Source organism: Stomoxys calcitrans, chromosome 4 (assembly GCF_963082655.1).
Source record: "Stomoxys calcitrans chromosome 4, idStoCalc2.1, whole genome shotgun sequence".
In the NCBI taxonomy this organism is placed as follows: domain Eukaryota; kingdom Metazoa; phylum Arthropoda; class Insecta; order Diptera; family Muscidae; genus Stomoxys; species Stomoxys calcitrans.
In genome coordinates, this window is record NC_081555.1 from 105,059,734 (window position 1) to 105,203,912 (window position 144,179).

General features: G+C 39.7%; 3 protein-coding genes across 3 annotated transcripts; all 3 read left to right on the forward strand.

Annotated features, from left to right (window-relative positions):
- The first annotated feature begins 3,918 nt into the window (after positions 1-3,918).
- On the forward strand, positions 3,919-4,765 carry LOC106088946 (uncharacterized). The gene is made up of 2 exons (XM_013254660.2): positions 3,919-4,162; positions 4,233-4,765. Exons 1-2 carry the CDS (start codon positions 4,075-4,077, stop codon positions 4,571-4,573), a joined length of 429 nt encoding a protein of 142 aa, XP_013110114.2. The 5' UTR covers positions 3,919-4,074; the 3' UTR covers positions 4,574-4,765.
- An 11,536-nt stretch (positions 4,766-16,301) lies between these two features.
- On the forward strand, positions 16,302-74,788 carry LOC131996996 (uncharacterized transmembrane protein DDB_G0289901-like). The gene is made up of 3 exons (XM_059367223.1): positions 16,302-16,343; positions 39,451-39,517; positions 73,443-74,788. Exons 1-3 carry the CDS (start codon positions 16,302-16,304, stop codon positions 74,786-74,788), a joined length of 1,455 nt encoding a protein of 484 aa, XP_059223206.1.
- Positions 74,789-87,814: 13,026 nt separating this feature from the next.
- LOC106088942 (uncharacterized transmembrane protein DDB_G0289901-like) lies at positions 87,815-121,272 on the forward strand. The gene is made up of 9 exons (XM_059367224.1): positions 87,815-87,914; positions 94,024-94,224; positions 95,037-95,186; positions 104,587-104,778; positions 109,196-109,378; positions 109,688-109,834; positions 113,156-113,341; positions 117,332-117,844; positions 119,759-121,272. The coding sequence occupies exons 1-9, from the start codon at positions 87,815-87,817 to the stop codon at positions 121,270-121,272; spliced, it is 3,186 nt and encodes a 1,061-aa protein (XP_059223207.1).
- Positions 121,273-144,179: the final 22,907 nt, after the last annotated feature.

Here is a 144,179-nt window from a genome sequence, read left to right on the forward strand (position 1 = left end):
CCAACACAAAGCATGTTTTCGGACCATTACAGAATAGGTTTTTAGGATGAGCACTAGATAGGAACAAGGAAGCCGTACAGAAATTCGAGAAAAACTTGCTGGGATAGGTTTAGAAAACCTATGAATAGGCATAGGTTTCAGAGGGGACCTATATAGGGCGCAATGAAACTGAAAGCCGCAGACGATAAACAGAACGAGGCCTTTCGCAAGGCATATCCAGAAGTAGTACTTCCGCCAAGGACGAACCAATCGTAGTGGCCACCAGAGTTAGGTACTTAGGAGGAATAGTAGGAGGCTCTTTAATAAGGCGAAAAGAGACATAGCGCTGGGATGGGTATGGTGAAGCCCTGGGCAGATTCAACAAGGAGACGAGAAGAGCGAATAGGAAATCCTGGGCGAAGTCCTGTGGGACATTGAAAGGCACTAGTGAGGTATCTAGGTTGAGCAAAGTACTCTCGAAGCACCCAATCACGTCGAGCTCTCAGAGGAGGCAGGACGGAACTTGAAACGAGTATAACCAGGAGACGCTGGAACTAAGGAGCTGTATTAAGCGGCAAGAATCCTAGGGGTTATGATAGTATATAAGTTGAATAAGTTGCTCAGAGCTTTTCATACCAGCTTCTGACGTTAAAGGCCTAGGTTGAAATCTCGGCGAGGACATCAGATAAAACAGTCACTGGTGGTTTCCCCTCCTAGTGCTGGCGACACTTATGAGGTATTTTCCTTGGGTAAGTTTTGCAAATTTGCCCCGGAACGCTCCATTAAGGCACAGGGGCAAACTTCTTACATTCAATGATAAGGGACCTCCTTTTAATAGCCGAGTCCGGACGACGCGCCGCAGTGCGACACCTTCCACGGTCTCTATAGTAGCAACCCCGCCTCATGAAATTTTAACAGGACACAATAACATGGGGAGACGCTGGTATCATGGAATCAGTGCCGCTGAAAATCATTTTCTCTGTCAATGTCCGGCCGAAAATCGTACGAGGGTTGCCCTTTATATTTCGGGATTGGACAACTCTTGCGTACATTCAATTTTAGATGAACACTTGACCGTCAAAAAGTTTTCTTCGCGGTGGATCACACACAATTTGTCAATCGCTCAAAAAAAGGCTTTTGTCGATTGGTCGAAGAAATGCTCCAAAAATACTATCGCGGTGCTTCGATGAGGCCACATTGTTTTGGAGTGCTGACAGCCCCCTTTTTGTGACCATCTATCGTTCGTTGTCGTTGTCGCTAAAGGCATACCCACACATTCCAGTATCCCCGGAATGTGTAAGGTAGTTCCTAGTCTCGCAAGCTCATCCGCTTTAAAATTCCCTGGGTTATATCTGTGGTTCGGCACCCAGAACAGGTGAATTTTGAACTATTCAGCCATCTCTTTGAGAGATCTGCGACACTCGAGGGCGGTTTTTGTTTTCATAAATACCTTCTCCAGGGATTTAATGGCTGCCTGGCTGTCTGAGAAGATATTTATGCCAATCGTTTTAAAGACATTATATCTTAGCCATTACACCACTTCCTTAATTGCAAGGATCTCTGCTTGATACACACTGCAGTGGTCGGGTAACATTTTCGATATGACCGGTTCTAGATCTTTAGAGTACACCCCAAAGCCCACCTGGTCGTTTAGTTTGGAACCATCCGTATAAAAGTCTATGTAACTTCTGTTACCAGGGATATCGTACTTCCAATCGGTTCTATCAGGAATAGTGGTACAGTAATTTTTATCAAAAAGCGGCTCTGGCAGGGTGTAATCCACACTGCCTGGAACATCGGATAGTGTATCAAGCATAACACAGTGTCCGTAGCCGCCACATGACCAATGAGAAAGCTCCCTCAACCTCACGGCAGTGGTCGCTGCAATTTGGGTAGCCAAAATGTCCAGAGCCACAATGTCCATCCTTTGGATACGGTTAAGTATTGAGCAGTAGGTGGATTTTTGTAGCGCCGTCCACCAGACCACAACACCATATAGCATAATAGGTCTGACAACTACAGTATATACCCAATGCATGACACGCGGTCTAAATTCCGAAATTTAAAAGTCAACCTTCGTTGTTGGAGTAAGGTAATGGTATATTTTCCTTTTTGGAGGCCACCTTAACGCCTGGACTAGAATCATGACGAGAGCATCAAACAAATTTTTCAGCATTGGTTATTCCCTCCTAATGCTGGCAAGATTTGTGAGGTACTGTTCCACCATTTGGTGTGTCAGCCATGTAAAAAAATTCTCCACAAAGAGGCGTAGCACAACGGCACTCACGTTCGGACTCGGCCATAAAAAGAAGGTCTCTTATCATTGAGCTTACCGATCGGCTTAGAATCACTTACTGATTCGATTTAGCTATGTCCGTCTGTCTGTACAGGTTGCATTTGTTGTTCGACTGCCGCAAAGTTCTGCAATATAATTTTTTTTTGGCTCAAGGACGAACGCTATTAATTTTGAAAAAAAATCGGATTAGATTTAGATATAGTTCCCATATATATATATTTCATCCGATATGCCCTTTGAAGGCTGTAGTGGCCACAATTTTGATCCGATCTTTACAAAATTTAGCATGAAGTGTTCAATATGACGTCCCAATAGGTTAGGTTAAGTTAGGTTGAAAAGAGGGTGCAGATATTAATCCGCCCCATGCCACTATGGACATACACCTAGGCCTGTAAGTGGCTTGTTGTGTGCTCTAAAAAACTATAAAGTAACCTCTAAAAAGAAATTTTTAAGTTAGGGATTCCGTGCTACTTACAAAATCCTTAATTGTTTTTAATACCACTCCCCTAAGTTGGTTCATGTGTGATATTGTGTCTCCACCTATGTGCCGGTATCTGTTGGACGCGAAGGCCGAGCAATGACAAATGAAATGCTCCAACGTCTCATCATCTTCCCCCGATTTTACATAAGTGTCCCGTTATGATACCAATAGCTATTCCTTTCAGTAATAGCCTCGTCTCTACAATCAGGATCCCCCCATAGGATTTTCGCCTTCGTACTGACCGTTTCGCTGTTCCACAATGTTGCATGCGCATTCATCGCCAACTCTCTTAACTGGGACTGCGTCCCAATATGTGTGCATAATTTCGCCAATAACGGTCCAGATTTATAAGTGGCATAGATATATATTTTTTAGCCGATATTCGCCTTTAAAACAGCGGAAGCCAGAATTTGGGCCCTATTGTAAAATGAACATCTTGCTGTTATATATTTCGGTAAGTATACAAAATTAATATGGGTATAAAGTTAAAAAGTCTAACACCTAATACGGTCGAAAAGTCTTCTAACCAAAGACGAAACGCGTCCCACAGTGGTTGGTGTGTGTTGCGATCCCTTTCCATTTGCAAGGAAAATCTCCGATCATAGAGCTTGTCTCGAAAGGGAAACAAACAAAATTAAAGTCTGACAAGACTTGGACATAGGTTCCATGTATTAAAAATTGTACGTAGACTCGGTATTATATAGTCGGCTCTGCCCGTCTTTTGTCTTTCCTTAACATAATGATATTTAGCTTAGTGCCAGTCAAGTTCAAGTAATAAATCATTCTTAAAACAGATATTTAGCAGCCTATAACCACAGTGCCCTTTATGACCACTCATTTATGATCGTTCATCTACAAACGCAGTGGACACGACGCGTGCGCACAATTTACATATACCCTGGCGATTATTCCCATAAAGCGATTCAACTTGGGCAACTGATAAGCAGCTGATATGTTTTCATAATAGTTTTTAATTCTTTGTATGAATCGTTCTTTGTCTCTAGCGGAGAGATACACACACAAACAACAACAAGAAGAACAGCAAAAAAGAACATCCGAGCATTAGCAATCTGATTTTTATGCAAAGAATTATTTAAAAGGGGCTCGGGCCATTGTGGAAAGGGGGAAATTCTGGGCATTTGAATGCTTTAAACCAGGTTTTAAGCTGATAAATTGATTGAGTATTGTCGTGTCGTCTAAGCGAAGCGGTGGTTGTAAGCGGTCAAAAAAAAAATCTCAATATCGTTTAACAAATTTCAAAGATTTTTTTTAGAAAATCAGAATTTAATAGAAAAGCAATAAAAAAAATAATAAGAAAATGTTGAAATTTGTGTTAATATTGAGTGTGGCATTGGCTTTGGTGCATCATGAAACAGAAGCCTTTAAAGTGATTTCTATAAATACAGGTGCGCTGTCCAATGAAAGATTCTTCCCCGTTGTGGATACGATTTAGTGAATTTTTTCCCTTATCCTTAGGTTCAGCTCCTGCTTCTAGTACAGCCGCAGCTCCTGCCCTAGATCCCAGTGCCCTGCTGCAGGGTGTACAGTCTGCCTTGGCCAGTAAACTACAGCAGATACAGGCTTTAGTGGGAGCCTTGGTGCAGCAAAAGACAGCCCTGAAGCAAAATGCTTTGAATTCGCTGCAAGGCGCTTTGGGCGGTGTCAAGAGTCAAGTTCAAGGCTTAGTGGGTCAATTGCGGCCACCCATTGTTATACGCAAACAGATTTACCTGGGAGCACCGCCGCCAGCAGCCACTCCCGCAGCAACCACAGAGGCCGATGTCGACGATGACGCAGCCACAACCAAAAAAGAATAGAAATAAAAAACTAAATTTTTCTTCCTTAAGTTTAACGACATTTAGTGTGATAAGATTTTTGTTGGATATAATCACGACCTGCGTACCTAATCGAAGTGAATAATTTTTATTTGCCTTAATGAAGAACTGTGTATATACGATATTGTTTCGAAAATTTTATTAAATACATTCATTCAAATCAAAATAAGAAAATTTGCTGGCTTTGAATTGATTGAGTGGGCAGACAATTGGAGAAATGATGTGAATATTAATGAGTTTTAGGGATGAATTCGTTAGTAACAAACCATAGTAACGCAACGTTCGAAAGAAAACTACCATGGCAACAGAAATGTTGATGAAATGAAATAAAAGGGAACTGAATGAGAAATATCTCATTCTAGATATATTTACTAAGGAAAGTGACAAGCGCAAGTGAACTCGTTTTTTTATGCCCACCACCATAGGATAGGGGGTATATTTATTGAGTCATTCTGTTTGCATCACATCGGAATATCAATTTCCGGCCCTACAAACACTATATATATATCAGATCATAGCAATATACCAAAACGATTTAACGATGTCTGTGTGCCTATTCGGAGGCCACCGTAGCGCAGGGGTTAGCATGTCCGCCTATGACGCTGAACGACTGCGTTCGAATCCTGGCGAGACCATCAGAAACAAGTAAGAGCGTGCTAAGTTCGGCCGGGCCGAATCTTATATACCCGTCACCATGAATCGCATTTGTCGAGTTCTTTTCCCGGCATCTCTTCTTAGGCAAAATAGGATATAAGAAAAGATTTGCTCTGCTATTAGAGCGATATCGAGATATGGTCCGGTTTGGACCACAATCAAATTATATGTTGGAGACCTGTGTAAAATGTCAGCCATTTCAAATAAGAATTGGGACCTTTGGGGGTTCAAGAAGTAAAATAGAGAGATCGATTTATATGGGAGCTGTACAGGGCTATAGACCGATTCAGACCATAATCAACACGTCATGTTGATGGTCATGAGAGTATCCGTCGTACAAAATTTCAGGCAAATCGGACAATAATTGCGACCTCTAGAGGCTCAAGAAGTCAAGATCCCAGATCTGTTTATATGGCAGCTATATCAGGCTATGAACCGATTTGAACCATACTCCGCACAGTTGTTGGATATCATAACAAAATACTTCGTGCAAAATTTCATTCCAATCGGATAAGACTTGCGCCCTCTAGAGGCTCAAGAAGTCAAAACTCAAGATCGGTTTATATGACATCTATATGAGGTTATGGACCGATTTGAACCAAACTTGGTACAGTTGTTGGAAGTACTACCAAAACACTACGTGCAAAATTTCAGTTAAATCGGACGAGAATGGCCCCATCTAGAGGCTCAAGAAGTCAAGACCCAAGATCGGTTTATATGGCAGCTATATCAAAACATGGACCAATGGAAACCATACTTAGCGTAGTTGTTGAAAGTGGTACCAAAACACCTCATGCAAAATTTCAATAAAATCGGATAAGAATTGCGGCCTCTAGAGGCTCAAGAAGTCAAGACCCAAGATCGGTTTATGTGGCAGCTATATCAAAACATGGACCAATTTGGCCCATTTTCAATACCAACTGAGCTACACTAATAAAAAGTATTTTTTCAAAATTTCATGAGGCTAGCTTTACTCCTTCGAAAGTTAGCGTGCTTACGACAGACAGACGGACGGACGGACATGGCTAGATCGCCTTAAAATGGCAAGACGATCAAGAATATGCATACTTTATGGGGTCTTAGACGCATATTTCGAGTTGTAACGAACAGAATGACGAAATTAGTATACCCCTATCCTATGGTGCAGGGTATAAAAATGCTCAGCGGTAGTTTTCCCTCCTAATGCTAGCAACATTTGGGAGATACTATTCCATGTAAAACTTCTCTCCAAGAGGAGTCGCAGAGCGGCACGCCGTTGGGACTCGGCTATAAAAAGGAGGCCCATTATCATTGTGCTATAACTTGAATCGGACTGTACTCCTTGATATGTGAGAAGTTTGCCTCTATTCCTTAGGGGAATATTCATGGGCAAAATTTGGAAAATTTGCAATTTGTGTGCCTATCCGTCTGTGTGTTCGCCTATTGTAATCCCTCTGCAGCCTTCAAAAATTGAGGAATTAAGCTGAAATTTTGCACAGATCCGTATTTCTCTAAACTTAAGTTTTTTAAAGGGACAAATCGCATCATATTTAGATAAAGCTGCCACATAGACCGATGTTATGATGTGAGCTCATAAAAAGAGAATTTATCAGCAGTGAGTTGGATTGAGCCACCCGATATCTCAACCATGTATGGTCTACATCAAACCACATTTAGATATAGCTGCCATATAGACCAGTCTGCCGATTTAGGGCCCCAGACACAGAAAAACCTTATACATCACCACAATTTTTTGAAATTTGAAACAGTGAGTTGGACAAGGCCACTCGATATATTGGTAAATCCACCATATGGAACGATTTGTCGACTTAGGAACTTAGGCACATAAAAGCCTTATATATCAGTCAAACTCTGAAATTTAAAACAGTGGGATAGACAAGGAGCTTAAACTTGAATCGGACTGCACTCATTGATATGTTAGAAGTTTGTCCCTGTTCCGTAGTGGAATGTTAATGGGTAAAATTAGCATTTGCATTTGGGATAGACAAGGCCACTTGATATCCGATATAGTTACCGACATTGACCGATCTGCCGACTTAGGGTCTAGAGGGCGTTAAAGGCGCATTCATTGTCCGATTTCGCGGATATTTGGAACATTGAGTTGGATGGAGCCACCCGATATCCGAACCACATATGGTCGAAAGAGTCTTACATATGGCATATGACTGGGCTAGACCCAGAGGTCTCAATGTTAACCCAGAGAAGACTGAAATATGCCTGTTCACAAGGAAGACGAAGGTGGGCCAATTTAACGCACCACGTTTCCTCAATAAGACGATTTCGATATCTCACAAGGTCAAATATTTAGGTGTGATCTTGGACAGGAAACTGAAGTGGAAGTGTCACATTCAGGAGCGTACTGAGAAGGCTCACAGATGTTGGGCACTATGTAGATGGGCCGTAGGCTCGAAATGAGGCCTGAATCCTAGGAAAGTCCACTGGCTCTAGAGGAGCGTGATTAGACCAATACTTACTTACGCCTCAGTAGTTTAGTGGACTGCTATGGAGAATAAGTGCAACATAAAGCCCATACAACAGGTTCAGAAAACATGTTGTCTTGGCATAGGCGGACCGATGAGGATCACGCCCACCAGGACACTGGAGACTATTCTAGATATCCGACCCATTGGCAAACAGGTTAGGTGTGAGGCAGCCAAAGGACAGAGTGGGCCTGAGACAGATGGGCCTGGGACAGATGGACCTGGGACAGAGTGGGCCTTTTTTTAGACTGCCTGACCATAATACGGTCCTGCAGGCGGAGATCCGGGCGATCACGGATTGCGTGAAATGGTGTGGTGCTAACGCGAGGACGTCGAGTGTGAACATCTTCACCGACAGTAAAATTGCCATAAGGGCAATAACAATCAGAACGGTAAGGTCACGAACAGTCTTCCAGTGTAAGAAAGAGATAAATGCCTTCACTGAGGATGGAGTCAGGATGGCTGACTCCATAACGGAGTCAGGGAAATGTAAGGGCAGATTATTTGGCGGTGAAGGCCAGAGAACTGCAGAGGACTTTCGGTCGACGCAGTCCGCATGCAACATTGTGGAACAGCGAAACGGTCGGTAGGACGGCGAAAATCCTATGGGGGGATCCAGATCGTGAGAAGACGAGGCTATTACTGAAAGGAAGCAAGAAGGAGGTCAGCATAGCTATTGGTATCATAACGGGACACATAGGACTACGAGCTCACTTATGTAAAATCGGTGCGGCAAGTGATAGCATGTGTAATGCATGCGGGGAAGATGATGAGACGTTGGAGCATTTCCTTTGCCATCGGCCCGGCCGAACTTAATGCCTTTTTAGTTGTTTTTTTGAATCAATTCCTTTTATAAGGATTTCGGTAAATATGGCACATATATCCAAACGCGATTCGATTGGATCGTTCTAGAACATATCGTATATGTAGTGCCATCACCATTTATATTACACATCTTCAATTTATGTTCGGTCTATTATCTAAATACGGCCAAATTTAAGCCACTTCACATTGTTGTCACTTCTGCGACAAACCAACAAAAAACTCCCCCTTTACAATAAAAAATTCTTAATTTTTTATTTTGCACACTTCGTCCTCTTGAACTCCTTATCCATAACTTATGAAGGCTTTAACGTTTTATCCAATTCAGCAATTCTGTGGTTACCCCCCTCAAAAAAAATAAGAAAATATTGCCTATAAGAGATTTATGTTTCATACTAAATTGCTGGACTATTTTAGGGGATTATGGCTCCCTACCACATGTGGAGATTCACTTTGAAACAAATTCAGTAAATGTCATCTCATTTCACATTTTCTAAGAACAATAACCCCATAAGGCATAAAGTCAAACATTCATTTCACATTTGGCAATTTTTCATGGCTTAAGCCTCTTACAAAGGAGTTCAAGGTTTAAGTGAGCAGCCCAACTGGAGTTATTGAGCGAAAATTCTGTCCACCACGCCAAACAGTGCTTACACAATTTGTTACGTATTCCATGTTCCAATTTCACAGCCACAGGCATTCAATTTGCACTCTCTTGAAAATAAATAAGGCAAGCAGGAGGCCAGGCCAGGACACAACAATCGTCCATCTACTGTGGGGCCGTTGTTCTTGTTTGCACCCAAGAATGTGCCCAATGAAAATTAAAACTCAATAAATTCTCATTAAAGGCAATAATAAATGAACTTCGTACATAGATTCTCCTTAGTGTAGGTCCTTTGGGTATTTATGACCATGTGAGTGTGTGTTTGTGTGTGATGTACCCCATATACATAGGTACTATGTGAGTAGTCATTCTAGGAAACAATGCATGTGTGTTGGTGTAGCTCGTCTGCTTCTTTGATTTACGTGTCCAATGTTATGGTTCTTTAACACAAATAGCACCGCACGCATTCCGAGCCTTGGACACACGAGCCTTGAGAGGGCTTCTGGAGGATAGGGTGCACAGTGATCTATTGGCAGGCTGGAAGATAAATTTCAAAATCGTCTTTTTAAAATCGAGCTCTCAATGTATTTGGTAAGGATTTTAATTTGTGTGACCATAGACGGTAAAGACACTTATCATCTGTTGATGGGTTATAGACTAAGACTGGATGCTTATTATTGTCCCGAAATGGGATGAAACGAATAACAAAAAGAGACAGGCATTGGAAAACTCGATCCTTATTATACCCTCCACCATAGGATGGGGGTATACTTATTTCATCATTCCGTTTGTAACACCTCGAAATATGCGTCTAAGACCCCATAAAAGAGATATATTCTTGATCGTCATGATATTTTAAGTCGATCTAGCCATGTCCGTCGGCCTTTCCGTCCGTCTGTCCGTTCGTCCGTCTATCGAAAATACTCTAACTTTCGAAGGAGTAAAGCTAGCCGCTTGAAATTTTGCAAAAATACTTCTGATCAGTGTAGGTCGGTTGGGATTGTAAATGGGCCATATAGGTTCATATTTAGATATAGCTTCCATATAAACCGATCTGGGATTTTGACTTCTTGAGCCACTAGAGGACGCAATTCTTATCCAATTTGGCTGAAATTTGATACAAGTTGTTTCGTTATGATTTACAACAACTTCGCCAAGTATGGCTCAAATCGGTTTATAGCCTGTCAGGCTGTCATATAAACCGATCTTAGATCTTGACTTCTTGAGCCACTAAAGAGCGCAATTCTTATCCAACTTTTCTGGAATTTTGCACGAAATATTTTGTTATTACTTCCATCTTCTGCGCTAAGAATGGTTTAAATCGGTCCATATTCTGATATAGATGCCATATTAACCGATATTTGAAGTTAGCATGAGGCGTTTCGTTTTGACTTTCAACAACTGTGCTTATAATTTTGCAGATATCCTAGGCTTAACATCATATTCCAAACAATTTTTGACGATTTCGTATTCTTTATATGTTAACCTGACCTGTTGAACTCATAAAATCGGATTTTTCTTATATATAGCTGCTATATAGACCAATCTCCGGACTTCAAGTCTTGAGGCAATAAATTGGTAATTTTTCTTCCGATATCGATGAAATTTGGTACAGTGAGTTTTCGTATACTCCTACCCATTTCTGTGAATCAGACCGGACTATATTTGGTTATAGCTGCCCTATAGACCTAGCGCCTGTTCTCGCGATATAGGTTATTGGGGCCATAAAAGATCCATTTATTACCGAATTCGATGAAATTTGTCACAGTGTGTTCTGGTACCCCTCTAAACCTTATTGTTGAATATCGTCTGGATCGAATCATATTTGGATATAGCTGCCATATAGACCGATCTTCTGATATGGTGTAATGAGCCTATAAAAGTAGCATTTTTCATCGTATTTCGATGAAATTTGTCACAGTGTGTTTTGGTACCCCTCTAAACCTTATTGTTGAATATCGTCCAGATCGGAGCATATTTGGCTATAGCTGCCATATAGACCGAATTCCCGTTTTAACGTAATGAGCCTACGAAAGGAGTTCTAGTACCCTCTAAACGGTTTTGTTGAATATTGTGCAGATGGGGTCATATTTGGATATAGCTGCCATATAAACCGATCTCCCGATATAGAGTATTGAGTACCCTACACCTACCCTATAAACACAAGAAGGGCGCCACATCTAATTCTGACCCAATTTTGATGGACCTCGGCGGATGTATCCAGAGAGATTATTAAAATTCCTGTAACAAATTTCGAGCAAAGCAAATATGTTTAAAATGACAAATGACAAAATGAAAATCGTGCGATATATATATATATGAGAGCTATATTATAATCTTAACCGATTTCTATGGAATTCACCAGTAATATCGAGAGTCATAAGAAAATCTTTCCTGCGAAATTTCGAGAAATCGGTTAACAAATGACCATTTTATTGCTGTATTATTGCAAATCGGACAAACATATATATGGGAGCTATATCCAAATCTGAACCGACTTCTATGAAATTCACCAGTAATATTGAAAGTCATAGGAAAATCCTTCCTACCAAATGTCAAGAGAATCGGTCAACAAATTACCATTTCTTTGCTGTATTTCTCCAAATCGGACTAACATATATATGGGAGCTATATCCAAATCTGAACCGACTTCTATGAAATTCACCAGTAATATTGAAAGTCATAAGAAAATCCTTCCTGCCGAATTTCATGAGAATCGGTCAATAAATGACAATTTAATTGCATTATTTCTGCAAGTCGGACGAATATATATATGGAAGCTATATCCAAATCTGAACGGATTTTTTCCAATTTTAATAGGCTTCGCCTCTAGGCCGAAAAACATGACCAAACCAAATTTGAAAACGATCGGATGAAAATTGCGACCTGTAGTGTGTACACAAATTAACATGGACAGACGAACGGACAGACGGACGGACAGACGGACGGACAGACAGACATGGCTAAATCAAATCAGAAAGTGATTCTGAGTCGATCGGTATCAATGGGTCTATCTCTCTTCCTTTTGGGTGTTACAAACAAATGCACTAAGTTATAGCACCCTGTACCATAATAGAGTTGCAGGGTATAAAAATGATATCGCGCAGGGAACTCGATAAATGCAATCCATGGTGGAGGGTACATAAGACTCGGCCCGGCCGAACTTAGTAGGCTCTTACTTGTTTTTTGTCTTTGGGTGCAGATTGATCTTAGCCAACAAATTTTAAAAAATTGGCTTCTATGCTTATTGACCTTAAAACATGAAAATAATGACAAATGGAACAAATATTGAAAAATTCGTTCCAAATTGTTGTTTTTCAATTTTAAGATGTTTTTTTTTTATTTTAGAATTATTTTAATTTTAAGAAAAATATTTAAAATTTTTAGAATTTTTTTTTTTGACATTTTAATTTAACAGTTTTTGCAGGCAGATTAATTTTATTAAAAATCTTGGTAATTTTGGCCTTTTGGGAACAGATTGTTTTTAGCCAAAAATTTCTTCAAAATTGGTTGTTTTAGAAATTTTCCTTAAAATGTAATTTTAAGGCTCTAAAGGTAATAAACGCTAAATAAGTTTTAATATTTTGTATTTTTTAATTTGTATTTTTCATACAAAATGTCTCCTGTAAGCCCTGTCATTCCTTTAAACTGAATCACTGTGTTGTATTTCTTTACTTCCTTTGCGAACAAATAAAAATAAAAAAGAAAGTAAACGAAGTGCGCAACATTGATGCGTAACTGTGATTTTTATGGCATACTTGTTTTTTTCTCTTGGCAGTTTTTATTATTTTTACCGTCCAAAGGATATCTTAACACAAACAAGGCAATGTCCATCCGCATCCGGTTCATCATATGGACAGACAGAAAAATAAAACGCATTGAGCAGGCGATATATGCTTCGCCCAGAGTCTTAAATCCCAAACAATTCCATTTAAATGTAACCAAGTGGTTACATGTGAGAGGTGCACGCGTGTGTTTGTTTGCGAATGAGTCTCTGCTAAGAAGTGTAAAATCCCATAAAAAGCATAAAGAGATGTATACTGCTGTACAGCGCTAAGCCAAGAAATAAACGAATTGTTTATGCAATTTAAGAAAGTAGAATTTACGGTACATCATCATTTGATGGATATCAAAGTAAGCTTAGATATATATTCATTTTATTTTTCTCAGATAATCGAATTTTATTGCCTTACATGGGAATGTAATGTAAGATTCATGTAAGGTATACGAAAAAGAGTGTAGTGTTGTTTAATTCAGTAGAACTTTTAAAGGATGTCTAATCATGTCTCAGACATCATATTCACTATATTATCAGAATTGACCAAAAAGTGCTTATAAGAAAACCATCCAAGATCGAACTGCAAATCTAAATTATATGAGAACAAGTAGAAAGGGGTTAAGTTCCACCGGGCCGAACTTTGGATACCCACCACCTCGGGTATATACGTAAATCACAATCCGGTGAAAAATGCAAACCTTACACCCCATAGCAGCTATATCGAAATATGTTCCGATTTGGACCTAATACTATTAAATACAAGTCATTGTTCTATTGTGTATAACAAAATATTGGTCTTTTTAGTAGCTATATCTAAAAATATACCGATCTGAACCATATACTACACCGATGTCGAAAAGCCCAACATAAGTCACTGTGTCAAATTTCAGTGAAATCGGATTATAAATGCGCCTTTTATAGGGCCAAAACTTTAAATCGAGAGATAGGTCTATATGGTAGCTATATCCAAATCTGGACCGATCTGTGCCGTATTGCAGAAGTATATTGAGAAGCTTTACTTATCTCACTGTCCCAAATTTCGGCGACATCGGACAATAAATGCGTCCTTCATTTGCCCAAAAATTTAAATCTAGAGATCGGCTTTATCCAAATCTGGACCGATCTGTGCCGTATTGCAGAAGTATGTCGAGGGGCTTAACTAAACTCTTGGTCCCAAATTTCGGTGACATCGGACAATAAATGCGCGATTTTTGGGCCCAAAGCCTTAAATCGAGAGATCGGTCTATATGGTAGCTATATATAAATCTGGACCGATCTGGGCCGAATTGAGGAAGGATGTCGAAGGGCCTAACACAACTCACTGTCCCGAAATTTCAGAGACATCGGACTTTAATGGGCCCAAAACCTTAAATCGAGAGATCGGTCTATATGGTAGCTATATCCAAATCTGGACCGATCTGGGCCAAATTAAGGAAGGATGTCGAAGGGCCCAACACAACTCACTGTCCCAAATTTTGGCAAAATCGTATAACAAATGTGGCTTTTATGAGCCTAAGACCCTAAGTCGGCGGATCGGTCAATATGGCAGCTATATCAAAATCTGGACCGATCTGGGCCAAATTGAAAAAGGATGTTGAAGGATCTAGCACAATTTCGGCGACATTGGACAATAAATGCGCCCTCTATGGGCCCAAAACCTTAAATCTAGAGATCGGTCTATATGGCAGCTATATTCAAATCTGGACCAATCAGAGCCAAATTGAAGAAGAATGTCGAAGGGCCTAAAACAACTCATTCATTGTCCGCGACATCGGACAATGAATGCGCCCTTAATGGGCCCAAAACCTTAAATCTAGAGGTCGGTCTATATAGTAGCTATATCCAAATCTGGACCGATCTGTGGCGTTTTGCAGAAGTATATCGAGGGGCTTAACCTAACTCACTGTCCCAAATTTCGGCGAAATCGCACAATAAATGCGCCTTTAATGGGTCCAAAACCTTAAATCGAGAGATCGGTCTATATGGCAGCTATATCCAAATCTGGACCGATCTGAACCAAATTAAGGAAGAATGTTGAAGAGCCTAACACAACTCACCGTTTCTAATTTCAGCAAAATCGGATAATAAATGTGGCTTTTATGGGCCTAAGACCCTTAATCGGCTGATCGGTTTATATGGCAGCTATATCCAAATCTGGACCGATCTGAGCCAAATTTAAGAAGGATGTCGAAGGGCCTAATACTACTCATTGTTCCAAATTTCAGCAAAATCGGATAATAAATGTGGCGGTTATGGGCCTAAGACCCTAAATCGGCAGATCGGTCTATATGGGGGCTATTTGAAGATTTAGTCCAATATAGCCTATCTTCGAACTTGTCCTGCTTATGGACAAAAAAAGAATCTGTGCAAAGTTTTATTCCAATATCTCTATTTTTGATGACTGTAGCGTGATTTCAACAGACAGACGGACGGACATGGCTAGATCGTCTTAGATTTTTACGCTGATCAAGAATATATATACTTTATAGGATCGGAAATGGATATTTCGAAGTGTTGCAAACGGAATGACAAAATGAATATACCTCCATCCTTCGGTGGTGGGTATTATAGAAGAGGATCCAAATTTAGTTTCACTTTCTTTAAAATAAGGCTTCTTTTAAAAAAAGACTGTGATAGAGGGTAAAGTGTTAAATCGTTGGCTCGGTTTGCAATAATTTCAGGACCTTTCTGAAAATACAAAGTGATGTTCGTTGGGCTAAACATGTATTTGAAGTGTCGAAAGAAGCATTCAAGTGTTTAGGCTTCCCTAAACGGTGTAAGAATTACTTCACTCCGTCTGATCTTCTTAACATCAAAAACACCTTCATAAGGCCGAATATGTAGTACAACTCATATGTATGGGCTGGAGCTTCAAAATCATCCCCGGAGCTACTGGACCGTGTACAGAGGAGAGCGATGGTGTTGATTGGGGACAGTAGGGTATCCAACTCTATTGCCTCCCTTCATCATCGTCGCCATGTGGGTTGTATGGCGCTGTTCTATCGGTACTTTCATGGTGTGTGTTCGTCTGATATTAGTCTTCTTATCATCAGGAATAAGAAGGATGTATATCAGGGATACTAGTCATTCCAGGAACTCACGCCCGTTTGTAATTGATTGGCCAGCGGACTGCACTATGCATTATAGAAAGAATTCTTATTTCCCCCGAACCGTTAGTATGTGGAATCGACTAATGTTTTTCCCACCCACTTTGACATCCAAGGATTTAAGACAAATGTCAATAATCACTACATCCTTTCCCCTCCCCCCCATCCAATTCCTTATTTCCTCTCGCCAAAGCAATGCACTGCTTTCATAGGGGACATCCCCTACGTGTTGGCTAACAGAAAAAAAAAGTAAGGACGGTGTAACATGATTTTATCCACGGGTGATGCTGGCCAGCAGGGTTTACCCGTAAGGACACACAAACCTGAAATAATAGGTTAGGTTAGGTTTAAGTGGTAGTTTGCCATCAGACTCACTTAGACGTTCTCGTCCATTGTGATACCACAGGAACAGAAAAAGAAAGATGCCTTCAAGTTAATGCCGTTTAACCATACAGATAGCTATAAATGTTAGGAACTTGCGAATCTTCGCATCCACCAAATCAGACAGGTTCTCAAAGAAGTGAGAACCTAAAGTGGAACTCCTTCTGATTGCTAGTGGGACACACACACACACAGAAGGTGTTCTATAGTCTCTTCTTCTTCGATGTGCTTCTGCCAAAGTCGTTGCTGCCAACTTTCAGTCCGTCAGCATGTTCTCCGATTGGACAGCGACCTGTCATGACAGACACAATGACTGAGACGTCTATTCTAGCCTGTGACAGCAAGGCGGTAGACCTCTTCAAGCCTGGATTAGGCCACATAGTTTTGGAATGCTCGCAGCCCCCTCATTGTGATCATCTATCATTCGTTGTCCTTCGGGCCTAGTCCTGAAAACTTTGCTTACATCTCGCTAGAGGCATACCGATAGATTCCAGTTTCCATGGAGTGTGTCAGGTAGTGCCTAGCCTCGCAAGCTCGTCCGCTTTACAATTCCCTGGGATATCTCTGTGGCCCGGCACCCAGTACAGGTAAATATTGAACTGTTCAGCCATCTCATTAAGAGATGGTTTTTGTTTCAGAAATACGTTCTCCAGAGATTTAATGGCTGCCTGGCTGTTTGAAGGATATGCCAATAGTAGTAATGACATTAAATCTTAGACACTCGACCACTTTTTTAATAGCAAGGATCGCCACATGAAACACACTGCAGTGGTCAGGTAACCTTTTCGATATGACCAGTTCTAGATCTTTAGAGTACACCCCAAAGCCCACCTGGTCGTCAAATTTGGAACCATCCGTGTAGAAGTCTTTAAAATTTCTATTACCAGGGATATCGGTTCTATCAGGAAAAGGGGTACAGCACTCTTTATGAAGAAGCGGTTTAGGTAGGGTGAAATCCGCACTACCTGGAACATCGCATATTGTATCAAGGATAACACAGTGTACGTATCAGAGATAGCTCCCTTAGCCTCACGACAGTGGTCACAGCAATTTGTCTAGCCACAATGCGGCTGTGATGCACAAACAAGCCATGCTTTGGATACGGTTGCGTATTGAACAGTAGGTGGACTTTTTAAGCGCCGTCCACCAGACCGCAACACCATATAGCATTATAGGTCTGACAACTGCAAAATAAATCGAATGCATGACGAGCGGACAAAGCTATATCTTATCAGAAAGTGATCCTCGGGATGTTACAAACAAAAACGCAAAGTTATAATACCCTGTACCTCAGTAATGATGTAGGGTATAAAAATAGAAGAGTTTTAAGCAGTCAACCAATATTAACGCTTCATATGGCAACTATATAATTAGTTTGACAATTATAGCTGATTTGCAATCGATTTAAAATGTTAAGACAGTCAAAAATATGTTTATTCATTGCAGGGATTTAAGCCGATCACAGGTAAAAACAAACAGGTTGATGGTTTGGTTAGGGTATTCCCCATTATAGGCTGACGGGTATACACATACAGTTTTATTCTGTGAGTAACGAGGAACAACCTCAAATTCGATCACACTATTGACCTGTTCTCTCGCCAATTTACTTTTGCCAATTTACTTATGCCGTTTGAAGGTAACAAATTTTCCACCGCTAAGGTGTTGATCTTAATAAATTAAAAAAAAATATAAAAAACTGTTAATGGTGGAATCGCTTTTGCAGATACATTTCTCATGAATTATTCGTTATAATTATAATGTTTGTTCCATAGTAGATTATTTATTCAGTTAAAATTGCAAAGCGACTTAATTTGTCTAATTTAAATATTCCCTGAGTCACATGCTTCTATTCTAATATTAATTAGTAGGGTCATGAATAATACGAGGTGAGGAACCGTTTGAATTCAAACTCAGCGTTATCTATAAAACAAGTAAGGATGGGCTAAAGTCGGTCAAAGCCGACCTTTTGATATCGAAAGTAAAATTAGCTTAAATTTTAAAGGTAGAATTTCGACCATATTGTGGAAGCCAACAACTATGTTAAGTATTTATGGGCATTAACACAGTTGTTGGCAATATAGGCAAAATGATATGTGCAAAATTTCAGCAAAATCGGATAAGAATTGCGTCCTCTAGAAGCTCAAGGAGTCTAATCGGGAGATAGGTTTGTATGGTAGCTACATCAGGTTATGGACTGATTTAGACCGTACTTAGCGCAGTTGTTAGAAGTAATAACAAAACACGCCAATCTAAATTTCAGCCAAATCGGATAAATATTGGGCCCTCCAGAAACTCAAAAATCAAGACAGCTATATTATATGGCAGCTATATCAAAACCTGGACCGATTTAGTTCATTTACAATCCCAACCGACCGACTCTAACGAGAAGTATTTGTGCAAAATTTTAAGAGCCATGCTTCCTTCGGAAGTTAACGAGCTATCGACAGACAGACGAACGGACGGACGGACTGATAGACGGACGGACAGACGGACGAACAGACGGACGGACGGACAGACTGATTTAGACCGTACTTAGCGCAGTTGCTAGAAGTTATAACAAAGCACGCCAAGCTAAATTTCAACCAAATCGGATACAAATTGCGCCCTCTAGAAACTCAAAAATCAAAACCCAAGATCGGTTTACATGGCAGCTATATCAAAACATAGACCGATTCGGCCCATTAGCCCATTTACAATCCCAACCGACGTACTCTAATGAGAAGTATTTGTGCAAAATTTTAAGCGCTATCGACAGACAGACGGACGGACGGACGAACAGACGGACGGACGAACAGACGGACGGACGAACAGACGGACGAAAAGACGGACGGACAGACGGACGAACAGATGGACGGACAGACGAACGGACGGAAGGACGGACAGACGGACAGACGGACAGACGGACGGACGGACATGGCCATGTCGACTTCAAATGTCATGACGATCAAGAATATATATACTTTATGGGGTCTTCGACGAATATTTCTGGGTGTTACAAACGTATTGACTAGATTAGTATACCCCCATCCTATGGTGAAGAGTATAACAAGTGAAAGCGTGCTAAGTTCGATCGGGCAGAATCTTGGGAACCTACATACGAAACTTCTGTCAAACCAGAAAAAACTAAAGCTTCTAGGAATCGAGCAAGGATAATCCAGAGTTTGGTTTGGTTTTGGGAGCTATATCAGGTGATGGACCAATTTGGACAGTACTTGGCACACTTATTGGAAGTCAGAACATAACACTATTTGAAAAATTTCAGCCAAATCGGATGAAAATTGAGGCTTCCAGGGGCTCAAGAAGTCAAATCGGGAGATCGGTTTATATGGGAACTATATCAGGTTATATATCGAATTAGATTGTACTAAACACAGTTGTTTAAAGTCATAAAAGAAAACTATGTGCAAAATTTTAGCCAAATCGGACCAAATTGCGGCTTCTAGGGGCTCATGAAGTCAAATCGGGAGATCAGTTTAGATGGGAGCTAACTCCAAATCTAAACCGATATGGTCTATTTGCAACGACCTACATCAATACTTAGTATATGAGCAAAAATTAAACGGCTAGCTTTACGCATTCGACCGCTATCGTGATTTCGACAGACGGACGGACATGGCTAAATCAACTCAAAATGTCGAGTAGATCAAGAAATTATATACTTAATGGGGACCTTGATCTATATTTCGAGGTGCTACAAACGGAATGACTAGATTACTATACCCCCATCCAATGTTGGTGGGTATAAAAAGTATCCTCGAAAAAGAAAATCTAAGTTAGGAATTCCGTGCTACTTACAACATCCCCAATTGTTTCCATGCCACGCCCCCAAGTTGGTTCATGTCTGGTATTGTTTCCCTACCTAACCGCCGGTTTCTGTTAGCCGCAAAAGCCAGGCAATGACGTAGGAAATTCTTCAACGTCTCCTCATCTTCCCCGCATGCCCTACACATGCTATCACTTCCTGCACCGATTGTGAACTCTGTGATTGTGAGATAAGTGAGCTCGTAGTCCTATGTGTCTCGTTATGATACCAAAAGCTATACTGACCTCCTTCTTACTTCCTTTCAGTTATAGCCTCGTCTTCTCGACCCGAAAGGCTTTGGGTTAACCAAGTTTATTGACGGCAGTCCTCTGGCCTTCATCGCCATATCGTCTGCCTTTTCATTTCCCCTTACTCCGTTATGATCCGCCACCCAGACGATGCGGATAGTGTCATCCTCAGAGAAGGAGTTTATCTTCTTCTTACATTCCAGATCTCAGTCCCTGGGTTCTTAATGTGGACCCCCAGGCACCCCTCGTCCTCGAAAGTGAGAGTGATATACCTCTAACAGGTGATCCATTGTAAAGGGTATATAAGATTAGGCCCGGCCGAACTTAGCACACATTTATTTGTTTACTGTTCACTAGGAGCCCACCATAGCGCAGAGGTTAGCATGTCCGCCTATGATGCTGAACGCCTGGGTTCGAATCCTGGCGAGACCATCAGAAAAAATTTTCAGCGGTAGGTTTCCCCTCCTAATGCTGGCAACATTTGTGAGGTACTATGCCATGTAAAACTTCTCTCCAAAGAGGTGTCGCATTGCGGCACGCCGCTCCGACTCGGCTATAAAAAGGAGGCCCCTTATCATTGAGCTTAAACTTGAATCGGACTGCACTCATTGATATGTAAGAAGTTTGCCCCTGTTCTTTAGTGGAATGTTCATGGGCAAAATTTGCTAATTTTACTGTTCACTCGACGTGTTTTTATACAACCGAAATTAAGCAGCTTCTTTTATGACAAGTGTGTTTAGATTTGACCTATCCGATGTAAGGGCTTCTATTTATGACTACAGTTAAAGTTTTCTAGGATATTCTGTTTCAATAAAAACAATCTTCTCTTTTAAGATTTATGAACTTTTATGTCAAATTCTGCCAGCTTAGTCTTTTCATCTCTATATGGACTCAATAAGGGAAAACTAATTTAATTTTATGCTACCGGTAGTGCTTTGCAACTAAAGCATAGTAAAAATGAAAGTTCTACTTAAATTACTTACCTTACTCTCGTTGTATGTCCAAGTGCCAACATTTAGATATTGGCCCATTTCAAAAATGACCAGCGGATGATTTTAATGCTGGTACACTGCCCTAAGTCCGATGGAGACCATAACAAATAAAAAGAGAACCACTAAGGGTATATAACTTCTAGCACACTCAGACACACAGATGCACACAAGGCTGAGTGCCTTCTAGCATATGTTGTAGCGAACAAAGGGGAAGTTGTGGCATTTTAAGCAAGCCCAAAGATTTATGTGTTCCACACACATTACCGTTGACTCCTGCAGAGTATTACTTAAGTGCGTTATCCTTAGTATCTTTATTTGTTGCTAAATGTATATATGTGTTAATAGTTGTATGGCGATGTGTGCGAAGAAATTACTTCCGGCATAGAACGTATCGAAATTCTTTTTGAAATGTGAGATTTTCTTACAATTTTGAAGATAAAATATATGTTTGCTGTCCAATTCAATTCATATTTCCGGTATTTTTCCAAAGGGTGATCGATCATTTCGTATAACCACCACCATAGGATGGGGATATACTAATCTAGTCATTCTGTTTGTAACACATCGAAATATTGATCTAAAACCCCATAAAGTATTCCATGTATTCTTGATCGTCTTGACATTCCGAGTTGATCTAGCCATGTATGTCTTTCCGTCTGTCAAAATCATGATAGCGGTCGAACGCGCAAAGCTAGCCGTTTGAAATTTCCCTCAGATACTTCTTATTAAGGTAGGTTGTTGGGGATTGGGATCATACTTGGCACGGATATTGGAAGCCATATCCAAATTTTAGCCAAATCTGTTTATATGGGGGCTATATCCAAATTTAAACAGATATGGCCCAATCTGTTTAAATTTGGATATAGCCCCCATATAAACAGATTTGGCTAAAATTTGGTTATGGCTTCCAATATCCATGCCAAGTATTTTCTCTGATTTGGAAGCAATCCCTAACAAAGGCTTGAGCTACGACTTTAAACATCCATGATACTAAGCGGTATATAAACAAATCTAGCCCCCATATAAACCAAGAGCCCACCGTAGCGCAGAGGTAAGCATGTCCGCCTATGAGGCTGAACGCCTGGGTTCTAATCCTGGCAGTAACATCATAAAATTTCTCAGCGGTGGTATCCCCTCCTAATGCTGACGACATTTCTGAGGTACTTTGCCATGTAAAAACTTCTCCCCAAAAAGGTGTCGCTCTGCGGCACGCCATTTGGACTTGCCTATAAAAGGAAGGTCCCTTATCATTGAGCTTTAAATTGATTCGGACAGCACACATTGATTTGTGAGAATATTTGCCCCAGTTCCTCAACGGTATGTTCATGGGCAAATTTACATAAACCGATCCCCGGATTTGATTTCCTGAGCCCATCGAATTGCTATTTTCATCCGATTTGGCTTAAATTTGAAACAATGACTTGAGTTACGACTTCCAATATCCACGCCAAGTAGGAGCCGAATCGGTCTATAAACAGATGTAGCCCTCAGCCCTTAAAAGCCTTAATTTTCAACTGATTTGCCTTAAATTTTACCCAAAATCTTATGACTTACAACATCAGTGCCAAGTTATTTCAAATCGGTCAATATGGTGATATAGGCCCCCAAACATCGATATCCCATATGACTCCTTGAGGGCAAAATAATTAAAAAACAAAATTAGTTAATAGGGTAGATTTTTGTCGGAATCCATGGTGGTGGGTAGCCAAGATTCGACCGGCCAAACTTAGCACGCTTTCACTTATTTTTATACCCTCCCCATAGCATGGGGGTATACAAATTTCGTCATTCTGTTTGTAACTTCTCCAAATATTTGTCTAAGATCTCATAAAGTATATATATTCTTGATCATCATGACACCTTTAGTCCATTTAGCCATGTCCGACCATCTTTCCGTGCGTCCGTCTGTCAGTGCGTCCATCTGTCTGTCGAAAGCACGATAACTTTCGAAGCAGTAAAGCTCGCCGCCTGAAATTTTGCACAAATCTTTTTATTAGTGTAGGTCAGTTGGGATTGTAAATGAGCGATATCGATCTATGTTTTGATATAACTGGCATATAAACCGATCTGGGTCTTGACTTCATGGGCCTCTAGAGGGCGCAATTCTCATCCGATTTTGCACGAAGTGCTTCGTTATGATGCTACTTTGGACTAAGTAAGCAGTTTAGAAACAAGGCCACCTCTCGAAAGACGAAGCTTACACTATACAAGACACGGATACTACCCGTGCTGTTATAAGGTTCTAAAGCATGTTTACTTGTTAAAGCAGATGAGGGAGTACTTGGAGTACTTGGAGTATTTGAGAGAACGATTCTTCGCAAAATATATGGACCAATTTGCGTTAATGGAGAATATAGGCGACGTATGAATCACGAGCAGTATGAGCTGTATGGCGACGAAAGCATAGTTACACGCACCAAAATACAACGGCTGCGGATAGGTCATGTTGTCAGAATGGATGAAGAAGCTCCAGCAAAGAAATATTTTGAAGGCAAACACAGTAGTACACGCAAACTGGGAAGACCAAAAGCCCGATGGAAAGATCAAGTTGTGGGAGACACCTCGAAACTTGGTGTCAGAGATTTTAGAATGAGCGCAGAAAATCGAGGCGCTTGGAACGCTATTCTAGGTTCAGCTAGTGGAACAAATATTCTGTCATAGCCAATTAAAGTAAAGTAAGCTTCATTATAACTTCTAACAACTGTGCTAAGCATGGTTCAAATCGGACTATAACCTGATATAGCTGTCATATAAACCGATCTTGAATCTTAACTTCTTGAGCACTCGAGGAAGTGATTCTTATCCGATTTGACTGAGTTTTGCATGAGGTGTTTTGCTATGACTTCCAACAACTTTGCTGATTGTGGTTGAAGTTGGCCCATAACCTGATATAACTGTCATATAAACCGATCTTGAATATTGACTTCTTGAGCCACTAGAGGGCGTAATTCTTATCCGATTTGGCCGAAGTTTTGCATGAGGTGTTTTGTTAGGGCCTACTTTTTTATAGCCGAGTCCGAACGGCGTGCCGCAGTGCGACACCTGTTTGGAGAGAAGTTTTACATGGTATAGTACCGAACAAATGTTGTCAGCATTAGGAGGGGAAAACCACCGCTGAAAAAAATTTTTTTCGTATGTTCTCGCTAGTATTCGAACTAAGGCGTTCAGCGTCATAGGCGGACATGCTAACCTCTGCGCTACGGTGGCCTCCCGAGAAGGGAGATCAGGGAAATCAGGTTATAAATGAAGACTATGGCTTATGATCACAGGTCGGTCCATTTGGCAGCAATATGCAAATATGGTCTGATATGGACCATATGCGGTTCGGATACCATAGCAAAATATGGTCGGATCTGGAACAAATTTGGTTCGGCTAAATGGGAAATTTAGTCCAACTCACTGTTCTAAATTTCAGCGAAATATGGAAAAACGTCTTTTCATGAGCTTAAGAGCCTAATTCGATATATCGGGCAGCTGTACAAAAATGTAGTCCGATCTGGACCATGTTCAGATCGGACATTAAAAAGCCTAGACCAAGTCATTGTCTCAAATTTCATCGAAATGGCGAAATAAATGGGGCTTTTATGAACTTAAAACATGTATTCAGCAGATCGTATATAAAAACTATATCCTAAAATGCACAGACCTGGACCATGTTCGGTTTGGATGTCGACGGTCATTATAAAACTCACTGATACAAATTTTATCGAAATTGGATTTGGGCCTTAGTAGCCTGATTGGTCTATAAGCTAACTATATTTAAAAACAGTCCCATCTGGACCATACTTGTTCCCTATGTCGATAGGCCAAATAAAACTCACTGTTTAAATTTCTATAAAATCGGGCGGTAGCTCAGTCTATAAGGCAGCTACATCAAATTATGACCCGATAGGGGTAATATTCTGAAAATCGTCTTTATTTGGCATTCCAGAATATGCCAGTAGACCTTCATGGACACTTCGTACTTCTCCGTTTCCTTTCCATCGAACTTCGCTGAGACCCAACAGATCAATTTTCAGTCTTTCACATTCAGCACTGACTTGAGCAAAACTTCCTGCCTGATACATCGCGCGTACATTCCTTTTACCAAATGTAGTCTTTTTCATTATTTCCTGATCCTCATCATGCTAGGTCATAAAGGATTGGTCTATGATTTTCTAGCCTGGTGGTAGGGCTGCTACCTTTACTTATTCCAATTTTACCTCCATATGGTCTCCAGGCCTACCAATGAAGCACATAGAGTTTCACCATATATGGCATATGTTTTTAATATGACATTTGTATTTAACCAATACGACCCAATGTACAAATTTATTTTCTAGCTACGCATAGAATATCACATACGCATTAGAATCAAATCGCTTGTAATTCACTAGAATTAACTTATGTCAAATTTAGGCATTTTTACCTCCATAACCCAACTTTTCATCCATCGTAAATCCTATGGCCAAAACCAATAAAGACAGGACACGCTTGGACTTAGTGGCAATGGCTTGTGGTAAGAATGGTAGGTAGTGGTGGTGGTCAGCTTCTTGATTTATACTTGAATGAGATTTATGGCCAATATGTTGTAATGATGCTAAAGCAAGTGAAAAACACCTTAAATACTGCGCAAAGGTTAATCTGTGATATCAAATAACAATAAAATGTTAAATAAAATAAAGCCACGGACCACAAGGCCAATTTGAACCTTTTTTTTGTCTGTGTGGGTGTGGCCAACTTTCTCGTTAAGTATTGTGGTTTATGATTGAGGCTTTGAAAACAAAAGGATCAGTCCTTGTCATCTTTTTCAAAGCAATACAGAAACGTTTAAAGTTTTAGTGGCTTATGTTGAGCATTGCTGTAGGGAATGAAATATATAGCAATAGATACATTTTCATGAGGAGATTTTGGTAGATTGTTTTGAGAGGTAATATGAGAGAAAATATTAAACTTAAGCTACGGTCTGACTATGCAAATATTTGGTCCAAATTTATTTTATCATATTAGCCGAAAACATGTAAAAACTTGCTAAATTCGGCCGGTCCGAATTTGTTACCCTCATGAAGTGAATTATTTTGTAGCAATTAAATCGGGAATTGATTGAGGCTCCATGGTCTCAAGAAGTAATCTAAGGATATCAGTATTTATGGGGCCTATATCACTTTATTGAAAAATTGGCACTTATAGTGTAAGTCACAACATAGGTCTTAGGGTAAAATTTCAACCAAATAGGGTGAAAATTAGGCTTCTGGTGGATCAAGCGGACAAAACCGGGTATCGGTTTATATGGGGCTATATATGTTTAAAGACCGATTTGTATCATACATGGCATGGATATTGGAAGTCATAACTCAAGTCTTTGTTTCAAATTTGGCCAAATTGGATGAAAATAGGGGCTTCTAAAGGTTCACGAAGCCAAATCGGAGATCTGTTTATAAAGAGGCTATATCTGTTTTTAGACCGAATCGTATCATACTTTGGAACAACTACTTTTTCCAAAGTTCAGCCAATTCGGGTAAAAATTGAGATTTCTATGGGCTAATGAAAACAATTCGGATAACCGGTTTATATGGGGGCTATATCTGTTTTTAGACCGATTTAGATCATACTTAATATGGATGTTGGAAGTCATAACACAAGTCTTTGTTCCTTAATTCGGCCAATCGGATGAAAATTGCTACTTCTAGGGTTCAATAAAACTCGCCGTCAATAAACTTGGTTTACCCGAAGCCTTTCGGATCGACGCAGTCCGAGTTCAGGTCATGGGCGGCAAACGCCCTGTGGAACAGCGAACGGTCGGTAGGACGGCAAAAATCGTATGAGGGGATCTAGATCATGAAAAGACGAGGCTATTACTGAAAGGAAGTAAGTAGGTGGTCAGTATAGCTATTGGTATCATGACGGCACACATAGAACTGCAAAATCGATGCGGCTAGTGATAGCATGTGTAGGGCATGCGGGGAAGATGACGAGACGTTGGACAATTTCCCTTGTCATTACCCGGCTTTCACGTCTAACAGATACCGGCACTTAAGTCGGCACACTATACCAGACACCAACCAACTTAGGGGAGTGGCATAGAAAAAAATAAAGGATTTTTTAGGTACCACGGAATTCCTAACTACGATTTTCTTTTTCGAGATTACTTTTTTTATATCCACCACCGAAGAATGGGGGTATATTCGTTTTGTCAATCCGTTTGCAACACATCGAAATATCCATTTCCGACCCTATAGAGTATATATAAACTTGATCAGTGTAAAAATCTAAGACGATCTAGCCATGTCCGTCCGTCCGTCTGTTGAAATCACGCCACAGTCTCTCAAAATAGAGATATTGAGCTGAAAGTTTACACAGACTCCTTTTTGTACATAAGCAGGTCAAGTTCGAAGATGTGCCATATCGGACTATATCTTGATATAGCCGCCATATAGTCCGATCCGTCAATTGAGGGTCTTAGCCCCATAAAAGCCAAATTTATTATTCGATTTTGCTGAAATTTGCCTTAGGCCCTGCGATATCTCTTTGCAATTTGGCCCAGATCAGTCCAGGTTTGGATACAACTGCCATAAAGACCGATCTCTCGGTTTAAGGTTTTGAGCCTAAAAAGCGCATTTATTGTCCGATGTGGCCCATAACAGCCACATTTATTATCCGATTTTGCTGAAATTTGGGACAGTGAGGTCCGATAGGCCCTTCGACATCTCTTTGCAATTTGGCCCAGATCGGTCTAGATTTGCATATTCCTGCCGTATAGACCGATCTCTTGATTTAAGGTTTTGGGCCCATAAAAAGCGCAGCTGCCATATAGACCGATCTATCGATTTAAGGTTTTAGGCCAATAAAAGGGGCATTTATTGTCCGATTTCGCCGAAATTCGGGACAATGAGTTGTGATGGGTCCTTCGACATCTTTTTTTAATTTGGCCCAGATCGGTCCAGATTTGCATGAAGCTGCTATATAAAGCGATCCGCCGATTTAGGGTCTTAGGCCAATAAAATCCACATTTATTACCCGACATATCTTTGCAATTTGGCCAAGATCGGTCGGATTTGGATATAGCTGTCATATAGACCTATCCCTCGATTTAAGATTTTAGGGCCATAAAAGGCGAATTTATTGTCCGATGTCGCCGAAATTTTGGACCGTAAGTTAAGCTAAAGCCCTCGACATACTTCTGCGATATGGCACAGATCGGTCTAGATTTGGATATAGCTGCCATATAAACCGATCTCTCGATTTAAGGTTTTTGATTCATAAAAGGTGCATTTATTGTCCTATGACGCCGAAATTTGGGACAGTGATTAAAGTTAAAGCCGTCGACATACTTCTGCGATATGGCACAGATCGGTCCAGATTTTGATATAGCTGCCATATAGACCGATCTCTCGATTTAAGGTTTTGGGGCCATAAAGGGCGCATTTATTGTCCGATTTCTCCAAAATTTAGGACAGTGACTTGTGTAAGGCTCTTCGACATTTTTCTGAAAGTTGGCCTAAATCGGTCCAGATTTGAATATAGCTGCCATATAGATCGATATATCGATTTTACACTGTAATTTGACACAGTAAGTTATATTAGGCTTTTCGACATCCGTGTCGTATATGGTTCAGATCGGTTTATTTTTAGATTTAGCTATTAAAAGGATCAAGATTATCTTATACACAATTGAACAATGACTTGTAGTTATTAGTATTTGTCCCAAATCGGAACATATTTCGATAAAGCTACTGTGGGGCATAAGGGCGATAAAGCTGCTAAGGGCAGTGCACAACAAGCCGATTAGTGGCTTAGGTGTATGTCCATAGTGGAATGGGGCGAATTAATATCAGCACCATCTTTTCAACCTAACCTTACCTAATATCTCCCAAGTAAGTATTTATATAGATATAGCCCCCGCATAAAACGATTCCTCGATTTGACATCCTGAGAACCTTTAACTTTAGCCACTATGATTTCTTCAAAATAATGTACAATAGATAAAACTGAGTTCATGTGTGTATCCAAACCAAGGGCCGGCCCGACCAAAGTTAGCTCCTATTAACTTGTTTTACCTTTTTTTTGTTTGTTTACCCTATCAATGATTTTTTTCTTTTGGTAAACTATAAGCTTCTTCCTTATTCATATCTATAACAGCTCAGATTTGATATTTCTGACTCACTCCCGATTTACGTGCTTAAAAAAAAAATTGACATAAACAAAACAAACCAATCTCAGCTATCCAAAACCAGAAATCAAAGTGTTTCCGCATCATTTGTTTGTCAACATTCACCAATGTTCGAAAATTAGTACCTTATTTTATTACCACCCAATGGTTAGACTGTGTTTGGTGGTGTTAAATGGTGAGAAAGGAAAAAAGAAATCTATCTTAAGCAGGCATATTCTGCCGACCGTTAAACAGGTCTAATGACTTCATTAAAACTGGACTGCCACTTGGAGATAGGTTAAATGGACCGAATAGATTCTTGTTTAGCACGGAAACAGCTTACATAATTGATACTTTGCCATAAAAACGAATGTAAACAACGATAAATTTTAAATGCCGAGATTAAGTTGTTGTAAATCTATGCCAACTTCAAGTCATTGTGGCCCATCCTACTTCTTAGGCCAAATTACCTAAGAGTTAGAACTTGAAGATAAATTTAAGTCGTCTAAGCCGGTTATATTGTCTAGGAATTATTTCGCAAATCTATGTCAAAAGTTATTAACAACAGAGCGACTGGTTTTTTGTTTTTAATAATGGGGAACTTAAATCAAAAACGGAAATATTTTTTAAACGAGTTGCCCAAAAAGTGAGTATCCCATACCATACGTGGAAATATTTAAAAATCGCGTTGAAAATGTTGGCCTATAATTTTGTATTGGCCTCCTGCCGCCAATTCTCCCTCATACATTAGGCGTAATTTTATACTCGTTTCATTATCGAACATCAAACGGCATAAATTAAATCCCCTCCCTTAAATATGTATGCCGCAGTAACTGATTGAGCGAAGAGTAACTGCTAAAGTACTCAGTGGTAGTAGACCTACCCTCTCCCACCATTTCGGTATATGTTTAATATTTATAAAACATATTGACAACGGTTATATATAGCCATTTATAAATATTCATGTATGTGACAATGTATGTGCTCATGTCCGCCTGTCTGTCCATATACCAACGACTACGATCCGAGCATTAACTGAATAAATTCCGGCATAACTAACGTGTTTCCACAGCTACGTGTGAAGCATTTCAATAAAACTGAATGATTCCCCATAATCAATAAAAAAAATATAATTGTTCCCAGAGGGGAATACTTAAAAAGCGATTGATTATAATACGCATCTTTGTTAAACCTTTTGGGATATCTACTACACTAGACAACGAAAATCGAAAAAAGTTCATATTCCACTCTATATAAGCCAGTTATGGCTTGGAACTAATGCTCTCTCTGCAGTAGGTTTTTGATCACACATCTATTACCCATCAATTGAGCGGTTATTACACAACTATACTCAGGGCAGTAAGTCCGATGATATCAGCAAACACTGTCTGCTGATTTCTTTTTCAAAACATTGAATCGTTACAAATCCATTCTGAATCAATTTCAATCATGCTATAGACGTTCAAAAGTGGGTATTGAGCTTAAGCTTGTTGCGCCACTGGTTTAGGTCTTGAACGAAAAGACCCCTTTTCGCATCAATCAGTGCGAAGAAATGTTGACAAAATACGATTGCGGTGCTTCAAACTCAGTATATAAGATCGTCACAGGTGGTGAATCGTGGATCTTCGAAGGTGAGCCAAATCCAACGAAAGTTGTCAGTGGAAAAGAAAATGCTCGCCAGTTTTTCGGCAAAACTAGTCATGTAGCGACTTTACTGATTGAGCAACGTAGGTTACAAATTGCAAATTTTGCCCATAAACATTCCACTACAGAACGGGGGCAAACTTCTCACATATCAATGAGTGCAGTCCGATTCAAGTTTAAGCTCAATGATAAGGGGCCTCCTTTTTATAGCCGAGTCCGAACGGCGTGCCTCCGTGCGACACCTCTTTGGAGAGAAGTTTTACATGGCATAGTACCTCACAAATGTTGCCAGCATTAAAAAGGGGAAAACCACCGCTGAATTTTTTTCTGATGGTCTCGCCAGGATTCGAACCTAGGCGGACATGCTAACCTCTGCGCTACGAAGGTTAGATTGGAAAAAAGGGTACAGATAATAATCCGCCTCATGCCACTATTGACATTAACCTAAGCCAGTAATCGGCTTGTTGTGCACTCCAAAAACTATAAAATAACCTCTGGCAAGTAAAAGTGTGTTAAGTTCGGCCGGGCCGAATCTTAAATAGCCTCCACCATAGATCGCATTTATCGAGTTCTTTTCCCGATATCTCTTTTTAGGAAAACAAAGGACAAAATAAAATAATTGCTATAATATTCGAGCTATGTCAAGTTATGGTCCGGTCTGAACTGAATGTTAGAGACCATAGCCATTGTGTAAAATTTCAGCTAATTCGAGTAAGAATTGCGCCCTTTAGGGTCTCAAGAAGTTATATAGAGAGATCGGTTTGTATGGAAGCTATATCAGGCTATGGACTGATTTGGACCATATTTGACGCTTTTGTTGAAGATCATGGGAGAAGCCGTTGTATTTAATTTCTGCCAAATCGGATAATAATTACGCCCTCTGGAGGCTCAAGAAGTCATGATCCCAGATCGGTTTAAATGGCACTGTTATTGAAAGTCATAATAAAACACCTCGTGAAAAATTGTAGCCACATCAGATAAGAATTGTGCCCTCTAGGGGCTCAAGAAGTCCAGACCCGAGATCGATTTATATGGCAGCTATATCAGGTTATGGACCGATTTCAACCATACTCTGCACAGTTGTTGGAAGTTATAATAAAACACCTCGTGCAAAATTTTAGCCACATCAGATAATGATTATGTCCTCTAGGGGCTCAAGAAGTCAAGACCTAAGATCGATTTATATGGCAGCTATACCAAAACATAGACCGGTATAGCACATTTACCGACCTTCACAAATAAGAAGTAATTGTGCAAAATTTTAAGCGGCTAGCTGTACTCCTTCGAAAGTTAGCGTGCTTTCGCGGACAGACGGACGGACAGACGGACGGACAAACGGACGGACAGGGCTAAATCGACTTAAAATGTCATGACGAACAAGAATATTATGGGGTCTTAGTCGAATATTTCGAGGAGTTACAAACAGAATGACGAAATAAGTACAACCCCATCCTATGGTGGAGGGTATAAAAAAAAAAAAATTAAGATAGGAATTCGGTGCTACTTACAAAATCCTTTATTGTTTTCAATACTACTCCCCTAAATTGGTTCATGTCTGGTATTGTGTGCCCACCTAAGTGTTGGTGTCTGTAAGATGCGAAAGCCGGGCAATGACAAAGGAAATGCTCCAATGTATCATCATTTTCTCCACACATGCTACCACTTGCCGCACCAATTTTACTTAAGCTCACTTATGTCCTATGTGTCCCGTTTTGATACCAATAGCTATACTGACCTCCTTTTACTTCCTTTCAGTAATAGCCTCGTCTTTCTAGGATCTGGATCCCCCCATAGCATTTTCGCTGTCCTACTGACAGTATCGCTGTTCCACAATGTTGCATGCGCATGTCGTCGCCCTCACCCTTAACTCGGACAGCGTTGACCCGAAAGGCTGTGACCTTACCGTTCTGGTTGTTATTGCCCTTATAGCAATTTTACTGGTAGTAAAGATGTTCACACTCGACGTCCTCGCGTTAGCACCACACCACTTCACGCATTCCGTCATCGCCCGGATCTCCGCCTGCAGGAGATCCGGCAGGTAGTCTAAGACAGATCTCAGCCTCTGGGTTCTCAATGTAGACCCCCAGACCCACTCTGTCCTCTAGCTTTCATCCATCCGAGTAACATAATCTTCCAGATGGGAATACTAGGATTCCGTCAATCCAAGATTCTGCCGATGGCAGCAGTGCCTCGCACTCGACTTCAAGGTTCATCTCAGGTATCCGATCGGACACCTCTTCCCTTCCTTTCAGGGAAGAGATTCGATTATACCGTGCTGGTATAAGCTGCCTTAAGTCTCATAGCTGCAGTGGCTGCCTCAAACTTAATCTGTATTTCAATCGGTCGGATATCTAGAATAGTCTCCAGTGCCCTAGTGGGTGTGATCTTCATTGCTCCGACTATGCCAAGACAACATGATCTCTGAACCTGTTGTATGGTCCTTATGTTACACTTTTTCTCCATAGCAGTCCACCAAACTACTGAGGTGTAAGTAAATATTGGTTTAATCATGCTCCTGTAGAGCCAGTGGACTATCCTCGGACTCAGGCCCCATTTCGAGCCTACGGCCCATCTACATAGTGCCCAACATCTTTGAGCCTTCTCAGTACGCTCCTGAATGTGACACTTTCAATTCAGTTTCCTGTCCAACATCACACCTAAGTATTTGATATTGTATTTGAAAGGCAAAAGTAGGGCGAGACCGACTATATAATACCCTACACCACCTAGTATACGAGCTACTTTTAATATATAAAGCTTATCTCTACGTATTGGGACGTCAAATTAAACACCTAGTGCTAAATCTTGTTAAGATTGGACTAAAATTGTGGCTTCTACAGCCTTAAATCACGGGTGAAGTATATATATATGGGAGCTATATCTAAATCTGAGCCGATTTTTATGAATTTTTGCTCACATATGTAGACGTCCAATAAAACAACCCATGTAAAATTTTGTAAAGATCGGACTAAAACTGTGGTTTCTACAGCCTGAAAATTCCATATCTGATGAAAGATATATATGGGAGCTATATCTAAATATGAACCAATTTTGACGTAATTTTGCACACATGTGGCAACATCAAACACAACACCTCGTACTAAATTTGTTTAAGATCGGACCAAAATTGTAGCTTCTACAGGCCTAAAACTCCATATCGGAGGAAAGATATATATGAGGGCTTTATCTAAATCTGGATCGATTTTAATGACATTTTGCACACACATGTAGATGTGGAATAAAACACCCCATGCCAAATTTTTTAAAGATCGGAGAAAAATTGTGACTTCTACAGCCTTAAAAGGCCATATCGGATGAAGGATATATATGGGAGCTATATCTAAACCTGGACCGATTTTCATGAAATTCCTTACATACATTATGACGTCAAGTAAAACACCTAGCGCAAAATCTTTTAAAGATTGGACTAAAATTGTGGCTTCTACAGCCTTAAAAGTCCATTTCGTATGGGAGCTATATCTAAATCTAGACCGATTTTTATAAAATTTTGAACACATATGTTGACTTTAAATAAAACACTCCGTGCCAAATTTTGTAAAGATCGCACCAAACTTGTAGCTTCTACAGCCTTAAAAGACCATATCGGATGAAAGATATATATGGGAGCTATATCTAAATCTGAAAATCAATAACGTTTGTCCTTGGGCCAAAGAAGTGATATGTGCAAAATTTCAAGACAATCAGACAAAAAATGCGACCTGTACCTTGATCACTAGAATACATGGACAGACAGACAGCAGACGGACATGGCAAAATCGAATCAGGAAGTGATTCTAAGCCGGTCGGCATTCTTATCCTTCTTAGTGTTGCAAACAAATGCACAAATTTATAATACCCTGTACCACAGTGGTGGTGTAGGTTATAAAAACTCATCCAGAAACGTTGTTACATGCCATCCATGGTGGGGAATATGGAGATTCTACCCTGCCGAACTTAACGCGCTTTTACTTGTTTGTTGACTAGTGTATTTTTAAATAGATTTTTTAACATTGCCCCAAAAAGGCAGTAAGGAAGAACATTTTTATTTAAATTTGAGAATTGCATACAACTGTCAGTTATAAAATATGATTGCTTTATAAAATATTTAAGATTTGAAACAAATTTGTTCTTTGCATTCACGCTGGTAACACAACAAATTTAAGATGAGTACCATAAGGTACTTCGAAATGCAGTTGAGGAAAAACATATACGATACAGAAATCATAGAAATAGCGTTAAGCCAGTTAATAGACATTGGTTACTATCCCATTAGAAAAACCATGTGTGAAATAACCCCACATAATAAAAGTATCTGTGCTTAACAAAGGTCATTATACCGTTATCTAATTATAACAACAGTGTGAATACATAAATTCTGATTACCATTTTAATTGGTTGAATGTCTGTCTGTCTGAAATCTCTACCGCTGCTTATAAATTAAGTGATTAATGTTTCATTTCAATATTAAAACAACACAATGTTCATTTAATGTTCACATTATGTTTGTATGAACTACAAGAAAGTTATTAACCTACTAGGTATACAACATGCATGTGTGTATGTATGTTAAATGTGTTGCTCTAAGTTATGAGTGTAGGCCTACCTATGGTTGTACCCATGCACAAGCACACAAGTCATTAAATTCAAATTTGTTCTTTGGCTATGAGTGATATCGGACACATCAGCCGCCCAGACATGTGGATAGACGGACGTGACTTTAATGTCCGTAAAAGACGTGAATTGAATGCTATCCCAAACGAGAGCCCAAAAGAAGTAGATAATTTTATTGGAAAAATAATTAAAGCGGATTTCTATTAAAAAAAAAATTAAATAAAAAGTTTGTTCTGTAAATTGGAGTTAAAGAAATTATACTTGTTTGATGTTGAATCTTTTTATACCCTGCACCATAGGTTGGGGGTATACTAATTTCGTCATTCTGTTTGTAACTCCTCGAAATATTCGTCCAAGACCCCATAAAGTATATATATTCTTGATCGTCATGATATTTAAGTCGAACCAGCCATGTCCGTCCGTCTGTCCGCCCGTCTGTCTGTCGAAAGCACGCCAACTATCGAAGGAGTAAAGTTATTTTGCACAAAGACTTGTTATTGGTGTAGGTCACTCCGTTTGCAAGGCATCGAAATTTTGATCTAGGACCCCATAAAGTATATATATGATTGACCGTCTCAACATTCTGAGTCGAACTAGCCATGTCCGTCCGTCTGTCGAAATCACGATAGCGGTCGAATGCGTAAGGCTACCCGCTTGAAATTCTGCACAAATACATAATATTGATGTAGGTGGTTGGGGATTGCAAATGGGACATATCGGATCAGATTTGGATAAAGCTCCTATATAAACCGATCTTCACATTTGACTTCTTGAGCCCCTGAAAGCTACAATTTTTGTTCGATTTGGCTGAAATTTTGCATGTGGTGTTCTGCTATCACTGTGCCAAGTTCGGTCTAAATCGGTCTATAACCAGATATAGCTCTCATATAAACCGAACTTGTCCGATTTGGCTGAAATGTTATGTTCCGTTATGACTCTCAACAACTGAGCCAAGTAGATTCCAAATCTGTGTATAACCTGATATGGCTCCCATATAAACTGATCTCCCGATTTGACTTCTTGAGCTTCTGGAAGCCTCAATTTTTGTCTGAAATTTTGCACATAGTGCTCTGTTATGACTTCCAACAACTGTGCCAAGTACGGTCCAAATCGGTCAAGAACATAATATAGCTCCCATATAAACCGATCTCCCGATTTGATTTTTTGAGCCCTTACAAGCCATGATTTTCATCCGATTTGGCTGAAATTTTGCACATATTGTGTTCTGTTATGACTCTCAACAACTGCACCAACTACGATCCATGTCGGTCTATAAGCAGATAAAGCTCCCATATTTTAGCAGAATCCATAATGGTGGCTTCCAAAGATTCGGCTCTGCCGCACTTAACCCGTTTTTATACCCACCACCGAAGGATAGGGGTATTTTCATTTTGTCATTCCGTTTGCAACACATCGAAATAACCATTTCCGACCCTATAAAGTATATATATTCTTGATCAGCGTAAAAATCTAAGACGATCTAGCCATGTCCGTTAGTCTGTCTGTTGAAATCACGCTACAGTCTTCAAAAATAGCGATATTGAGCTGAAACTTTGCACAGATTCTTTTTTTGTCCATAAGCAGGTTATGCTCGAAGATGGGCTATATCGGACTATATCTGGATATAACCCCATATAGAACGATCCGCCGATTTAGGGTCCTAGGCCCATAAAAGCCACATTTACTATCCGATTTTGCTAAATGCGTCTGTGAGTGTTAGGCCCTTCGACATCCTTCGTTAATTTAGCCCATATCGGTTTAGATTTGGATATAGCTGCCATATAGACCGAACCGCCGTTTTAGGCCCACAAAAGCCACATTTATTATCCGATTTTGCTGAAATTTTGAACAGCGAGTTGCATTGTGCCCTTCGTCATCCTTCTAAAATTGGGCCAAAATCGGTCCAGATTTGGATATAGCTGACATATAGACCGATCCCTCGGTTTAATGTTTTGAGCCCATAAAATTCGCATTTATTGTCCAATGTCGCCGAAATTTGGGACAGTTAGTAAGTTAAGCCCCTCGACATCCTTCTTCAATTTGGCTCAGATCGGTACAGATTTGGATATATCTGTCATATAGACCGATCTCTTGACATAAGGTCTTGCGCCCATAACAGGCGCATTTAATGTCCGATGTCGCCGAAATTTGGGACAGTGAGTAAGGTTAAGCCCCTCGACATATTTCTGCTATATGGCACAAATCAGTACAGATTTGGATATAGCTGCCGTATTGACCGATCTCCCGATTTTAGGTTTTGGGCCCATAAAAGGCGCATTTATTGTCCGATGTCGCCGAAATTTGGGACAGTGAGTTAAGTTGAGTCCCTTGACATATTTCTGCAATTTGGCCTAGATCGGTCCAGGTTGGATATAGTTGTCATATAGATCGATCCATCGATTTAAGGTTTTGGGGCCATAAAAGTCGCATTTATTGTCCGATGTCGCCGAAATTCGGGACAGTGAGTTAGGTCAGGCTCCTCGATATACTTCTGCAATTTGGCACAGATCGGTTCAGATTTGGATATAGCTGTCATATAGACCGATCTCTCGACATTTATTGTCCGATGTCGCCGAAATTTGGGACAGTGAGTAAGTTAAGCCCCTCGACATACTTCTGCACTATGGCTCAGTTCGGTCCAGATTTGGATTTAGCTACCATATAAACCGATCTCTCGATTTAAGGTTTTGGGGCCATAAAAGGCGCATTTATAGTCCGATGTCGCCGAAATTTGGGACAGTTAGTTGTGTTAGACTCTTGGACATTTTTTTGCAACTTGGCCCAAATTGGTCTTGATTTGGATACAGCTGACATATGGACCGTTATCTCGATTTTCAGTCTTGGCCCCATAAATGACGCATTTATTAACCGATTTCACTTAAATGTGATACAGTGTCTCATGTTAGGCTTGTCAACATCCATGTCGTTTATGGTTCAGATCGGTTTATTTTTAGATATAGCTACTAAAAATACCAATATTTTGTTATACACAATTGATAAACGAATTGTAGTCATTAGTATTTGGTCCAAATGGGAACATATTTCGATATAACTGCTATGGGGCAAAAGGTATGCATTTTTCACCGGATCTGGACGAAATGTGGTTTACATATATAGCCGAGGTGGTGGGTATCCAAAGATCGGCCCGGCCGAACTTAACGCCTTTTTACTTGTTCTATTTCATTTTTGCTTTTGATTTATACTGTTTTTCCAACCCTAAAATCAAGCTTCTTTATGCCTACTCCCCTTCTCTTTCTTAATTCTACAGTACCTAGTTAATCAACTTTCATAATAAAATTATGCTAATTTATTAATGCTTTAATATTACCACACCTTATATTTGATGTCTTATTAAAGGTTTCCCCAGTCAACAGAGATTGATATCTCAATTCTTTTGTGAAGTTTACTTTGAGGCAATCGATACTGGAATCTCGACTAATTGCTTTAATTCGTTTCCCATAATTATCTGTGGCTAATTACTAAGCAATGACCAGGCTACAACTATTGACTCCATGCGACAAAAGAATCCCAGCAAATGGGAAAAGTTACCCCTGACAATGGATGAACAAAAGCATTAAATCATACTTTGAACTCTTCTTCTTTACAAGGGGGCAAACGACAAAAATCGTTTGTATGATCTTAGTGTGGAAAGGGATAGCGGACACGAATTCCGTGGTAAATTGTTTAAGCAGTAGTTTAGTAATAGGGGAATTTTTATCGTCCTGGGAACCCATTTGCTTCAAATGAATACAAATATGCCGCTATCTATGTGGTGGGTGTGGGCAGGGTTTATATCTCTGTTTATGGTTGGGGGGATATGGCTGCTGCAAATCGTTTACTTCATAAATTGCTAAGCGCGTATAATTCATTGTCTCATCCGTTTTCATTTTGACGCTATTGTCTAAAAATAATCTACGACAAAAGACCAAAGCTTAGCGCAATAGTTACCGTAGTAGCAGTGTACATAGCAACAACGAACGACAACATGTCACAGGAAGAGAAGCACAAGCAGAAGAAAAAACAAAAGGATTTCTATGCTCAATGCCATTACAAAAGCACACACAAACAGACATGTAGGGCCAAGCTTTCCAACTAGGACCTATTTTAACAACAATTCGAATTTAAACACAGTGGACCGTGAATGGAGTAATCATAAAGAAATGTCAATGAAATTTTGTAGAAGCTATGAGCTTAAGCTTAGTTGAGGTATTACTTTGGATACCAAAGCAGTAGTCGTAGTGCACAATTTCAGCCAAATCGGGTAAGAATTACGCCCTCTAGCGACTCAAGTAGTCAAGGTCCGAGAACGGTTTATATGGAAGCTACTAGCTGGCCGGTGAGCTTCGCTACACCATAAAACGGCTGTTTGAAAATCGATTTCATTTCATACCAATTGAGGAGGTTTTTTTAATGTTGTTGAGGCTCCGTAGAGCTTGGAACAACTTCTTATAATGAATGTGTACTCAACTTCCAAATACGTTTCATTTGATATCCATAAAGTCCCCATCGGTAAATGTGTTCTGTTGATGGGTTTTGGGGTGTGGGAGCCCCTCAGACACCAAGGAATAAACTTTTATGTCAGATTTGTACTCTACTTTTAAATATCTTTCATTTGATACCCATATTGCCCAAAGCGGTAAACGTGTCCTGTTGGGGGTGGGGGAGTTTAGGGGTTGGGGGACCCCCTTGAACACTTTGGGTGAAATTTGTATATCAAATTTGTACTCTACTCTGAAATAACTTTCATTTGATTCCATTATTGTCCCAATCGGTCAATGGGGGGTTTATGGATGGGGCGTCCCCCAAGGTTATGTGACCCTAAAATGTTCAACCAATTTCGTGTTTTTGGGGTACCATATGGTGGCAAACACAATTACGCCTCAATCGGTGCACCCATATCCAAGATTTGGGGTTTTTGAAAATGTGGGTAAGGGCGAGGATATCAACAAATACAGTACCCTTTTTTCGCGGGGGGTTCAAATTCTATTCCGCCTGCCCGGCTGACCCAGCCAATCGATAGTAAGGTAAGGCTTGGGATCTGTGGATCTAAAAAGATGGGTCAGCAGAGGAACACCTCAAGGAGGTATACTATGTTCTCTACTTTGGAATATATTCACTAACAATATTTTATTGTCTCTGGAAGAAAAAGGTGTATAAGTGGTAGCGTATGCTGATGACGTGGCAACCGCAGTTAGGGGAAAGTTTCCCACCACTCTAAGCTCTACATGCAACAGCGAAGTGTGCTACCAAAAGTGGTATAGGCATAAATCCGTGCAAAACAGAAGTAGTTCTTTTCAGCAGGAGATACAACTTACCTACAGTGGCACCTGTCCCATTGGGAGGAGAGAATGTTCCATCTACAGAAAGCGCAACATACCCGGATGTTTTGCTGGACAGGAAATTAAACTTCAAATCCAACATTTTGGAAAGGACAAGAATGGCAACTCTTGCCTTATACATCTGCGAGAGAGCCATTGGCAAAAGTTGGGGGTTTAGACCACACGTCATGCACTGGATATATACTACAGTTGTCAGACCTATAATGCTTTATGGTGTTGTGGTCTGGTGTACGGCGCTTCAAAAGTCGACCTACTGTTGAATACTCAACCGGATCCAAAGAATTGTTTGTTTGTGCATCACAGCCGCACTGAGGACGACACCATCTGATGCACTGAATTTAATACTACATCTTATGCCTCTCGACATTGTGGCTGGACAAATTGCTGCGACAACTGCCGTGAGGTTAAGGGAGCTTTCTCATTGGTCATGTCGCGGGTACGGACACTGTGTTATCCTTGATACAATGTCCGATGTTCCAGGCAGTGTGGATAACATGTTGCCAGAGCCGCTTTTTACTAAAAAGTACTGCACCACTATTCCTGACAGAACCCATTGCAACTACGATATCCCTAGTAAAAGAAGTTACATAAACTTCTATACGGATGGTTCCAAACTATACGACCGGAGGGGCTTTGGGTGTACTTCAAAGGACTAGAACTGGTCATATCGAAAAGTTTACCCGACCACTGCAGTGGAAGTGGTGGAATGGCTAAGAAATAATGTCATTACGACGATTGGCACAAAAATATCTTCCTAGGCAACCAGACAGCCATTAAATCCCTGGAGAACGTATTTCTGAACACAAAAATCCTTCGACCGTCGCAGATCTCTCAACGAGATGGCTAAACAGTTCAAAATTCACCTGTTCAGGGTGCAGGGCCGCAGAGGCATCCCAGGCAATTGTAAAGCAGAAGAGCTTGCGAGACCAGGAACTACCTTAGAGAAACTGGAATCTCTGGGTATGCCTCTAGCGACATGTGAGCTAAGTTTTCAGGACCAGGCCCGAAGGACAACGAATGATAGATGGTCACAAAGAGGGGGCTGTGAGCATTCCAAAACTATGTGGCCTAAACTAGGCTTGAAAAGGTCTATCGCCTTGCTGTCACTGGCTAAAACAGACGTCTCAGTCATTATCTCCGTCATGACAGGTCACTGTCTAATCGGAAATTATGCTGACAGACTGAAGGTTGCCAGCAACGACTTTTGCAGAAGCTGTGAGTACATCGAAGAAGATGAGACTATAGAACACCTTCTGTGTGTGTGTCCCGCACTAACAGTTAGAAGGAGTTCCACCTTAGATTCTCATTTCTTTGAGAACCTGTCTGATTTAGCGAATGTGAACATTCGCAAGTTACTGGACTTTTTAAAGCGATCCGGATGGTTCAACGGTGGGAACTACAATAGAAGGCAACTTTCTTCTTCTGTTCCTGTGGTATCACAACGGACAAAAACGTCTAAATGAGTCTGATGGCAGACTTCCACATAACCTAACCTAACCTAAGGTCCATTTAATTTAATGTTTGAAAATTATTTCATGCAAATGTTGACCGTGACTGCGCCTCAAATGGTCCATCCGCTTATTCCAATTTTTACATACTTTTTCCAACATTTCGGCCGTATCTCGCGAATAAATGCTTCCATGTTGTATTCCAATGCCTCAATTGAAGAGGGCTAGACATGAGCTTTAACATTGCCCCACAAAAAATAGTCTAAAGGCTTTAAATCGCTCGATCTAGGCAGTCAATTGACCTATCCCGAACGTGAAATAAAATTTTCACCGAACTGGTTTCTCAAGTTCATTGTTACGCGTGCTGTGTGACATGTGGCACCGTCTTGTTGAAACCACATGTCATGCAAGTCAAGCTCTTGCATTTTGGGCAAAAAAAGGTTGGATATCATATCACGATAGCGCTCACCATTTACAGTTACGTTGCGATTCGCATCAGCTTTGAAGAAGTACGGTCCAATAATGACACCAGCCCATAAACCGCGCCAAGCTGTGAATGTTTCTGAATGCATTGGTACAATGTTTCTGGCTGATCTTCACTCCAAAACCAACAATTCTGATTATTTATGTAACCATTGAGCCAAAAATAAGCTCCGTCCATAAAATAGAAGGAGCGCGCGATGATATTTCTTAACACGCATTTTGATTATAAAATTCAATAATTTGCTAACGTTCGTTTGTAAGACGATTCGTGGTTCAATTATACACCAAACTGAAGATGTTTGACAGTGAAACAAAACACAAAACTGTTTAAAGTAGTGTTGCCAAAAAGATAATAGCAAAAAACTCACCCTTTATAAACAAAATTTCAACAAAAAGTTCTCTAAAAACAGAAATTGAATGACATTTTCTTGCAAGCCCTGGTAGAAAGTATATTAATTTCAGCACTGCCTAATGTCAACCAGTTTTTACTTTTTTTCCCCTATCGTTATCCACGGTTCCATTTCATTCAGCCACGCTGCAATGTTCCAGTTCGCCAAAGTTAAGAGCTATAAGTAAAATCCCTAAACACACAAACAGACACACACATTACCAGAACCAACAATCAAGTGGGGTCTTTTGTTGGAATGCACTTTTTTTGCGTTGCTCTAGACTTCAAAAAACTGAAAGCAAAAAAAAGCCAACCCTAAACGTTTAAACCAAACCTCAAAAATTGTTAAATGCTGTTGCTAAAACTAATGCATCCTAAAAGCAACATCATCTCCATCCTTCCCTATGCACGACCTTCCGACAACATCTGGCCACCACAAACAACTTCAACCGAATGGAGAGTTGTGCAGTAATCTTGAACCACAAATAAAACTGATAGGACTGCAGCTGCAACTGCACATTGAACTCGTACAATACCGCTTGCCCCAGCAAATTCCCTGCCATTTCTCACAATTTTCATCGCGGCTTAAAAGGTTCACAGTGTTTGCTGGTCCAGTGATATTTTTTTTTTTTTGTATTTGTGTGGTTAACAAGCTGCAGCAACAGCACCATCACCATCATTGGGATTAAGTAGTTGCGTTTAACCACTTTTTTCCTTCGAATGTCGGATAAGTGTTTGTATGCTGAAATGTGTCTATGGTTTTTTTTGCAGTCGCACACAAATTTTAAAGTGCAGTGTGGGCGACTTTGCGCTATAGCATGGTGATGACTAATTTCTAAAGGAGTCAAGTCAAAGGAACAAGATGATATTATCAGATATTATGCATAAATTAGAAAGGTTAGTTATATTTGCCTGTTATGGCTGGTCAATGAATTTATTATTCACGTTATTTCTCCAAGCTTCTAATACCTTTTGTAGGAAATCTTTACTTTTACTTTAAATGGCCATGACGAAACAATTGTTCCATTAGCCCAATGTAAAAAAAGCGTCCCAAGTGCCTTGAGCTTCTGCGCTCATTCCAAAATGTCAGACACCAAGTGTCATGTTGTCTCCCACTACTTGATTTTTATATCGGACTTTTGGTTGTCCAGGTTTGCGTGTACCACCGTGTTTGCCTTCAAAAGACTTCTTTGCTGGAGCTTCTTTATCCATTCTGACAACATGATCTAGCCAATGCAGCCTTTGTATTTCGGTACGCGTAATTATGCTATCGTCGTCATACAAGTCGTGGTTCCTACTACGCGTATATTCTCCATTAACGTAAACTGGTCCATATATTTTACGAAGAATCTTTCTCTCAAACACTCTATGTACTGCCTCATCTGTTTTTACAAGTATACATGCCATTGGATAGGAAATCGCTACCCGTACCGCTATAGTACGTGTAACTATGCTATCGTCGTCATACAGCTCGTGGTTCATACGACACCTATATTATCCATTAACGCAAACTGGTCCATATATTTTACGAAGAATCTTTCTCTCAAATACTCCAAGAACTGCTTCGTCAGCTTTCACAAGTACCCATGTCATCAGATAGGAAATCGCTATCCGAAAATCCTATTATCAAAATGTCGTATGAAAGGTAACCTCATGTTAGGAGATATGTCTTTAGTTGTGACATGAAATTAAGTGTCCTGTGACGGATTTCAATGTATCATAGGTATCACAGCACAGTTTGAAACGGTTCTCATTGGCTATAACTTGATAAAGTCCAGACAACTCCTTCATCTCAACTGTAGATAATGGCCTATAATAGGGATATAAAGTAAAATGGAATAGTCAGCATTTCGACTTTTTCTGATAATCGAACAGTCGACTATTTTCGACTATCAAAAAGTTGACTTTTCGATTATTTTTCGATTATCAAAATATCTACTTTTTTACAGAAAAAGTAAAAAAGGCGTTCGGCCTAATATTCGGCCCGGCCGAATTTATTGCGCTTTTACTTGTTTACTCCGAGATCTGGCGTTTTTGAAAATGAAGGCAATGAGGATTTTTTTTTTTTTTTGGTGGAATAGCCTCTCAAACATTTCACCCAAATACCCAAATATGGATAAAAGTGTCGTGCTCTACTCCCAAATATCTTTAATTTGAACCCCATATTGCCGTTATCGATATATATATCGTATGCTTTAGGGGCACTTGGCCTCAAAGGTGGATATCAGATACGTTTCCCAAATACTTTTAATTTGAGTTCCATATTGTCATTATTGATCAATTAACCTATTTGAGGTGATTCTAGCAGGTAAAGCTCCACCTGAATACTTGTGCACAAAAGTTAATGCTATTTTCAGTAGATTTCGAATACCTTTCATTTATAAGACAATTGGAGGGCTTTTGGAGGTGGGGCGACCCATTATATGTCTGATTGAAAGAGTTTGGAGAATGAAGCGGGTACTTGAGCCCAATTTTTAATATCATATACGAAAATGAAACTACTCTCCAATACCCTTCATTTTTATACCCTCCACCATAGGATGGGTGTATACTAATTTCGTCATTCTGTTTGTAACACCTCGAAATATGGGTCTGAGACCCCATAAAGTATATATATTCTTGATCGTCGCGACATTTTAAGTCGAACTAGCCGTGTCCGTCCGTCTGTCTGTCGAAAGCACGCTAACTTTTGAAGGAGTAAAGCGAGCCGCTTTAAACTTTGCACAAATTCTTCTTATTAATGTAGGCCAATTGGGATTGTAAATGGGCCAAATCGGTCCATGTTTTAACATAGCTGTCATATAAACCGATCATGGGTCTTGACTTCTAGACCCTCTAGAAGTCGGAATTCTCGTCCGATTTTTTTTGAAATTTTGAACGTAGTGTTCTTTTATGACTTCCAACAATTGTGCTAAGTATGGTTTAAATCGGTTCATAACTTGATATAGCTGCCTTATAAACCGATCTTGGGTCTTGACTTCTTGAGCTTTTAGAAGGCGCAATTCTTATCCGATTTGGCTGTAATTTTGCACGTGGTGTTTTGGTATTACTTACAACATTTGTACGAAGTATGGTCCAAATCGGTCCATAAACTGGAATAGGTGCCACATAAACCGATCTTGGATCTTAACTTATTGAGCCGCTAGAGGGCGCTATTCTCATCCGGTTTGTATGAAGTGTTTTTAAATGACTTCCAAAAACTTTGATGAGTATGGCGCAAATAGGTACATAACCTGATATAGGTGCCATATAAACTGATCTGAGATCTTGACTTCTTGCGCCTCTAAAGAATGCAATTCTCATCCGATTTGGCACAAATTTTCTACAACGGCTTCTCCCATGGCTTTCAATATACATGTGCGATATGGTCTGAATCAATCTATAGCTTGATACAGCTCCCATATAAACCGATCTCCTGATTTTGCGAAAAATTTGCGGTGCTTCTCTCATCCCTCCCCCAAATTTTTCATATAAGTTTTCAGAGTCATAAGCGGTCAAGCTTTCTTTAATCGCTTTGTAGTGTCCTCAATAATCGTTCTCTTCCAAAATTGCTATTTTCAAACATCCTTTCATGCATCTCTCTTGATTTGGATGTTAACCACATTTTATTGAATAATCTTGTTTTCGATGGTGGCGGATCTGGTAGATGTTTTTTCGGGGTTAAGTGACAAATGCATTTACTTTTGGAACTGGATGTAGAGCCATTGTGGTCCCGTTGGTTCTCTCTACACTGCCAAATTGTACAGAATTGCGCTGCGAAATGAGTAAAGAACATAAGACAAAAACTGCACAAACCTAATCCATAGGGGGCAAACCAATAAAATGTGGTGCTGATGTGTGAGTAAGAGTGCGGAAAAAGGATAACTTCTTCCTTTTATAAGCCAGAGGGCAAAACTAAAATGGGTCCAACACTGGCTATTGTCAGTGTAAATAGCTATGAGTCAAGAAATAGCAGTCGATGTTGATACGAGCAACCGACCCAAAAGATACCCATGATGATGTTGATGATCCGTTTAATGTTCTTTGTTTTGCGACTGTGGCTCTTAGCTCAATGGGGGATTGGCTTACAATGTAGCCACCAAAATTGTTTAGTTTATAAATCAATACTAACAATCATCTCAGTAACTATTTAAGTGTTGGGGTTTTAACTTGACTGCAAAGGGCTTGTGGCATAACGACTTCTATGCCGATTTCGATGTAACAAGCAAAGCTTAGATTTATTGAGTTATAAGGTTTCTGGGTAGGTTGCTGAATCATTGTGTTGTAAGTTTTGAATTCATGCTGATTAAGGGGAAATATTTCAAAAATTAGAACTATTAGATGGAATGTAAAGGAAGACTAATGAATTGTAGTGGAGAGCTATAGTTCTCTCTTTTTATTCATATCATGGAAGTAAACGTGGCGCATGTCATGAAATTTTCTACGAAAGTTGGCATTTATCGAAATTTTTGTAAAAACAAAATAATTTTATGTAATTTTTTGTTGGATTTACTTCTAGCTAAGACCAATAGATTTGAATACCCTCCACCATAGGACGACGGTATACTTACTTCGTCTATCCATTTTTAATTCATCGAAATATTGGTCGAAGACCCCATAAAGTATATATATTCTTGATCGCCAAGACATTTTAACTCGATCTTGTCATGTCCGTCCGTCAATCCCTCGGCCTGTCTGTCTGTAGAAAGCACGCTAACTTTAGAAGGAGTAAAGTTAGGAGCTTGAAATTTTGCACAAATACCTTCTGTTAGTGTATCTAGATATAGCTCCCTTACAGACCGATTTTCCGATTATACTTCTTGAGCCTCCAGAGTGTGTACTTCTTAGCCCATTTGAATAAATTTTGCACAAAAGCATCAACTATGGTCTTCAACATCCAAGCTAAGTATGGTCCGAATCGGTTCATAACCTTATATAGCTGTCACACAAACCGATCTTGGATCTTGACTTCTTGAGCCGCTAGAAGGCGAAATACTTATACGATTAGGCTGAAATTTTGCATGAGGGGTTTTTGCAAAATCGTACTTAATACGGTGGTTGGAAGTGATACCAAAACACTACATGCAAAATTTCAGTCAGATTGGAAGAGAATGGCGCCCTCTAGAGGGTCAAGAAGTCAAGACCCAAGATCGGTTTATATGGCAGCTATATCAAAACATGGACCGATTTGGCCCATTTACAATCCCAACCGACCATACATAATACATAATACATAAATAAAAAGTATTTGTGCAAAATTTCAAGCGGCTAGCTTTACTCGTTCGAAAGTTAGATCTACTTAAAACGACATGACAATCAAGAATATAAAGGGTGATTTTTTTGAGGTTAGGATTTTCATGCATTAGTATTTGACAGATCACGTGGGATTTCAGACATGGTGTCAAAGAGAAAGATGCTCAGTATGCTTTGACATTTCATCATGAATAGACTTACTAACGAGCAACGCTTGCAAATCATTGAATTTTATTACCAAAATCTGTGTTCGGTTCGAAATGTGTTCAAATTTTGACAAATTTTGTTCAGCGATGAGGCTCATTTCTGGTTGAATGGCTACGTAAATAAGCAAAATTGCCGCATTTGGAGTGAAGAGCAACCAGAACTGCCCATGCATCCCGAAAAATGCACTTTTTGGTGTGGTTTGTACGCTGATGGAATCATTGGACCGTATTTTTTCAAAGATGCTGTTGGACGCAACGTTACGGTGAATGAACACATTTCGAACCGAACACTGATTTTGGTAATAAAATTCAATGATTTGCAAGCGTTGCTCGTTAGTAAGTCTATTCATGATGAAATGTCAAAGCATACTGAGCATCTTTCTCTTTGACACCATGTCTGAAATCCCACGTGATCTGTCAAATACTAATGCATGAAAATCCTAACCTCAAAAAAATCACCCTTTATATACTTTATGGGGTCTCAGACGCATATTTCGAGGTGTTACAAACAGAATGACGAAATTAGTATACCCAATCATATAGTGGAGGGTATAAAAATAACAAGTAAAAGGGCGTTGGATACCCACCACTTTGGGTAAATATGTAAACCACCTTTCGTACCAACCTGGTGAAAAATTTATAATTAATGCCCCCATAGCAGCTACATCTAAATATGATCCGATTTGGACCAAATTCTCCACGGACATTGATTGGTCTAATAAGTACAAGTCATTGTTCAATTCTGTAGAACAAAATATTGGTCTCTGCGGTAGTTACATCCAAATATAGACTGATCTGAACCATATACGACAAGGATGTCGAAAAGCCTAACATAAGTCACTGTGTCAAATTTCAGCGAAATGGAATTATAAATTCGCCTTTTATGGGGCCAAGACTTTAAAAAGAGAGATCGGTCTATATGGCAGCTATATCCAAATCTGGACCAAATTGAAGAAAAATATCGAAGGGCCTTACACAACTCACTGTCCCGAAATTTGGCGAAATCAAACAATAACTGCGCCTTTTATGGGCACAGGACCTTTAATCGAGAGATCGTTCTATATGGCAGCTATATCCAAATCCAGACCGATCTGTGCTAAATTGCAAAATAATGTCGAGAAAGCTAAAAAAAACTTACTTTCCCAAATTTCGGCGACATGGGACAATAAATACGCCTTTTATGGGCTCAAAATCTTAAACCGAGAGATCGGTCTTTATGGCAGCTTTATCCAAATCTGGGCCGATCTGGGACAAATTGAAGAAAAATTTCGAAGCGTCTTACACGACACACTGTAGCAAATTTTGGCAAATTCGGACAATAAATGCGCCTTTTGTGGGCTCAAGACCTTAAATCGAGAGTTCGGTCTATATGGTAGCTATATCGAAATCTGAACCGATCTGGACCAAATTCAAGAAGGATAGCGACTGGCCTAACATAACTCACTGTCCCAAATTTCAGCAAAATTGGATAATAAATGTGTCTTTTATGGGTCTTAGACCTTAAATCGGCGGATCGGTCTATATAGTTTGAGTTCATCTAGCCATGGCCGTCCATCCGTCCGTCTGCCTGCCAAAATCACCATAACGGTCGAACGGATAAAGCTAGCCGCTTGAAATTTTGCATAGATACATTTTATTGATGTAGGCTAATGGGAATAGCAAATGGGTCTTATAGTTTCAAATTTGAATATAGCTCCCATATAAAGCGATCTCCCGATTTGATTCATATATTCCCTAGAAGCCGCAGTTGTTATCCCATGGGGTTGAAACTTTGCATAAAGTGTGCTGTTACGACTTCCAATAACCGTGTCAAGTACGGCTGAAATCGGTTTACAGCTCGATATAGCTCCCAAGTAATTATTATCCGATTAAGATAAAAGCTTCCATGCAGTCTCATTCCACCAACTGTGCCAAGTACGGTTGAAATCGGTCTATAACCCGACATAGCTCCCGTATAACCCGATCTCGCGATTTGATATCTGCGGTCCGTAACTTTTGTCTGATTTGGCTAAAATTTTGCATGTAGTGTTCTATTGTTGAAATTCAACATTTGTGCCAAGTACGGTTGAAATCAGTCTACAGTATGATATAGCTCCCATATAAACGTCTTGATTCTCTGTAAGACACAATTTTGTCCGATTTAACTTCAATTTAGCACGTGGTGTTCTATTACGACTTCCAACAACTGTGCCAAGTAAGGTCCAAATTGGACTTTAACCTGATGTAGCACCCATATAAACCGATCTCTCGGTTATCCTTGTTCGGTCCCTAGCAGCTTTCATTTTTGCCTGATTTGATTGGTCTATATATCTGCTATATCCAAATATAGTCGGAACTTGACTATACGAATGTCGAGGGGTCTAATGAACTCACTGCGCCTAATTTCAACAAAATGGGTTAATAAATTCACCATTTATGAATTTAAAACACTAAATCGGGAGATCGGTGTATATAGCAGCTATATCCAAATCTGAACCGATGTGGTCCATGTTGAAAAGGAATGTCGAAGAATTTCACACAACTTGCTATCTTAAATTTTAGCGAAATTCGAAAATAAGTGCTCCTTTTGTGGGCCCTTTAATCAAGAGATCGGTCCATATGGCAGCTATATCCAAATTTGAACTGGGCCGTTTTATATAAAGATGTCGAGAGGCTTAACACAACTCACTGTCCCATTACATTAACATTTGAAAAACATTTGGCAACTATGACATTAATTTTTAATATCCAAAGCTTTGCTTATATATGTTGTCTCTCACCAACGCAATCCAGTCTCAATGGTCTACATGTAAAACTTTGATTAAATCCAAAACTCAAAGAAACTAAAAAGCCAAAGCAAACTTAATACACCTCCTAAAAGCATGCAAACATATCCCATAACAAAGGCCAACGAACGACTCGAGAGAAAATCGAATTCAAAAGAAAAACGCACATTTTTAAACAGAAAGCTGAAAAGACAATAACAAAAACCTACTAAAGTCAATACCAATACAAATATCAATGCGCTTTTACATTGGTGTGATTGCTGTGAAACCGGTATGGCAGTACTCACTCAGTTATTGGGTAAAAGAGAGCATAGGAATTTCAATGTCAAGTTCAGTGAAGAGTTTACCCATTGTTGACAGTATGCTGATTTAAAACACATTAATAATGATTTAATGTAAAGCAAAACCGAAAAAGAGGCAACACTCTTTTACGACCAAAGGGAATATAGGGAACAAAGAAACTAAACAAGCGTTACTGTGGCTAAGGTCTTGAGACGAAACTATGCACACATAGTTTTTTTAAGGTAAATCATTTTCAACAAAAAACAAGTAAAAGAGTGCTAAGTTCGGCCGGGCTGAATCTTATATACCCTCTACCATGGATCGCATTTCTCGAAATCTTTTAGCGGTATCTCTTTTTAGGCAAACAAAGAATATTGAATAAGAATTTTTATGCTATTGGAGCTATATCAAGTTATAGTCTCGATTCTGACCATAAATGAATTGAATGCTAAATATTGTTGAAGTTATTGTGGAATATTCCAGTTCATTCGGTTAAGAATTGCGCCTTGTAGGGGCTCAGGAAGCAAAATCGGCAGATCGGTTTTTATGGGAGCTATATCAAGCTATTGATCGATTCAGACCATATTAGACACTTATGTTTAAGGTTCTGAGAGGAGCCGTTGTGCAAAATTTCTTCCAAATCGGATGTGAATTGGGCCCTCCAGAGGCTCAAGAAGTCAAGATCCCAGATCGGTTTATATGGCAGCTATATAAGTTTTGTCCCGATTTGCCCCATACTTAGCACAGTTATTGAAAGTCATCACAAAACACCTCGTACAGCCAAATCGGATAAGAATTGCGCTCTCTAGTGGCTCAAGAAGTCAAGACCCAAGATCGGTTTATATGGCAGCTATAGCAAAACATTGACCGATTTGGCCCATTTACAATCCCAACCGACCTACACTAATAAGAAGTATTTGTGCAAAATTTTAAGCGCCTAGCTTTACTCCTTCGAAAGTTAGCGAGCTTTTAACAGACGGACGGACAGACGGACGGACGGACAGACGGACGGACGGATGGACGGACAGACGGATGGACGGACAGACGGACGGACGGACAGACGGACAGACGGACGGACGGACAGACGGACGGACAGACGGACGGACAGACGGACGGACGGACAGACGGACGGACAGACGGACGGACAGACGGACAGACGGACAGACGGACGGACGGACAGACGGACGGACAGACGGACGGACGGACGGACAGACGGACGGACAGACGGACGGACGGACGGACAGACGGACGGACATGGCTAGATCGACTTAAAATGACATGACGATCAAGAATATATATACCTTATGGGGTCTCATACGCATATTTCAAGGTGTTACAAACAGAATGACGAAATTAGTGTACCCCCATCCTATGGTGGAGGGTATAAAAAACTCTGGGCAGTGTATACGACTTCATTCTATTTCGCTATTTACTGAAAAAATTGGGTTCTAAAACCTTCTAATTTAGAGTAAAAACTAAATATCGTCCAAAATCGGTCGGTTAGCTTCCTTCTTTGTACCCAATACAATAAAAGGGGGAATACTTAGCTAGTCGTTTCGTTTATAATGCCTAGAAATATTGATCTGCTTCTTGACATTGTGATTTAATCTATCTATGTCTGTCCGTTAATCCGTCAATACAATATGGGACTCAAATGGCAAGAATTCAAGAGTAAAGTAGTAATTTGATACTAAATAGCGGGTCCAGTTACCAAGGGGACCGTTCCGACCGAAAACCCCCTCAAATATGCATATTGGACGATAATGACAATGTGGGACTCAAATGAATGTTATTAGGGAGTAGATTACGAATATGGTCGGAAAGGAGCAATAGGATATTTAACTTGTTCATATCGCAAGGGGGACGTACCCTCCCCTTGCCTCAAAAGCACCACCCCAAAAACTAAAAATGGACTGATGGGGACAATACGGGACTCAAATGAAAGATATTTGAGAGTATATTACATATTTGATATTAAAAATTTGGTCCAAGTACCTTGAGGCCGCACCGACCCGAATAAAACTAAAATGGGCATTTTGGACGATCATGCCAAAACCCCTCCCCAAATGGGAATACTTGTCAATCATGGATAAATGGGGTAAAAATAAAGGTTATAGTTCTTGTAAGTAGTTAAACAAATTGTTCTGGGGAGATACATATGGTAAAAGTTCAATTTCCCCATAAACGTTCCATTAAGGAACAGGTGCAAACTTCTCAAATATCAATTATTATCCGATTTTGTATTTTTGCCCCGATTTCTCTAAAAGTTGCAACTATGAGCAGGTGCTTCTAAGTCGAGTACAGTTCAAATCTTGGATAAAGCCCCACATAGAACGATCTCCCGTTTGAAGGTTTTTGACTCATAAATTCGCATTTATTACCCGATCGATTACTAAATTGTGATAAAGTACGTTTTTCTAAACTTCCATACATCCTTCCTGATTATAGTACAGATTTGACATTTGGATATAGCTGCCAAATGGACCAATCTCGTAATTACGGTCTTGAACCATTTATTCGCCACTTTCGCTGAAATTTGGAAAAAGTAAACTATAGTAAACCATCGAATGTCGAGTATAGTCCAGAATGGACCCTATTTCGACATATTTACAGATTTTCACCGGTTCGGTACGAAATGTGGTTAATGTATAAAGCCATGGTATCCAAATGGATATCCAAAGTCTTTTTAATATTTCTGTCTTCTCTGGGTTAACATTGAGACCTCTGGGTCTAGCCCAGCCATATTCCACATGCGAGACCTTTTCGGCCCTTCTGCATAGCTGGTACAGATCCCCAGATGTCATGTCGCCTACTCACGTTTCAGTTTGGACAAGGGTTTTTAAGAGAAACTTTTTCATCTTGGTGGCAACATTAAAGCTATCGACCTGGTCACAGAAAAGCTTCTAGCAGGCACGTTTTGCCGCTCTGTACTCCTTGAGCCGTGTGCAATACATATCCCAATATATTTCAGATTTTTTACCACGTGCTCTGTTAAAAAATCTGTGGACCTCTTTCCCAATGTTGCGAATCTGCCTGGTCATCCAGGGCTTTTCTTGTGCTGATTTCCTTTCCCAAAGAGGACAACTATCTTCGCAGGATCCCACCAGTGCAGTAATCCTGTTGACATTTTCGTTAATCTCTTCTATGCTTGGACAATCTAAATTGTCTTGCCCAAGTCTTCATCTGAGTAGCCTTCCGAATTTTGTCCAGTTGGTTTTCAACTGATTCCGGAAGCTTATCGGATTCGGTGCTGGCCGTGCTATTCTAAATCTAATGTTGCGATGGTCAGAGAAAGAGTGTTCCATGGAGACCCTCCAATCCTGATTGAATTTCGGAACATATTGTCACATCTAAAACCTGGTCGATAATCCTATTTACAAAGGTAGCAGTGTTACCAATATTAAGTGTTATAAGGTCGTTAGTATTAAAGAATTCCGCCAGGGCTTGGCCCCGTTTATTAATGTTGGTACTACCCCACGAAATATGGTGAGAGTTCGCATCGCACCATATTAGTACCTCATTTCCTGTACGTTTTGATTTCCTCACCAACCGTTGCAGCTCCCACGTACGTGGCGGTATCGGTGAGTCGAAAGGCAGATAATGTGATACCAGGTATACTCAACCGTGTCCTTATTTAGATATAGCTGCCATATAGACTGATCTGCTGATAAAGGGTCTAAAGGTCATTAAAGCTTTATATATTACCCGATTTTGCTGAAATTTGAAACATTGACTTTTTTTTAAGCCTCCCGATATCCTACCCAAGTATGGTTCAGATCGGACTATATTCAGATATAGCTGCCATATAGAACGATCTGACGATAAAGGTAAACCGTTTATGGGCCTTTAACCTATGGGCTTAGCTGAATTTATTACACGATTTCGCTGATGGTTCAAATCAGTTCACGTTTTGATATAGCTGCCATAGAAACCGATCTTGTGTCTTGTCTTCTTGAGCCTCTAGAGGGCGCCATTCTCGTCCGATTTGACTGAAATTTTGCAAGTAATGTTTTGATATCACTTCCAATAACTGTGTTAAGTATGATTCAAATCGGTTAATAATCTGATATAGCTGCGTAAGTATGGTTCAAATCAGTTCACGTTTTGATATAGCTGTCATATAAACCGATCTGGGGTCTTGACTTCTTCAGCCAATAAAGCTCACAATTCTCATCCGATTTGGCTGAAATTTTGTATGTGGTGTTTTGTTATGACTTCCAATGGCTGTGTTAAGTATGGAAGTATGCAAATCTGATCTGGGATTTTGACTTCTTGAGACTCTACAGGGCGCAATTCTCATCTGATTTGGAAGAAATTTTGTACAACGGCTTCTCTCATGACCTTCAAGATACGTGTCCCATGTGGTATGAATCGATCAATAGCTTGATACAGCTTCCATATAAACCGATCTCCCGATTTTGCTTCTTGATGCCCAATTCTTATCCGAATGAACTGAGATATTACACAATAGCATATTCTTATTCAATATTCTTTATTTTCCTAAAAAGAGATACCGCGCTTAGAACTCGACAATTTCGTTCCATGGTGGAGGGTATAAAAGATTCGGCCCGGCCGAACTTATCACGCTCCTACTTGTTTTGAGTTCATATTATCCTTAAGGAAGACCTTATGTTAGGTGATCCAAATCTTAATGACAGATTTTTTTCGGCGAAGGCAAAAACCTAAAAAACTTTAATTTGTTAGCCTTAGTCCTGTTTGTTCTACTAGTCCCTTTGATAGCTTCTAAGGGTTCAATGGCCCCCTTAACAATTTCGTTTCATTTGTAGTCAATAATGTCATTACCGGCTCCTTTACCGCCTTTAGTGCTAAGCGACAGACTAAGATCTTCAGACCCGTCGAAGCGGTTTTACATTGGTGCAGATTTATCTGCAGAAACCTGACCATGGACACCAATGTTGCGTAAAACATTTACATGTCACCTAATTTCGATGTTAGATTTCTGGTTTTCGGTAACTTTAACCTACTTTTGCATGTTAACTTGTTGAAATTTATAACGACACAATAGCAAACGAACACACAGACCGACTTACATAACCTGTTCTTCAAAAAATTTTACGACAATCTACAGTATTGTTACTATTTATAGTTTGAAATGTAAATTTTATTGTATGGGGCAAACGAAATGCCAAATTAGATATACATGTGTATACCTCCATGCTAGGGTGGTTGGGTATAAAAGAAGATAATGGAAAATTTATTATCTGTATTTCCGTATACTGAGCCATATCAACTACCAATTATTCTATGCTAACACTGGTACTCGGCCTGAGTTATTTGTAATAAAAATTTTAATTATATATTTTCCCCAGAGTTGTCAACGCCGGATGCAACAGTGGTGCGACATCTATCTGCCTTTCGACTCTCCGACACCGCCATCCACGTCGGAGCAGCAACGGTTGGTGAGGAAAGCAAAACAGACTGGAAACGAGGTACTAATAGGGTGCAATGCGAACTCTACCACATTTCGTGGGGTAGTACCAACGGGGCCAAAATTTTGTACAACGCTTTCCTCGACGACTTGCACAATAATCATAAGGTTTGGTCGAAATCGGTTCAGATCTGGATATAGCTCCGATTTGCAGTAATACTGCAATAAAATAGTCATTTGTTATTCGATTCTCTCGAAATTTGGCAGGAGGGATTTTCCTATGATTCTCGCCATTACTGGAGAATTTCATAGAAATCGGTTCGGATTTAGATATAGCTCCTATATATACGTTCGCCCGATTTGGAGAAATATTGCAAAGTGCTCATTTGTTTACCGATTCTCTTGAAATTTGGTAGGAAGGATCTGCCCTTGACTGTCGACATTATGAGAGTCATGGAAATCAGTCCTGATTAAGATATAGCTATCATGTATATATGTTCCCATGTATGTTCGTCAGATTTTGGGTAATTTGTTGTCATTTGTCAACCATAGTTATTACATTTTGAATATATTTGCTCGAAATTTGTTACGGAGTGTTTAATAGCCCATCTGAAAACATCCGCGGAGGTCCATCAAAAATTGGTTAAGAATTAGATATAGCTCTCACTATTTATTATTTGTAGGGTAGGTGTAGGGTATTATAAAGTCCGCACCGCCCTACTTTTGCCTTACTGATTTAATTGTTAGCTTTGATTTACAATTCTTTGCATGACAATTGATTCACCTTAAGGCGTTTGTTGTTGTAAATGAACAAAGTTGTTAGAGCAAGATTTGGTTTCGCATCAAATTTTGCCAACATAAGGTAGCTAAACGCCTTCTGTGTGCTTCTGTGCAGATTTCGCATTGCATTGTTCAAAGAACTGCCCGCCAAAATATGGTTAAAGTATAACAAAATACAGCAAGAAAAACCATTCATGATTTCTTCAACTCTAGTCAGACAAAGTATTTATGATAGCTTAGTAAGAAAGAAAGCCATCGATTATATATGTATACCTACTGTTTTAAAAAATCAATTCTTGAACCTTTCAAATTACCATTTGAAAGGTGGAAGCAAGTGTCAAAAGTGTTTTTATTGAGACAAATTAAAAATGGTAATACGGAACAACTTATAATCCACCAACACACCTTGGCCAAGAGTTGCACTTAAGAGGCGGTAAAAAATAAAGAACAAACATTTTCAACGATTAGCATAATTAACATCTGTATCAGTATCAATGCAAAAAGAAAATCGTGTTTTAATCCTTAAATGCAAGCATTATGCATTTGTGTATATCTTCCACACCATGTGATGTAGCAGCAATAAAATTTGTCTTTTTATTGGTCTCATGACATTTATAGTTCAACATATTTTGTTTATTATATTGCATATTATATATGTTTATTAGTTTAATAATGATGTGAGTTTAGCACTTCCTTCCGGTTATCATCCATACAGATGTGGGTTATTCCAAAAAAAACAAAAACCCCCACCATCCCAAATGTGTGCCAATATTCAAAAAAAAAAAAAAAAACATATATTGAATTTTTGCCAACCAACAAAATAAAAGGCAATATTCGTTTCCTAATCATTAAAAACGTCATGATTTGCTAATTCGTTCTTAACTGTGGCAAATCTCTCGATAAGATCTTTGGCAAGTTTGTTTCAGGTTTGAGAGTTCTTTTTAATGTATATGCTAACCTTGACTAATGAATTTTCTTATTTTTTAGAACTGCAAGTCAATATAAAGTGAATTTAAATTTTGAACATTCACTATGCATAACAACAGAGAAGCGGCGGCAAAATTTTAAAAGCAATAATCTAGGCACACGCTTAACTCATTGCTGCATTAAATGTCTATGACAATTATTGAAATATATAAATTATTAACAGAAGAAATTATAAAATTTATGAAGCCATAGAAAATAAATTTGTCAACAAGAACAAGTCATAAAATTAAGTGAATTGATTGTTAAGAAACGGAGGCGGACATGCTAATCTCTTTTTATAGCCAATTCCGAACGGCGTACCACCGGGCGACATCTGTTTGGAGATGCCTGCTATGCCATGTAAACTTTGCATAGTAATTCACAAATCTCGTCAGCATTAGATGGGGGTAACCAACTCTGATGGACACAATGGAGAACGAAAATAGAAGAAAGAAATTAAAAGCGTGCTGAATTCGGCCGGTTGGAATCTTATATACCCTCCACCATGGATCGCATTTGTCGAGTTCTTTTCCCGGTGTCTCTTTTTTAGGCAAACAAAGGAGCTATATCAAGTTATCGTCCGATGCGGACCATAATGGAATGTATTGGGTTGCCCAAAAAGTTATTGCGGATTTTTCATATAGTCGGCGTTGACAAATTTTTTCAACGGCTTGTGACTCTGTAATTGCATTACTTTGGAGACCAAAGTAAAAGTTATTTCGCCAAATCGAATAAGGATTTCACCTTTAAGGGCTCAAAAAGTAAAATAGGGAGATCGTTTTATAGGGGAGCTGTATTAGGTTATAGACCGATTCTGACCATAGTTGACACATATATTGAAAGGAGAAGCCGTTGTATAAAATTTCTCCCAAATCAGATAATAATTGCGCCCTAACGAGGCTCAGGAAGTCAAGATCTCAGATCGGTTTATATGGCAACTATATCAGGTTATGGACCGGAACCATACTTTGCACAGTTGTTTAAAGTCATAACGAAACACCTCATGCAAAATTTCAGCCAAATCGGATAAGAATTGCGTCTTCTAGTGGCTCAAGAAGTCAAGATTCAAAATCGGTTTATATGGCAGCTATATCAGGTTATGAAACGATTGAAACCATACTTGGTGCAGTTGTTGGAAGTCATGACAAAACACCTCATGCAAAATTTCAGCAAAATCGGATAAAAATTGCGCCCTGTAGTGGCTTAAGAAGTCAAGATCCAAGATCGGTTTATATAGCAGCTATATCAAAACATGGACCGGTATGGCCCATATACAATCCCAACCGACCTACACCAATTAGAAGTATTTGTGCGAAATTTCAAGCAGCTAGCTTTACTCCTTCGAAAGTTAGCGTGCTTTCGACAGACAGACGGACGGACATGGCTAGATCGACATAAAATGTCACGACGATCAAGAATGTATATTCTTTATGAAGTTTCAGACGAATATTTCGAGTAGTTACAAACAGAATGACGAAATTAGTATACCCCTATCCTATCCTTTAAGGTGGAGGGTATAAAATGGCCGAACTTAACTCCTTTTTACTTGTTTACTTCTTCCGAACCGAAATTTGCATACCCACCACCTCGGGTATGTATGCAAACTACCTTTCGTTATAATCCGGTGAAAAATGCTTTATTTAAGCCTCCATAGCAGCTATGTCGAAATATGGTCCGATTCGGACCAAATTCGGCATGGACTTTGATTGGTCTAATAAGTACAAGTCATTGTTCAATTTTGTAGAGCAAAATATTGGTCTTTTTGTTAGCTACATCGGAAAATAAATACGCCTTTTATGGGTCCAAAACCTTAAATCGAGAGATCGGTCCATATGGCAGCTATATCCAATCCTGGACCGATCCGGGTCAAACTAAAATGGGATGTAGAAAAACCTAACACAACTCACTATCCCAAATTTTGGCAAAATCGGACAATTAATGAGTCTTTTATGGGCCCAAGACCTTAAATCGAGAGATCGGTCTATAAGGCAGCTATATTCAAATCTGAATCTATCTGGGCTAAATTGCAGAAAGTTGTCGAAGAGTCTAAATGCGCCATTTATGGCCCCACAATCTTAAATCGAGAGATCGGTCTATATATCCGGCGGCTATATCCAAATCTGGACCGGTCCAGCCAAATTGCAGAAATATGTCGGGGGGCTTAGCACAACTCACTGTTCCAAGTTTTGGCTAATTCGGGCAATAAATGCGCCTTTTATGCGACCAAGAACTTAATTTGAGAGAGCGGTCTATATGGCAGCTATATTCAAATCCCGATCGATCTGAGGTAAATTGCAGAAAATTGTCGAAGAACCTAACACAACTCACTGTCCCAAATTTCGGCGAAATCGGACAATAAGTGCGCCTTTTATGGACCCAAGACCTTAAATCGAGAGATTGGTCCATATAGCAGCTATATCCAAATCTGGACCTATCGGGTCCAAATCGAAGAAAGATGTCAACTGGCCTTAAGCCGCGAGGCGGTGCGCGTTGAAATACCGTACAATGACTTCTGGAGGAGTTGTTTCGTTGTGGATGAAGAGAAGACTACCGAGCACTTCTGTTCAGGGCGATTTGACGTGGTTCTTATCCAGGAACCATGGGTTTGCGGTAGAATGGTTTGTGGACTAAGAATTCCGGGATCTAAACTTCTCAAGGGTATGGGTGACACAGAGCCGGTATTTTTGCAGGGGGTAATCTAAATTTTTTTCTTCTGTCATCGCTAAGCATTGAAGATTAAGATGTGGCCAGCCTTTAAAAAAATAAGCCTCATCTCTGGCTGGCTTCCTTATATATGGCACTGGATTCAGAGATGCCGCCTTCAAACTTTAAGTTGTTGGTTGATGCCGCTTCGCTCTGGCAGTCAGAAGAAGTTCCAGTTAAGATACTCATTTCTTTGAGATCCTGTCTGATTTAGTGGATGTGGACATTCGCAAGCTCTTGGGCTGTTTAAGGCGATTTGGATGGTTTAGCGGTATGAACTAGAAGGCATCATTCTTCTTCTGTCCCTGTGGTATCACAATGGGCGAAAATGTCTGAGTGAGTCTGATGGCAGACTGCCACTTAAACATAACCTAACCTTACTTTGAGCTTGGTTTTCATGTGTGTTGCATTTTCAAAACTCTTGCCATTTAATTGCCAGTACACAGTGGATCTGGTTGAAATCGAACCTTCATTCTTCAAACCATTTTAGGTGTGGGTGCATTTGTTTTTTTTTTTCACCACCATGGCGTTTGGCAACGCACCAGTATCATTCTAAAGATATATGATGCAATACACGAACATGTTTTCACTTTGAGGTGTTTGAGGTCGCCAACAATAGCCGATTGTGATTCTCCACCCAAATATAACGCACAATATTCAGCTTAAACTTCATTCCAATTATCTTTTTGTACCCACCACCATAGGATGGGGTTATGTTTATCTAGACATTCCGTTTGTAACAACTCGAAATATTGATCTGTGACCCTGTAAAGTATATATATTCTGGATCATCTCGACATTCTGAGTCTAGCTAGTCATGTCCGTCCGTCCGTATGTCGAAATTAAGATAGCGATCGATTGCATTAAGCTAGCCGCTTGAAATCATGCACAGATACATTTCATTGATGTAGGTCGTTGGGTCATTTGGGGCAAATGCAAATGGGTCATTTTGGGTCAGATTTGTATATATCTCCCATATAACCTGATCTCTCGACTTGACTTCTAGAGCTCTTTTAGGACGTAATTTTTGTACGATATGCTTGAATTTTTGCATGTAGTGTTCTGTTGTGACTTTCAACAACTGTGCCAAGTACGGTCCAAATCGGTCTATAACCTGATATAGCTCCCATATAATCTGAACTCTCGATGTGACTTCTTGAGCCTTCATTAGCTTCAATTTTCGTCCGATTTGGCTGAAATTTTGCACGTGGTGTTCTGTTATGACTTCGCCAAGTAGGGTTCAAATCGGTCTAGAACCGGATATAGCTCCCATATAAACGATACTCCCGATTTGAATGCTTGAGCCCCTGGAAGCCGCAATTGTAAACGGATAAATCTGAACCTAGGTTTTCCAAAATCAAATTTGTATACCCTTCAGTTGAAAAGTTCTACTTTCACAGTTTTATGAAAAACGATCAAGAAATGAGACCTGATATGCGGCCCCAAAAAGCAGTTAACAACAAAACATGGAAAGCGGAAAGACGGACACACGCACGTGACCCAATCGAATCAGATTATGATTCTAAGCAGACCGGTATATCTAGGTCTATTATTTGCCCTACTCTTCCGAAAAGTGCAAAGTCCTACAACACTATACATCAGTTGTTGTGTATAGTACTCATATACACAAATGTGCATCATTATGTTTATTTGGGTATTATGGAGCTGTTGGAAGCTATCCATGTTGGAGGACATATAATAATCGGATTATTTTATTTTAAATTATGTGTATGTCAATGAAATTTACAATTATATCATAAAAAATCACAAAAATGTTTCGTTTCGCACGTAATAATTTTCATTTCAATGAAAAAGGGCGTTAACCATTCACACACGATTTTGATGACGATAAGCTAGGATTTGTTTATTTATTTCGTTGCATTTTTATTATTGATTTTTCGGTAGTAAACATAAATCTAACACATTGTGACTCGATATTGTTTACATTGTTGTGCTAATGTTCATTAACAAACAAAAACCTGTACTCCATAGCGATGATGGTGAAGATAATGATGAACTGGCTACAATAGATTTAACGACAACTAAGACTTGTTAATTCGGAAGAGTTTTACACTGGCACAAGTCCAAAAACCAATTGGTAGTGTTGTTTCTGTGGCTGTGGTTCAAACATTTCTTGGTAACAGCCACGAACTTTGTTGCCAACAACACTGCTGGGTTAAGCTTAGCCAAGCTGTTTGCTAAGCCAGCTGTTGTCTTGGGTTCGTAAGATCGTCCATTGGTCTTGTGTAGATGTGGTGATTGTTCTTCAGAAGTTCTAAAAGCCGACGATTAGCTTGTCATTATTTGTTTGCCCTCTAGCTGAGTCGTGGCCCACAAGACCGTAATATGTACGAATTGTCGGTCACTCGACAATCATGTTAATTTATGATGTAGTAGACCCCAAGAAGTTATGAACGGAAGATCGAGTTTGTTTCTTTCCTTCTTCTGGTTTTGCTTAAAGAATCTTTTAGAATCATAGATGTGAGCAGTCTCAATCAAAGTGCCGGTTAATAACATCATCATAACATTCGTATCGGAAGTAGACGGTTAGGAAAAAAAAGACACAAACTATCGAAGTAGAAAAAACGAACGACAAAAACGGCAAAAAATGCGTCTTCTATCAATTTTTGGTATGGTGGTGCTCACCATATGCATCAGCTCCCATTGGCGGGCCATCGAAGCAAAGCCCTTTCTAATTAGCTCGTTTCTAGGTAAGATGGGCCAAGTTATGTGATGTGAGAATAGAGTGTGAAAAATGGATTGAACAAATTTTCAACAAAAGAATATGATAAAGAATTTAAAGTGCATATGGAGCTAAAAAAATATTTGACTTGATATTGTGATTATTTTAAAAGGAATATTCAACCATTTGTTAGTGAAGAATTTTTAAAGGACCAATAATTGAAATAATGTTAAACACAGTATGAACAGCAGCAGAAAATTTTTTGTGCCAACTTTGAAAATTGTTTCCTTACGCAAACTAATCAAGGATCAAAACATACTCTTATAGCAAGTATTTTGGATAATCTCCCCTACTTCGGCAGTGCGTTCAATTTCTGCTAGTTCCCTAGGTCTCTCGCAATAAAATTCTAATATTATTATAGAGAATCACTATAACCAATGTAAAAGTGAAACATGTAAAAATGAGCTAAGTTCGACCAGACCGAATCTTGGAAACTCATTGCCATGTATTCTGCTAAAAATTTACAGAAAAATAAATTAAGGTGAATGACATAACTTGACATAACAAATTTCTGGTAAAAATTTAAGGTTATAGGAGCTGAAGAAGACTAATCGGGAGACAGGCACAGTTGTTGGAAGTCATAACAAAACGCTACGTGCAAAATTTTAGCCAAATCGTACAAAAATTGCCATTTCCAGGGATTACTATATACAAAATTTTCCATGAACATTCCACTAAGGAACAGAGGATATTTCTCTCGTATCAATGACTGCAGTCCGATTGAAGATTAAGCTCAATGATAAGGTGTCTAATTTTTTATCCACTTGGTAGAGAAGTTTTAACTTGGCAGCATACCTCACAAATGTAGCCAGCAGCACACATTCAGCGAATATTCTACAGTCTCTTCTGTCTCGACATCCTCACAGCTTCTGCAAAAGTGGCTACCTTTAGTCCGTCATCATGTTTTCCGAGCAGACAGTGCCCTATTATGACGCACACTGTGAATGAGACGTCTGTTCTAGCCAGCGACAGTAAAGCGGAAAACATCTTCAGGTCTAGACCAGGCCACATAATTTTGGAATTCCCATCTATCATCCTGAAGACTTAGCTTACAAGTCTCTTGTGGCATAGCCACGGATTGGAAATTTCCCTGGAATGTGTAAAGTAATCTCGCAAGCTTATCCGCTTTACAATTCCCTATTGGATTTTGAACTGTTCAGCCATCTCGTTGAAAAATATGCGACATTCAAGGGCAGTTTTTGAGATCAGAAATACGTTCTACAAGGATTAAAGATATTTGTGGCAGTCGTCATAAGACATTATATCTTAGCCATTCCACTACTTCCTTAATTGCAAGGATCTCCGCTTCAATAGTGATACAGTACTTTTTATCAAAAAAGCGGCTCAGGCAGTGTGTAATCCGCACTGTCTGGAACATCGGTCATTGGATCAAAAATAACACAGTAACTGTAGCCGCCATATGACTCAAGAGAAAGCTCCCCTAGCCTTACAGCAGTGGTCGCAGCAATTTGTCTAGCCTCAATGTCCATACGCAGTAATGTGCAGCATTAAAATCAGTGAGTCTGATGGTTGCTGTTGTTGTTGTTGTAGCCACATGTTCGTGTGGAGGTGGCGATCCTCGTCAGACTCCAGTAGGTGAGAAAGCTCAATCCGGTCCAAAGGACAGATCGCCGCGGGAACAAGATGGCCATTGGTTTTCTTGCCTTGCCATATCAAGCATCATGAACACTCAATACTTGTGCAAGAGCCGGTGCCCCCGGCCTCTCACTGATACTCTTGCCTGAAAACCGTTGATTGTCCGCGACTGCCGTTGCAACTACTCAGTAAGGATCATTCCACTATCCGCAACCTGTGGGCGCACCCGGAAGCTTGCTGCTAAGCTACTCGTGACAGGAATGAACACCGCACAGATTGAACCTCAATATTCCAGCCTGCGTGGTGCTCACAGCTATCCCGTGCCGGGAATAATAATCAGATGGTGTCGACATCAGTGCGGCTGTGATGCACAAACAAGAAATCCATTCGATTCGGCTGAGTAATGAAAAATAGGTGGATTTTTTAAGCGACGTCCACCAGATTACAGCCCCATGCAGCATTATAGGCCTGACAACTTCAATATATATTCAGTGCATGGGACGCGGCTTAAACCCACCACTTTAGCCAATGGCTCTCTTACAAGTGTATAGGGCAAGAGTTGCCATTCCTGCCCTTTCCAAAATGCTTGATTTAAAGTTCAATTCCCTGTCCAGCAAAACATCCAGGTATTTTGCGTTTTCAGTAAATGGAACATTCTCTCCTCCCAACGAGACAAGGCTTCTTGGTGTTTAATGCAGGTACTTGCCGTGTTGGCTTAATCTTGCAGGGCTCTTAACTCCGGGTGAATACAATGCATCTACCAACGTCCCCACACATAGCCAAGGCTATACATGAGTACCAATTCAATCCCAGGTTGTTTGGACGTGTTCTCGCCCTTGATAAGGAGCGGAACACTATCCAAAAATCCCTTCCAATCTATTTGTCACGGCAACCAGTTGTAACTCAACTCCGCATCGAGCTGGCGCTCCACCTGCAATTTGGGTCCGAACCACAGCCACCTTGTTACTCCCCACTGGGTCCTCACCATAGTCAGGCTGGGATCGAATTGCCAGGGGCTACTGACTCTCGTGGTACCAGATTAAGGACTACGGTCAAACCTCCTAGTCGAAGCTACTACATGTTGAACTCTAAACAGTTCCGGACTGGTCACCTGAAGGAAAAACATCTAAGGGCTTCTCTCTGACTCACCAAACCCCCATCACCCCCTAGATCAAATATGGTTGTCGATCTATAGGTCACTGCACTTGGCTACAATGCAACTCCACATCGAGCTAGCGCTCTACCCGCCATTTGGATCCAAAGCCACCACTGTGCTTCCAACTGGGACCTCACCATAGTCAGGCTGGAATCGAAATCCCAGGAGCTATTGACTCCCATGATACCAGATTATGGGCTCCGGTCAGATCTCGCAGACGAAGCTACTATCAGTTGAACTCCAAACAGTTCCCGACAGGTCACCTGAAGGGAAAAACAGCCAAAGCCACCTCCCCGACACCCCCAACCGCATATCACCACCAAGATCAAATATGGTCGCCAACAAAGCGTACAAAAACCCAATACGGACAAAAAAATTGCAGGAAACCCTATGCTGACAAATTAGGGCAACTCCCTATACGGACATAACGGACAAAAGCAGATGGACAAGAACAAACACCTCCCACTAGGCCAATTACCGCTAGCCAAACATCCTTCTCCGGCCCTGCTAAAATCCCACACTCACTCTCCGTAGGATATACCCATAGCGTTAAAATTCCAAAGGTCCGAATAGTGCGGCACTCTGTGAGTATATCCACCAGGTCCTCAACCACACCTCCGCACTGGCTATATTTCACAGTAGAGGAGACAGTACACCTCCTTGATGTATTCCCCTGCTGACCCATTTTATATACCCTCCACCATAGGATGGGGGGTATACTAATTTCGTCATTCGAAATATTCGTCTGAGACCCCATAAAGTATATATATTCCTGATCGTTGCGACATCTTATGTCGATCTAGCCATGACCGTCCGTCTGTCCGTCCGTCCGTCTGTCTGTCGAAAGCACGGTAACTTCCGAAGGAGTAAAGCTAGCCGCTTGAAATTTTGCACAAATACTTCTTATTGGTGAAGGTCAGTTGGGATTGTAAATGGGCCATATCGTTCCATGTTTTGATATAGCTGCCATACAAACCGATCTTAGGTCTTGACTTCTTGAGCCTCTAGAGTGCGCAATTCTTATCCGATTGGAATGAAATTTTGTGCGACGTATTATGGTTCAATATGGTTCGTAGTATGGTTCAAATCGATTCATAACCTGATATACCTGCCATATAAACCGATCTTGGGTCTTGACTTCTTGAGCCTCTAGAGTACGCAATTCTTATCCGAATTAAATGAAATTTTGCACGACGTGTTTTGTTATGATATCCAACAACTGTACCAAGTGTGGTTTAAATCGGTTCATAACCTGATATAGCTGTCATATAAACCGATCTTGGGTCTTGACTTCTTGAGCCTCCAGAGGGCGCAATTCTTATCCGATTTGAATAAATTTTTGCACAAAGTATTTTGTTATGATATTCAATAACTGTGCCAAGTATGGTTGAAATCGGTTCATAACCTGATATAGCTGCCATATAAACCGATCTGGGATCTTGACTTCTTGAGCCTCTAGAGGTCGCAATTATTATCCGATTTGCCTGAAATTTTGTACGACGGATCATCTCACGACCATCAACATACGTGTTTAATCGGTCTATAGCCCGATACAGCTGACATTTTACACAGGTCTCCAACATATAATTTAATTGTGGTCCAAACCGGACCCTATCTAGATATCGCTCTAATAGCAGAGCAAATCTTTTCTTATATCCTTTTTTGCAGAGATGCCGGGAAAAGAACTCGACAAATGCGATCCATGGTGGAGGGTATATAAGATTCGGCCCGGCCGAACTTAGCATGCTTTTACTTGTTAGATCTACAGATCCCAAGCCTGCCGTAATGAATCCTTTAGTAAGTAATTTATTAATTAACTTTCTTACGGTAGTGTTGATGGCCAGGAACTCCAACTCCTTCATGATTGACGTCGGTTTCTCGTTACCCGTCAAGAAATGCTACCATTGTATATTCCTTGACAGCGAGAGAACCCTGTATGTAGGCGACTAGGTCGCGAATTCCTGTTTCAGTAGACTTGCTCTTACTATAAAAATGCTGTTGCCGACACAGGCGATCTCCAGCGATCTTTGCCCTTAGATATGTTTCTATCAAACTCTCTAGAGTCTTAAGAATGAAGATGACAGTTTAATAGGACTGAAATCTTTCGCCTTCCTGTGTTAAGCTTTTCCTGCTTTTAGAATTAAAATGTCCTTTGTATCCCTCTACCCCACAAGTATGTAGGACATGTCGATACAAGCAGAGTATATTTTCCTAAGCCAAGAAGACAGTCTATCGGCTAGGCGACTTAAAGGAGTCGTGACATTTGATCGCCCTAAGGATTTTCGGCTCAGACACAATTTCCCCAATAACCCCGATGAATGCATACTAGTGTCACGTTGTCCATTGGAGAGATTCCCGGGAAATGTGTATCAACTACAATATAAGTACTAGTGTTTCCTCTCTTGACATTGTCCATCCATTATTTGACTTCTGAATATATCCCACTGTAATAGGTCTCGAGGATAGGATGTTCATTAGCCTAGAAGCCTCAGAAGTATCCTCCACAAAGCTGCAGAATTCCGCTCAGGGTTTGTTCTGAGCTTTTCTCAGCTCGCCCTTGTATTTTCTAAGTTCAGCCTTATAGATGTCCCAATCGTGTGGTGCCCTCATGGCCTTAGCCCTGTTGAAGAGTTTTCTGCAGCTCTTCCTTAGACAAAACAGTTTTGGGGTCCATCACAGCGGTCGCTGTTTGGCCCTTGGCTTGGCTCTGGGAGATGATGACACAAGCGAGTCACTCAGAGCCTTCGAGATCCGCTTGACTATTATGTCTATGTCCTCCTCAGGTTCCACTTCCTTTTCTGGTGTACAAGGGATAGACGTTTAGAATTTGTTACGAAATTTATTCCAATCCGCTCTTCTTTTGTCTTACCGAGGAACAACTTCTGCAGTATTTTCTCCAAGGATGAAACTAATATAACGATGATCAGATAAGCTGAAGTCATCCAATTCTTGCCAGGCGCATATCTATCCGCTTAGATCTTCCGATACACAGTTGACATCTAGTAACTCTTGCCTATTTTTGGTAATAAATGTCGGTTTACTCCCTTTATTACAAATCCTGATTGCAGCTTATAATATATTCAATAAGCAACTCACCCCTCTCGTTTATATCCGAACTTCCCCATATCTGGTGATGTGTGTTAACATCACTTCCTACAATGAGACACTTTTTCCCTGCAGAAGCGGGTTCAACCAGTAACTTAAGACTTGACGGCGGCATCTCCGAATCATGTGCCATATATAGGGAAGCCCGTCAGTAATGAGATCTATTAATTTCAAGGCTGGCTACAACTGGATCTTCATTACTTAGCGACGAAAAAGAAAAACGTTTAGATTACTCTATGCAAGAATACAGACTCTGTGACTACCATTCCCTGTACCCTTATGTTGTTTAAATCCAGGAATTCTTAGTCCACGAACCGTTCCTCCACGCTACCATATTTACTGGATAAGAACCACGTCAAATCCTCCTGCCATTAGAAGGACCCTTAGTGCCGCCGAAGCGGCCTTACAAGATTTACCTCCAGAAACCGAATCATAGTCCGGATTCAGAATTTCCACCACTGTTGCGTTAGCCTCATCTTCTGAGTCGACTAGAAGTTCATCCTCACAAGATTTTTCGATCTTGTCATGATGAGTTTCCTTTCGCAACCTGAGGCTGTTGAGAAAGCAGTAGAACCACTCGCTCTCAGGTCACTGGAAAGTTGCGTTATACCTGTTGAATTCCGATCTTTCCCTCCGGCGCACACCTTGAGCCCAATCCAACCGGATGACCCACACACACAGGGCTTATAGGGTCCCGTGTCGTCGCCTTCGCCTCCTGTTTTGATCATGCCAGCAGGATTTTCATACTCCCGCAATCCGCCAAGCTTAAGAGATGTGGTTGACAGTTCCTCAGACAAGTGTTTATCAACAACTTCCGAGTCGTTTCCTGAATCCCCAGCCCCATCCCTTCTATACACCTTAAGTTTCTATACACCTGGTTAAATCCGTATGGTACAACTCCTTCAGACTTTTTGAGGTCTACGAGACAGTCTCCGGTCGCCTTCCAATCTTTCAGCCAATGGTTTAAAGATTATGATTACAGTCCTTTAATCTCCCAAGTATGAATTCAGGATCTGAGGAAAACCTTGGTATCCAAGCGTGTGTCATTGGCCGAGAAGGAATATCTTCCTTCTTGACTAAATTCCGTGCCGCGTCTGGCCAGATATTGACGATATATCTCATATCGATATATCTCAATTGAGCGTTGTTTGTATCGTCCCCGCCACCAGCCTGCATCATCACAGACTGGAGCAGGCCCAGGCAATTCCGCAAGGACTTCGGAGTATACAAATGACAGTCCATTGACTATACCTCTCCAACAGTTCTAAGGTATGAAGCCTGTTCTTCTCCATTGTCGATAAATCCCATCACCAAGCTGTCCTTAGCGGCATTAGCAAAGGTCTTTGTACCCATAGTACTATTGTTCGCCTTAGTTATTTAAGGTATGGGATGCCCTCCAGGTGATCACAGCCTTTTGGCGGACTGCGGTCTTTGGGTAACCCCTTCAACGAATCTCCCAGCCCAATTAAAGGAGCCTCTCTACTTAGGTGAGAATTTTAGGATCATTCGCGTCAAGCATCTCAATAAAAATGAGAGCGATACGCCTTCTATTGTTCCCACCTCTTAAAGAGCGAAATGGTTTGCTTCCCTGCAATGGCCTGGGCAAATTATAAACATGCGAAAAAAAAATAGATTCGGGTTTGTCCTTTAGACTCCAACCAGGTGTCTTCGTTACTACTGACCAGTCGTCTGTCGGCTAGTGGCGCCTGGTGTAGCCTCTGCACCAGTTGAGGTCTCAGTAGCAGACAACATGCTACGGATTGATACCACCACCGCGGCTGTTGGGTCTTTGGAGTCCATTCCAAGCCCACCTAGTCCTGGACTTTAGATCTGCCGCTCCAATGGAAACAGAAGCAGATCATCAATCGCCTACTGGAAAGCAGCTATCCTTGATTGATCTATTACGAGTTAAGAATGTTCGGAGCGAAAAAAGAAAAACGTGTTGAAAAATTGAACACGACGTGCCAAATTTTAGCCAAAACGGACAACACTTATGGCTTCTAGGGCCTTTAGATATCAATTCGAAAAATTGGGTTATATGGGGACAATATCATTTCACCCAAACGAACAAAAATTTCCAAGTGATCGGTGTGTCCGTATCCATGTCCGTCCGTCTGTTGATATCACGCTACAGTCTTTAAAAATAGAGATATGGAGCTTAAACTTTGCCCAGATTCTTTTTTTTTTTTGTCCATAAGCAGGTCAAATTTGAAAATGGGCTATATCGGACTATATCTTGATATAGCCCCCATATAGACCGATCCGCCGATTTAGGGTTTTGAGCCCATAAAAGCCACATTTATAATCCGATTTTGCTGAAATTTGGGACAGTGAGTTTTGTTAGGCCACTCGATATCTGTCTTCAATTTGGCCCAGATCGGCCCAGATTTGAATATAGCTGCCATATAGACCGATCTCTCGATTTAAGGTCCCATATAAGGCGCATTTATTGTCTGAATTCGCTGAAATTTCGGATAGGGAGTTGTGTTAGGCTCTTTGATGTCCTTATTCAATATGACCCAGATCGGTTCAGGTTTGAATATAGCTCCCATATAGTCCGATCACGATTTAAGGTCTTGGGCCCAATAAAAGGCGCATTCTTTGTCCGATGTCGCTGATATTTAGGACAGTGAGTTGAGCTAGGCCTCTCGATATCGTTGTTGAAGACGGTCCATTTCGGATCAGATTTGGATGTAGCTGCCATATAGACCGATCTCTCGATTTAAAATCTTGGTTTCGATTTCGATGAATTTTGACACAGTGACTGAAGCTGGGCTATTCGATATCCCTGTCCCATATGGCGATTTATTTGGATATAGCTGCCAATAAGACCAATATTGAACCAAAATTTAACCTTTAATGGTATTTCTTAGACCATTCAATGTCCGTACCGAATTTGGACCAAATCGGACCCGCTATGGGTGCATAAATAATGAATTTTTCACCGGATTATGACAAAAGATTTAAATTCCTCTTTACTTGTTTTTATACTAGATTTTTATTTTCATTATATTTATAGGTTCTGTCGGCCGTACTACGAACTCGTCATCATCATCTGCATCTTCAGGCCTATCTAGCGGTTTATCATCGGCAGCCACAAGCTTTTTGACCAGCATTATTAACCACAAAGTTCAAGCTCTGACTCGTGCCATAACAACTGGCTTTAGTTCTAGCCCTACACGTGGTGGTAGTGCTACACGCACTGCCTCTAGTAGCTCAAGCAGTTCAAGTAGCTCCAGTAGTTCCAGTTCCTCCAGTGGTGGTTTCGGTTTGATAACCAGTTTGTTTGCTGGTTCATCAGGTGGTGGATCCAGTGGTGGTGGTATTCTTAGTGGAATAATAAGTGGCAAACTGGGAAGTCTGAGTGGCACCATTTCAAACGGCGTTATATCAGGTGGTGGCAGCTCAGGTTGCAGTAACTCTGGCAGTGGTAGCGGTGGTAGCTCTGGCAGTTCATGTGGCGGTAGCTCCGGAGGTGGCAGTTCGAACGGTGGAAATACTGGGGGTGGTTCTTCCAATGGTGGCACCTCAGGAGGTGGTGGTACTTCAGGAGGTAGCCATTCGGGTGGTGGTACTTCAGGAGGTAGCCATTCAGGTGGTGGCACTTCAGGCGGTGGTACTTCAGGTGGTGGAACTTCAGGCGGCGGCACTTCTGGCGGTGGCACTTCAGGCGGTGGCACTTCAGGCGGTGGCATTTCAGGTGGCGGTAGTAATACTTCTGAAGAGGACGAAGATGAGGATTCAGGAAAGAGTTCTACGACACAAGCTACTATCACCAGCACCACACAGAAGGCTACAACCACCTCAACAGCTACCATGGCTTCTACCACCAGCAGTACGGAAGGAGACAAAAATGAAGGTTCCAGCTCAACCTCAACTGAAACTAGTTTCACTTTCTCTACATCCACAGGTTTCGTAACAGAAGAAAGCACTACCACCACCGGTGGTAGCTCTAATACAAATGGTTACGAATATAGCACATCCGAAATGACAGCTACCACTTCAGCAGGATCTGGTAATGAAGGTTCAGGCTATACTTACACGACAACCACCGACACTTCAAGTGGTGGCGACAAGGATTCGGGCTATAACTACTCAACAAGCACCGAATCCACAAACGGCTCATCCACAACCGAAGAAGGCAGCAATGGAGGTTATAACTACTCTTCATCCACCGAAGAGAGTTCTAGCGGTGGTGGAAATGGTTACAATTTCTCAACGTCGACTGAAGTGAGCACTGGCACAGATTCATCTTCAAATGGTTACAACTATTCACAAACAACTGATGGTACAATCACCAATGGCCATAATGGCAGTGGTTATGACTATTCAGGTCCAAAAGAGAACAGAACCAATGGAGATTAGAATGAAAACACAAAGTTCTAGTCCCCATTGAATAGTTTAAGCTATATTACCATTCAATAGTTAAAGACCATGCATGCAAAAAACTACTGCTACAAGATCCTGGAACCATTTTTTGCAAATATCATCAACTTTTAATGCCTGTTAAATTTAAAACGAATTAGCCAATATTTGCGAACCGAAACAATGTTTTTTACACCAGTACCATTAATATTTTTGTTATCCTGAAAACGAAACTACTGCAAATGTCCAGAACATTATTATAAAAATAATTACTTCATTATTGCATGTGTTCATACCATTAGAAAAAAATTACACTCATAACTGCATTCCAATTTAAAATGTGTGAAAATTTAAAAGTTAAGGAGATCCTTATAATCAACCTTTTTCTTAGTAATATTTTTACCTACAAATATATATGCATCACATTATGCTGGACTATTTCTAAATGTCCTTGTAGATTAAGTAATAAAAAATTATAAATTATTTGTTTAATAATAGACTGAAATAAATAAAACATTTTAAACAAGTAAAAGCGTGCTAAGTTCGGCCGGGCCGAATCTTATATACCCTCCACCATGGATCGCATTTGTCGAGTTCTTTTCCCGGCATCTCTTCTTAGGCAAAAAAAAGTAAAAGCGTGCTAAGTTCGGCCGGGCCGAATCTTATATACCCTCCACCATGGATCGCATTTGTCGAGTTCTTTTCCCGGCATCTCTTCTTAGGCAAAAAAGGATATAAGAAAAGAGTTGCTCTGCTATTAAAACGATATCAAGATATGGTCCGGTTCGGACCACAATTAAATTATATGTTGGAGACCTGTGTAAAATTTCAGCCAATTCGTATAAGAATTGCGCCCATTGGGGCTCACGAAATAAAATAGAGAGAACGATTTATATGGGATCTGTATCGGGCTATAGACCGATTCAGACCATAATAAACACGTTTGTTGATGGTCATGAGAGGATCCGTCGTACAAAATTTCAGGCATATCGGATAATAATTGCGACTTCTAGGGGTCAAGAAGTCAAGATCCCAGATCGGTTTATATGGCAGCTATATCAGGTTATGAACCGATTTGAACCTTATTTGACACAGTTGTTGAAAGTAAAAATAAAATACGTCATGCAAAATTTCAGCCAAATCGGATAGGAATTGCGGCCTCTAGAAGCTGAAGAAGTCAAATCCCCAGATCTGTTTATATGACAGCTATATCAGGTTATAGACTGATTTCAACCATACTTGGCACAGTTGTTGGATATCATAACGAAATACTTCGTGCAAAAATTTATTCAAATCGGATAAGAATTGTGCCCTCTAGAGGCTCAAGAAGTCAAGACCCAAGATCGGTTTATATGGCAGCTATATCAGGTTATGGACCGATTTAAACCATACTTGGCACAGTTGTTGGGTATCATAACAAAACACGTCGTGTGAAATTCCATTCCAATCGGATAAGAATTGCGCCCTCTAGAGGCTCAAGAAGTCAAGACCCAAGATCGGATTATATGGCAGCTATATCAGGTTATGGACCGATTTGAACCATACTTAACACAGTTGTTGGATATCATAGTAAAACACGTCGTGCAAAATTTCATTCCAATCGGATAAGAATTGCGCACGCTAGAGGCTCGAGAAGTCAAGACCCAAGATCGGTTTATATGGCAGCTATATCAGGTTATTAACCGATTTAAACTATACTTGGCACAGTTGTTGGATATCATAACAAAACACGTCGTGCAAAATTTCATTCCGATCGGATAAGAATTGCGCACTCTAGAGGCTCAAGAAGTCAAGACCCAAGATCGGTTTATATGGCAGCTATATCAAAACATGGACCAATATGGCCCATTTACAATACCAACCGACCTACACTAATAAGAAGTATTTGTGCAAAATTTCAAGCGGCTAGCTTTACTCCTTCGGAAGTTAGCGTGCTTTCGACAGACAGACGGACGGACGGACAGACGGACGGACATGGCTAGATCGACATAAAATTTCACGACCATCAAGAATATATATACTTTATGGGGTCTCAGACGAATATTTCGAGTAGTTACAAACAGAATGACGAAATTAGTATACCCCCCATCTTATGGTGGAGGGTATAAAAATATTAGATGGGGAATCTGACGTTTTAATACCCCACTCCACATTATCGTCTAAGTTATCTCAATCGTCGAAATTCAAGTTTGCTTTAATTTGAAACGCAAAATTTTGATCAAAATCCGGACATATTGTGGAGTCATAGAAGAAATCTTTGTGCAAAATTTTGAGAAGAGCAATTGAAAAATGCGTTACCAAAGGCCTTAAAAGTGAAAATTGGGAGATACATTTATATGAAAGATTTATATCTAAATCTGAAAAGATTTCCGTGAAATCTACGAGTGATCAGACAAGTCTTAAGATAAACTTTAGTGCCAAAGCTTGGCGAGGATCGGCTAACAGTTAAATTATTACAGTATTAGCCTTTAACTGGCTACGTGGTAGTAAATTTTACACCCTGAACTTATTTTTGTTTAACATCTCTCTTCATTCTCAATTTTGGGATTCAGGTCTCTGCGTATCTTCTCATTTTCTTGCCTTGGCCGATGTGTTTTGGTCGCTGTAAGTGTAACATGTGCGAAGTAATACATGTGCTGGTGTAAAATTTACCACACGTTTCCGTTTGTCACATTTTTATACCCTACACTACTACTGTGGTGCAGGGTATTATAACTTAGAGCATTTGTTTGTAACACCCAGAAGAAAGAGAGATGGAACCATTGATAAGTATACCGATCGACTCAGAATCACTTTCTGATTCGATTTAGCTATGTCCGTCTGTCTGTCCAACTGTCCGTCTGTATATCCTTCTGTCTGTCCGTCTGTCTGTCCGTCTGCCTGTCCGTCTATCTGTCTGTCTGACCATTTGTATGTCCGGCTGTCTGTCTGTCCGTCTGTATATCCTTCTGTCTGTTTGTCCATCTGTTTGTCCGGTTGTCGGTCTGTCCGCCTTTCTGTCTGTCCGTCTGTCTATCCGTCTATATGTCCTTCTGTCTGCCCATCTGTCTGTCCGTCTGCCTGTCCGTCTGTCTGTTCGTCTGTCTGTCCGCCCAGACAGACGGACGTCTGTATATCCTTCTGACTGTCTGTCTGCCCATCTGTTTGTCTGTCTGCCCGCCTGTCTGTCAGCCGTCTGTATGTCCTTCTGTCTGCCCGTCTGTCTGTCCGTCTTTTTGTCTGTCTGTCTATTTGTCTGTCCATCTGCCTGTCCGTCTGTCTGTCCGTCTGTCTGTCCGTCTGTCTGTCCATCTTTTTGTCTGTATGTCCGTCTGTCTGTCGGTCCGTTTGTCTGGCCGTCTGTCCGTCTGTCTGTTTGTTTATCTGTCTGTCCATGGTTTGGGTATAACTCCGGTATATATATGTTCGTCCGATTTAGACTAATATTGCTACAATGTGGTCATTTGTTAACCGATTCTCTCGAAATTAGGCAGGGAGGATTTTCTAATGACTCTCAACATTACTGGTGAATTTCATAGAAATCGGTCTAGATTTGGTTATAGGTACCACATATATATATCGCCCGATTTTCACTTCTAGAGCAACCGCAAACGCATGTGTTTACCAAAATTTTGTACAACACTTTCCTCGACAATTAGCACAATATCTAAGAAGTTTGGTCGAAATCGGTTCAGATTCAAATATAGCTCTTGTTTATATGTTTGTCCGATTTTGAGAAATTTTGCAATAATGTTGTCATGTGTCATCGAATTCTCTCATAATTTCGCAGGAAGGATTTTATTATGACTCTCGATATTACTGATGATTTTCATAGAAATCGGTTCAGATCTAAATATAGCTTCCGTATACGTATATACTGCCCTATTTGGACATAAAGAGCCGCAGTTATTACAGTGTTGAATACATTTGCTGAAAATTTTATTCGGATTGTTTTACAACCTTTCTGAAATCCTCCACCGAAGAACATTAAATCCATTCAGAATAAAATATAGCTCCCAATACCACCATCTCGCTATTAAGGTAAGTATTCAGAATAAAAAAAGTAAAAGCGCGCTATGTTCTGTCTGGCCGAATCTTGGGCACCTTCGACCATGGTTTACGCTTAAAGTGTAACCTTATTAACCTCTTTGTATAGGTACTTAGATGGGCCAATATTATATCCGAATCTGTACCGATAAGACCCGTTTGCAATCCCCAACGACCTACATCAATAAGAAGTATCTGTGCAAAACTTCAAGCGGCTGCATTCGACCGTTATTTTAATTTCGACAGACGGATGGACGGATATGGCTAGATAGACTAAGAATGTCGAGATTATCCAGAATATATATACTTTATGGATTCGCAGACCAACATTTCGATTTGTTATAAACGGAAAGACTAGATTAGTGCACCTCATGGTGGTGGATATAATAAAATACCACACTTTAAGTTTCAAAGAGTTAATTCGGGACTCGGTTTGTATGAGAGCTACATATATCAGGTTGTGGACCAATTTAGACCATTATTGCTATGAATGTTGGAAGTCTTTCCGAAAGTCATCGTATAACATTTCAGACAATTCGTATAATAAAAGCGCCCTCTAGGGGCTCAAAAAGTCAAATCGGGTGATCATAAAGTATAAACCATCATAAGTTATAAACCAATTTGGTTCATACTTAGCATTGAAGTTAGCAGTAAATTTTAAAATTGCTCCCACTAGAGGCTCAAGAGGTCAAATTGTGAGATTAGTTTATATTGGGTTGTCCAAAAAGTAATTGCGAATTTTTTAAAAGAAAGTAAATGCATTTTTAATAAAACTTAGAATGAACTTTAATCAAATATACTTTTTTTACACTTTTTTTCTAAAGCAAACTAAAAGTCACAGCTGATAACTGACAGAAGAAAGAATGCAATTACAGAGTCACAAGCTGTGAAAAAATTTGTCAACGCCGACTATATGAAAAATCCGCAATTACTTTTTGAACAACCCATTATTTAAGGGCTTCACATGCCGATATGAATGAACACTTGCCAGCTGTGACAGCATGTCATTTCCTGTTAGGTTATGTCGTACAGATTAACTTACAGATCACAGGCCATCACTACACTCGCAGATGCATGCAGCCAAACCCAAGAGCGGCATGGAGTGCAATTAAAAATACATGTATGTGACGATCACCTGAGGTAGATCAAAAACAAAACAGTATGCTGCCAAGTGTGATTTATTCTCATGGGCTTTTTCAAAAACTGAATAGATTACGTTAGATTATGTTGAAAAGAGGCTGCGGAAATTAATCCGGCCCATGCCACTATGGACATGCACCTAAGCCACTAATCGGGTAACAAGTAACCTCAAACAAGTAAAAACGTGCTAAGTTTGACCGAATCTTGGGAACCCACCGCCATGGATTCTGCTAAAAATTTTTACAAACTAAATTTAGTTGAAGAGCATAGTTTTGTTCTATATACAAAACTTCTGTCAAATCAGCAAAAATAAAGCTTCTAGGAACCGAACAAGGATGATCGGGAGACCGGTTAACATGGCAGCTATATCAGGTTATAGACTGATTTGGACCGTACGTCTTTGGAAGTCATAACGAAACACTGCATGCAAAATTTCAGCCAAATCGAGCAAAAATTGAGGCTTGTAAGGGCTCAAGAAGTCAAATCAGGAGATTGGTTTATATGGGAGCTATATCAGGTTATAGACCGATTTTGACAGTACTTAGTACAGTTGTTGAAAGTCATAACAAAACACCATATGCAAACTTTTAGCCAATTCGGCTAAACTTGCCGCTTGTAAGGGCACGAGAAGACAGGTTGGGAGATTGGTTTATATGGGAGGTATATCAGGTTATAGACCGTTTTGAGCTGTACTTTACGCAGTTATTGGAAGCAAAGAAGAACACCACATGCGAAATTTAGGTTGCAAATTTGTCAATGCTTATTCCATTTAGGAATAGGGGCGAACTTCTCACATATCAATGAGTGCTGTCCGATTCAAATTTGAACTCATAAATAAGGAGCCTCCTTTTATAGCCGAGTATGAACGGAGTGTCGCAGTGCGACACCTCTTAGGGGGAAAAGACATTTTTTCTGACAATTTTTTGTGATGTTCTCGCCAGGCGCCATAGGCGGACATGCTGACCTCTGCCCTACGGTGGCCCACTCATAGTATTTAGGTAACATATTATTTAATTTTATATTCTCGATTTTATAATTTTGAAGTGTGGTACGATTTAATAAAAAAAATATTTACGGCTATAAATCTCATTCAAAAATATTTTTTTCTAACTTTTTAAAAAACAATAACATTTCAATATAATATCGAACATCCACATCATTTTGATATAAAAACTGTTAAAAAATTATTTTAATAGCGGGGGGAAATAATTCACTCTTAAATGTTAATATAAATGAATGCAGATTAGCATAAAACGTTGAAGGGCAAGTTCAACGGCAAAAACTTTAAAAAACAACCTTATGCTAATGAGATGGCAGTTTGACTGCTTAATGCTACTGGGAAAATTAAAAATGCAATGCTCCGAAATGAAAATAGTCCATATAAGATATGGCAAACGACGATGTCAAATAAAAACGCATTCAGTTTGGCCGCGCCGAACTTTGGACACCCATCACCTCGGATATATGCATCATCACACAAAATCCGGTAAATAATTCACCAACTAAGAACCAATAGTAGCTATATCGAATATGGTCCGATCTGGACCAAATCGGTGGGACGTTGAGGTTTCAACACAACTCACTGTTCCAAATTTTAGAAAAATCGATCTAAAAAATGGGCATATATGGCTTCTAGACCATAAATCCGGAGATTGGTCTGTATGGCAGATATATACAATAAATAAGTAGTCTGATCTGCACCATATTCGGAAGGTATCAGTAGTAGCCCAATACAATGCGTTGTACCATCGGGCATTTCGATGATGGGCTATATCGAACTATATGTTGATATAGCCCCCATATATACCGCTCTGCCGATTCAAGTTCTTACAACCATTAAAGTCACATTTATTATCCGATTTCGCTGAAATTTGGGAGAGTCAGTTGTATTATGCTCAATACAGCCCAGATCCGTCCAGATTTAGCATACCGATCTCTCGATTTAAGTTCCTCGGGCCGAAATAGGCGCATTTATTGTCCTATTTCGTGGAAATTTGGGATAGAGAGTTTTGTTAGATGGCTCGACATCCCAGTGTAATACGGCCCAGATCGGTCTAGATTTGGATGAAGCTGCCATATAACCGATCTTCCGATTTAAGATTTGAGTCCCATTAAAGGTGAATTCATTAACCAATATTGCTGAAATGTTTTGTGATATGCTCCTCGACATCCCTGTTTGATATGTCTGCCGGTATAAGTTCCGACCTAATGATTTAAGTTCTTGGGACGGTAAACCATGTTGATTATTCGATTTCGTCGATAATACCACACTGGTCGGTGTTAGCCTCTTCAATATTCGTGTTCAATATGGCTCAGATCGGTCTATATTTAGATATAGACTAGCTGAGCAGTGCCCTCTCCACTGCTGCTTATTTCACTCTCTTTTTTTATCTGAGCCCAATACAGGCACAGTCAGGATATGAGTCCTGTTTGGGGGTGCTGTTATGGCCTTTCAGATATTTCGCCCCAATGTGGATATCATATTGGTGCTCTAGTCTCAAATACCTTTCATTTGAACCCCATATTATCATTATTGGTTTATATATCCATATGACGGGCTTTGGAGGTGGCAGCCCCCCCTTGATATCCCACCCTTAATAAGGATATCAAACTTCTATTTTTGAGTTATTATAAACTAACAAAATTTCACTTTAATCGCCCCACCCATCTCCGAGATCTGGAATTTTTGAAAATAGGGTAGGGGGAGGGTATCAGATTCATACTCTACTCTCAAAAACCACATTTGAGCTTCATATTTCATTCATATATATATGTCTGATTTAGGGGGAGTTGATGAGGTGAGGCGTCCTTGAAACACTTGGCCATAAAACAGATAATAGATTTGAGCCCCTTTGTGGCATAATCCACAAATATTTTGAGAAGAATGTCGGGTGGGGCGGCCATCCACGCACACTTGGCTTGGGGCGGCGCCCTAGGTACTTGAATTCTTGGCATCATATTCGTATTCTGCTCCCAAATACCTCTCAACAGAGTCCCATATTGCCCTGATCGCTCAACTTTGATTTTGGATGGTTTTGGGCTTGGGACGGCTTCCTAGATATTTGGAACCAATTTTTAGTATAATTTTCAAACTTTACTCTCGAATACCTTTCTTTGGGATCCTTTATTGTCTCGATCGCTTCTTTATTGTTTCACTTTGGGCGGTACTCTTGGGGGACGCCCTATGTGTTTGGATCCAATTTTTGACAAAACAGTCGTATTCTACTCCCTAAAGCATTCCATTTGAGTTCCATATGGTCCAGATCGGTCCACTTTGACTTTTGACTGTACTTTTAGGGCGGTTTTGGGCCTGGGGCGGCCTCATAGGTACTTGGACCCAGTTTTAAATTCTACTCCCAAATACCTTTCATTTGAGTCCCATATTGTCCCAATCGGTAAATATGCCCTGCTGGAGGGTTTTAGGGGTCGGGAGGCTCCTCAGACAACAAGGAATAAATTTTTGTATTCTACTTTTGAATACCTTTCAAGATGCTTTGCGCAGTCTAGTATATGCCCAAAACAATGTATCACCAATACAGAGTCAAATAGTTTATGCCTCAGCCTAAATCGTAGGGTATCAAAGGCCAATTTACAAGCAATATTACAAAATTTTTATTCAAAACAAAGTCATTTCTTGGAACAAGTCATCCCCAGTTTTGGTTTATTTATTTATTTTTGGCACAAATTTGTGAACTTATCCAGAGGTCATGGAATCTGTGGCCGTGTTTGTATTTGGTATACAAATTGTCATAAATATTGAAATTAGGACGTTAAAACCCATATTTGAATAAATAAAAATGTTGAACTGCAAAACCGAATTTAAGCCTATCAGAAATGTCTGTCCACTAAAATTTGGGAATTTTAGTGTAATATGACGGATTAGAATTGCCAACACTGTATTCAGATTTCTTAAATGATAGCGAAATTTCCTGCAAAAAAAATCACATAAGTATCTCCATTTACTTTTCATTATCTCTAAACTGGTATTTTAGCATATATTGAAAAGTTGTTATGTTCAAGTATTTCGGTTCTTTTTTTCGATATTCCTTTCACCACTTTGTCTGGCAAAACTGAAGATGTTCTTAAGACTCAATTTCAATTGTGAGAATTTATTTAGTATCTAACCAATTTCGCAAATTAGTTAAAAAAAAATAATAGCTTTGAAAATAAATTAGCAAACTAATGGCGATGTTCATTTCCTAATCTTAAACAGCGCAACACTTGAAGTCAGTAAAAAATTTGTCAATTCTTTATTTCTTTGCAGTTGACATTTCAGGTTCTTGTGTGTGTTGACCTTGACTTTAACGCTGTATTTATTGGAACTATTGTTAACAACTGCATTTCAAATGGATTAAAGTTTTTTGTTTGCATTCTATATGCAATAAGCATTGTGTGAGTGCGAAACTATTATAAAATGTATGACCTAGTGACGCATGATGCTGCAAATGCAGACTTGTCCATGAACATCTTTATTAAGGAACAGGGGTTAACTTCTCGCTTATCAATGAGTGCTATCCGATCGAAGTTTAAGCTCAATGATAACGGACCTCTGGCTTCTATGCATGGCATAGTATTTCACAAATGTCGCACAGTGGGAGAAAATCAAAAAAAAATATGTCGGAGATCGGGTAAAGATATCTTTTTAAGTTATTAAAGCTTAGGTATCATCGAGATCGTGTGCAAAATTTCTGGGACTTAGGTCGTCCGGGCGCCCCTTGGCAGGCCCCTAAACTTAGTCACCTCGGAATTTCGAAAAATTGTTCGGGCTGACAGTCCGATTTTCAAAATGTTTGCTGTATAGTGCTTGTTGTGCTTTCGTAATACTAAAAAGTGACCTTGAAATAGGCGGCCACAGTAGCGCTGAGTTTAGCATGTCCGCCTATGACGCTAAACGCATGGGTTCGAATCCTGCATGAACATCAACAAAAAAACTTCAGCGGTGGTTATCCCCTCCTAATGCTGGCGACATTTGTGAGGAACTATGCCATTTAAAACAAGAAGACTTACTTAGACGATTTTGTTCTTTGGAAGAACCATCCAGATCGCTTTAAAAAGCCCAATAGCTTGCGAATGTTCACATCCGCTAAATCAGACAGGTTCTCAAAGAAATGAGAATCTAACTGCAAGTGCGGGACATACACACAGAACGTGTTCTATAGTCTCTCCTTCTTCGACGTCCTCAGAGCTTCTGCAAAAGTCGTTGCTGACAACCTACAGTCTGTCAGCATGTTTTCCGATTAGACATTGCCCTGTCATGACGGACACAATGACTGAGACATCTGTTCTAGCCAATGACAGCAAAGCAGTAGACCTCTTCAAGTTTTCACTGATTGTGTAGGTTGGTCTGGAAGGAAACATAGGCAATACAATTGGACTGATCGGGACAATATGCGATTCAAATGAAAGGTATTCAAGAGTAGAGTACGAATTTCATAATAAAAGTTGGGGCCAAGTACCTGGGGGCCGCCCCAGCCCCAAAACGCTTTAAAATACCCATTATGACAATATGGGACTCAAATGAAAGGTATTTGAGAGTAGAAAACGAATTTAATATTCTATTTTGGAACTGAACTTCATTTCCGTTGGGAGTAATTTGATATCTATTTTCAGTGCAAAGTGCCGGTGGCCGCCCGAGTCCCAAAACACCTTTCAAACGGCCATGGAAATATGGGGCTCAAATTGAAGGGATTTGGAAATCTAGCACGAATTTGATATCCATATTTGAGACGAAATGTCTGAGGTGCCATCCCTCCCCTAAGGAGAACATTACCCTATGGAAGAACATTACCACCAGGAACCAAGAAGGGCAAATTCTCACACGTCAATGAATGCTTTTCGATTCAAGTTTAAACTCAATGATAAGGGACTTTTTTTATGGCCGAGTCCTAACGGCGTCCTGCAGTGCGACACCTCTTATGGGAAATTTTTTTAAATGACCATGCATGGCATTGTAGCTTGAGAATGTCGCCAACATTAAGTGGGGATAAACACTACTTTGTCCGATGTTCGCGCCAGGATTCGAACGCGTTCCGCGTCATAGGCTACAATGGCACGAATTCGATATTTGCATTCAGGGTTAAAGAAGGCGCAGCGGAGCGGGCCCGGTTCGGCTAGTACAAAATGTATGTAAATACAATGCAATCTCAATTATGGTTGCATTTGGAAAGTGAGTGGCCATCGCTGAACAAGGTTTGGACATTTACGCCAGGATTCGAAATCAAGGCATTTAACACATTTAAAGGCCAGGATTCGAAATCAAGGCATTTAACACATTTAAAGGCACCCATGCTAGATTTGCCGCTAGCTCCCAAATATTAAAAACATAAACCATCAATCTTTCGTTTTAAAACATGGCCGATCATTAGTCTTGTTTACTTCGCTATAACGCAGCAATAGTTTTAATCGGATGAATATATTTTGGTTAGCACTCCGCTGTTTTGCATTAAACCACAAAAAAATTATGTTAATTGGGTACGAAGCCAAGAGGTAAGTATGTATGTGGTCTTGCTATGGATACTTCAAGCTGTATTGAATTGATGCACATTTAAACCAGTAAGGAAAGCAAAAGTCGGGGGGTGCCGACTTAATAATACCCTACACCCATCCTACAGGTACAAGGTGAGAGCTATATCAAAACCGAAACAAATGACCATTTTATTGCATTATTACTGCAAATCGGACGAACATATATATGGGAGCTATATCCAAATCTGAACCGATTTTTTCCAATTTCAATACGATTTGTCTCTACATGCCAGTACCAAATTTGAAGACGATCGATTAACTTGCACAGACGGATATACAGACAGACAGACAGACGGACAGACAGACAGACGGACAGACAGACAGACGGGCAGACAGACGAACAGACAGACGGATAGACAGACGGACAGACAGACAGACGGGCAGACAGACGGACAGACAGACGAATAGACAGATGGACAGACAGACGGACAGAAAGACGGGCAGACAGACAGACGGGCAGACAGACGGACAGACAGACGGACAGACAGACGGACAGACAGACGGACAGACAGACGGACAGACAGACGGACAGACAGACGGACAGACAGACAGACGGACAGACAGACGGACAGACAGACGGACAGACAGACGGACAGACAGACGGACAGAAAGACGGACAGACAGACGGACAGACAGACGGACAGACAGACAGATAGACAGACAGACGGACAGACAGACGGACAGACAGACAGACAGACGGACATAGCTAAATCGAATCAGAAAATGATTTCTGAGTCGATCGGTATTCTTATCAATGGGTCTATCTCTCTTCCTTTCTGTACCACAGTAGTGGTGTAGGGTATAAAAACACTTAAACTACTGAAAGTGACAAACTGGAGAGATGCGCCGAAATTTGGATAATGATATTCGAAATGGATGCTGCCGTTGATGGCGATGATAACAAATCGTTTGTTTGGTTTTCTTTCTCTGTGGCTATTGTTGTTGTTTTTCATGAATTAGATGAAGAAGAAGTTGCAGTGCCAGCTGTCAAATGCCCACATCCAACTTAGTTTATTATGTTCGTCAATTGAGGTCCGGGTCTGGTTCTAAGAGCCGGTATTATAATAATTATACCCGTTCCTTGACCAAACGTAGTGTCGATCACAACGCAGCTGAAATTAATTTATGTATAAGAGGAGCGAACAACAATTAAATGAAATCATGAATAGGAGATCGAAAGCAATCGATGATCGTTTTGCTGTTTTTCCTCCTTCTGGGTTTGCTTAAAGAATGACATAGAAACAAATATGTGATCAGTCTCGAACATAGTAGGGCCGGTTAACAACATCGTTTCGAAGAAATCGCATTGAATCGGGGTTAAGGATTTACTGAAAAATGCGTTTGCTTTCAATATACGGTGTGATGGCGATAGCCATCTGCATAGCAGTGCATAACCCCACTGCAGAGGCAAAGCCTTTCGTTCAACAACTTTTAGGTAAGAGGCGTCTCAATAATTGCGACATTCCAAGGAAACTGTCTAGCTGTGATATCGGTGTATGTGAAAACTAAAACGGAATCATAAACAGTTTTTTTCAATTGACTTAATTAGTGATGACATAATGAGAAAACTCTATATCAAACTAAGTGAGAGTGAACATGTTAAAGTGATTCAATGAATTTTTAAAAATCTGATATAAATCAAATCAAAAATCAAATGAAATGAAAAACTCATTGAAGTAAAAAATAAAAAATGTTCGAAAGTTTAAAAAAAGAAAACTTAAACAAATTATAAAGTGAATAAAACATTGTACGAGTGTGTACTGTCGATTTAATGGGCTATTATGCCAATGACAATAGGCCTTTATTGGCTTATATACAAGCCCAGACGAACAAAGTCTTGGCATCATACTCCCCCATCTAAACTGGCATTGTCCTATCTATATATGTGTTTGTTTGCAGTACAGAAAATATAAAAAATTTAATCTTAAAGTGTCTAAAACTAATTAAAAACAAGTAAAAAGGCGTTAAGTTCGGCCGGGCCGAACTTTGGATACCCACCACCTCGGGTATATATGTAAACCACCTTTCATCAAAATTCGGTGAAAATATCATTCTTTATGACCCATATCAGTTATATCAAAACATGTTCCGATTTGGACCAAATAGTAATAAGTACAGTAGCTATATCTAAAAATTAACCGATCTGAACCATATACGACACGGATGTTGAAAAGCCTAACATAAGTTACTATGTAAAATTTCAGTGAAATTGGATTATAAATGCGCTTTTTATGGGGCAAAGACTTTAAATCGAGAGATCGGTCTACATGGCAGCTATATTCAAATCTGGATCGATCTGGGCAAAATTGAAGAAGGACGTCGAAGAGCCTAACTAAACTCACTGTCTCAAATTTCAGCGACATCGGACAATAAATGCGTCTTTATGGCCCCAAAACCTAAAACCTAGATATCGGTCTATATGGCAGCTATATCTACATTTGGACCGATCTGTGCGATATTGCAGATGTATGTCAAGGGGCTTAACTTAACTCACTGTCCCAAATTTCGGCGACATCGGACAATAAATGAGCATTTTATGGGCCCAAAACCTTAAATCAAGAAATCGGTCTATATAGCAGCTATATCCAAATCTGAACCGATCTGGGCCAAATTGAATAAAAGATGTCGAGGGGCCTAACGCAACTCACTGTCCCAAATTTCAGCAAAATCGGGTAATAAATGTGGCTTTTATGGGCCTAACACCATAAATCGGAGGATCGGTCTATATGGCAGCTATATCCAAATCTGAACCGATCTGGGCCAAATTGACAAAGGATATCGAAGGGCCTAACACAACTCACTGTCTCGAATTTCAGTGGAATCGGATAAAAGATGTGGCTTTTATGGCCCTTAGACCCTAAATCGGAGGGTCGGTCTATATGGCAGCTATATCCAAATCTGGACCGATCTGAGCCAAATTGACGAAGGATGTCGAAGGGCCTAACAAAACTCACTGTCCCAAATTTCAGCAAAATCGGGTAATAAATGTGGCTTTTATGGGCCTAACACCATAAATCGGAGGATCGGTCTATATGGCAGCTATATCCAAATCTGAACCGATCTGGGCCAAATTGATAAAGGATATCGAAGGGCCTAACAAAACTCACTGTCCCGAATTTCAGTGGAATCGGATAAAAGATGTGGCTTTTATGGCCCTTAGACCCTAAATCGGAGGGTTGGTCTATATGACAGCTATATCCAAATCTGGACCGATCTGAGCCAAATTGACGAAGGATGTCGAAGGGCCTAACAAAACTCACTTTTCCAAATTTCAGCAAAATCGTATAATAAATGTGGCTTTTATGGGCCTAAGACCCTAAATCGGCGGATCGGTCTATATGGGGGCTATATGAAGATATAGTCCGATATAGCCCATCTTCGAACTTAACCTGCTTATGGACAAAAAAAGAATTTGTGCAAAATTTCAGCTCAATATCTCAATTTTTAAAGACTTTAGCGTGATTTCAACAGACAGACGGACAGACGGACAGACGGACGGACATGCCTAGATCGTCTTAGATTTTTACGCTGATCAAGAATATATATACTTTATAGGGTCGGAAATGGATATTTCGATGTGTTGCAAACGGAATGACAAAATGAATATACCCCCATCCTTCGGTGGTGGGTATAATAATAAGTATTAATATTCAATGTTTATATTAAAACTTAAAAAAATCTAATTTAAAAGTTTGTATATGTCTTATGAATTATGTTTTTAAATTCTTTTAATCATAAAACTTTGATTAGAAGTATAAAAAGAAAAAATGCATATGGCCGGCCGGGTCGAACTTTGGATACCCACCATCACAGGTATATGCAAATGCAAATTCGCCCATGAACATTGCATTAAGCAACAGTGAGAAAACTTCTCTCATATCAATAATTGCTAAGCACTCAACGAAATTTGTTATAGAAAATAGCAAAAATGTATGCTGTTTTAGCAAACATTTTCGTATTACTGCTGAACGATAGTAAATAAACTGTACTGCATTTTATTATACCCACCACCGTAGGATAGGGGGTATAATCATTTTGTCATTCCGTTTGTAACACACCGAAATATCAATTTTCGAACCTACAAAGTATATATATTTCGGATCGTCGTAAAATTCTAAGACGATTTAACCATGTCCGTGTGTCTGTCCGTCCGTCTGTTGTAATAACTCTACAGCCTTCAAAAATTGAGATATTGAGCAGAAATTTTACACAGATACGTCTTTTTGATGTACGCTGGTTAAGTTCTTGAACGGGCCAAATTGGACCATACATGAATATAGCAGCTATATAGACCGATCTGCCAATAAATGGTCTGATGCCCATAAATGCTTTATTTTTTATCCGATGTTGCTGAAATTTGAAACAGTGATTAGTTTAAGGATTCTCGACCCAAATGTGGTTCAGATCGGATTATATTTAGATATAGCTGCCATATAGAACGATCTGCCTATAAAGGGTCTGATGTCCATAAAACAGTGAATAGTTTTAGGCCACACAATATCGGACCCAAATATGTTTCAGATCGGACTATATTTAGATATAGCTGCCCTATAAACCGATCTCCCGATAAAGGGCGTGAAGCCTATAAAACCTTTATTTATTACCCCATTTCACTGAAATTTGAAACAGTGAGTTTTCTTAAGCCTCTTGACACCTGTCCTTAGTATGGTTTAGATCAGGCTATATTTGGACATAGCTACCATATAGACCGATCTCCCGATAAAGGGTCTGAAGCCCGTAAAAGCTTTATTTTTTAACCGATTTTGCTAAAATTTTAAACAATATGTTGTTTGAGGTCACTCAACATCAGACCCAAATATGGTTCAGATCGGACTATATTTAGATATAGCTATCATATAGACTATTCCGCCGGTAAGGGGTCTGAAGCCCATAAAAGCTTTTTTTATAACCCGACTTCGCTGAAATTTGAAACAGTGAGTTGTTTTTAGCTTTCTGGCAAATGCAAATTTTGCCCATGAACTTTTCACTAGGCTCATCGTAGCGCGAGGTTAGCATGTCCGCCTATGACGCTGAACGTCTGGGTTCGAATCCTAGCGAGACCATCAGAAAAAATTTTCAGCGGTGGATTTCCCCTCTTAATGCTGGCAACATTTGTGAGGTACTATTCCATGTAAAATTTCTACCCAAAGAGATGTCGCACTGCGACATGCTGTTCGGACTCGGCTATAAAAAGGAGGCCCCTTATCATTGAGCTTAAAACCTGAGTCGGACTGCACTCATTGATATGTGAGAAGTTTTCCCCTGTTAGCTTCACGACATCCGCCCCAAATATGAGCCAGATCAGTTTGCACAGAATCAGTTTGCCGCTTGAAATTTTTGCACAAATACTTTTTATTGAGGCAGTTTGTTGGGCACTGCGAATGGGCCATATCGGTTCAGATTTGGATATAGCTCTTATATAAACGATCTCCCGATTTGACTTCTTGTGCCCATAGAAGCCTAATTTTTTTTCAATTTGGCGTAAATTTGGAACAAAGACTTCGGACTATAAACAGATATAGCTCTCATAAAAACCGATCCCCAGTTTTGACTTTTTGAGTCCCTAGAAGCCTCAATTTTCATCCGATTTGGGTGAAATTTGACACAAAGACTTGTGCTATGACTTATATTATCTATGTAAAGTATGATCCGAATCGGTCTATAAACAGATATAGTCCCCATATAAACCGATCCCCTGTTTTGACTTCTTAAGCCCCTAGAAGCCTAACTTTTCACCAGATTTGTTTGAAATTAGACCAAACAAGTAAAAGCGTGCTAAGTCCGGCTGGCCGAATCTTATATAACCTCCACCATGGATCGCATTTGTCGAGTTCATTTCCCCGCATCTCTTAGGCAAAAAAGGATAAAAGAAAAGATTTGCTCTGCTATTAGAGCGCCCTATGGGGGCTCAAGAAGTAAAATAGAGAAATCGATTTATATGGGAGCTGTACCGGGCTATAAACCGATTCAAACCATAAACACATATGTTGATGGTCATGAGAGGATCCGTCGTACAAAATTTCAGGCAAATCGGATAATAATTGCGACCTCTAGAGGCTCAAGAAGTCAAGATCCCAGATCGGTTTATATGGCAGCTATATCAGGTTATGAACCGATTTGAACAGTTGTTGGATATCATAACAAAATACTTCGTGCTAAATTTCTTTCAAATCGGATATGAATTGCGCCTTCTAGAAGCTCAAGAAGTCAAGATCCAAGATCGGTTTATATAACAGCTATATCAGGTTATAAACCGATTTAAACCATACTTGGCACAGTTGTTGGATATCATAACAAAACACGTCGTGCAAACTTTCATTCCAATCGGATAAGAATTGCGCACTCTAGAGGCTCAAGAAGTCATGACCCAAGATCGGTTTATATGGCAGCTTTATCAAAACATGGACCGATATGACCCATTTACAATACCAACCAACCTAGACTAATAAGAAGTATTTGTGCAAAATGCAAGCGGTTAGCTTTACTCCTTCGAAAGTTAGAGTGCTTTCGACAGACAGACGGACGGACGGACATGCCTAGATAAAAAAAATGTCTCGACAATCAAGAATATATATACTTTATGGGGTCTCAGACGAATATTTCGATTAGTTACAAACAGAATGAAGAAATTAGTATACCCCCATTATCTTATGACTTATAACATCAGTATAAAGTTTTATCCGAATCGGTTAATATGGTGATATAGGCCCCTATATTGGAGTCCACCGTGTCGCAGAGGTTAGCATGTCCACCTATGACGCCGAAAGCCTGGGTTCAAATCCCGGCATGAACATGCTGGCTACATTTGTGAGGTATTCTGCCATGTTAAACTTCTCTGCCAAGTGGTGTCGCTATGCGGCACGCCTTTCGGACTCGGCATTAAAAAGGAGGCCCCTTATCATTGAGCTTAAACTTAAACTCGGTGGTTTTCCCCTCCTAATGCGGGCAATATTTGTGAGATACTATGCCATGCAAAACTTCTCTCCAAAGAGGTGTCGCACTGCGGCACGCCGTTCAGACTCGGCATAAAAAGGAGGCCCCTTATCATTGAGCTTAAACTTTAATCGGACTGCTCTGATTGATATGAGAGAGGAATCCCCTGTTCCGAAATGAAATGTTCATAAGAAGTTTAGTAGTAGCTTCCCTAAGTACCGATATCCCAATATGACTTCTTAAGACCATTGAAGCCTCAATCAATTCCTGATTTGATTGCTACAAAATAATTCAAATACAAGCTAAATTAAAACGGGCACATTTGTAGCGGAATCCATGGTGGAGGGTAACCAAGATTCGGCCCGGCCGAACTTAGTACGCTTTTACTTGTTTTCATTCATCATTTTCTGAATGTCTGAATATTTTTATTTAAATTTTCAATTTTAATACTTGTAGTAGTTGGATATGTCTCTGAATTTTAGATTACTACACTTTAATTTATAAGATATTTGATTTGTTGTGTAAGAACAAAAAATTATTCATAAATAAATAATTAAATAAATTTTATGGATAAAACCCAGAATCTTATTAATGCTAATCTTCTGTTTTAGGTATTATAGGTGGTGGTTCATCACCAACGAGTGCATTGTCAGGGTCCGGTAATTTCTTGCCGGGCCTTATAAGTCTCAAAGTTCAAGGTGTAACTCGAACCTTCTCTGGTAGCAGTTCTGGATCGGGAAGTAGTTCCGGTACTGCTTCAAGTGGGGGTTCGAGTTTGATAAGTAGCGTGCTGGGAGGTTCAAGCTCTTCTGGTATGTTCTTAGAAGAGGAGGATGTGGTGTTGGTTATTAATTTTGTTTAAATTACTGTTTCTATAAATTTAAAAACGTTAATACGATAGATGATGCCTAATAAGTGTGTTGTTTATGCTATTTTATACAGCTTTATTCACACAACTTAATGAAGACTTAAAATAGGTTTATTTGACTGATTTTTAAAGGAAATCTGTCAAATTGACTTATTTCAAATCTTTATTAAGTTTTGTGAATATCGGTGTTACAGATTATCAAAAGTGGTTGCTTGCTGTTTTTGGGTATTGGAAGCAAAGTGATTTTTAAATTGGGGTGGCCAAAATTCTGTTACTTATCATACTTATTATCAGCTTCTGTCTCTATTTTAAATCGATTTTCCCTCTGACTAATACTCAATGTTTTGAAAATTGGATAGGATTTAAATCCCGACAGAATTAAGTAAATAACATATCTTAAGTAACGGGGTCTTTGGCCTTGAAATATAAAAATCTTCCTAATTCAAAAAATTTTAATATTTGTTTTTGGCTACGATTTTTGATTAACTGCAAATTTTTTTCTATTTGACTTATAAATATTTTTTTTTTTTTTAATTTTGTTTTATTTTTTTTTTTGTCTTGATATTTTTGGCTAAATTTTTGATTTGCTAAAATTTTTTTCTATGTGAATTTGAAATATTTTTTTTTGTTTCGATTTTAATAATTTTGCTTAACTGATCTGCTCTAATAATAAAATATTTGGATGTTGGTGGTTTTTGCTAAGTCTTTTTGCCCACTGTATGTGTTTTTGTTTACTTATATTTCATAAATTTTTAGGTTCCACTGGTGGCTCGTCCCCATCAAGTTCTTCCTCTGGATCCCCTAGTCTTTTGTCAGGCCTTGTAAATTCCAAAGTTCAAGGTGTAACTCGCACCTTTTCGGGTAGTAGTGCAGTACCAGGAAGTAGTGCCAGCAGCGCTTCAAGTGGTAATTTAAGTTTTATAGAGTTTGTTCTGTACTATATCTAAGCTAAAAAAAATATGGTTTGGATGTGGCATGGATTAGGCGTTTTTCTCTAAAACACATATGGCGATAATAGTTCATTCATAAAAGAAAAAAAATATATATGTAATATTGCTTCGTAAAGAATTTAAGTTGATGATATTCGAAAGATTTTTTAAAATGGGTATAAATTGTAAGATGTAAGGTCAATTCTATAAAAAGTTCAAATTATTTGGGAAATCATACTATTGGGTTGCCTAAAAAGTAATTGCGGATTTTTTAAAAGAAAGTAAATGCATTTTTAATAAAACTTAGAATGAACTTTAATCAAATTTACTTTTTTACACATTTTTCTCAAGCGAGCTAAAAGTAACAGCTGATAACTGACAGAAGAAAGTATGCAATTACAGAGTCACAAGCTGTGAAAAAATTTGTCAACGCCGACTATATGAAAAATCCGCAATTACTTTTTGGGCAACCCAATAAAGTATTAATTAACAGAGTTAACTTTTACCTTTAGTTTTTGTGTTTTGCTCTTCATAATGGAGCATACATAGTTTTAAGCATTTTATTTATTTCATAATAATCCTAAAGAAAAATTATCAATAGCTCATCGCAACATATGAGCTCAAGATCAATTGTTTTGGATGCCAGTTACCGCCGGTACAACTACCAAATGAATGGTTGCCCAACTTATTGATTAGTTGGCAAACCTGAAAGATTTTATTTATTGATTAACAAAATCTGCATTTAGTTTAAAACCAAAATGTTTTCAAAAGATGATCAAAACGTTCGCTGGATTGCAGCTTCTGCTTTACCAAATCCTTCATTGACAGATTTCGACCAGTAACCCAGTCACTTATCGTATCTTAGGTTAGGTTAGGTTAGATTGAGAAGAGGCTGCCGATTTTAATCCGACCCATGCCAATATGGACATACACCTAAGCCAGTAATCGGCTTGTTGTGCGTTTTAAATACTACAACGTAACCTCGAAAAAAGAAATTGTAAGTCAGGAATTCCGTGCTTAAAAAATCCCTAATTGTTTTCCATACCACGCCCCTTAGTTGATATAGGTCAAGTATTGTGCCCCCACCTAAGTGACGGTGTCTGTTAGCCGCAAAATCCGGGCAATGACATGCTCCAACGTCTCATTATCTTCTCCACCTGCCCTGCACATGCTAGCAATCGCCGCACCGATTTTGCATAAGTGAGCTCGTAGTCTTTTGTGTCCTGTTATGATACCGAAATATAAGATTTTCGTCGTTCTGCCGACCGTTTCGTTGTTCCATAGTGTAACGTTCGTAGCCCACGCTCTTAACTCAGATTGTGTCGACCCAAAAAGTTTCGGGTTAACCAAGTGCGTTGATGGCAGTCCTCTGGCCTTCACTGCAAATCGTCCGTTTTTCATTCCCCATTATTCCGCTATGGCCCGGCACCCAAATAATGCGTGCCACTCTCAGAGAAGGCGTTAATCTTCTTCTTACACTGCAAGACTATTCGTGACCTTACCGTCCTGGTTGTTATTGCCCTAATGGCAATTTTACAGTCGGTTAAGATGTTCACCATCGATGTCCTCGCGTCAGCACCACACCACTTCTCACATTCAGTGATCGCCCGGATCTCCGTCTGCAGGACTTTATTATAGTCAGGCAGACTAAAACAGATCTTAGTCCCTGGGTTCTCAATGTAAACCCACAGGCCCACACTGTCCTCCAGCTTTGATCCATCCGTGTAACATGATCTTCCAGATGCCAATACTAGGGTTCCGTCAATCCAAGACTTTGCCGATGGCAACAGTGCCTTGCACTCGACATCAAGGTTCATCTCAGGTATCCGATCGGAAACATCTTCCCTTCCTTCCAGGTTTCTTATCGTCGCCTCGATTATAGCGCGATGGTATGAGCTGCTCCCATCCTTAATCCATTCTACCATCGCCTTAAGTCTCACACTTAATTTGTATGTGAATGGGTCGGATATCTAGAATAGTCTCCAGTGCCCTAGTGGGCGTGGTCCTCATCGCTCCGCCTTTGCCAAGACAACATGTTCTCTGAACCTGTTGTATTATCCTTACGTTGCACCTTTTCTCCATCGCAGTCCCCCAACTACTGAGGTTTAAGTAAGTGTTGGTCTGACCACGCTCATGTAGAGCCAGTGGACTATCCTCGGATTCAGGCCCCATTTCGAGCCAAAGGCCCGTCTACATGGTGCCCAATATTTGTGAGCCTTCTTGGTATGCTCTTTAATATGACACTTTCAATTAAGTTTCCTATCCACGATCACACCCAAGTATTTGACCTTGTCAAATATCAAAATCGTTTGGTTGAGGAAACGTGGTGCGTCAAATTGGCCCATCTTCGTCTTCCTCGTGAACAGGCATATTCAGTCTTCTCTAGGTAAACATTGAAACCCCAGTCATATGCCATATGCTGGAGCTTTTAGGCCCTTCTGCATAGCTGGTTCGAATCCTCAAACCTAAGAAGAAGGAGATGGGTTCAAATCCCTCATCAGTCAGCATCCGTAATAGGTCATTTATGGTGGTCACCTATAGGAATGGCGAAAAAATGCCCCCCTTGTGCCACTTTCTCCCCCTATATTTATGTCATAGGATCCACAATTTATCCATATATGCCTTAGCATATGGTTTATCCAGTCTCTAAGGACCCGGTTCACCCGGTACTGGTCTAAGGACTATATCAATGTGTCGGTCCGCACATTGTTAAAAGCCCCCTCGATGTCAATGCATACCGCCAATGTGTACGTCTTGGTATCGAAGGATTCTGCTATTTTAACCTTCCCTTGACCTATGCACGCTGTTTGTATTTAAGCAGTTCGCTGGATTTCCTACTCTTTATCATGGTATCTACAATGCTTTCCATGATTTGAGTAGAAAGAACGTAAGGCTTATAGGTCTGTAGGTCTTTGGTGTCGCATAACATGTCTTGCCGGGCTTGGGCATAAACACCTCACTTGCCTACTGCCAGGCTTTCGGAGTATATGAAAGTCCTAGGCACGCTGTGAAAATTTTGGCCATACGAGGCGCCAGATAGTCTGCCTCTTTCTGCAGTAACTCCAGAAATATTCCATCAGGTCTGGGTGACTTAAATGATTTGAAGCTCCTCAAGGATTCCTTCACCATAAATACCGTTATTATAATCGTTCGATCAACGTCATTATTCCAAGATTCCGGTGTCTCCGAGAGTCCCCTCGTATCCTGAGGAAAATGGGTTTTCTTCAAAAGCCTCAACATGTCTTCCGTTGTCTCTGCTCTCACTTCCATGTCGTCTACTAAAGTTTCAGTTTTGACATGGGTTTTTTGAAAGAAATTTTTTTTATCTTGGCGTCGTCATGAACGCTATCGACCTGCTCGCAGAAAAGCTTCAAGGAGGCAGAATTTGCCGCTCTGATAATCTTATTGTATTCCTTGAGCTGTGTGTAATACATTTCCCTATATACTTCCGCTTTTTTACGAAGTGCTCAGTTATACAGTCTGCGGACCTCTTTCGCAATTTTGCAAATCTCACCGGTCATCCAGGGTTTTTCTTGGTCTGATTTCCTTTCTAGAAAAGGACAACTATCTTCGGCAGACCCCACCAGTGCACTCGTAACCCATAGTTGGCATTGTAGTCAATGTCATCTATGCTTGGGCAATCTAAATTATCTTGCCCAAGTTTTCTTCTGAGTAGTCTTCCGAATTTTGGCCAGTAGGTTTTCAAATTATTCCGGAAGCTTATTGGATTCGGCTCTGGCTGTGATATTCTAAACCTAATATGGCGATGGTCAAAGAAAGAGTGTTCCATGTAGACCCTCCAATCCTGAACCTCATCGATTAGATTGTACTAACATATCGTCATATCTAATACCTCCTCCATCTAATAACAAAGGCAACAGTGTTACCAATATTAAGTGTTATTAGGTCATTAGTCTTCAAGAATTCTTCCAGGGCTTGGCCCGGCTTATTAATGTTGATACTACCCCACGAAATGTGGTGAGAGTATGCATCGCACCCTATAAGTTCCTCATTTCCTGTCTGTTTGCTTTACTCGCCAGCCGTTGCAGCTCCGACGTGGGTGGCGGTGTCGGAGATTCGAAAGGCAGATGCCAGATATGCTCAACCGTCTCCCTGTCTCACCATTGTTGTATGCGACGTTGACAGCTCTGGGGAAAATATACAATTTAAATTCTTATGACAAATAACCTCGGTCCTCGACCGAGTACTAGTGTTAGCATAGAATAATTGATAGTTGATATGGTTCTGTACAGAAACTTTGTTCCGGGTCACGGCTCCTGAATTAAGGCAATATGAATATTGCCCTTGCCGATTTTCTCCATCAGAGGGTGTGTAGCAGTCTCGCTCCGGTAGAGATTTATCTGAATCAACTCAATCATTGGTCCTCCAGTAGATGGGCATCTTGGGAGTAGGTGACAATCTCATCGTCTGTTCCCTGTTCTTTGGACTGCATTGACTTTCCTGGCACTGAACTGCCTAATGTCATCGCATTAGGTTCTTTGCCTATCCTAGTCTTCCAAATCTAGTCTGAAAAAATTTGTCAACGCCGACTATATGAAAAATCCGCAATTACTTTTTGGGCAACCCAATAAAGTATTAATTAACAGAGTTAACTTTTACCTTTAGTTTTTGTGTTTTGCTCTTCATAATGGAGCATACATAGTTTTAAGCATTTTATTTATTTCATAATAATCCTAAAGAAAAATTATCAATAGCTCATCGCAACATATGAGCTCAAGATCAATTGTTTTGGATGCCAGTTACCGCCGGTACAACTACCAAATGAATGGTTGCCCAACTTATTGATTAGTTGGCAAACCTGAAAGATTTTATTTATTGATTAACAAAATCTGCATTTAGTTTAAAACCAAAATGTTTTCAAAAGATGATCAAAACGTTCGCTGGATTGCAGCTTCTGCTTTACCAAATCCTTCATTGACAGATTTCGACCAGTAACCCAGTCACTTATCGTATCTTAGGTTAGGTTAGGTTAGATTGAGAAGAGGCTGCCGATTTTAATCCGACCCATGCCAATATGGACATACACCTAAGCCAGTAATCGGCTTGTTGTGCGTTTTAAATACTACAACGTAACCTCGAAAAAAGAAATTGTAAGTCAGGAATTCCGTGCTTAAAAAATCCCTAATTGTTTTCCATACCACGCCCCTTAGTTGATATAGGTCAAGTATTGTGCCCCCACCTAAGTGACGGTGTCTGTTAGCCGCAAAATCCGGGCAATGACATGCTCCAACGTCTCATTATCTTCTCCACCTGCCCTGCACATGCTAGCAATCGCCGCACCGATTTTGCATAAGTGAGCTCGTAGTCTTTTGTGTCCTGTTATGATACCGAAATATAAGATTTTCGTCGTTCTGCCGACCGTTTCGTTGTTCCATAGTGTAACGTTCGTAGCCCACGCTCTTAACTCAGATTGTGTCGACCCAAAAAGTTTCGGGTTAACCAAGTGCGTTGATGGCAGTCCTCTGGCCTTCACTGCAAATCGTCCGTTTTTCATTCCCCATTATTCCGCTATGGCCCGGCACCCAAATAATGCGTGCCACTCTCAGAGAAGGCGTTAATCTTCTTCTTACACTGCAAGACTATTCGTGACCTTACCGTCCTGGTTGTTATTGCCCTAATGGCAATTTTACAGTCGGTTAAGATGTTCACCATCGATGTCCTCGCGTCAGCACCACACCACTTCTCACATTCAGTGATCGCCCGGATCTCCGTCTGCAGGACTTTATTATAGTCAGGCAGACTAAAACAGATCTTAGTCCCTGGGTTCTCAATGTAAACCCACAGGCCCACACTGTCCTCCAGCTTTGATCCATCCGTGTAACATGATCTTCCAGATGCCAATACTAGGGTTCCGTCAATCCAAGACTTTGCCGATGGCAACAGTGCCTTGCACTCGACATCAAGGTTCATCTCAGGTATCCGATCGGAAACATCTTCCCTTCCTTCCAGGTTTCTTATCGTCGCCTCGATTATAGCGCGATGGTATGAGCTGCTCCCATCCTCAATCCATTCTACCATCGCCTTAAGTCTCACACTTAATTTGTATGTGAATGGGTCGGATATCTAGAATAGTCTCCAGTGCCCTAGTGGGCGTGGTCCTCATCGCTCCGCCTTTGCCAAGACAACATGTTCTCTGAACCTGTTGTATTATCCTTACGTTGCACCTTTTCTCCATCGCAGTCCCCCAACTACTGAGGTTTAAGTAAGTGTTGGTCTGACCACGCTCATGTAGAGCCAGTGGACTATCCTCGGATTCAGGCCCCATTTCGAGCCAAAGGCCCGTCTACATGGTGCCCAATATTTGTGAGCCTTCTTGGTATGCTCTTTAATATGACACTTTCAATTAAGTTTCCTATCCACGATCACACCCAAGTATTTGACCTTGTCAAATATCAAAATCGTTTGGTTGAGGAAACGTGGTGCGTCAAATTGGCCCATCTTCGTCTTCCTCGTGAACAGGCATATTCAGTCTTCTCTAGGTAAACATTGAAACCCCAGTCATATGCCATATGCTGGAGCTTTTAGGCCCTTCTGCATAGCTGGTTCGAATCCTCAAACCTAAGAAGAAGGAGATGGGTTCAAATCCCTCATCAGTCAGCATCCGTAATAGGTCATTTATGGTGGTCACCTATAGGAATGGCGAAAAAATGCCCCCCTTGTGCCACTTTCTCCCCCTATATTTATGTCATAGGATCCACAATTTATCCATATATGCCTTAGCATATGGTTTATCCAGTCTCTAAGGACCCGGTTCACCCGGTACTGGTCTAAGGACTATATCAATGTGTCGGTCCGCACATTGTTAAAAGCCCCCTCGATGTCAATGCATACCGCCAATGTGTACGTCTTGGTATCGAAGGATTCTGCTATTTTAACCTTCCCTTGACCTATGCACGCTGTTTGTATTTAAGCAGTTCGCTGGATTTCCTACTCTTTATCATGGTATCTACAATGCTTTCCATGATTTGAGTAGAAAGAACGTAAGGCTTATAGGTCTGTAGGTCTTTGGTGTCGCATAACATGTCTTGCCGGGCTTGGGCATAAACACCTCACTTGCCTACTGCCAGGCTTTCGGAGTATATGAAAGTCCTAGGCACGCTGTGAAAATTTTGGCCATACGAGGCGCCAGATAGTCTGCCTCTTTCTGCAGTAACTCCAGAAATATTCCATCAGGTCTGGGTGACTTAAATGATTTGAAGCTCCTCAAGGATTCCTTCACCATAAATACCGTTATTATAATCGTTCGATCAACGTCATTATTCCAAGATTCCGGTGTCTCCGAGAGTCCCCTCGTATCCTGAGGAAAATGGGTTTTCTTCAAAAGCCTCAACATGTCTTCCGTTGTCTCTGCTCTCACTTCCATGTCGTCTACTAAAGTTTCAGTTTTGACATGGGTTTTTTGAAAGAAATTTTTTTTATCTTGGCGTCGTCATGAACGCTATCGACCTGCTCGCAGAAAAGCTTCAAGGAGGCAGAATTTGCCGCTCTGATAATCTTATTGTATTCCTTGAGCTGTGTGTAATACATTTCCCTATATACTTCCGCTTTTTTACGAAGTGCTCAGTTATACAGTCTGCGGACCTCTTTCGCAATTTTGCAAATCTCACCGGTCATCCAGGGTTTTTCTTGGTCTGATTTCCTTTCTAGAAAAGGACAACTATCTTCGGCAGACCCCACCAGTGCACTCGTAACCCATAGTTGGCATTGTAGTCAATGTCATCTATGCTTGGGCAATCTAAATTATCTTGCCCAAGTTTTCTTCTGAGTAGTCTTCCGAATTTTGGCCAGTAGGTTTTCAAATTATTCCGGAAGCTTATTGGATTCGGCTCTGGCTGTGATATTCTAAACCTAATATGGCGATGGTCAAAGAAAGAGTGTTCCATGTAGACCCTCCAATCCTGAACCTCATCGATTAGATTGTACTAACATATCGTCATATCTAATACCTCCTCCATCTAATAACAAAGGCAACAGTGTTACCAATATTAAGTGTTATTAGGTCATTAGTCTTCAAGAATTCTTCCAGGGCTTGGCCCGGCTTATTAATGTTGATACTACCCCACGAAATGTGGTGAGAGTTTGCATCGCACCCTATAAGTTCCTCATTTCCTGTCTGTTTGCTTTACTCGCCAGCCGTTGCAGCTCCGACGTGGGTGGCGGTGTCGGAGATTCGAAAGGCAGATGCCAGATATGCTCAACCGTCTCCCTGTCTCACCATTGTTGTATGCGACGTTGACAGCTCTGGGGAAAATATACAATTTAAATTCTTATGACAAATAACCTCGGTCCTCGACCGAGTACTAGTGTTAGCATAGAATAATTGATAGTTGATATGGTTCTGTACAGAAACTTTGTTCCGGGTCACGGCTCCTGAATTAAGGCAATATGAATATTGCCCTTGCCGATTTTCTCCATCAGAGGGTGTGTAGCAGTCTCGCTCCGGTAGAGATTTATCTGAATCAACTCAATCATTGGTCCTCCAGTAGATGGGCATCTTGGGAGTAGGTGACAATCTCATCGTCTGTTCCCTGTTCTTTGGACTGCATTGACTTTCCTGGCACTGAACTGCCTAATGTCATCGCATTAGGTTCTTTGCCTATCCTAGTCTTCCAAATCTCTATTAAGTCGGGTCCCTGTTCGTTGGGTTGTATTGAGTTTCCATTCCCTGTACTGCCTGATGTTTCAATACTAGGAGATTTGCCTATCTTAGTCTTCAAAATCTTAAATGGGCTTATTGGGAGTAGGTGATGGTACCATCGTCTGATCGCTGTTCGTTAGACTGCATTGAGACTCCTGTCGCTGCAATGCCTAATCTATCAATATTCTGATCTTTACTTATCCTACTCTTCCGAATCTCTATAAAGCCGATAATGATTCCCATGTGGAGTCCCTGTTCGTTAGGCTGTATTGAATTTCCCGTCCCTATCATATCTTAAGTGCTTGGGTAAAATTTACCCAAATGCAAACAATTAGCTCTTAGATAAGAAAAAAAGCTGACGGTAACAAAACACTTTTGAAAACATTTGATTGTTATGCATCTCTGCAAGAGAATGTGCAAATATATCTTTGCATTAGAAACAATTTTTTTATTAAGTTTGGGTTTGGACTTGTAGCTAATAACTAAAAAAAAATTATTTAATTTTTATTCTTATTTTTGGTAAAAATTTTTGATTTGTTCTTAATATTTTTTTATTTTATTTAATTTTAAATATATTTTTTTTTTATCTTAATAATTTTGCCTAACGTATCTGCCTTTACAACTTAACTTTGGGAGGTTTGGCTTAATTGTTTTATCCAACGAATGCAATATTTACACTTGCTGTTTTTCTGATTACTCATTGTTCATAAATTTTTAGGTTCCGCCGGTGGCTCGTCCCCTTCAAGTTCTTCCTCTGGATCGCCTAGTTTTCTGTCAGACCTTGTGAATTCCAAAGTTCAAGGTGTAACGCGCACCTTCTCTGGTAGTAGTGCAGGACATGGAAGTAGTTCCAGTACTGCTTCAGGTGGTAATTCAAGTTTTATTGATGGCTTTGTGAGAGGTTATTCTGGTATGTCTTAGCTGGAGAAAGTTTTGTTTTAAATATGGCATGGAATAAGTGTTTTCTCTGCTATGTTTGGCTTATACGAAAATGCGATAACAGTTATTTAATAAAAAAAAAGAAATGTTTATACTGCTGCTTTTTAAAGAACTACAACAGGTGGTAAAGGCCTTATAAAGATTTGGTTTAAAGTCGACATCAATTTTAAGTTTTACGCTTTTTTATAAGAGATTCAAGGTATTTGGGACCTTTGAGCTATTATTTAAAGTTTTCACGAGTACGTGACATTGAATATTTTCACCTATAACTTTTCTTTTGTAATTAATGGGGTTACTATGAGCACTGAAGATTTAGAGAAGCCAGCCTTGAAATTAATAAGTCTCATTACGGATTGGCTTCCTAGTATATTACACACGGTTCAGAGATGCCCCCTTAAGCTGCTGGTGGAAGCCGCTTCTGCAGAGAAAAAGATACTCGTTGTAGAAGGTGACGCTAATACACATCACCAGATATAGGAACAACAACCAATCCCATGGTTGCACGTACCGGATTGACCCGATGAAGTCCTTCATCGGCAAGGGCTGTCGCCTCAGAGTACAACACACTTCTACAACAACAACAACCAGATATAGGGCCCGGCACGAATGGCTGTGAGCACCACACAGGCTGGAACATGGAGGTCCGATCTGTGTGATGTTCATTGCTGTCTTGAGTTCATTGCGTCCGCAGGTTGCGGATAGTGGAATGTTCCATACTGAGTAGCTGCAACGGCAATCGCAGACAATCAGCGGTATCGAGGGGAGAGTCTCAGTGAGATGCAGGACGGCACCGGCTCTTGCACAAATGCCGATTGCCTATGATGCTCGATATGACAAGGCGAGTTATTGGCGCCTTTAAATAACCAATGGCCACCTTGTTCCAACAGCGATCTTTTGGACCGAAACGAGCTTGCTCACCTACAGGAGCTTGTCTAGAATCGCCACCTTCACATAAAAATGTGGCTACAACAACCAGATATGGGGAAGTTTGGATATCAACGCTAATGGTGAGCTGCTTATCGAATATATTACAAGTTGCAATATGGCGACTTGTAATAAAGCAAATAAACCGACCTTTATAACCAGGAACAGGAGGAGATACTAGATGTCACCTTTGTATCAGAGAAAATCAGCGAAGGGATATGCGATTGGGAAGTATTGGATGAACTTAGCTTCTCTGATCGTCGTCATAATAACGCCAGCATTGGAGAAAGTACTGTCGAAGTGGTTCCTCGGTTTAAAAGGAGAATGGTAGAAAGGTATTAATTTCCGTAGACATTCTGCACGACTATCCCCTCTAGACCAGAAAAGGAAGTGCAAACTGAGTAGATCATAGGCCTAATGGTCAAACGGACCATAGGACTCTTGACGACTGGCATGTGTCAATATGTCTTAGAGCCAAACCAAGGGTTAAACAGCGACCGACATAATGGACTCCAGAACAGGATGGTATAAAAGAGGGCTGCTGAAAACTCTTCAACTTGGCGAAAGCCACAAGGGTATCGCACGGCTGAGCTAAGGAAATACTAGGGGGAGCTAAGAAAGGCCCAGAAAAAATCCAGGGAGCTGCAGAATCCAGCGAGGTTGCGCATGCTGATGAAATAGCTGTTGCGGATAAATTACACGCTGTGTCCAATAAATGAATCCTTGGCTTACTGCGACATATTCTGCATGTATCAGCATGTCATATATACCTGTGGGATGGAGGGAGGTCATTTTTTTCCGAAAGCAGGAAAACTTATCCACATGAAGGCAAAAGATTTTCGTCCTGTTAGTCTTTCATCCTTTATTCTGAAGACTCTTGAGAGGTTGATAGAAACCTATTTTAGGGCAAAAATCCCTGGAGATCGCCTGTCGCGCCAGCAGCATGCATATAGTAAAGGCAAATGTACTGAAACAGCCCTTCACGACCTAGTCGGCTACATAGACTCTCTCGCTAACAAGGAATATACAATACAATGGTAGCTTTTTCATGAAGGAGTTGGAGTTTGTAAGCATCAACTCTACCGTAAGAAAGTTTAATTATAATAATAACTTAATTACTAAAAGTTGGCAGGCTTGGAACTACAAAGATGGCTACATGGAGGTGTACTGTCTCCTTTACTCTGGAATATAGCCATAAACAATGTATTATTGTCCCTGGAAGAAAAAAGTGATGGCGTCTGCTGATGACGTGGCTATTCCCGTTAGGCGAAAGTTTCCTCGCACTCTAAGTGATATTATTAAGAAAGCTCTACGTGCAAAAGCGAAGTGGTCTAGGCATAAATCCGTGCAAGCAGGAGATACAAGTTACCTTCAGTGGTACCTATCTCCTTGAGAAGAGAGAATGTTCCATTTATTGAAAGAGCAAAATACCTAGAGAGGCAACTCTTGCTCAATACACCTGCAAGAGAACTTTTGGCAAAAATTGGAGGGTTTCAAACGCGTGTCATGCATTGGCTAAATACTGCAGTTGTCAAACCTATAATGCTCTACAGTGTTGTGGTGTGGTGGACGGCGATTCAAAAGTCCACCTTCTGCACAATAGTCAACCGGATCTAAAGGATGACTTGTTTGTGCATGATGTCGTCCACGCTGAGGACGACATCACTGAATTTAATGCTATATCTAATGCCCCTAGACGTTCTGCCTAGACAAGTTGCTGCGACCACTCCTGTAGGGCTAAGGGACCTTTGATCATGTGGCGGCGATCAAATAATAATATCCGATGTTCCAGGCAGTATGGATTACATCCTACCTAAGCCGCTTTTTGATAAAAAGTGCTGTACTAATATTCCTGATAGAACCCATTGGAACTACAATATCCCTGGTAATAGAAGTCATGAAAACGTATAAACGGATGTTTCCAAACTAGACGACCAGGCGGGCTTTGTGTGTACTCGGAAAAACTAAGACTGGTCATATCGAAGAGGTTACCTGATCACTGCAGTGTGTATAAAGCGGAGATCCGTGCATTTATAGAAGTGGTGGAATGGCTAAGATATAATGTCATAACGACAACTGGCATAAATATCTACTCAAACAGCCAGGATGCCATTAAATCCCTGGAGGTCGTATTATTGAATTCAAAAACCGCCCTCGACTGTCGCATATCGCTCAACTAGATTGCTGAACAGTTCCATATTCATCTGTTCTGGGTGCCATACCACAGTGATATCGCAGGGAATTGTAAAGCGGATGAGCTTGCAAGACTAGAAAAAACCTTACACATTCTAGGGGAACTGAACAGATTCCAGTATGCCTCTAGCGACATGTAAGCTAAGTCTTCAGCATCAGGTCCAAAGGCCAACGAATGATAGATGGTCACAAAGAGGGTCTGTGAGCATTCCAAAACTATGTGACCTAATCTATACTTGAAGAGGTCTACCGCTTTGCTGTCTCTGGCTAGAACAGATGTCTCAGTACTGACAGACTGAAGGTTGCCAGTAACGACTTTTGCCGAAGCTATAAGGACGTCGAGGAAGAAGAGACTATAGAACATATGCTGCGTGTGTGACCCGCACTGGCAATCAGAATGTTTAGGTGCTCATTTTTTTGAGATCTTGTCTGATTTACCGGATGAGAACAGTCGCACATTTTTCGGCTTTTTAAGAGATCTGGATAGTTAAACGGTAGTTTAGTTCCTCTCGTTGAACTATCCAGATCTCTTAAAAAGGCATCTTCCTCCTCTTGATCCTGTGGTAACACAATGAGTCTTATGTACCACTGTAGCGCAGAGGTTACAATGTCTGCCTACAACACTTAAAACTTGGGTTCGAATTCTGGCAAGAACATCAGAAAATTTTTCAGCGGTGGTTATCCCCTCCTAATGCTGGCGACCTTTTTGGGGTATTTTGCCATGTAGGAAGAGGTGCCAAATTGCGGCACGCCGTTCGGACTCGGCTATAAAAAGCAGGCCCTTATCTGCTTTGGAAGAGAATATCGTCATCATGTGAACCACAAAATGTATGTCAACGTTATCATCGTTAATCGTATCAAAATACAACGACTTGTTTGTATAGGTCATATTGTCAAAAAGATATCACAAAAGAGAAGAAATTTCAAACTGAGATATAAAAAAAAAAAAAAAATTAATTATTATTTCTATTTTATTATAATATTCTGCCAGCTATAACTTTTAAACTGATTTTTGTTATTATTTTTAAATTTTGCCTTAAAGTTAACATTTTTGTTTTATTTTCTGCTTAGATGATCTTAAAAACCAAATTTTTTTATTTAGTTTTTTTTTGTTTTGGACTATGGTTAATGTTGTTAATGTGTTGGTTTTAATATATCGCATGTATTTGTTAGGGTAAAGGTGCCGCTAAATGAATATAATCGACTGAAATCTTTGAAGAATAGTTTAAAAATTGTTTATCATATTTTATTTATATCTATTTTTTCTTAAGGCCCCTCAAATGGTACATCTGCATCTTCATCCGGATCCCATAATATTTTGTCGAGTATTTTAAATAGCAAAGTTCAAGCTATAACTCAAACATCCTCTGGTAGCAGTTCTGGAGCTGGAAGAAGTTCTGGTTCTGCTCCTGCACAGGGTTTGAGCACTTTATTTAGTGGATCAAAGCCTTCTGGTAGGTGATAGAGATCAAAAAAGAACAGGATTTGATTTAAGTATTAACACGAGTTTGCCAATTTTTTTAGTTCAAATCTGTCTTTTTGACAAAAGCGAAAAAAATAATAATATTTTTTTTTTTTTTAATTTTAATGTTAACAAATATAAACTAAACCATAATCAATTTTTTATATTTTTTGGATTGGTCCTTCTAATATAACACACCAATTTAGTATCATTAATTCTTTAAACGAGTAATATTTAGACTTTGATGTCCTATTTTCTATACATTTTTTTTTGTTTTTAAATAACATTTAATGTTCCGCAGGTGGCTCATCCCCCTCTGGTTCTTCATCAGGATCTCATAGCATTTTGTCGACTATTTTATCTGGTAGCAGTTCCGGATCTGGTAGTGGTTCCGGTTCTGCTTCAGGGGCTGATTTAAAAGCGTTATCCAGTGGTTCAAGTTCTTCTGGTATGTCAGTGTCCAACAAGGTGGTAGAGTCGGTTTTAAGCTTGACTTGAATATCAGTACGGGTTTACTAAACATAAGTTAAAAGGGTAATATTATTAAGATTTTTGAGAGCTGATTGAGATATTATATTTACTCGCTTTGTAGTGGCGAAGGTTAACCTGGTTTTCTCGAAGGTTATAATAAGTTTTGCCGTTTCCAGGGTGAACTTAAGAACCAAACGTTGACTCTATTGGTTGAATTCTATGTTTGAATTTACTTGTACTATTTATATAAATGATAATATGTTGGGGATGAGTTGGTTATTGTATTCGGTTCAAGATCTTGGAAAATGCGTGGATCATGACAACTTCAATACATAGATCATAGATAGATAGATTATTTTAATTTGAATTGCCAATGGTTAAAGAATACGTAAAGCGTTGAATGATTTAATTGCTATAACCTCTTCGCTTCTTTTAATTTTGGTATGCGTTAAAAAAATACTTTTAAGTGTGGCTTTACTAAGGAATAAAACTTCTCTCGACCAAAAAATTTTTTTTTATATATTTAAAATATTTTAAAATATTTAATTATTTTTTATAAATTTAAAAAAAAAAAAAAAACATTGCAGCATTATGAAGGATACGATCAAGGCCCATTGTTAAGTATACATATCCGCTTAGACGGACATCACAATGGGATAAAAACGTATTAGAAAAAAAATATGACACTTGAGATGGGATAAAGATAACTCTTTAATATTTGAAATGATTAAAGCTGTACTGTTATCGAGATCATGTACATGTACAAGACCCTAGGTGGTCCACCTCCTCTAGTCAGGCTCCAAAATTGGTCACCATTTTAAAAAAATTATTCGGTCTGCCAAATTTGGGTGCTATATGTACTTCGAAAAAGGCATTTTTTTCTAACAGGAACAACTCCCCAGTTTTCAAAAGCAAAGCCGATATCCCCCGTTCGGGCTTAGGTTTTTTTCGCCATATGTAATGACGAAAATCGAACATAGTACCAGACTATATAGGAAGTGATATGGACAGGGAATTGCGTCACAACAACACCAAGCGATGAAACGTAGCATGATCTTCCATGTGGATTTGTGGTTAATCGGAGACTAAAACTCCTTGTCTCCAACTTACTACGATAGGTGAGAGACTTGCCACAATCCACATAAAAGCCAATTTTTTCAAAATCAACCTTATTTGAACCCATGCCCGACAGAAGAGCAGACCAAACGCCTAGAAAGATAATGCGACAGCTGCCCCACACATGATACTAAAATCGTTCTGGGAGATTTTTAAGCGAAGATAGGAAAGGAAAATAATTTTGGTCCAACAGTCGGAAAATAAAGATAACGTCCGAAGATTGGTTGAGGGTAATAGATTTCGCCGTAGCAAAAAAAAACATGGTCTTCAGCAGCACCAACATAAAACAAGTAAAAGCGTGCTTATTTCGGTCGGAACGAATCTTATATACCCTCCATCATGAATCTTATTTTTCAAATTCATTGCCAGATATCTCTTTATAATCAACCAAAGGAGAATGAATAAAATTTACTTGGTTTGTATGTTGGAACAAGGTGAACAGTGGAAAACTTCTTATATGTCAGTGAGTTCTGTCTGCGCTAGGGCGGCCATGGGCTTGAAGTTATTGTGCAAAATTTCAGCCAAATGGGATAAGAATGGCGCCCTGTAGAGGCTCAAGAAGTAATATCGAGAGATCGGTTTATATGGGAGCTATATCAGGCTATGAACAGATTTGGTGTTCGAATTTTGGCACGAATACTTCCTATTGGGATTGTAAATGGGCTGTATTGGTCCATATTTTGATATAGCTGAGCCTCAAGAGGGCGCGACTCTTATACGATTTGTCTAAAATTTTGCATGAGGTGTTACGAATTCCAACAACTGCGCTAAGCATGGTCAAAATAGGTTCATAACCTGATATTGCTCCTATATAAACCTGTCTGCAGATAATATTCATTGAGACTCTGGAGGGCGCAATTATATTCCGATGTGGCTGAAATTTTGCAGGAAGTGTTTTCTTAGAATCAAAGGTGTTTTCTTTGAATTCCAAAGGTCCAGGTATGGTCCAAATTGGTTCATAGCCTGATATAGCTCCCAATAAAACGATCTCCCGATATTACTTCTTGAACATCTACAGGGCGCAATTCTTGCACGATATGGCTATGATTTTGCACGTGGTGTTTTGGTATCACTTCCAACTACTGTGCTAAGTATGGTTCAAATCGGTTCATTACCTGATACAGCTGCCATATAAACCGATCTTGGATCTTGATTTTTTGAACCGCTAGAGGGCGCAATTCTTATCCGATTTAGCTGAAATATTGCATGAGCTGTTTTGTTATGACTTCCAACAACTGTGCTAAGTATAGTGTAAATCGGTAAGTAATCTGATATAGCTGCCATATAAACCGATCTGGGTTCTTGCCTTCTTGAGCCTCTAGAGGGCGCAATTCTTACCCTATTAGGCTCAAAATTTGCATGAAGTATTATGTTGTGACTTCCAACAACTATGCGAAGTATGGTCCAAATGGGTTTATAACTTGGTATAGCTGCCATATAAACCGATCTTGGATCTTGACTTCTTGAGGTGCTAGAGGGCGCAATGCTTATCCGATTTGGCTAAAATTTTGCACGAGCTATTTTGTTATGACTTCCAACAACTGTGCTAAGTATAGCGTAAATCGGTAATTAACCTGATGTAGCTGCCATAGAAACCGATCTGGGATCTTGACTTCTTAAGCCTCTTGAGAACGCAATTCTTATCCGATTTGGCAGAAATTTTGTACTTCTACCATGACCTTCAACATACGTGTCCAATATGGTCTCCCATGTAAACCGATCTACCGATTTTGCTTCTTGAGCCCGTGCAAGGCGCAATTCTTATTCGAATGGACTGAAATTCGATGCGGATCGTTTGATAATCCATTTGAAAACTTCCACTTAGATCCATAAAAATTGGTTCAGAATTTGATATAGCTCCCACATTGTACTTATAGGGTAGGTGTAGGGTATTATACAGTCCGCACCGCCCGACTTTTGCCCTTCCTTACTTGTTTAATTTTATTTAAAATAGATATGTTATTTTTTCTTATTTTCTAATGCATAATATATATAATTATATTTTAATTTTTTTTTTCATTATTTTGTTTCTTTGTATAAATGGTGCTGGTCTGGCACAATAAAATTGTAATGGTTATGAAATAGTTTAATTGGTAAACTCGATTGATATTTTACTTTATTGCCTAGTATTTAATTATGCTTAAGTTTAATTTTCTTTTTGTGTTAAATGTCTTCTTTCAAGGTTCCGCAGGTAGTTCATCTTCATCAGGATCCCCGAACATTTTGTCGGGAGTTTTAAATTCCAAAGTTCAAGCCATTACACAAACCTTCTCTGGTAGCAGCTCTGGTTCTGGTAGTAATTCCGGAGCTGCCTCAAAGGGTGGTTCGAATCCAATAAGTAGCTTGCTAGGAAGTTCAAGTTCTTCTGGTATGTCTGAAACAGAGGAAGAGGTGGTGTTGGTTTCAATTTGATTATAAGCATGGGATTTAAGTTCAACGCTAGGTAACGATAACCAACTAAATGAGAGTTAAAGGGATCGCTTTTTATAAAATTTTGATGATAATGGTGGGGAAGGAATACTTTTTATGATCGAATTATTATTATTTTATATAGAACGCTGAGGCTTCTTTTATTGGCTGATATAAGAAGAATAAACCAACGTTGGATTTTGGACGAAACTTTAAATAATTTTTTGTAACGCCTTGGACTTGTTAGTCTCTGCTTTAATTTCGTACAAAATGTATAGAGATGTCGAAATCAAAATAAGCTAATATAAAATAAAATAAATTAATTAAATATAATTTAAAAAAAATTATAAAATAAAATAAAATAAAGTAAAATAAAATAAAATAAAATAAAATAAAATAAAATTAAATTAAATTAAATTAAATTAAATTAAATTAAATTAAATTAAATTAAATTAAATAAAATAAAATAAAATAAAATAAAATAAAATAAAATAAAATAAAATAAAATAAAATAAAATAAAATAAAATAAAATAAAATAAAATAAAATAAAATAAAATAAAATAAAATAAAATAAAATAAAATAAAATAAAATAAAATAAAATAAAATAAAATAAAATAAAATAAAATAAAATAAAATAAAATAAAATAAAATAAAATAAAATAAAATAAAATAAAATAAAATAAAATAAAATAAAATAAAATAAAATAAAATAAAATAAAATAAAATAAAATAAAATAAAATAAAATAAAATAAAATAAAATAAAATAAAATAAAATAAAATAAAATAAAATAAAATAAAATAATACAAAATAAAATAAAATAAAATAAAATAAAATAAAATAAAATAAAATAAAATAAAATAAAATAAAATAAAATAAAATAAAATAAAATAAAATAAAATAATATAAAATAAAATAAAATAAAATAAAATAAAATAAAATAAAATAAAATAAAATAAAATAAAATAAAATAAAATAAAATAAAATAAAATAAAATAAAATAAAATGAAATAAAATAAAATAAAATTAAATTAAATAAAATTAAATAAAATAAAATAAAATAAAACAAAAAAAATAAAATAAAATAAAATAAAATAAAATAAAATAAAATAAAATAAAATAAAATAAAATAAAATAAAATAAAATAAAATAAAATAAAATAAAATAAAATAAAATAAAATATAATATAATAAAATAAAATAAAATAAAATAAAACAAAAAAAATAAAATAAAATAAAATAAAATAAAATAAAATAAAATAAAATAAAATAAAATAAAATAAAATAAAATAAAATAAAATAAAATAAAATAAAATAAAATAAAATAAAATAAAATAAAATAAAATAAAATAAAATAAAATAAAATAAAATAAAATAAAATAAAATAAAATAAAATAAAATAAAATAAAATAAAATAAAATGGAATGAAAAGAACTGAAATGAAATGAAATGACATGACATGAAACGAAATGACATGAAATGAAATGAAAAGTTCTGAAATGAAATGAAAAGTTCTGAAATGAAATAAAATGGAATGGAATGGAATGAAATGAAATGAAATGGAATGGAGTGAAATGAAATGAAATGGAATGAAATAAAATGGAGTGAAATGAAATGGAATGAAATAAAATGAAATGAAATGAAATGACATAAAATGAAATGAAATGATATGAAATGAAATAAAATGAAATGATACGAAATTAATTGAACAAAACAAAACAGCAAAAGAGTATGCCAATGTTGATGTGTTTGTTGTTCTAGCATTGATGATTAGTTTGTTTTGGTATGGTGAAAATCCTGGCTTTCTTCTCTCTTACCGCGCTAAGGAGAGTTAGAGGACTTATAGAGCCCTGTTTCAAAACAAAAGCGTGCTTTACACCGCACTCCATAGTCGTTGGGTATGTAGAGCACCTGAATAAATTTGACAAAGGTGTTGATGAAGATACATGACGTATCAGAAATCATGATCCACCATGCCGGTAAAAGAATTTTGAATAACAGCACACACTTGCCAAATTTTTAAACAGATCTTTGGTATGCTATGTTTTGAATAGAAAGTATTGAGTATGATATCTAGAAAATTGTTCGAAAAATCACTAATCAATAATTTAAACTTAAATAATCTACAATAATGCATAATAAAATAAATAAATAAAAAAAAAAAAAAAAAAAATATATATATATATATATATATATATATATATATATATATATAAATATAAATAAATATATAAATATATATATATATATAAATATATATATATATATATATATATATAAAATACTTATTATACAATAAAATAATTGCAACAAAGCAAAGGTTCTTTTAATGGCTTTAATTTAATTTATTGGTTTTGCTTTTTTTTTTGTAATTTTTGACTATATTTTTAACTAATATTAAAATTTTAATATATCTTCAAATTGTTTTTTTGAATTTTAACATTGGCTTTGAAATTTTAAAGTTTTTTTTTTTTGGATTTGATTGATTTTGATCAGATTTTGGGTTGCAAATAATTTTGTATACCCCACAACACCACTTTGGTACAGGGTATTAAAACTTTGTGCATTTGTTTGGAAGCCACCGTAGTGCAGATGTTACCATGTCCGCCTATGACGCTGAACGCCTGAGTTCGAATCCTGGCGAGATCATCAGAACAAATTTTTAGCGGTGGTTTCCCCTCCTAATACTGGGAACATTTGTGAGGTACTATGGCCTAAAATACTGCTCACCAAAGAGATGTCGCACTGCGGCACATCGTTCGGACTCGGCTATAAAAAGAAGGCCCCTTATCATTGAGCTAAACATGAATCGGACTGCACTCATTGATTTGTGAGAAGTTTGCCCCTGTTCCTTAGTGGAATGTTGGTCGGCAAAATTTGCTTTTGTTTGCAACGCTAAGAAGAAGAGCTAGACCCATATAAGCATACCGATCGGCTTAGAATCACTTTCTGATAAGCTATGTCCGTCTGTCTATCCATATATTCTTGTGATCAAGTTACAGGTCTTATTAATTGTCCGATTGTCATGAAATTTTTAACAAGTCTCTTTTTAGACCCAAAGACGAATGCTGTTGAACAAAATCGGTTCAAATTTAGATATAGCTCCCATATATATCTTTCATCCGATATGGGCTTTTAGGGCTATAGAAGCCACTATTTTGGCCCGATCTTTACAAAATTTGGCACGGGGTGTTTTATGTGTCCTTATGTGATTGCTGAATTTTGTAAAAATCGGTCCAGATTTATATATAGCTCCCATATATATCTTTCATCCGATATTGAATTGTATGGCTGTAGCAGCTACAATTTTGTTCCGATCTTTACAACCTTTTACATGAAGTGTTTTCTTTAAAGCCTCAATACGAGCTATTTTATTTGACGTCCTAATTTGTGCACAAAATTTTTAAAAAATCCGTCTAGATTTCGATATAGCTCCCATATATATATTTCATCCGATATGACCTTTTAAGTCTGTATAAACCACAGTTTTGGTCCGATCTTTACCAAATTGATGTAGGAGATGTTTAATTTGACGTCTTAATATGTGTGCAAAATTTCATAAAAATCGGTTCAGATTTAGATATACCTCCCAAGTATATCTTTCATCGGATATGGCCATTTAAGGCTGTAGTCCAATCAATATTTCAATAGGTTTGCAAAATAAAAGTCTGACTTGATTTCATCATTGGTTTCAAGTGTGGTACGTATTCTCGCTGGTGTAGGGTAGAATATAGTCGGCCCCGCCCGACTTTTGCCTTTCCTTACTGGTTTTTATTTGGGCTTAATTTTTTTTATGACAAGAGCTTGATACGTTTAACCCTTCTTCATTTTGTTATAGTTTGTTTGTGGATGGGTCCTATTTCCATAATATAATGTGGATTTTGCTTTTTTGTGATTTTTTTAACTTTCTTGCAATATATTGGTTTTTATTTTATAATTTTTGTTTAAGGATCCTCAGGTAGTTCGTCTCCATCTGGTTCTTCTTCGGGATCTCCTAACATTTTGTCGAGTATTGTAAATACCAAAATTCAAACAGTAACTCAAACGTTCTCTGGTAGTTCCGGGTCCGGTTCTAAATCCAGTACTGCATCCAGCTCTAGCCCACGTTCTGGGTCCAGTTCTAGCCCACGTTCTGGGTCCAGTTCTAGCCCCAGTTCTGGGTCGAGTTCTAGCCCCAGTTCTAAGTCCAGTTCCAGCTCACTTTCTGCGACCGCTTCTCGTTCCAGTTCTAGCCCCAGTTCTGGATACAGTTATAGCCCCATATCTTCGGTCATGTCTGGCTCCAAATCCAGGCCCGCTTCCGGCTCCGGTTCTAAACCTGGTACTGGTTCAGGTACCGGCCCCGGTTATGGTTCCAGTTCTGACAGCGGTACTAACTACGGCTCTGGAAGCAGTTCCATCTCTGCTTCTGGAGATGATTCGGCATTTAAAGTTAGCCTTTTAGGAGATTCAAGTTCTTCTGGTAGGTTTGATGATATAAACGAAAAGGTGGTGGTTTAGATATGAATGTGCGTGTGATTTATGCGTGTAAGATATTATAAGCTGAAAATTAAATTTTGAAATGACTTGAAACATGAAATGACATTAAATTTAAGAGTTAAAAGAACTAAAACCATGACATCATTCAATATTTGTGATATGAATCGATTTCCTCAAAATTTTCTGTCAACAAAATTGGTGTTAATACTAAATTTCCACAAAATTTTCCAAAATATTTTCTTTGCAAACAAACTTTTCATGAAATCAAATATTTGGAATTATCTGCATATCCTTTGACTATGTACCATATTTGTTAACTGTGATAGGGAGTATCAGCCCTGGCTACAAATCCATTTGTGTGTGTTAAGTGTAGAGCGGCGATCCATTGATTTTAATAACAGATTGATCTGCTCTGATCTGATCTGATCTATCCGATATGTCTTAAGATGAGACCTTATTGTCATCATCATATCATCATTTTGGAAGTTGTGTGGTAAGTTACTTAGCTAAAAAATTGAGAATTGATTGGACTTAGACTTTGGTTATCCTTACTTTATTTCGCTCTCATGCTCCTTTCATTTATTTCCCATACTGCAATTATTATCCGCTTGGGGGTTGGATATACCCTCAGACACTTAATTCAATGATTTAATATGGGTTTGACACTCTACTCCTAAAACCGTTAATTTAAGTCACACATACATCTCGCAACAAATATTGATATCCAACTGCCAGTAATCAGGGCTATATAGCCCTTTGGCTTAAAGCCAAGATATTTGATACAAAATGTTTATGTGTGTACTTTATTCCGTATTGTCATTATTACACCCTCCACCATAGGATGGAGGCATACTTATATCGTCAATCTGTTTGTAGCACCTCGAAATATGCGTTTAAGGCCCCATAAGGTATATATGACATTTTAAGTCTAACTAAAATGTCCGTCCGACTATCCGTCCATCCGTCTGTCTGTCGAAAGAACGCTAACTTTCGAAGGAGTAAAGCTAGACGTTTGATATTTTGCACAAACACTTTTTATATCCTCAACCATAGGATGGAGATATACTAATTTCGTCATTCTGTTTGTTTATGCGTCTAAGACCCTAGAAATTTTGTAACACGGCTTCTCTCATGACCTTCAATATGCACGTCCAATATGGTCTGAATATGTCTATAGCTTGATACGGCTCCCAAATAAACCGATCTCCCGATTTTCCTTCTTAAGCCCCTACAAGGCGCAATTCTTATCCTAATGGACTGAAATATTACACAATGACTTATACAATGTTCAGCATTCAATTCATTTATGGTCCGAATCGGATATAGCTCCAACAGCATTACAGTTCTTGTTCATTATTCTATGTTTGCCTAAAAAGAGATACCGCGCAAAGAACTCGACAAATGCGATCCATGGTGGAGGGTATATAAGATTCGGCCCTGTCGAACTTACCACGCTCTTACTTGTTAAGCTTCGTGTTCTCTTGAATAGTTTTGGAGTATCCCACCAAACACTTGACCCCATATCACCAAGTTAATTCAGTGTTACTGAGTTTCTGCAAGGTGCAACAAAAATTAGCTTATATCTATTTTTCCATCTACGAGATCTGATGTGTGTGAAATTGAGAGTATGCATGAAGGCACATCCACTATTGAAATATCAAAAAATAAAATACTATAATTTTACGATTTCCGCCGAGTTTTGATATAGTCGGTTCGTTTTTGAACATGGAATGTTTGTATAGTTTATTAAACTTTAACTTTTTATTAATTATGTCTTGTGATTTCAGCAATAATTTCAAGGACGTTTGTGTAAATTTGAGTTTTTCGATGAACCGCTGGACTTGACACTATCCCTATTTGCCTTTTCTAATTTTTCGTTTCTGTTTAAACTTTGCAGGTCTGCTGAGTGGCGGTCGTAGTTCCAGTTCTAGCAGTTCTTCAGCTGGTGGTAGTGGTGGCGGTGGTGGAGGTTTGCTAAGTGGCCTATTTGGTGGCTCAAGCGGCGGTGGGGGAGGAAACTTTCTGAGTGGAGCCATAAGTGCAAAAACCGGTTTTCTGAGCAACGCTTTAGGTGGATTGCTAGGAGGAGGAAATGGTGGTGGTGGTGGTGGTGGTAGTTCCGGAGGCGGTGGTTTATTGGGAGGTTTGCTAGGATCACCCTCATCCACCAACTCTGTTGCCGTAACCACATCAGCACCAGCAAAGTCATCATCATCTGGCGGTGGTGGATCCTCTGGCAGTAGTACTGCCGCTAGCAACAAAGTCAGTGTAGCTGTAGATGTTGGCGAGGACAAAAATTTGGATATTGATATTCGTCGTTCGACTCCTTCAAGTACAACAGCTAAAAGCGTTGAAAAAAAGGTTGAGGAGAAAAAAGTTGCAGCTTCCATTTCAAGTTCTACTTCAGCTGCTAAAAATAAAGTTAATGTGAATGTTGACCTGGGAGAGGATAAGGATGGCGATTTAGAAGAAGGTTCCTCAAACGTTGTGAAAATCTCCACTTCACTTAGAGGTGGGGCAGTTGCTCCAGCCGCCGCTGCTCATGATACCGCTGCTATTGCCGCAGCTGCTACTGCTGCCGTTGTCACGGCTGGCGCTGCAGTCGCTCCTGCTGCTAGTAGACAAGGTTACAGCTATCCCAGTGCCAGTCCTGGAAGTCTTGGTGGCGGTTACAGTTATCACCCGAACACTAACGTCAAGGCCGCTGCCGCTCCTGCTTCCGCTCCCGCTTCCACTCCTGCTTCCGCTCCCGCCTCTGCACCTGCAACCACTGGAAATGGTCCTGCTGTTTACGACTATGGCAATCACAGAAAGCAAATTGTGAGATATCATGTGGTTCCCGGAGCACCTGTTGTAAACCTACCCACAGGACAAGGCTATAACTATCAACAGCAAGCACCTCAAGCTGCACGTTCTGGTTATAATTATCAACCACATGCTCCCGCTCCTGCTCCTGCTCCTGCTGCTGGTCATGGCTATAATTATCAACCACAGACTGCTCAGGCTCCTCGACCTGGCTACAATTATCAGCAACCAGCAGCCGCTCCTCGTCCTGGTTATAACTACCAACAGCCACAACCTCCTCAAGCTCCTCGTCCTGGTTATAACTATCAACAGCCACAGGCTCCGCAAGCTCCTCGTTCTGGCTATAACTATCAACAGCCACAGGCTCAAGCTCCTCGTCCTGGCTATAACTATCAACAACCTGCCCCTGCTCCTGCTCCGGCTGGCCATGGTTATAACTATCAACAACATCAGGCTCCGGCTTTCGCTCCCGCTCCCGCTCCAGCTCCTCGTACTGGTTACAACTATCAACCAAAACAACCAGTTGCTGCTCAATCGCGCTCTGGTTATAGCTATCGTCAACAACCCGGTCCCCCCTTTAATACCTATTATTTAAGAACTGTTTAAGAGTACTTCGATTGAAATCAAAATAATTTGTTAGAGGAGTATAAAAAAATTGTTCCCTTAGAATTAAATTTGAATTTTCGAACTGAATGCTAAGGAAGAGATTCAGACGGTTATTTTAATTTTGATAAAATATTATAGGTTAAGCCACTCCGATAAGACTTCATTTATATTTATATGAAAAAAAAAATTACATACATCTGCATTACTGTCACACTATTGAATTACGTAATAAATAAAAAGAAAAATTATTTGAAAACCCTATGTTCATGTTTAAAGATATTGAAATCAAAAATCTTTCACCTATAAAAATGGGCTGCTGCTATAAGAAGTGTTTAGGACTGAGAGCTATTGTGAAAACAGCTCTGCACGTAGCTGTAAAGATCCGTTCCACCAAAGATATATACGTTGGTGCTCAACGCATACATCAAAATGGCTTTGAACAATATGAAGACCGAAACTGATGCAATCCCTACACCAGTAACAGGTATATCGGCACTCAAATATAGGAAAATCCATATTCTAAAAAATAGGTGGATAATATGTGCCACATTTACGGTAAGAATTAGGAGTAAAGAGGGAAATTTTATCACCGATCCTGGTAATCTTTAATGGTCTACTCAGGCCATAGATGTACGTAAGAGACATTTGGACCATACTGCCACCCAGAGAAGAAGATATCACTTATATTTAACGAGTAAAAAGCGTTAAGTTCTGCCAGGCCGATCTTTGGATACCCACCACCTCGGGTATATATGTAGCTAACTTTCGTCGAAATCCGGTGAAAATGCATACCTAATGTCCCATAGCAGCTATATCGAAATATGTACCGATTTGGACCAAATACTAATATGTACAAGTCATTGTTCAATTGTATATAACAAAATATTGTATCTATACCTAAAAATAACCCGATCTGAAACATATACGACACGAATGTCGAAAAGCCAAACATAAGTCACTGTGTCAAATTTAAGTGAAATCGGATTATAAATGCGCCTTGTATGTGCCCACGACTTTAAATCGAAATATCGGTCTATATGGCAGCTATATTCAAATCTGGACCGATCTATGTCATATTGCAGAAATATGTCGAAGAGCCTAACAGTACTCACTGTCCCAAATTTCGACGAAGTCGGACAATAAATGCGCCTTTTTTGAGCCCAAAGCTTTAAATTGAGAGATCGATCTATATGGCAGCTATATCCATATCTGGACCGATCTGGACCAAATTGAAGAAAGATGTCGAAGAGACTAACACAACTCACTGTTTCAAATTTTGGCTAAAACGGACAATGAATGCGCCTATTATGGGCCCAAGACCTTAAATCAAGAGATCGGTCTATATGGCAGCTATATCCATATCTGAACCGATCTGGACCAAATTGAAAAAGTATGTTGTCTGGTCTAGCACAACTCACTGTTTAAAATTTTGGCTAAATCGGACAATGAATGCGCCTTTTATGGGCTCAAGACCTTAAATCGAGAGATCGGTCTATATGGCAGCTATATCCAAATCTGGACCGATCTAGGCCAAATTGAAAAGGTATGTTGTCTGGTGTAACACAATTCACTGTCCTAAATTTCAGCAAAATCGGATAATAAATGTGGCTTTTATGGGCCTAAGACCCTAAATCGGCGAATCGGTCCATATGGCAGCTATATCCAAATCTGGACCGATCTGAGCCAAATTGAAAAAGTATGTTATCTGGCCTATCACAATTCACTGTCCCAAATTTCAGCAAATTGGATAATAAATGTGGGTTTTATGTGCCTAAGACCCTAAATCGGCGGATCGGTCTATATGAGGCCTATATGAAGATATAGTCCTATATAACCCATCTTTGAACTTAACCTGCTAATGGACAAAAAAAGAATCTATGCAAAATTTCACCTCATTATCTCTATTTTTAAAGACTGTAGCGTGGTTTCAACAGACGGACGGACAGACGGACATGTCTAGATCGTCTTAGATTTTTACGCTGATTAAGAATATATATACTTTATAGGGTCGGAAATGGATATTTCGAGGTGTTGCAAACGGAATGACACAATGAATATATCCCCATCCTTCAGTGGTGGGTATAAAAATCAATTTTGTGTTTGTTTGTTTGTGTGTTCCGTATAAACTCAAAAACGGCTGAACCGATTTTCTTAAAATTTTCAGAGATGATGCATAATGATCCCGTATTGAAAATTGGGTACTACATTATTTGATATCTGAAGGGGGACCCTCCCCCTTACCCTAATTTTCAGAAACGCCAGATCTCGGAGATTAGTGGTGCGATTTAAAATTGTACCCGATATCCAATTGTCGGGCCAAGTGTTTAGGGGACAACCCCAATCCCTAAAACACCTCTAAATCGGGCATATGTACCAATCATGGCAATATGGGGCTCAAATGAATGTAATTTGCGACTAGAATACGAATGTGGGATATCAATACACCCGCCAAAGAGTACTTGTTTACTGATCATGGCAACATGGGGCTCACATAAAAGGTATTTGAGTGTAGAATACGAATCTGATATTCATATGATGGACCTAGTCGTTGGTGGGCCGCCCCTCCTCTAAAAACACCCACCAAAGAGGATAAATTTACGATCATAGCAATATGGGGCTTAAATGAAAGGTCTTTAAGAGTAAAGCAGGAATCTCATATCAATATTCGGGAAAAAGTGCCTATGGATCCACCAGCCACCCTCATAAAACCACCCAAATAGAACGTATTTGCTGACCAATGCATTATGGGGCTTTAATAAGAGGTATTTTAGAGTAGAACACGAATCTGCTATGTATTTTCAGGGTGAAGTCACTGAGTGGCAGCCCCATCCCTCAAAACGGTCATGTTTGTCAACTATGGAACTATGGGACTCTAATGAAAGGTGTTTGGAAGTAGACCACGAATCTGACATCAACATTCAGGACCAACTGTCTAAGCGATGCCCCACCCGCAAATAGACGTATTTCCTACCATGACATTTTGGGTCTTAAAGAGAGTGGAGCTCGATATTGATAGTTTTTAGGGCCCATACCACATATTTGCTGATTTTTGCAAAAGGGCTTTAAATTAAAGGTATATGAGATTAACATATCGAATTTTGAAGCCAATGGCAATATGGGGTTCTAATAAATGATATTTGAGGGTAGATCAAGATGCTGATATTTTCACGACGAAGTGTTTGGGAGACTACCTCACTCCCCAAAAGTCGGGTGGTGCTGACTGTATAATACCCTTCACCTACCCTATAAGTACAATGTGGGACCGATATCCAATTCTGAACCAATTTTGATGGACCTCGGCTAGCAAATATGTTCAAACTGTAAAAACTACGGTTGACAAATGACAATATTATAGCGAATTACCCAAAATCTGACGAAATTATATATGGGAGCTATATCTAATTCTTAACCGATTCCGAGCAAACTTCTCAGATAATGTGGTAGTCGTCGAGGAAAGCGTTGTGTAAAATTTTGGCAAGATTGGTCAAACAATGCGCCTCCAGTGGCTCTTGGGGTGAAAATCTGACGATATACATATATGACAGCTATATATAAATCTGGGCCGATTTCTATGAAATTCACCAGTTATATTGAGAGTCAAGAGAAAATCCCTCCTGCCGAATTTCGAGAAAATCAGTTAACAAAAGACCATTTTATTGCAATATTACTGTAAATCGGACGAACATATATATGGGAGCTATATCTAAATCTGAACCAATTTTGAACTAACTCTTTGTATATTGTGGCAGTCGTCGAGGAAAGCGTTGTGCAATATTTTGGCACGATTGGTTAATAAATGAGCTTGCAGTGGCTCTAGGAGTGAAAATCGGGTGATATATATATGAGAGCTATATCTAAATCTGAACCGATATCCATGAAATTCACCAGTAATGTCAAGAATCGTAAAAAAATCCTTTCTGCCTAATTTCGAGAGAATCGGTTAACAAATGACCGTTTTATTGCATTATTACTGAAAATCGAACGAACATATATATGGGAGCAATATCCAGATCTGATCCGATTTTTTCCAATTTCAATAGACTTCGTCTAGGCCGAAAAACATGTCTGTACCAAATTTTAGGACGATCGGATGAAAACTGCGACCTGTACTTTGTACACAAATTAATATGGACAGACAGACGGACGGACAGACAGACAGATGGACATAGCTAAATCGAATTAGAATGTGATTCTGAGTCGATCGGTATACTTATCAATGGGTTTATCTCACTTCCTTTCAGGTGCTACAAACAAAAGCACTAAGTTATAATATCCTGTACCACAGTAGCGATGTAGGGTATAATAACAAAAATGTTTACTTGCATGTATGAGATGTTTAAAATCAAACTCCCCTTATTATTTAATTTTTGTTCTAAACCACAGTATATCATTGCATAATTATATATTTGTGATCTTTCTTTCCGTGTGATCTTTTAATTTCGCTTCTACTTTTTTCTAATTTCAAGACCGCACAATTGAGTTTTTGATACAATGGAATGAAGGTTTGTTTTTTTTTTTTCTTAGCATATGTGGTTTTTATCAATCAAATGAACGATTCGTTTTTAATAATTATTTAATCGACTGTTAATTGTGGGTTTTTTCATATTGCCTCAATGAAAATGTTAGATTTTTTTCAAGAAGAAGATTGCTGCGTATGCAGTTTTTTTATCACACTTTCGTTAAAAAACATGCATAGAAAAAGAATGGATGATGAATTGTATCGCATTGATATTGAATGAAGTGTTAATTGGTTGTATCAATTCTGCATCTATTACTCTGTTGTGAATTCTTAAATAGCAAAGAACTAACACATTTAAATGAGTTATGCTAACAAAATGGGCAATTGAAGGTAAGGCCATGTTTAGTTTCCTAGTTTGCTAAGTTTCTTTATCGTGTACTATATGCTTAAGAGAATTTGCTTATAGAATCTCGTATGGTTTAGACGAAATGTGTCATAGAATATTGGCTCGCATTTAAGGTTTTAGAACATTCCGCCTCTCCTCTGATGCTCTCTTTTATTTGTCGATAGCCCCACAGGCCCGCCAGACCAACAAGGTATAACTGTGATCACCATACTGGCTGGAGCCTTGACTTCCGACTTGTGTGGTATTCATAGTTATCACGGTTCGTGCGCTGGGATAGAAACCCTTACCTGGAAAACTTTAAGGAATAATAATTGCGCCCTCGAGAGGCTCAAAAAATCAAACTGGGAGATCGGTTTATATGGTAGCTATATCAGGTTTTCAACCGATTTAGACCATATTTGCAACAGTTGTTACGAGTCATTCCAAAATACTTTGTGCTAAATTTCAACAAAATCGGATAAAAATTGCGCCCTCTAGAAGTCAAGACCCAAGGTCGGTATATATGGCAGCTATGTCAGGTTATCAACCGACATAGTCCATATTCGGCTCGGTTGTTGGAAGTGATATCAAAACACCACGTAAAAAATTTCAGCGAAATCGAATAGGAATTGCGCCCTCTAGAAGCTCAAGAAGTCAAGACCAAGATCGGTTTATATGGCAGCTTTATCAAAACATGGACCGATTTGGCCCATTTACAATCCTAAGCGACCGACCAATAAGAAGTATATTAGCAAAATTTCAGTAGCTTTGTGAAGAAAGAAGTAGAGTAGAGTAGAGTAGAGTAGAGTAGAGTAGAGTAGAGTAGAGTAGAGTAGAGTAGAGTAGAGTAGAGTAGAGTAGAGTAGAGTAGAGTAGAGTAGAGCAGAGTAGAGTAGAGTAGAGTAGAGTAGAGTAGAGTAGAGTAGAGTAGAGTAGAGTAGAGTAGAGTAGAGTAGAGTAGAGTAGAGTAGAGTAGAGTAGAGTAGAGTAGAGTAGAGTAGAGTAGAGTAGAGTAGAGTAGAGTAGAGTAGAGTAGAGTAGAGTAGAGTAGAGTAGAGTAGAGTAGAGTAGAGTAGAGTAGAGTAGAGTAGAGTAGAGTAGAGTAGAGTAGAGTAGAGTAGAGTAGAGTAGAGTAGAGTAGAGTAGAGTAGAGTAGAGTAGAGTAGAGTAGAGTAGAGTAGAGTAGAGTAGAGTACAGTAGAGTACAGTAGAGTACAGTAGAGTACAGTAGAGTACAGTAGAGTACAGTAGAGTAGAGTAGAGTAGAGTAGAGTAGAGTAGAGTAGAGTAGAGTAGAGTAGAGTAGAGTAGAGTAGAGTAGAGTAGAGTAGAGTAGAGTAGAGCAGAGTAGAGTAGAGTAGAGTAGAGTAGAGTAGAGTAGAGTAGAGTAGAGTAGAGTAGAGTAGAGTAGAGTAGAGTAGAGTAGAGTAGAGTAGAGTAGAGTAGAGTAGAGTAGAGTAGAGTAGAGTAGAGTAGAGTAGAGTAGAGTAGAGTAGAGTAGAGTAGAGTAGAGTAGAGTAGAGTAGAGTAGAGTAGAGTAGAGTAGAGTAGAGTAGAGTAGAGTAGAGTAGAGTAGAGTAGAGTAGAGTAGAGTAGAGTAGAGTAGAGTAGAGTAGAGTAGAGTAGAGTAGAGTAGAGTAGAGTAGAGTAGAGTAGAGTAGAGTAGAGTAGAGTAGAGTAGAGTAGAGTAGAGTAGAGTAGAGTAGAGTAGAGTAGAGAGTAGAGTAGAGTAGAGTAGAGTAGAGTAGAGTAGAGTAGAGTAGAGTAGAGTAGAGTAGAGTAGAGTAGAGTAGAGTAGAGTAGAGTAGAGTAGAGTAGAGTAGAGTAGAGTAGAGTAGAGTAGAGTAGAGTAGAGTAGAGTAGAGTAGAGTAGAGTAGAGTAGAGTAGAGTAGAGTAGAGTAGAGTAGAGTAGAGTAGAGTAGAGTAGAGTAGAGTAGAGTAGAGTAGAGTAGAGTAGAGTAGAGTAGAGTAGAGTAGAGTAGAGTAGAGTAGAGTAGAGTAGAGTAGAGTAGAGTAGAGTAGAGTAGAGTAGAGTAGAGTAGAGTAGAGTAGAGTAGAGTAGAGTAGAGTAGAGTAGAGTAGAGTAGAGTAGAGTAGAGTAGAGTAGAGTAGAGTAGAGTAGAGTAGAGTAGAGTAGAGTAGAGTAGAGTAGAGTAGAGTAGAGTAGAGTAGAGTAGAGTAGAGTAGAGTAGAGTAGAGTAGAGTAGAGTAGAGTAGAGTAGAGTAGAGTAGTAGAGTAGAGTAGAGTAGAGTAGAGTAGAGTAGAGTAGAGTAGAGTAGAGTAGAGTAGGTAGAGTAGAGTAGAGTAGAGTAGAGTAGAGTAGAGTAGAGTAGAGTAGAGTAGAGTAGAGTAGAGTAGAGTAGAGTAGAGTAGAGTAGAGTAGAGTAGAGTAGAGTAGAGTAGAGTAGAGTAGAGTAGAGTAGAGTAGAGTAGAGTAGAGTAGAGTAGAGTAGAGTAGAGTAGAGTAGAGTAGAGTAGAGTAGAGTAGAGTAGAGTAGAGTAGAGTAGAGTAGAGTAGAGTAGAGTAGAGTAGAGTAGAGTAGAGTAGAGTAGAGTAGAGTAGAGTAGAGTAGAGTAGAGTAGAGTAGAGTAGAGTAGAGTAGAGTAGAGTAGAGTAGAGTAGAGTAGAGTAGAGTAGAGTAGAGTAGAGTAGAGTAGAGTAGAGTAGAGTAGAGTAGAGTAGAGTAGAGTAGAGTAGAGTAGAGTAGAGTAGAGTAGAGTAGAGTAGAGTAGAGTAGAGTAGAGTAGAGTAGAGTAGAGTAGAGTAGAGTAGAGTAGAGTAGAGTAGAGTAGAGTAGAGTAGAGTAGAGTAGAGTAGAGTAGAGTAGAGTAGAGTAGAGTAGAGTAGAGTAGAGTAGAGTAGAGTAGAGTAGAGTAGAGTAGAGTAGAGTAGAGTAGAGTAGAGTAGAGTAGAGTAGAGTAGAGTAGAGTAGAGTAGAGTAGAGTAGAGTAGAGTAGAGTAAAGTAGAGTAGAGTAGAGTAGAGTAGAGTAGAGTAGAGTAGAGTAGAGTAGAGTAGAGTAGAGTAGAGTAGAGTAGAGAAGAGTACAGTAGAGTAGAGTAGAGTAGAGTAGAGTAGAGTAGAGTAGAGTAGAGTAGAGTAGAGTAGAGTAGAGTAGAGTAGAGTAGAGTAGAGTAGAGTAGAGTAGAGTAGAGTAGAGTAGAGTAGAGTAGAGTACAGTAGAGTACAGTAGAGTACAGTAGAGTACAGTAGAGTACAGTAGAGTACAGTAGAGTACAGTAGAGTACAGTAGAGTACAGTAGAGTACAGTAGAGTACAGTAGAGTAGAGTAGAGTAGAGTAGAGTAGAGTAGAGTACAGTAGAGTAGAGTAGAGTAGAGTAGAGTAGAGTAGAGTAGAGTAGAGTAGAGTAGAGTAGAGTAGAGTAGAGTAGAGTAGAGTAGAGTAGAGTAGAGTAGAGTAGAGTAGAGTAGAGTAGAGTAGAGTAGAGTAGAGTAGAGTAGAGTAGAGTAGAGTAGAGTAGAGTAGAGTAGAGTAGAGTAGAGTAGAGTAGAGTAGAGTAGAGTAGAGTAGAGTAGAGTAGAGTAGAATAGAGTAGATCAATGCGTTCATTTTTGTTGTAATTCGGATCAGCTAATATGCACTTTTTCCACTGGAAAGAATCATCGTTATACTCGGAATCTGGTCGTACTGAAGCCAACGTTGGTGATATACATATGTTGTTGCTATTTTGTTTACGTGCAATGTTGAATGATGATTCGCCCCACAAGCACTACATTTCATATCGCTCTCACATCTTGAACTTGTATAACTGTCATTCAAGCATCTAAACCACGTCTGCGACATCCTTGCCCATGCTAATCGGTCTGCCGCAGCCAATTGCAAATATTTATGGAATTTCGCTGCAAGGTGGCCTATCTTTTGGCAATAGGTACAAGTTACCTTGTCCGTAAAATTTTTTTGCTGCATTTGGTGCTTCCTTGGTGTAATCCCGAATTGGATTTGGACTCTCTTCTAAAAACGTCTTCTATCTTCTACATTGCCTTGAACCTCTTGGTGAACTGCTCATACATTAACAGTCCTTCTTTGTCCAAATAATAATTCGTGCGATGATTGGATTGATATTATTAATCGCACACTCCATAGCTTTTAATACCTGCACACATTCCATTGTTGTATCTAACAGTGATTTAATCTGCCGCGAAGGCTGGCTTTTGGCGTTCGGTTGATCAAGCAGCCTGTCTATTATAGACTGAAACATTATTCTCTTGTTTCCATACCGAAATTTCCACATCTGGTACTTTAACGCGTCCGCTTTCATCTCTAAATTCGGCCAATTTACATAGTAGATAATTTAACTCCTCACTACAGAGCTTTTCCACTACTGCGATTTCCTCTAATATGATTCTGTACTCTGGATAACTTAACAGTTACTGCATCCGCAAACTCTGCAAAGCACAATTTTGTTTTTCTCAGGACTGCTTCAAGGTTTCCAACCAGCATAAATCCACGGCGGAATGCAAGCCATCGAAACTTTTTTTTAATTTCGTAATGCTGAGCCTTACTTGATATAGGAAGGCTTCCCTGTTTGTATCCTCCACCGACCATCGGACATATTGACCGAACGACGAGGGCGTGGCTAAAAGTGACTTCAGCCTGTTGTTTTTGATGTTCATCCACTCCAGTTTCTTCCAAGGCAGTTTTCTCCTCCTTGGTCAGATTTTACATAGTTTCCTTTGTTACTCCACATATGCCCTCATAGTATTAGTTTCCCACATATTTATCGCCAATGGGTAATTGTGGTAATAGAGCAATATGATTACGGGAAAACTCGTACCACAGCTCGTTTAGACGATTTTTACTTTGCTCCTTTTGCGAACTGCGCATCAACTATTTTTGACTACGCCGGTACAACATATCAAAATATCATGGTAGACATTTCCCTTTTATCAATTAATAACGGTGCTTGATAAATCTCAAAACGCGTTTTTTCAAATTTCATCCAAATAGGATGAAAAATGCTCCTTTTATATGCTCATTACACTATATTGGGAGATCGGTCTATATATGGTCCGAACTGGACCACATTTGACAGGAATGGGTAGGAGTCCATCCGAACACACTGTGCCAAATTTCATCGAATTCGGATAATAAATGGATCTTTTATGGCCTCAATACCCTATATCGGTAGATCGGGCGGTCGGTCTATAGGACAGCTATATCCAAATACAGCCCGATCTGAACCACACTTCACAGAAATAGGTAGGAGTCTACCAGAACTCACTGTGCCAAATTTCATCAAAATCGGATGAAAAATTATCAATTTATTGCCTCAAGAATCTGGAGATCGGTAAATATAGCGGCTATATATAACTAAAATCGGATTTTATGAGATCAGAACGTCAGGTTTCTATACAAAGAATACGAAATTATCAAAAAATGTCTGGTAAATATTTATATACCCAAGATATCTGCATAACTATAAATACCCACAAAAATATATCTATTGGGTATTTACCCAATAAATATCCCAGCGTTGGGTATTCACCCGGTAGAAAACCATCTCTAGGAATGACAAATTGAGTATACCCTCATCGTTAGGTGGTGGGTATAAAAATCCGCTTATGCATTGGGTTAATATTTGTGTACTTTTTATACCCACCACCATAGGATGGGGGTTTACTAATGTTCGTCTGTCAAAATCACGATAGCGGCCGAAGATTCAGCCCGGCCGAACATAGCGCGCATTTACTTATAGATTATGTCAAAGTAGTTCCATTCTATTCAATACAATGCCATCTATGTATTCAAAATCATCTCTTATCGACTTAAGCAAAAGCCGATCTTATTGTATTTTAGGTTTTTGTCTTAATCTTTGAAAAGTAAGAAAAGATCATCATAGACACAAACCAATCCTGTGCTTTAATAGTAGATGTGCAAAGTTATTACAGGGTGATGTCTGAGAGATTTTCTTAGTTTGGTTGAGGGATCCAGTTTGAGATGTAGATGGCGCACTAAATTTTTGTGTGGTCGGTATATATTGAAGCTATAATTAATGTTCGACTGTGAATGGTAAACGGTTAGCCATACAGAGGGATAAATATAGCTACAATCGCTAAGCATTTTAAATATAATGATCGAATCTGGGGTAACCAATATCTGCGTCCGGGAACTCAAAAATTTTTAATTTGTTCGGGCACAGAATACTTGCCAAATGAAGTTGCAATTTTACCACAAGTTGGTTCTACATTAGAAGATAAATGCAAGATTTGCGGAATTATGTGGGATAATCTATTTTAAGTCGATCTAGCCATGTCCGTCCGTCTGTTCGCCTGTCCGTCTGTCTGTCGAAAGCACGCTAACTTTTGAAGGAGTAAAGCTAACCGCTTGAAAATTTTCAGAAATACTTCTTATTAGTGTAGGTCGGCTAGGATTGCTAATGGGTCATGTTGGTCCATGTTTTGATATAGCTGTCGTATAAACCGATCTGAGGTCTTGACTTCTTGAGCCTCTAGAGGGCGCAATTCTTATCCAATTTAGCTGAAATTCTGATGGTGTATTTTGTTATGATTTTCAACAACTGTGTTAAGTATGGTTGAAATCGGTCCACTATCTAATATAGCTGTCATATAAACCGATCTGGGGTCTTGACTTCTTGAGCCTCTAGAGGGCGCAATTCCTATCCGATTTGGCTTAAATTTGGCACGACGTGTTTCGTCATGACTTCAAACAACTGTGCCAAGCATGGTTAAAATCGGTCCATAATCTGATATAGCTGCCATATAAACCGATCTTGAATCTTGACTTCTTGAGCCACTATCCGATTTGACTGAAATTTTCCATAATGGTTTGTTATGATTTCCAACAACTGTGCCAAGTACGGGTGAAATCGATGCGTCACCTGAAATAGCCGCCATATTAACCGATCTGGGGACTTGAATTCTTGAGTTTTTAGAGGGCGCAAGTCCTATCCGATATTGCTAAAATTTTAAACGACATGTTTCGTTGTGAGTTTCAACAACTGAGATCTTGACTTTTTTAGCCTCTATAGGGCGCAATTATTATTATATTGAGCTGAAACTTTTTGTCCATAAGCAGGTTAAGTTCGAAGATTGGCTAAATCGGACTATATCTTGATATAGCCCCCATATAGACCGATCCGCCGATTTAGGGTCTTAGGCCCATAAAAGCCACATTTATTATCCGATTTTGCTGAAATTTGGGACAGTGAGTTGTGTTAGGCCCTTCGACATTCTTCGTCAATTTGGCCTAGATCGGTCCGGATTTGGATATAGCTGCTATATAGACCGATCCTCCGGTTTAGTGTCTTAGGCCCATAAAAGCCACATTTATTATCCGATTTTGCTGAAATTTGGGACAGTCAGTTGTGTTAGGCCCTCCGACATTCTTCGTCAATTTGGCTCAGATCGGTCCAGATTTGGATATAGCTGCCATATAGACCGATTCTCCAATTTAGGGTCTTAGGCCCATAAAAGCCACATTTATTATCCGATTTTGCTGAAATTTGGGACAGTGAGTTGTGTTAGGCCACTCGACATTCTTCGTCAATTTGGCCCAGATCGGTCCAGGTTTGGGTATAGCTGCCATATAGACCGATCCTCCGATTTAGGGTCTTAGGCCCATAAAAGCCACATTTATTATTCGATTTTGCTGAAATTTGGGACAGTGAGTTGTGTTAGGCCCTTCGATATCTTTCGTCAATTTGGCTTAGATCGGTCCAGATTTGGATATAGCTGCCATATAGACCGATCCTCCGATTTAGGGTCTTAGGCCCAAAAGAGCCACATTTAGTATCCGATTTTGATGAAATTTGGGACAGTGAGTTGTGTCAAGCCCTTAGACTTCCTTCGTAAATTTGGTCCAGATCGATCGAGATTCGGAATGAAAGGTGGTATACATATATACCCGAGGTGGTGGGTATCCAAAGTTCGGACCGGCCGAACTTAACGCCTTCTTACTTGTTTTTTATCCTTTCCTTTCCTCTGTCTGCCTAAAAAGAGACACCGGGAAAAGAACTCGTCTAATGCGATCCATGGTGGAGGGTATATAAGATTCGGCTCGGACGAGCACGCTTTTAATTGTTATACCTATTACCGAAAGATAGGGGTATATTTATTATGTCATTCCGTTTGCAACACATCGAAATATCCATTTCCGACCCTATGAATTAAATATATTCTTGATAGTCGTAAAAATTCAAGACGATTTAGCCATGTCCGTCGGTCTGTTGAAATCACGATACAGTCTTTAAAAATAGAAATATTGAGCTGAAACTTTGCATAGATTTGGATATAGCTGCCATATAGACCGACCTCTCGATTAAAGGTCTTGGACGTATAAATGGCGCATTTGTTGTCCGATTTTGCCAAAATTTGGGACAGTGAGTTGTGTTAGGCCCCTCGACACCCCTTTGTAATTTGGGACAGATTGGTCCAGATTTGGATATAGCTGCCATATAGACCGATCTCTCGACTTAAGGTCGTGGGCCCATAAAAGGCGCATTCATTGTCCGATTTCGCCGAAATTTGGGATAGTGTGTTGTGTTAGGCTCTTCGACATTTTTCTGCAACTTGGCCCAAATCGGTCCAGATTTTGATATAGCTGCCATGTAGACCGATATCTCGATTTAAAGTTTTGGCCCCATAAAATGCGCATTTATAATCCGATTTCACTGAAATTTGACACAGTGACTTATGTTAGGCTTTTCGACATCCGTATCGTATATGGTTCAGATCGGTTTATTTTTAGATATAGCTACTAAAAATACCAATATTTTGTTATACATAATTGAACAATTACTTGTATTTGGTCCAAATCGGAGCATATTACGATATATCTGCTATTAGACATAAGGTATGCAATTTTCACCGGATTTTGATAAAGGGGGTTTAAATATATACCCGAGGTGGTGGGCCCGGCCGAACATAACGCCTTTTTACTTGTTTTCCACTTATATTTTCCGATACAAAGGTAATATCTAGTACCTCCTGCCTGTTCCTGGTAATAAAGGTCGGTTTATCCCCTTTATTATAAATCGCCAGATTGCAACTTATAACATATTCAGTAAGCAGCACACCCCTTTCGTTGACATCCAAACTTCACCATATCTGGTGATGTGCATTAGCATCACTTCCTACAATGAGGCTTTTCTTTCCTACAGAAGCGTCTTCAACCAGCGACTTAAGGTTTGAAGGCGGCATCTCTGCATCGTGAGTCATATATAGGGAAGCCAGCCAGTAAGGAGACTTGTTTACTTCAAGGCTGGCTGCTACTAAATCTTCAGTGCTTAGCGACGAAAGAAGAAAAACATTTAGACTACTCTCTTTGCAAGAATACAGGCTCTGTGGCTCTTACTCCCCTGCAAAATTTTACTAGAAAAGTAAGCGAACCCACCATAATATTTATATCTTTGCTTTACAAACGGTATGATTACATGAATATACCCCTACTATTCTGTGGTCGGTTAAAAAAAAAGTAGGTATTAAGCAATAAAACTAATTAGAGTAACCAGAAAATAAACAATAAAGAAAGTGAAATTATTTTTCATTTCTTGGCTTTTTGCTCATATCAAAGTTGCCTCCGACTAAATGAACTTTATTTTGCTAAAGACTCCCAGGAGCCCAGCAAGCAAACTGCACCATAAATTGTACATTCTCATATTTATATTATTTCCCGTTGCCTGTGCTGGTTAAGTTTAGTTTATATAACAATCTCCATTCCACCTCCATGACCATACTGGACATTTATTAAAGTTTACGCAACTTTTGTATAATTTCTTAATCATATCGTTGAGTTTTACTTTTTCTACTTTTTTTTGTTTTCTGAGAAAAACTAAAGAAAAGGAAATAAAACAAAGAATATTAAAATTCCTGTAGCATGAGAACTTCTGGGAACGAATTGAAAAAAAAATTTACGGCAACAAAGTAACATCATATGCTTCATAAAACTTAAATAATACAAAAAGATATGAAAACTTGTCGAAATGTTCAAACCCAGGTTCTTTTTTTATTTCCTCAGCAGATTACAGTGGGGTGGTTGACCAAAAAAAAAATTAAAAACTCTAAGAAAGAAATGTTCATTCTCTTTTTTTCTTTTCAAAATTGCCACACGAGTTTATGAGCCTGAGTTGGAAACATTGGGATAGGTTAGGTTGATTGGGTTGCCCATTAAAGGTAAGTTCACACGGCCCATTGTGGTACCCTAGAAAGAAAGGCAAGAGAAAGAAAATATGAGACCTCGGACTAGAGGTTATACACGAATAAAAGAAAGACAGGGGGAATGGAGAGCCCGAGCGGGGGGTGAAGAAACGCCCATCCCCAAGCAAGCACTGATGTTTTTACGCCGGAGTTTATGGCGCCCTCATCGGAACCATCCATACATCAACAAATCTCATCAGATCTACCAGAGGTATGTTCGCAAGTTCACCCAGGTCACAGAAGAAATGACTTCCCAGGAAGGAGAGTCTACGTCCCTACAGAACTGGACATGGCAAGTGCTAAATAGTCTCCTCTTCATCCTCATTGAGGCAACTCCTACAGAAGTCATTGTTCTGTATTCCCATGCGGCCTACGGCACAGTGTCAGGTTATGACCCCTGCCAGGGTACCTCTTATCGAACGCCAGCAACTCTCTCGTCATCCTCCTGTAGGCGGCCATAGCGTCTTTGCTGTCCGACAACCATCCACCGAGTCCCACCTCGGCCACCCTAGTCATTCCCTCTACTGTGTTCAGTAGCTCGACAAATGGCACGTAGGCAAGGCCGATGATTGGTCCGCCCGGCGGAGGCGAGCCCCCCCTGCCATACTCTTCCGCCCTGCCATTCCCTGGAATCCCCTCATACCCAGGAACCCATGTCAGCGTCACATCGTGGGCACGGAACCTATCCAGGGACCCTAAGTCCTTAAGCGCCGCCATACCGTCCACATGAATTCTGAGTTTCGAGGGCGGTAAGTCCCTTACCAGAATTTTTCTTGCGGCCACTGCATTGGAACAGACCTCTGCCTGAAAGACCGTACTCTTGTCCGGCAGTCTCAAAGACATACTGATATTGAGTGCCTCAGAGTAGACCCACAATCCAGTTTTGGACTCCATTTTGGAGCCATCTGTAGAGATCGAGGTCTCATCCTCCGGAAGTACTACATTCGCCCTCAATTCGTCCCTCTCAGTAAATCGAATCGCGAATGCCATCACTCCAGTCGGCACTGGTGCTAGGTAGTCGGAGATCTTCCTCTGACGACCCTTCGCATCCATAACACCCAGAATCGAACTGTGGCCGTAACCATCCTCCTTCAGCCTAAGCGCGGGCCTGGCGGCACAGTTCCTAATATAGGCCTCAAAGGGCTACATATCCAGCATAGCCTCCAGGCCTGCCAGCGGTGCGGATCTCCGACACAGGCCAGTCTTTGGATCTTCTCGAACTCCCTCACACTCATCCTCTTCTCTATGGCTTTCACAATACTAGTGCTCCATAGGCCAGTATGGTCTCATGATGGCCGTATACATTCAATAAATCATCTTGAGAGTTACCCCTCCTCCCTCTCCCTAATGAACATCCTCCTGCAGGAGTAAAAAGTGCACAGTGCCTTATGGTTTCTTTCCTGGGTGTTTCTCTCGACAGTTTCGAATCAAGGACTTTGCCTCCTTCGACAGCCGCAGGGTATCCCCGTCGAAGGACGAGAGTCTGAACTCCGGTATCTTATATCTACGCGTGAAGAGAACCCGCTCCATCTTCCCCGGTTTGGTCCTCAACTCATTTCTGGGAGCACATCGCGACAACCTCCTCAGTGACCCATGATCTCGCTGATCGTCGCCAGAAACCTGCCTCGGGCCAGCAGCACGACGTCGTCCGCATAAGCGATAATCCTCGTGCCGTACTCACCGAGATCCATCAGGATTTCATTAATCCAAAGAATCAGGTCACCCGCCTTATGACCACACTATCTCCCAGGTTCGCATTAATAATCCTGCCATAAAGCAAATTATTGTCCACTGGTGAATACCCGCGCTGTCCAGTGCGGCGACTATCGCCCCTATCTCCTTTACCACCTCTGAGGTATGCGTGTTGTGCCCCACTGAAGTTTTCCGGCGCCAGTCTATCTCTCATCTTTAGGTCAATAAGTCTTTCCAGTATTTTCAGCAAAAACGATTTACCTTCGTCGTTCGCAAGCTCCGCTCAAGCCAGGGCAGCGTGACCAAGGGACTTCTGCAGCAGTCCCGGGATAATTCCGTCAGGTCCGGCCGAATGAAATGGACTGAATGCACTGAAAGTGCGGACAGCCTACGCTATCTTCTCCTCGTCAACGATGTTCCTGATCAGGTCTTCCTGGCCACCTGAAAAAAAGCCTCCATCAAAAGTTCCACCTCCTCCTGCCCATTCTCAGTGTAAGTCCTGTCCTCCCTCCTCAGGGAGCTAGGCGTGATGGAGTCTTTCGAGAGCACTTTGTGCAATCTAGATGCCTCACTATTGCTTTCCAATTCCATACAAAATTTCGCCCAGGAACTCCTCTTCGCTTTCCTCGTCTCCTTCTTGAACTTGCCAAGGGCATCGCGAGAGAGAGGGGATCATCAAGCTCAACTGGAGAACGTTTCTTTGCCTCCAGAGGTAGTATCCAAGTGATGAAAATAAGTCGAGCTTGCTTGCGTCCTCTCTGTGGACGATCGGGATTGGCTGTTTGGTCGACCATTGGGCAGATTGCAACTCTCCCTCCACTGTTGGCAAAGAACCCATCGTCCAGCTGGATAGAGGTGATGCTTTTCTCTCGAAATCTACATCATCGCAGACTCCTGCGACGGAATTAAATCTTCTGATGAGATTCAGTAAGCGGCGAAGAAGAGATAGAACAAGTAAGAGCGTGCTAAGTTCGGCCGGGCCGAATCTTAAATACCCTCCACCATGGATGGCATCTGTCGAGTTCTTTGCGCAGTATCTCTTTTTAGGCAAACAAAGAATAATGAATAAGGACGGAGGGGAGGAGCTATATCAAGTTATAGATCGATTCGGGGCTCAAGAAGCAAAATCGGGAGATCGGTTTATATGGGAGCCATATTAAGCTATAGATCGATTCAAACCATACTGCACACGTATGTTGAAGGCCATGGGAGAAGCCGTTGCACAAAATTTGTCCCAATTCGAATGAGAATTGCTCTCCCTAGAGGCTCAAGAAGTCAATATTCCAGATCGGTTTATATGGCAGCTATATCAGTTTATGGACCGATTTGGACCACGTGCGCCCTCTAGAGGCTCAATAAGTCAAGGCCCCAGATAGGTTTATATGACAGCTATATCAGGTTATGGATCGATTTGAACTTTACTTAGCACAGTTGTTGGAAACCATAGCAAAACACCTTGTGCACAACTTCAGCCAAATCGGATAAGAATTGCGCGCTCTAGAGGCTCAAAAAGTCAAGATCCAAGATCGGTTTTACATGGCAGCTATATCAAAACATGGACTGATATGGCCCACTTACAATTCCAACTGGCCTACATTTGTAAGAAGTATTTGTGAAAAATTTCAAGTGGCTAGCTTTACTCCTAAGAAAGTTAGCGTGCTTTGGACAGACAGACGGGCTGACGGACAGCCGGAGGGATGGCCAGATCGGCTTAAAATGTCATGACAATCCATAATATATACACTTTATGGGGTCTTAGACGAATATTTCGAGGAGTTACAAACAGAATGACGAAATTAGTATACCCGCATCCTATGATGGAGGGTATGAAAGTTAAAACAAGATTTAAGCTACATACCTCTTGTAAGAACAGATAAGATTAAACATGAACATTTTTTGAAATTCTAGTTTAAACTTTTTACCATCTGAAAACTGCAGAAAATGTTAGCTGTTTCAGCAAAAATTACTGCTGTCTCTTTTTTAAGCAGACTTTCTGTTGTTTTAGCAAACATTTTTGCTGTTTTTACTAAAAAATTTCTCTAAGTGTATATTTGGCTAATGTATTCTATCTCCTTTATGTTCCACTGTGCAACTCTTTCTTTCTTTGTTTATTTTTTTCTCTGCCCGACATTGTTTTATATACCCAAGAAATCAGTAACTAATTAATTAATACGCATAAAATTCAAAGCGTAACATTTTCTTTTCCTGATTTTTCTTTTCATTTCTAAAGAAGGAAAAAAATTGCAAAGCATTGTAAGAAACGAGGAAAACAAATTAAATTAAAAAAAATTATTAACACCCAAGTGCGTTAATGTGATTAAGCACAAAAGTTGAGAAAAGTTAATTTTTTGTTTTGTGTAGCCCTCTCCCAAAGCCTTAGTATCTTCGGTGATGCGTGGACAATGCCTGAAGGGAGGCAGGTTTTCACAATTTATAAGGGAGTGGATACATGGGCAAAAATATAACAAAATCATACGATGAAACCTTAATTTGTTGTTTCGTTTTTCACTTTAAATTCTAATTAAGAAGGTACTTAAAAATTGACAACTTTCATCGTTCATACCAAAAGTAAGAACAATGAAGGGTAGAATTGATCAGCTACTCATTGTTGTAGGAGTACACTCGATGTCAGGGTTGTCATTGAGAGCGATAATTTTCTACACAAGTATCGGCTATATGGTTTGTCACAACAACATTTTAAATCCAAATGACATCCGAGACCATATTCAGTGCATATATCTTGATAGTATACATTCAGAACCCTTGTACCAAATTCCACACAAATTGAAGAACATGGGTTTTTATGAAAAATAAATTTTTTATATTATCCAAGTAGTTGGTGAAAATGCCCTAAAGAAATCAAAATCCGAATAACCTGCTAGCCATCATGCGAAGCGAAGGGTGCATTAATGCATTTGTCCTTTGCCTTAACTACCCTTAGGGATATCTGCTGCAATTCTTCAACTTTTCCGCTACTTAACTTTTGAATAGAGCAGCAACAAATCCACTTTCGAAATCACTCGAACATACCCATTTGCTCACATACAAGTATTTGCCCTATCGTTGTTGAAGTCAATGATTTTCCATTCTTACTGTTGCTTGCCAACCAGTCAAACAACTAAACAACCATGTACAATTTCATTCCTCACAAAAATGGGATATGTACAGACAAAAAAAAAAAGAAAAAAAACCCACGAGGACAATGGTATTTCAAATCTTTGTTAGAGACAAGCCAAAAAAGAAAGAAAAGTAGCATCTAAAAGCGTGCTAAGTTCGGCAGGGCCGAATCTTATATACCCTCCACCATGGACCGCAATTGTCGAGCTCTTGCCACGGTATCTCTTTTTAGTTAAACAAAGGATAAAAAAAGAATTGCTATGTTATTGGAACAATATCAAGTAATGGTTCATTTCGGACCATAATTAAACTGAATATTGGATTGGCGCCAAGACCCCAGATTGGTTTATATGGCAGCTATATCAGGTTATGGACCGATTTGAATTATTCTTAGCAAAACACCTCATGCAAAATTTCAGCCAAATCGTATAATAACTGCGTCTTCTAGATGCTTAAGAAGTCAAGACCCCAGATAGGTATATATGACAGCTATATCAGGTTATGGACCGATTTCAACCATACTCAGCACAGTTGTTGGAAATCATAATAAAACACCTCATGCAAAATTTCAGCCAATCGGATAAGAATTGTGCCCTATAGCGGCTCAAGAAGTCAAGATCCCAGATCGGTTTATATGGCAGCTATATCAAAACTTGGACCGATATAGCCCATTTACAATCCCAACCGACCTACACTAACATGAAGTATTTGTGCAAAATTTTAAGCGGCTAGCTCTACTCCTTCGAAAGTTGGCGTGCTTTCGACAGACAGACGGATGGACGGACGGACGGACATGGCTAGTTCGACTTAAAATACCATGACGATCAAGAATATATATACTTTATGGGGTCTTAGACGAATTTCTCGAAGAGTTATAAACAGAATGACGAAATTAGTATACCCCCATCCTATGGTGGAGGGTATAAAAACGTGCTTAGTTCAGCCATGCCGAATCGTAGGAACCCATCACCATGGATTCTGTCCACAAATGAAACCAGCAAGGAAAGGCAAAATTCGGCCAATCAAAGAGTATGCTTTCTTCTACTAATCAGCTTTTCGCCTCCGGTCTTAAATAGTTCAGCGGGTATCCCGTCGGCTGCTGCTGCGTTGTTGTTCTTCAGTCGAATCACAGCTACTTATACCCATTAGCGAAGACAGTCGAGTTTTTTTTTAGCCCACCCCCCAGAGGCATATCTACGCTTATGCTTGGACTTTATTCTGAGTAGGAGTTAAACATTCTGTACCTTCAGCCGGGATTGGTTCTGCGGTATCCTCCTCGGTATGTGCTTTCCATTTCCTCAGCACACAATCTGTGTCAGTTACCAGATTTCCTTCTTTGTCTGTGCAGGAGGGTGTGCCTGCATTAAAGCCATCGGTTTAATGTTTAATTTTTTGGTAGCGTTTCCGGACATCAATCTGACTCCCTTACATCTCGATTTACTCACACTCACGTCTTTCCATTTCCTTTTTTTCTGCGGAATACACGTTTCCCTTCCATCCTTTTCTCCCGATACCTCTCCTTCATTTGGCGCGTTGCTACTGATTGCAGGGTGTGTGCCACATTCTTGGCTTCAATATCGTTTCGACACTCTTGGTTGTACCATGGTTTTTTTTTGGGGGGGGGGGGGGAAGGCTGTCGATACCCAAGTTCTGATTTCGCGGCATTTTCCATGGAGTGGGCAATGGATTGCCACAGCGGTGTTATATCATCGGGACAAGGACTGCTTTTATCAAGCAGTCGAGTGAAGTATGCCGTTGCCATCTGTTGTGTTTGCAAATTTTCAATGCCCAGCTTTTGTGCAGTGCCAGATCGTACGTTTCTAGCCACACTAAGACGCATTCGAACCTTTGCAGCAAAAAGGTAATGATCCGAATCTATGTTCGTCCCTCGGATCGATCGTACATCTAACACCCTGGTTGAATGCCTTCCATCTATCACAACATGTTCCATTTGGTTTCTCGTCGTTTGACCGGGTGTCCGCCGTGTGGCTGTGTGAATCCTTCGATGTTGGATTCTAGTGCTGTTAACTACCATGTTCTTTGCCTCGGCGAAATCTATTATCCTCAATCCAATATAGTTTATTTGTGTAGGCCTAATTTTCCGATTGTTGGACCAAAGATATTTACCTTCCTTATTTTCGCATTAAAATCTCCTAGAACGATTTTTACATCATGGGAGGGTCATTGGTCATATTCCCTTTCTAAGGGCTCGTAGAAAATATCCTTGGTCTGTTCGTCCTTGTCTTCCATCGGGGCATGGGCACAAATAAGACTGATGTTGAAGAATTTGGCATTTATGCGAATTATGGCTAGGCTCTCATCTATCGGAGTAAACCTGAAGACAAGGTTTTTCATTTTCATGTTAACCACAAATACACAGAGAAATGCGTGCCTCTTCTCAAGGCAGCTATAATAAAGAGCGTCACCACTGGGTGCCCTTCCTGAGTCATCGCACTTCCTGTATGGCAGTAATGTCTGCCATGTAATTCTCCAATACATCTGACATATCTATAAAGAGTGCAGATATTCCAGGTGCAGATACGCAAATCATGGTTCTTAAAACGTTTGCAGGGGTCGTCAACATAGGGGGGATCCGTTTTTATTCTTCTTCGTTTTCACAGTAATATCTTCATTTCTAATTTTCCAGGTGATGGGCTTCTAAACCGACGCCCCAACCTATCTTTTTATCGTTCTGTGGGTAAACTCGTGGCTCAGTGCCTTAAACGGATGTTAAAGGTAGCTACTCAGGTAACACCGCTGGAGGTTTGTGTTTGGATATTGACCTCTCCTATAACCACTAACATCGACTCCAAATATGTTTCATATTGATCCATAACCTGATATAGCTTCCATATAAACCAATTTCACGATTACACTTCTTGAGTCCCTAGATGGCGCAATACTTATACGAACACAGTGTCCTGTTATAACTTCCAACAATCATGCCACGGTCCAAATCGGACTATAATCTGATATAGCTCCCTATCTCTTGATTTGATTTCCTGAAGACAAATCCAAGATCAATTTATATGGGGGCTATATCATTGAGCAAATTTTCTGCCAAGTCGGATAAGA

What these genes read in the sequence shown, in the direction of transcription:
- LOC106088942 (XM_059367224.1), top strand. Translation starts at nt 87,815, where the DNA reads ATGCGTTTGCTTTCAATATACGGTGTGATGGCGATAGCCATCTGCATA. An exon ending in CAGTGGTTCAAGTTCTTCTG is followed by an intron (nt 109,835 to 113,155) that starts GTATGTCAGTGT and finishes TCTTCTTTCAAG; the next exon opens with GTTCCGCAGGTAGTTCATCT. An exon ending in AGGAAGTTCAAGTTCTTCTG is followed by an intron (nt 113,342 to 117,331) that starts GTATGTCTGAAA and finishes TTTTTGTTTAAG; the next exon opens with GATCCTCAGGTAGTTCGTCT.
- LOC131996996 (XM_059367223.1), top strand. Translation starts at nt 16,302, where the DNA reads ATGATTTTATCCACGGGTGATGCTGGCCAGCAGGGTTTACCC. An exon ending in CTGGCCAGCAGGGTTTACCC is followed by an intron (nt 16,344 to 39,450) that starts GTAAGGACACAC and finishes CTTCTTTACAAG; the next exon opens with GGGGCAAACGACAAAAATCG. An exon ending in TAGCGGACACGAATTCCGTG is followed by an intron (nt 39,518 to 73,442) that starts GTAAATTGTTTA and finishes TTATATTTATAG; the next exon opens with GTTCTGTCGGCCGTACTACG.
- LOC106088946 (XM_013254660.2), top strand. Translation starts at nt 4,075, where the DNA reads ATGTTGAAATTTGTGTTAATATTGAGTGTGGCATTGGCTTTGGTGCAT. An exon ending in AGTGATTTCTATAAATACAG is followed by an intron (nt 4,163 to 4,232) that starts GTGCGCTGTCCA and finishes CCTTATCCTTAG; the next exon opens with GTTCAGCTCCTGCTTCTAGT.